At 48.6% G+C, this 121896-nt stretch overlaps 1 protein-coding gene across 1 annotated transcript; it reads left to right on the top strand.

The window, feature by feature from the left end:
- The first annotated feature begins 5458 nt into the window (after positions 1-5458).
- On the top strand, positions 5459-64180 carry CD58 (CD58 molecule). Its single transcript, XM_037038861.1, has 6 exons — positions 5459-5592; positions 39575-39877; positions 46980-47249; positions 59414-59488; positions 61962-61998; positions 63976-64180. Exons 1-6 carry the CDS (start codon positions 5517-5519, stop codon positions 63983-63985), a joined length of 771 nt encoding a protein of 256 aa, XP_036894756.1. The 5' UTR covers positions 5459-5516; the 3' UTR covers positions 63986-64180.
- The last annotated feature ends 57716 nt before the right edge of the window (positions 64181-121896 follow it).

The raw sequence follows: 121896 nt of genomic DNA, 5'->3' as shown, positions 1-121896 counted from the left end.
CTTTAGACTTAGCCTCGGTTGGACTCCCCCAGTGCCCCTCACTGTGTGTCCTTGGGGAAGTCACTTACCTTCTCTGAGCCTCGGTTTCCTCATCTGTAAAAACTGGGACAGCAAGAAGATGAAATGAACCTGGGTAATGAACTTAATACAGGACCTGGCCCACAGTAGGTGTTCATTTGCTGTTTTGTTACTTCTCAACTCAAAAACTTTCAGGGGCTTCCTGGCATCTAAAGGTCTTACCCCCTCCCACTTTCCAAGTTGACTCCGAGTTTCTACCAGCCCGGGGCAGAGGAGAAACTTGATTTTCTCACATTTTGTGCTACACACAGTATCTGCCTGGTGTCCCCCATATCTCAGATTATTGGGAATGACTTAAAGCAGCAGCAGCTTCACGGTCCAAGCCATTGGTCCCAGAGATTTCACTGATAGAGATATCTTTAAAGTTTGTGATGGCTACATCGCACTCTTGACATCTGGGACCCGTTGGTTCCTGGCTGTGGGGCCAGTCCTGTGCGTCGTGGGGTCTGAGCAGCATCTCTGGCCTCCCCCACAGGTGCCAGCAGTGGTGGCAGGTTGTGACCACAAATGTCTCCAGACACTGCCCGATGTCCCCTGCTGGCGGAGAGAGGGACAGAACCGAGAACCAGGAGAACAGGTTCATTGTGCAGATCTGGACCTCTCAAATCGTTGTTGGGGTTTTTTTTCTTTTACTTGGCAGGACTGTTAGAGAAACCACAATTCCCCTCATTTTCAGAACGAAAGGCGCAGGTGGTTGGTTAATGGACTGCACGGTTGTGATCACACTCACCAGCATCGTCAGCACGAGGGAACTGCAGGCACACTCTGACTCACTGTCTGTGGTCCCAGGAGGGCTGAGGTATTCTTGTCCCCACTTGCAGAGGGCTGGCAGGGTGGGGGCCACACCCCCCCACCCCAGGGCTGAGGGTGACCTCCACCAGGAGAAACAGCTCAGAGGAAGCCCTCCAAGCAAGGGTCTCTTCATTCTCAGACCTTCCAGGGTCAGCACATCCGCGGAGAAGCAATAACGCCGGCAAAGCAACCTGCTTACAAATGGTGCTTAATTTACAGTAAATAACTAAGTTAATTAGAAGTAATGATCCTCCAGACAGTCTCAACATCTAATTATTCTTTTTTTAAAAAATAGGCATTTGCTGGATGCACTGCAGAATGATTAAAAAAAAACAGAGAATTTTGCATTCCAATTTTCTATTTCTCTCTGAATTATTAATTAGTGATCATATATTCCAACACTCACCTTTTTATTTACAATTCCAGGCATGAACCCTTTGTGAAAAATCACATGAACTTTTAAATTTAATTAAATAGCAGTCCTGTCCTGCCTCTCAGCCACACGCGGGGGGGGGGGGGGGGGGGGGGGGATGGCTNGGGGGGGGGGGGGGCGGGGGGGGGTGTCTCTCTTCCTGTAGATTTGAACCCAGGTTCTGGCGACGGCACCTGGCCTGACGATGACCCTGAACAACAGATCGCGAGGCCCGGGGACCAACGAGAAGAACTGCCGCTCCCGGAAGTGGCTGTTTCCCAGCAAAGGCCGCACGGGTCTCATTTTAAGTGCCTTCTGAAACCATCAGTGCCTCAGGTGGACGTGCGTGTGCTGGACAAGACACTCGGCCCAAACAGAGCCCTCCGGCCAGTGCTCCGAAGGGACTTGGGCGTCCCGAGGGCAAGGCCGAGATCCGTGTTGCGGGGAGCCCTGGTCCGAAAGGTGCCGAAAAGGTGATTCACGTCTCAGCTGCCAAATCCAGGACACACTGCGGAGGCTCAGTGATGCTTGGTCCGGGAACTACGAAGTTTCTCGATAGGAAAAAATGTTCGTTTTCGTGCTCCCGCCGGTGCCACGGGGAGGGGCAGACCAGATGAAGCTTGGTCGCTACTGGAAACAGGTCTCCAGACCGTCCGGGAATCTGTCCCCCAAATAACGTGATCTGTGCGACCAGACCTCAGTGCAGGAGCGGAGCCTGGGCCCCAGCGCCCCAAGGCACCAGGCTGAATCCTTCCTTTGCGCCTGTGGCGGAGGAATCAAGGGCTCCACCACCCTCTGCCTGCACAGATACTGGTTTAAAGATACAAACATAGTCTAGGCAAATGTTCAACGATCTAAATATGGGCTGGTATTGATTATCAAGAAAAGCTTCTTTGCATAACTGGCAAGTACAAAGCGGACGGGGGGGGGGTTAAGAACAGTATAGGAAACGGAGAAGCTGAAGAACTTAATATGCAGGACCCATGGACATGAACTAAGGGTGGGGGTAATGCCGGAGGGGGGTGTGCAGGGCAGGGGGGGATAAAGGGCAGAAAGAAATGGGATGACTAATAGCATAATCAATAAAATATACCAAAATAATAAGAAATTTAATTAAATAATTCGGAAGCAATTAATGTGTACATTTGGAATTGTGGCATAAGATAAATGTTTCTCTTCCGAGTAGTGTTTGCTGCTAAAGACCCTTCCAAGATGCAAAACCTCAGGAAAATTATAAGCCGTCCATAAGCCTGGCATTCTAGAAACTGCTGAAAGGAGCATCAGTTTCTAGACACCCACGTCGGTGGCTGACCCTTGGAGCGCCTGGTTGTCCCATTTCCGGGCTCCTGGACGAGCAAAGCTGTTCGAACAAGCACGAAGGCAGGTGGGCACAAGCTCGCAAGCAGGTTCGGTGGGCTCCGATCCACCTCCCCACCAAACAAAGCTTCCCTTGAGGGGATTTGAGAGAACATATCAAAAAGCCAGTGTGACTGCCAAGTGTGTTAAATACCGGGTGGCATTTCTGTTGTGTCATTGACCAGTCATGGCACAGAAGGGGTAACTGGCCTCGGGGACAACGGAGGCTGGGCACAAGACTTTAACAAATTCTCACTCAGCAGCTTTGGGGTAGGGTTATTCTAACTTTCCCAGGCCTGTGGGCAGCTGTCAGTCTCGATGAGAGCAAGGTCTGACCTGCACTGAGCTGGCCCCCTCGGAGACCTGACTGGCAGGACCCTTGTCAGGGCCCCTGTCATTGTCCCCCAGGCGGGTGGGGAGGCAGGACTTGGGTTCCATGTTAGGGCTGGCAACACCGAGGTTCTGCAGGGTTAAGAAAATTGCCAAAGGCAGCACAGTGGACACATGGTGGGACATGAACACAGGTCACCAGGGTGGGGGAAGGGACTGTTGAGTCCCATGAGTCTTGGGGCTCAATGGTCTCCCTCTGACATCTTCCCACTCAGCTGGTTTTGAAGTGGACTCACGACACCCGGGTTGCCCTGTCGCTTTTTGATCTTCATTTTGGTGGGGATTTTGTTGCTGCATTTAAGTTTTTATAGATTGTCTCTCCCCTCTCTCTCACCCTGAGGGCAAAATGTGCTGCTGGCCCCTCCCACTGCGGCCCTCGCCACTCCTCACCCTGCCCCTCACGATCAAACCTGCCCACCACACACAATGTATGAGGTTATCCCAGGGTCTCCGAGTGGGGCACCCCAGAGACCCCACTCCTCAGGGTCTCCCGGGGTTCAAGGCACGTCCTGGATGCTAGGTGCCGCCAAATTAAGTGACGGCGGGTGAGCCCGCTGCCCTGGTAGGGAACGTCCATGTGTGGCTGGGCAGCACCGATGCATGTCAGGCTGTGTGGGTCCGAGGGGAGGGTCTTGATCACGTTCCTGTGATGCTCCAGCAGAGTCTGTGCCATCTCCAGCTCCGAGATGCCTGCTGGCACCATCAGGCGGTTCTGGCCTTCAGATGCAGGGGGTCAGTCAAAGGTGGTGTGGTAAATCTCTGCCAGGAGGAGGACAGGGCCACTGAGGAGGCCGCTGCAGGGGATTGGGGGACACAGGGGGGCTGGGGGATGCAGGAGGGTGGGCAGGGTGGGAGGCCTATCTCCAGTCTGAGGGGTGATTCTCTTCCCCAAGTTCCTTTCAATCAGGACCGTGTCTGGGGCACTCAGCACTACTGGGCAGGGAAGCAAAGAAGGAAACCAGGTGTGCTGGGCAGCAGGTCCCAGGCATTTGACTCTCATGCAGCAGGAACCAGTCTAACGGGTCTCCCTCAGTGTAATGACATGAAACCCACCACCACTTCCCAACCCCGGGGGGGCAGGGGGGTGGCACGCTTCTCAGACCCAGACCCAAAGGACTCACTCCCTGGGCCCAGGACAGGGCACACTCCACCCATCTGGCTTCTAACAAGTTTCACTGTCACAAATAACACTGAGGCCCTGGCCAGACAGCTCCCTCTGTTAGAGCGCAGGCCCCATATGCCAAGGTGGCAAGTTCCATTCCCCACCCCCCCAGGGCACAAACCAGAATCAGCCAATGAATGAATCAGCAAGTGGAGCAACGAGTAAATCTACATTCTCTCTCTCCCCCCTCCTCTGAAATCAATACATAATTTTTTTAAAAATTATGGCTAACTTGAGAAATAATTCATGAATTCTAACAGTTTAATTCAAGTGTCTTGAGTGGTTTGGGGGCCCCACCTGAGCACAGCTAAGCACACTTCCCCTCGGGTTCGCAGCTGGCAACACGTTGGCCTTTATTCCAACAGCAGGGCTCCTGTTCCTGGGAGAGTTCCTTTAACTTCCTCCCTGCGCAAGGGGAATTCTGGCGCCTCTCTCCCAAAGAAAAGAGGCAGCCAGGGAGGGTGACTCGAGCAGCTGGGAGTGATCTGCTCTGGGAGCTGGTGGATTGGAGGGGAGGGCACGGTCAACCCAAAGGCTGACGAACAGAGAGAGCGAGCGTTCCAAGTGCCTGCCCTGCCCACGGGGTGGAGATTTTTGCGGGCCTAACAGTAAGCCAACAGATCTGACCCCTCGGCCCGAGGGAAACCCACAGCTGAAGTGGAGGGAGAGAGCCAAGGGGGAAACTGAGAAGGGAGAAACCACAGGGTGGAAATCCTAGCCCCCCTGAAGGGAGTGCCGGGATTGGGGGTCAGGCTGAAGGAAAAGGCGGCATGCACTTGAACGAGGATAGAATGGAGTTTAAGGTGCTGCACCGGTAATCCCACTCATCCTAGCAGCGGTCTGGCATTTCCCGTGTCCTTTTAACACCTGAGGAAAGCGTGGCTTCGAGAGGCTGCAAGTGCGGGTCGCGTTAGCCAAGAGTCACTGGCAGGAAAAGCAGGCTCCGCCCAGCGCCGGCTGCAGGAAAGCACTGAAGGAATAAAGTTCTTCAGACCCTCCCTGCCCATCGGAAGAGTTCTGTAGTCCCTTCAAGGCCCAGCAGAGTAGGGGGTAGCTTTGGGAGGAGGTGAACCCTCCAGCCAGAGTCACCTCCGCCCAGCTTCCTGTCCAAGGGAAAGCGCTAGAGAGCACGCGCAAGGCCGCGCATGCGCAAGGGAAAGGGAACTCCGCCCAGAGTTGTGGACCGACACCAAAGGCTACTGCTGCGTCGAGAGGGGACGGAGTGGGTTGGAGCGGGGAGGGGCGGGGCGAGGGCGGGGCGGAGGAGGTTCTGGCGGGAGGTCCGTAGCAGCTTGGCCGCCGCAGGCAATTGCGCTCCGAGGAGCCATGGGCGAGGTCAAGGTCTCGCGGCGGACCGCCGTAAAAGCGGTGCTCAAACTTGCCATCCTCTTGCTCCTGTTCGGTGAGTGGCAGCCTTCCCCGGAGTCCCCGCGGGGACTAGGCGGGCGCTGGGGTGTCCGAGGTCCCAGGCCTTTGGGGCCGGATGGAAGGGTGTGGCCCGAGGCCACTGCAAGTTGGGTTCGGGCTAGGGGAAGAGTGACAGTGCGTGAAAACGCAGCGAGCGGACCTTGTCTGGGAGAGAACGCTGTCACTGCATCTGCAGGTTCGCCTTGGGTGGGCCGGCCGGCAGCAACTTGGCCGTCAGGCGCCGGGATCGCGTTTGGGGAGGAGCCGTAAGGACTCCTGCTCGTACACCCGAGCCTGCGCTGATTCCTTACTTTCTCTAGAGTTCTTTTTAAGCCCCACCGCCCCCCATCGCGGCTCCCCTTCCCACCAAGTGTTCCCCGGAAGGGTGTGCCTTTTTCTCTGATTGCACTCTGAGTCACTCCCCTGTTGGGCAGGGGAGACGGACCCACCTGCCCAACAACTAGTTTGGCACAGGCGCGCCGCTCCTCTCCCAGCGGCGTCGGCAGGCTGGCCCCGCAGAGGTGGGCCGGGGAGAGGGCGGAAAGAAGTGTCCGTGGGCGAAGGTCTCACAGAAAGAACCCTCAGTAGGGCGGCAGATGCGCCTTTCCTCCTGCCTCAACGCATAAAAGAACTACTGTGTGTCTAGAGCTGCCCTTAACCCTGCCACCTTTCTTCTAATCGTCGCAGTAGCCCCGTAACATTGGTTTCATTGCGCCCATTTTTATCTCCCCACCCTCATAAACCCTTCCAGGCACAGCCCCCTAGTTAAGTGATAGCCAACCCCCTGCAGCATAGTAATAACTCCCTTAGTTAGCTTCTCTGTATTCTTTCGGGGAGAAAGAATCTTCTCTGTATTCTTTCTCTGTATTCTTCCCATCGGGGTCTCCTTAGCACTTCCTATCGGATCAACCTTCCATCTCCATTCTGAATTCAGCATCGACAGTATGCCTGACAGGTACCTTCATCTGCGCAGTACAACCTAGGGGGAGGGGCTGAACTCTGCTCAAAGTACCTCCTTGATAAGACACAGAAGTAAATGTAAAAGAGGTTACCCGTGACGTGTTTAATGTGCGTGGGGCACGTGGCCGGGGAGGGCAAAGAAGTGTCCTTAGCTGATGGCCTCACTTCACACATCTTTTGTAAAACGGACTTCATGAAAGGGAGAGCATTTGACTGTGGCCTCCGGGGACAGCTGGTTTGTGGACATGCCATGGTGTGGGGCAAGATTCCAGGAGGAGGAGAGCAGGTAAGGAAGACAGGGCCGCACAGTGTACAGAGGGTGATTGGGCAACACGGAATCACTTGGTGTCACTGCGGAGGAAGTGTGTCCACTTGAGCTGGAGGCCCTGCACAATGCCCTGAATGTCCCCTTTGGGAGTTTGGATTCTCTTCTCCAGGAAAGGAGAATTGTTTGGGAGCCTGTCAGGCCCAGAACCATGCACTTAGGAAGACTGATCTGGCAGGAGCAGAGAGGAGGAACTGCAGTTGAGAGGAACTGAGGGTAGAGGCCATCACAGGGCACGAGGAGCTGGGAGGTTTTCACATGCCGGGGGCTACAGGACAGGGGGAGAGACACGTACGGAGCTGATCTCTCCCCGGTTCCAGAATGCACCTTTGGTGACCGTTGCCTGAACCTGTGGTCCCCTCAATTGAAAACCCAATTTACTCAAGTCCCATATCCTCCAGCAACTATTCTCTGAACAGTTTCGTCACAGTGGCATCTGCCCACCTAGTTCATGTATCATTCAGAGGTCATGTCATTCAGCAAGCATGAATGTCACCTGCTCTGAATAGGCCATGCCCCGACAAAGCCGAATGGATGGTGTACCCCACAGAAGGTGAGCCCTTTGGGGTGGAACCTGCCTCACTGGGGGAGCCACCTGCCAGTGACTGACAGCACCAACTCTCAAGTCAGATGCCTGGCTTTAGACCCTGGCCCCACCCCTCCCCCAAGTCAAAGCTTCTTTAAAGTTACCACACTTCTGTGTGCCTCAGTATCTTTGCCTTTGAAGAGAGAGAGAGGGAGAACCACTCATGTGAGAGAAAGGATAATAACAGCATCTATTTCATAGAATAATTGTGAACATCAGTCATTCAATAAATGCTTGAGGGTCCACCCTGGGTCAGACCCTGTACAAGGGCCGGAGGAAGCAGCACGGAGCAGACCCCTCCTTGCCTTTGGGAAGCTTATGTTAAGGTGGGGAAGACAGTAAGTAGCTAAATGAGTAGCTATGTAGGTACGGGGTTCGTTTACTGATTGGTGGTAATGTGGAAGAAAGGGGAGGGGACGTGGTTAAGATTTCCTTTTAAGTGCTAAAATCTTGGGAACCTTTAAAATGTTGAGAAGAGCCGCCAAAAATAGTACAGGAACATTTTGTCACTTTTGGTTTACTTCTCCTTTTGTACCTACATGCATATACTTAACATTTGTTTATGCTAAACCATCGGAGGGTTGTGGCTCCTCCAAATATTTCATCATGTGTCTTCGAGGAAGACCCGTGTCTCATCACAGAGCCCAGAAGCCAGAGACAGCTCCTGCTACATTCGAAAGCCATGCCCTCTTTAGTCCCCTTTAACCTAAAACTCGATGTTAACTTTTTGCATGTGTGTCTTTTGTAACATCAACGGTTTTGAAGGATCTGTTGTTTGATACAATGTCTCTCAATTTGGATTGTCTATTTCTGCGTGTCTATGATTGGACACTTTGTGGGACAGGAGTTTTTTGTAGTGAGTCTCGTGGGTGGTGGATGCAGCCCAGTTGTCTCATTACTGGAGATGTTAACGTCAGTTATTTGGTTCAGGTGAGGTTCATCAGCTTTCTTTATTGTAGAGGCCCCTTCCCCCTTTGTCAGTTAATGATTTATTAAGTGACACTTCAATATTGTGTGATTATCCTGTTCCCCAACAATCTTTCATGCAATGGTTTAGCATCCAGTGGCGATTCAAGATGGCAACTTTCTATGCCTATTTTTCTTTATAAATTCTTGACAAATTTTAAGGTTTTATTTTATTTTTAGAGAGAAGGGAAGGGAGGGAGAAAGAGAAAGAGAGAAACATCAATGTGTGGTTGCCTCTTATGTGTCCCCTATTGGGGGACCTGGCCCAGAACCCAGGCATGTGCCCTGACTGGGAATTGAACCGGTGACCCTTTGCTTCGCAGGCCTGTGCTCAATCCACTGAGCTACACCAGCGAGGGTACACTATTGACTTTCTTCAGTAATGAAGAACTTCGGCACCTCCCTTTTTCATTTCATTGGGTTATTATTAGTATGGACTCACGGATGTTTTCTAAGGCAGTATTCCTGTGTATTCTGTTTCGATGTTCAGTGATCCCAAATTTGCAAGTGGGATCCCCTACAGGGTTTAGCTCCCTTTTGCCATGTTTCCGAGAATTTTTGAGCACTTCCTTTTTTTCTGGCACAGAAACAAGTCCTGGGCTCCTTTCCTACCTTTCCTGCCTCACCCTTGGAATCAGAGATTTTCTCGTTCCTTTTAGGGGGTGGTATTCAGAAACGCTCTGAGTGCTAGTTGTGCTCAAAGTGCTGAGCTCCTGGTTCCAGGCCCTGCCTGTTGCCAGAGCTGGGAAACAGAGTTTACGCAGAGTCGTGGGGCTATTGTGTTACGGCTCAGGCTAATCCAGTCATTCGATTCTTCTTCCTTCTCCTCCCTTCCGTCTGTGTATCTTGCTTCTTTGCTGTGAACATACACTGAAGCTTATTAGTGTCCGTATCTTTTCCTAATTTATGTGGGAATGTACTGAAGTTTAGTAGCATCAGTATATTTTCCTAATTTATGTTAAATGCAAAATAGTTTCATAATTGCTATCGCATGACCATGACCAAGCACAGACATTACTAAATACAGTTCAGGATTTCTTTGCTGTCCTTTTTATTTTTCCATGTATCCCACTGGATATGTACAGAATACTGGAGTTTAAAGTTACTTGAGTCAACCTTTTTTTTCCCTTCTGTGTGATTATGTTATCAATTTGTATATAGTTGCATTAATTGGTTTGTTTATTCAACTTCGGGATTTTCCCTCTTGCTTTTTTAAAAATATTTTATTTATTTATCTTTAGAGAGGAAGGGAAGGAGAGAGGGAGAGAAATATCAGTATATGGTTGCCTCTCGTGGGTCCCCTGCTGGGAACTGGCCCGCAACCCAGGCATGTGCCCTGACTGGGAATCGAACTGTGATCATCTGGTTCGCAGGCCCACGCTCAATCCACTGAGCTACACCAGCCAGGGCCCTCTTGCTTTAATTTTTAAATATGTGATACGCTAACATCCAGAGTATAGCCATAGAAAAAGATATGCTCAGTGAAATCCTATTGTCTCCCTCCATTCCCCCCGTAGCATATAGTCTGTTTCTGTTTTGCCTTCCTTGTTTTTTGTTTGCTGATATAAACCAAGACATATGCTTGTTTCTAATCCTTTTCTTGAACAGCAGGCAACATACACTATATGCTCTTTTGCACCTTGCTTTTGTCAGTTAACCACGTGACTGGAAAATCATTCTCTGTCACTTCATAGAAATCACCTTCATTCCTTCTGCACAGCTGCCTAGTGCCCCATGGGATGGGGGGATGACATTGCATTTGGCCACTCTCTGGTGGTTAGTATTCTGTGTGCTGTGGGCAGGAGAGGGTCTTTTTAAAAGGGTGGCAGTGTAGACTTAGGAAACTGAGAGAGCAGGCTGGGTGACTGACGGGGGACTAGTAATCCAGGCAGAGAGGATGGCAGCAAAGCTCTGCGAAAGGCTTCAAGCATTTAAGGAACTGCAAGGAGATAACTTTATCGGAAAGTATCAGGAAATGAAGTTGTAAAAACAGCCAGGACTGGATCCTAGAGATGACATTTTGTGGGCCCTTTAAAAACTGTGATGTTTTTACTCCCAGCAACATGGAAAGGTTTGGAGGGTTTTGAACAGGAGTGAAACCGTGATGCCTGAATTAAATGAATTATTCTGGGTGCTGGGTGGAGCATATTCTGTAGAGCCCGAGGGGCAACGGAGCAGCACGGAGCAGGTTCAGTTCGGCTGGGAGGCTGCAGGAACACTGCAGATGAGAATGGAGACTCTGGGGGCGGGTGAGAAATGGGAGATGCTGGGATGGGTTTGGAAGGTAGAGCAGGCAGGGTTTTGATACAGGAGTGTGTCAGTGGGTTGTTGATATGTGTACTGGGCAAGAAGTAGCAAGTTCAAAAACAGGAACTGTTATTGTATAAGCTCTTTTTAGCAGAGCCTGCCCTAGTGTGATGCGGTCTACATTTTACGGATCCCTTTTCTTGTCAGCTGTCTCTCCAACTAGCGTTTGGTTCCTTGTATGCAGGGAGGCATACACTACTTCTTAAAAAATTCCTTCCATTGAAAAAGGCATCCCTACCTTTTACAACAGCATGTATGGAAATGGAGACTATTATGCTAGGTGAAATAAGCCCGTTGGTGAAAGACAAATGCCATATGATCTCACCTATTAGAGGAATCTAATGCATAAAATAAACTGATGAGCAAAACAGAACCAGAGGCATAGAAACATGGGACCGACTGACAGTGACCAGAGGGGAGGGGTAATGGTGGAAAGAAGGAGAAGGGACTAGTCAGAGAACGTGCGTGAATGACCCATGGACAGGGACAACAGTGTGGGGACTGACTGCAGGAGCAGGGGGGTGGGCTGGGTGGAAAAGGGTAAAGGGGGAAAAATTGGGACAACTGTAAAATAATAATAATAAATTCTAAAAATTTTCTTTATATATTGAAAAAAATCTGAGCAATGAGATAGTACTGTATTTGTTAAGCATATCTCCATTTAAGTTATCTCACGTTATTATGTGAGACTTGTTCATGAACTTGGCTGCAGTCAGGATGCAGAGAGTCTGCGGTGGGTTCGCATCGGAAAGTTACACTCAGCATCACAGTGGGGTGTGGGTCATGACAGCGGCCATGAGTGGGGCACGCGCTCTGTGCTGCATGCTGTGCTTAGTAGTTTAGATTTTTGTTTTCATTTCATTGTCACATCTTTTTTTTTTAGATTTTATTTCTTTATCTTTAGAGAGAGGGGGAGGGAGGGAGAAAGGGAGAGAAACATCAATGTACAAGAGAAACTTTCATCGGTTGCCTCTTGCACGCCCCCAACTGGGGACCTGGCCTAGAACCCAGGCATGTGCTCTGACTGGGAATCAAACCGGCAACCTTCTGGTTCACAGGCTGGTGCTCAATCCATTGAGCCACAGCAGTCAGGGCATCACACCGTTTTTTAAAAGGGGGCGGGGACTATTGAAGAGAACAATGCTTAGGCTAAATACCTTGTTTCAAGTTCACACAGCAGGTATGTGTCAGAGTGAACTAGAACCCAGGTGTCTGGCTCAGTTCCGGCTTCCCCGACCCACAATTACATAGATAAGTGCCTGTTTGAACCTTGGAGAAGCTATAGGCTGTATCTTCGTGTGACATGTATACATTGTCCAGTGCAGTTTGTCGAAGGCATGTGAAATCATGTAGGGCAACACAGTGACCAATCACATCGGACTGTAGTCATCGTAATCTGTAGGAGGGGCGTGGGAAAACCTTTGGGCCATGGAATTCAGAATGGTAGTTATTTACATTTTTATTTATTCACATTTTGTCCTAGTTATACTCTCTCTATACACCCACACCTCAGTCCTAAATACTTTTGCGTAATTCCAATAACATTACAATATTTATTAAAATAATAGTAATCTCATAATATCCCCTAATTTCCACCCTCACTCAGATTTCCTCACTTCTCACGAGAGTGGCTTTGTGTGTTTGTGTGTGTGTGTGTGTGTGTGTGTGTGCTTTTTAAAAAAAAGTTGTATTTATTTATCTTTAGAAGGGAAGGGAAGGAGGGAGGGGGAGAAATACCAATGTATGGTTGCCTCTGGTGCATGTCCTGTTGGGAACTGGCCTGCAACCCAGGCATGTGCCCTGACGGGGAATCGAACCGTGATCCTTTGGTTCGCAGGCCCGCACTCAATCCACTGAGCTATGTCAGCCAGGGCAAGAGTGGCTTTTTGAAATAACGAAACAAAAGAGGATCTAGTCAAATTTCACACATTGCATTTGGTGCTGTGTTTTTGGTTTAATTTTGAAAGGTATCTTTTAGAAATTTGAAAGAGACTTGGAACCACTTTTAAGAACTAGATCTAGGAATTTGTGTCATTGCCCTCGGTCGCACTAACTTTTTTTTTTTTTTTAGCAAAAACGGGCTTTGAGGGGAAGTGTTGGTTTCTCTGTTTAAAAGCAGAAAGCTTGCCTGTATACATCAGGCAAGTACCGATTGGCACAGGTGTTCTGTCTTTGACTTCTTATTTGTTTCTTCTGGAGCAGAAAACTTTTTAAAGCTTTCCCTCGAGGGCACGGCCCCTTAGATTCTGCAGTGACAAATCAAACTTTCTCAGGGTGGAAGGTGGAACCAGGACACCCTCCATTCCAGGTTCTCAGACGGATTGAGGTTCGAATGTAAGGTGGTGAGACTCAGGCCCTCCCCAGCTACGTGCCAGAAAACATGTCAGCAGCTCCTCTTTGGAGGTGGCTTCTGTGTCAGTCTGCCAGCCTCCAAGGAAAGTGCCTGTCGGTTTTTTTATAGGCCTGATCCTCTCCTTTGGCTTCTTCCCTTTGTCCCTTTGGCCTTCCACTTACCAGCTGCTGGTGGTACCTAGGCTGGTGAGCTCTTAGCCTATGACCCTGGGGCTCCAAAGGAAAACAGTGGGAATGAAGATAAACCATGGCCCAGAATCACTGAAATAAATTCATGCCTGTCTTCTGCCCCCAATTGGGAGCCCTTAATGCAAAGGTCTATCCTTGGTATCATTGGCAAATATATTTTCCAATACGGTTGGTTCCATTTTCTTTTTGCTGATGTTTTCTTTAGCTGTGCAGAAGCCTTTTAATTTGATGAAGTCTTGTTGGTTTATTCTCTCCTTTATGTCCCTTGCTGTAGGGGACATATGAGGAAAAATAAATGCTATATGGAATATCTGAGATTTTCCTGCTTATGTTCTCTTCTAGGACTTTTATGGTATCATGACTTATTTTTAAGTCTTTTATCCATCTTGAGTTTATTTTTGTGTATGGTGTAAATTGGTGGTTGAGTTTCATTTTTTGGCTTGTAGCTGTTCGGATCTCCAAACATCATTTGTTGAAGAGGCTATTTTTATTCCATTTTATGCTTCTGCCCCCTTTGTCAAATATTAATTGACCATAGAGACATGGGTTTATTTCTGGGCTCTCTATTCAGTTCCATTGGTCAATGTGTCTATTCTTATGTTAGTTCCAGACTGTTTTGATTACAGTAGCCTTGTAGTATAGTTTGATATCGGGTATTGTGATCCCTCCTACTTTGTTCTTCTTTCTCAAAATTGCTGAGGCTATTTGGTGTTGTTTATTGTTCCATATAAATTTTGGGAATGTTTGTTCTATGTCTGCTAAACATGTCATTGGTATTTTAATACGGATTGCTTTGAATCTATAAATTGCTTTGGGTAGTATGGACATTTTGATAATGTTAATTATTCCAATCCATGAACATGGTATAGGCTTCCATTTATCTGTGTCTTCCTTAATTTCTTTCTTTAGTGTTCTGTAGTTATTCTTAGTACAGGTCTTTTACCTCTTTGGTTATATTTATTCTTTGGTACTTTATTTTTCTTGTTGCTATAGCAAATGGGATTTTTTCTTGATTTTTGCTTCTGATATTTTGTTGTTGCTGTATAAAAATGCCTTCAATTTCTGAATATTGACTTTGTATCCCACTGTTTGGGCAAATTCACTTACTAGGTTGAGTAGCTTTTTTGTGGAGTCTATAGGGTTTTCTATGTGCACTATCATGTCATCTGTAAACATTGACAGTTTTACTTCCTCCTTTCCAATTTGGATGCCTTTTATTTCTTTTTCTTGTCTGATCTCTATGGCTAGAACTTTGATCTTCAAAATACGTAAAGAACTCACATGACTCCACTCCAGGAAGACAAACATCCCAATTAAAAAATGAGCAAAAGACCTGAACAGACACTTCTCCAAGTAGGACATACAGAGGGCCCAGAGACATATGAAAGGATGCTCAGCATCACTAGCCATCAGAGAGATGCAAATTAAAACCACAATGAGATACCACTTCACACCAGTCAGAATGGCCATCATAAACAAATCAACAAACATCAAGTGCTGGTGAGGTTGTAGAGAAAAGGGAACCCTAGTGCACTGTTGGTGGGAATGCAGACTGGTGCAGCCACTGTGGAAAACAGTACGGAATTTCCTCAAAAAACTAAAAATGGAACTGCCTTTTGACATGGCAATTCAACTGCTGGGAGTATACCCTAAGAATCCTGAAACACCAATCCAGAAGAACCTATGCACCCCAGTGTTCACAGCAGCACAATTTACAATAGCCAAGTGCTGGAAACAGCCTAAATGCCCATCAAAAAATGAGCATTTAGTAAATGAGTGGATCAAAAAACACAGTACATTTGCACAATGGAATACTATGCAGCGGAACAAAAGACGTAGCTCTTACCCTTCGTGACAGCATTGATGGAACTGGAGAGCATTATGCTAAGTGAAATAAGCCAGGCAATGAAAGAGAAATGCCACATGATCTCACCTATAAGTGTAACCTAATAAAACAAACAAGCAAGCAAAGTAGAACCAGAGACATGGAAATAAAAAGCAAACTGGCAGTGACCAGAGGGGATGGGGGCAGGGATAACTGGGGGAAGAAGGGGAGGGGTCATCAAGGAACATATATAAAGGACCCATGGACAAGGACAATGGCTGGGGGTGGTGGAATGTGGGAGGTGTGGGAGTGGGTAGGGCAGGGGGTGAAAATGGGGACAACTGTAACTGAACAACAATTCAAAACAAAACAAAACAAAGGTCTATTTTTTATGACCTTCATCTGTTCTGTCAACCAAGTCTCCATCTGAGGGACCCAAATTATTTTGATAGGCTTATTCTTAGGAAATGAGCCCCTTTGGGTTCCTAGTGATAAGTCACTTTCTTTTCATAATGTTTCCAAAATGTCTGTTGGGATTAGAGCCTGAACTTCAATCAGGCTCGCTGGTAATTTCTTGAACATTTCCCCATACAACAGTTAAAAATGAGAAAAAAAATCAAGGTTAATATGCACATTCATCAATAATATTAATTCAGATTAATAAGAAAGTAATAAGGCTATGCCATAAATTGGTCATAATAGTTGAACTAATAAATGGTCAATAAAAGGGATGATAAAGACATTTTTTAATGAAATGACCCATAGTGTATTGAAATACCTTGAATCAGACTTTAGAGAATAGATTTTAAAAGACTGACAGAGTCTTAAACTGCTGTAGTAAGAACCTTATTCCCCAAAGCAGGCTGTAGATCTCAAATATGTTCTAAGATAAGTACAATCAAAGGCACCTGTAGCTTTTGAGTGTGAGAGGTGGTGGATATCTTGAAAGCACAGGCTAAGTTGTGCCGGCAAAAAGAAATACAACATGACACAGGTGAAATTCACTGTAATAACACATTTCATTTGACCTAATGTAGCCAGTGTATTTTCACTCCAACATGTAGTTGATATAAGTGAGAGATTTTAATATTCCCTTCTTCATACTTGATCTTCAGCGTCTGGTTAGTATTCTACTCTCACATCTCATTTCGGACTGACCACTCCATGTGCTCACAGGCCACGTGTGGTTAGTGGCTGCTGAAGTGGGCTGCCCCCAAAGCAGCCTGGGAAAGGAGAAAGAACAAGAAAAGGAGAGTGTATTAGTGTAACAGAAGACAGAAACGCCCAACAGGAAGTTGATTCAGAGAATCGACTGGGTTCTGGTTGGGCTCTCCCAGGAGGCGAGGAGTGGCTTTGACAGCCCTGGACACACAAGGTGGGTTCTGGGGTTTCTGGGACTGGGGGCCCAGGGCATGTATTGCTTTCTGGGAGTCAGGTAACTGCAGTTTCCGTCTGAAATAGATGGAGACAGTGAACAGTGCTGTTGTAGCCGAGACCAGTGGATTTCTGCCTTTAGCAACAGTGGAAACAGAAATTACTGACTGGGACTGGGCCAGGGCGGAACCAACCCAGGAAGACCGAGGCAGCCCGCTTGGTGGCTACAGTGCAGGCTTCAGAGCCTGGTCTCCTGTGTCCGGACCCCAACTCTGACCTGGGCCAGCTGAGTGACTCCAGGAGCTTCCGAACCTCTTTGAGCCCCTGGTTCCTCTCTGACCCGGTGGTTCTCACTCTTTGGAATGCTCTTCCCCATATTCCCACGCGCAGTCCATCACTTTTTCTGGGCCCTGCTCACACACCAACTACGACCACCTGGCGTGTAATAGCCACCCTCTTTCGTACCTCTGCAATACCTCACTTTTCCCAGTGGCACTGAACATCGCCCAACGTAAGGCTACTTCACCATTTTTGTGTCCCTGCCCCAGTCGCTCTAACGGATACTGCAAGAGGGCGGGGCTTAGTGCTGGTGTACAGCCATCGTATCCTGACTGCTTGTTGCAGAGCCTGGGACATAGGATGGGCCCAGTATATACACTACTGGATGAGTGAAAATATGAACAATAAGACCAACCTCATGGAGCTGAGTTGAAGAGCAAATGAATGAAGAGCAGTCGATCTGTTGGTTGATCGATCTAACTTTTTAGAACAATTGCTTGGCACACAGTAAGTCCCAAAATATAGTGAATGTTTGTGCTGCTGCTATATTGTTAAATATCAAACTAGGTTTTAAAAAAAAGTCTGCACTAAACTTCTTTATCATCTGCCTGCCTGGTGAGCATATTTCAACCCTGAAACGGGGACGTGGGATCTGACCAATCAGAGAATACGTGCGAGCTCACTGAGGCAGGTCCTCGTCGCCAGCTGGGGGCCGGTCATTTTGGGGGTGGCCGCTCTTCTGTACCTGAAGGGCTGTGCACGCACATACACGGGGACTTGGTTCTCCCAACTGCCAGCTCTCTAGTCCTCCAAGTGGGTGTCAGCTGAAAGTGAGAGGTAATTTTAGGGAAGTGAGAGGGTCCAGATTTCCGCCCCAAGCGACCATGTCTGCTTCAAGATCCTGCTGTCTGCAGGCTCCATCGATGCTTCAGCCAATCACCGTGATGATGTCATACCTACCTGGGGAATCCCAAGCTTATATACATTTGGGTAACGAAACTTATAGGGGATTTTTTCTTTGCATCAAGTAAGTTTTTACCTTAACTGCAACTATCTGTAGGCCATGAGAACTCTAAAATTGAGAGAGAGAAAGAAGTCTTTTCAAATCACATGCATTTCTAAGAGAAACCTTTTCTCCAATCCTGGAAGAGTGGTTAGCTTGTCTCGAAAAAGTGGTGCCAATGCCAAGTTGCATCTCCTCAAACCTCAGACAGGCTGTTAACTGGGACTGGGGGCTGACGTGGGTACAGGCTTATCAGGTGCAGTGCCCTGAGTCCCACTGCACTTAATGGTGCACTTAATGGGTAACGCCTCCCTCTGACAGCTTTCACTGTTCTCTACCTCTGATTCTGTCTCCGTTTTGTTTGTAAGTTGGTTTTGTTCACTAGATGAAATTCTGTGGTACTTGTCTTTCTCCATCCATGCTGTCGCAGAGGGAAAGACATCCTTTTTTATGGCTGAATGATATTCCGCTGTGTAAATGTACCACAGCTTTTTGACCCACTCATCTACTGATAGACTCAGGCTGCTTTCAAATCTTGGCTGTTGTAAATAATGCTGCAGGGAACATAGGGTGCATATAGTCTTTCAAGGTAGTGTTTTGGGTTTCTTTGGATATGCACTTAGAAATGGAATTGCTGGGTTTTAAGGTAATGTTATTTTTTATTTTTTGCGGCAACTCCGTACTGTTTTCCACTGTGACCGCACCAATCTTCGTTCCCTTTTCTCCACGTCCTAGTCAGCACTTGTCTGTGGGTTTATTGCTGATAGCTATGCTGACAGGTGTAAGGTGGTATCTTACTGTGGTTCTAATTTGTATTTCTCTGATATTACTGCCATTGAGCATCTTTTCTTTTGTCTGTTGAGCAGTTATGTCCTCTTTGGAGAGGTGTCTGTTCAGGTCCTTTGCCCATTTTTAATTGGATTCTTTGGGGGGCTTTTTGGTGTTGAGTTGTATAAGTTTCTTATAAATTTTGGACATTAGCCCCTTATTACATGTATTATTGGTGAATATGTTCTCCTTTCCAGTGGGGTGTCTTTTCATTTTGTTGATGGTTTCCTTTACTGTGCAAAGAAACTTTATAGTTTGATGGAGTGATGTAGTAATGTAGTCCCATTTATTTTTTCTTTTATTTCCATTGCCTGAGGGTATATAAATCAGAAAATATGTTGCTACAAGAAATGACTGCCTAAGTTTTTTTGTAGGATTTTCATTTTTTTAGTCTGACATTTAAGTCTTTAATCCATTTCAAGTTTATTCTAGTGTGTGATATAAAAGGGTGGTCTAATTTCATTTTTTTTTGCATGTATCTGCCCAATTTTCCCAACATCATTTATTGAATAGACTATCTTTAGCCCATTCTATGTTTTTGCTTTCTTTGTCAAATATTAATTGACCACAAAGGCATGGGTTTATTTCTAGGCTCTTTATTCTGTTCCATTGATATATATGTCTGTTTTTATGCCAGTACCATACTGTTTTGATTACTATGGCCTGATAGTGTAGTTTGATACCAAGTAGTATGATTCCTCCCACTTTGTTCTTATTTCTCAAGATTGCTGTGGCAATTTGAGATCTTTTGCAGTTCCATATACATTTCAGGAATATTCTAGTTCTGTGAGACACGTCATTGATATCTTGATAGGAATTGCGTTGAATCTATAGATTGCTTTGAATGGTACGGACATTTTAATGATGCTGATTCTTTCTATCCAGGAACACAGTATGTGCTACCACTTATTGGTGTCTTCTTTCATTTCTTTCTTCAGTGTCACGTAATTTTCCAAGTACAGGTCTTTTACATTCTTGGTTAAATTTATTCCTAGGTATTTTGTTCTTTTTGAAACAATTATGAATGGGATTATATTCTTAATTTTCCTTTCTAATAGTTCATTATTGGTGCATAAAATGCTACTGTTTTCTGTTTAAATTTAATTTAAAAAGTAAATTTTTGGATATTAATTCTGTATCCTGCTACTTGACTGAATTTGTTTATCAGTTCTAGTAGTTTCTTGGTGGAATCTTTGGTATTCTCTATGTACAGAATCATTTAATCTACAAATAATGACAGTTTTACTGTTTCCTTTCCAATTTGGTTGCCTTTTATTTCTTTTTTTGGTCAGATTGCTGCAGCTAGGACTTCCAGTACTATGTTAAATAAAAGAGGTGAAAGCAGACATCCCTGTCTTGTTCCCAATCTTAAGGAAAATGCTTGTAGTTCTTGTCCACCGAGTATGACTCTGGCTGCAGATTTGTCATATATGGCCTTTATTACATTGAGGTATACTCCCTCTGTTCCCACTTTGCTGTGAGGTTTTATCATAAATGGATGCTGGATATTTATCAAATGCTTTTTCTGCATCTGTTGATGTGATCATGTAGTTTCTATTTTTAATTTTATTTATGTGGTGTATCACATTTATTGAGTTCCAGATATTGTAACAGCCTTGTAACCCTGGAATAAATCCCACTTGATCATGGTGTATGATCTTTTTAGTATATTGCTGGATCCAGTTTGCTAATATTTTTAAAATTTTTATTGATTGATTGTAGAGAGAAAGAGAGGAAAGGAGAGAGATCGAGAGAGGGAGATTGGTTTGTTGTTCCATTTTTTTTTATGCACTCATTGGTTGACTCTTTCATGTGCCCTGACCGGGGATCAAACCCACAACCTCGGCATTTAAGGACAATGCTCTAAACAATTGAGCCAATGAGCCTGTGTATGTTTTGTTGAGGATTTTAGATTATGTTCATCAGGGATGTTGGCCTATTCTATTTCTTTGTAGTGTCTTTTTCTGGTTTTGGAATTGTGATAATGCTGGTCTCTTAAAATGAGCTTGGGAATTTTTCCTTGTCTTGAATTTTTGGGACAGTTTGAGAAAGGTAGGTGTTAGTTCTCCCTTGAACATTTGGTGAAATTCACCTGTGGAGTCACGTCCAGGACTTTTGTTTGTTTCGATCACTGCTTCAGTTTCCTTAATTATACTCTGTTCAGATTTTCTGATTCTTCCTGATTTAGTTTTGGAAGACTGTATGTTTTCAGAAATGTATCCATTTCAACCAGATTGTCCAATTTGTTGTCATTTGTTCACAATGCTTTAGAAAAAAAATTTTTCTTTCAATTCTTTGTATTTCTTTCATGTCAGTTGTTACTTCTCTTTCATTTCTGACTTTATATATTTGGTTCCTCACTGTTTCCTTGGTGAATCTGGCTAGAGGTTTGTTGAACTTGTTTATCTTTTAAGAGAACTAGCTCTTATCTTCACTGATCTTTGACAATTTTTTTGGACTCTATTTTGCTTCTTTCTGCTCTGATCTTTATTATTTCCTGTGTTTAATTCACTTTTGGCTTTGTTTATTCTGTTTTTTTAAGTGTAAATTTAGATTTTTTTCTTGTTTCTTGAAGTAGGCCTGTAATGCTATGAATTCCTTTTTTGGGACTGATTTCCCTGTGTCCCATAAATTTCGGGTTGTTGTGTTCTCATTTTCATTTGTTTCAAGGTATCTTTTAATTTATTCCTTGATCTCATTGTTAACCCATTCGTTGTTTAGTCACAGGTTATTCAGCCTCTGTGTCTTTGTATATTTTTCAGTTTTTTTCTTGTAATTGATTTTCAGTTTCATACCATTGTGGTCAGAGAAGATGCTTGATGTGATTTCAGTCTTCTTAAATGTGTTGAGACTTGTTTTGCATCCTAAAACATGGTCTCTCTGAAAAGGGTTCCGTGTGCACTTGAAAAGCATGTGTATTCTGTTGCTTCGGGATGAAACGCTCTGCAGGTCTCAGTTGGGTTCATTTGATCTGGTGTGACATTGAAGCCCACTGTTTCCCTGTTGATTTTCTTTTCGGAAGATCGACCCACTGATGTGACTAGGGTGTTAAAACCCCCTACTATGACTGTGTTACTGGCAGTCTCTTCCTTCATGTCCATCAAGATTTCCTTTACGTATTTAGGTGTCCCTATGTTGGGTGCACAAATGGTTATAGGGGTTATATTCTTATTAGATTGACCTTTTTATCATTATTTAGAATCCTTCTTTTTTCCTTACTACAGCCTTGGTTGAAAAGTTTATTTTGTCAGATATAAATATTGCTACCCAAGCTTTTTTTTTCTTTCCATTTTCATGAAATATTTTTTTCCATCCCTTTGCTTTTAGTCTGTGTGTATCGTTTGCTCTGAGGTGGGTCTGTGGCAGACAGCATACACATGAGTCTTGCTCTGTTATCCATTCAGCTACTCTGTGTCTTTTGATTGGAGCATTTAAGCTATTTACATTTAAAGTGACTGTCGATAAGAACATATTTATTGCCATTTTATCCTTTTTAAAAGTAATTCCCTAACTGATGTATTTTAAATATATTTTATTGATTATGCTATTATGGTTGTCTCATTGTTTCCCCTTTCTCCCCCTCTACCCTGTACCCCCCTTTCCTCCAACGTTCCACCCCCCACCCCCCACCCCTTAGTTCATGTCCATGGGTGGTACTTATAAGTTCTTTAACTTCTCCATTTCCTACACTATTCTTAACCTCCCCGTGTTCATTTTGTACCTACCAATTATGCTTCTTGTTCCCTGTACCTTTCCCCCCTTCCTTCCTCCTTCCCCTCCTCACTGATAACCCTCCATGTGATCCCCATTTCTGGGACTCTGTTCCTGCTCTGGTTGTTTGCTTAGTTTTTCTTTCTTTCTTTCTTTCTTTCTTTCTTTCTTTCTTTCTTTCTTTCTTTCTTTCTTTCTTTTTTTGAGGTTCAATTATTGATAGTTGTGAGTTTGTTGTCGTTTTACTGTTCATAGTTTTGATCTTTTCTTAGATAAGTCCCTTATATAACATTGCATATAATAAGGGCTTGGTGATGATGAACTTCTTTAGCTTTACCTTGCCTGGGAAGCACTTGATCTGCCCTTGCATTTTAAATGAAAGCTTTGCTGGATAGAGCAATCTTGGATGCAGGTCCTTGCCTTTCAGGACTTAGAATACTTCTTTCCAGCCCCTTCTTGCCTATAAAGTTTCTTTTGAGAAATCAGCTGTCGGTCTGATGGGAATTCCTTTGTAGGTAACTGTCTCCTTTTCTCTTGCTGCTTTTAAGATTCTCTCTTTACCTTTAACCTTTGGCATTTTAATTATGATGGTGTGTCATGGTGTGAGCCTCTCTGGGCCATCTCCTTTGGGACTTCCTGAACCTGTGTGTCTTCTTCCTTAACCAGGTCAGGGAAGTTTTCTTTCATTATTTCTTCAAATAGGTTCTTGATTTCTTGAGTTCTCTCTTCTCCTTCTGGTATCCCTGTGATGTGAACGTTGTTATGCTTTATGTTATCCTAAATGTCCTTTAAACCATCTTCATTTTTCAAAATTCTACTTTTCTTTTTGCTGCTCTTATTGGGTGGCTTTTTAAATCTTGTCTTTCAAAACTGCAATTTCATCCTCTGCTTCATCAATCTATTGTTTAGGTTTCTTTCAGTGTATTCTTTTTTTTTTTAATCCTCACCTTAGAGAGAGAAAGAGAAAGAGAAACATCAATGTGAAAGAGAAACATTGATCTGTTGCTTCCTGTATGTGCCCTGATGGGGGATTGGACCCATAACCCATGTATGTACCTTGACCCGGAATCATACCCACAACCCTTCAGTGCACGGGATGGCATTCCAGCCACCTGATCCCCCGGCCAGGGCCTGGTGTATTTGTCATCTTAGATAATTGCACTCTTCATTTCTGTTTTTTAATGGTTTCTATGTCATTTTCCATGCTGTTGAGCATCCTTAGAATCATTGCTTTGAACTCTGTGTCTGATAAATTGCTTGCCTCCATTTCATTTGGCTCTTTCTTCCCTGTGGTGCATGTTTCTTTATCTCCCCGTTTTGGCTGCCTCCATGTGTTTTTTTTTTCCCTAGTATTAGATAGATATGCGGTGCCTCCCAGTCCTGGTGGGGTGGCCTCATGTAGTAGGTGTCCTGTGGAGTCCAGTGGGGCAGTCTCCTCGGTCACCTGAGTTTGGTGCTTCAGAATGGCCCCGTGTAGGTTATGCGGTCCCTCCTGTCGTCACTGAGCTTTGACTGCTGTTGGCCTGCTCCTGGGTGGGGTCTGACCCTCAGGCTGTCAGACCGGGAGGCTCAACCTCAACCAGTGTGCAAGGTGCTGTGCTGGTGCTTTCCCCACACAGCAAACTTCACGCCTGCAGGCTCTGGCGCCTGCCCAGATCCCCCTTTGGATATGCCGTCTGTGAAGCTCGTTGGACCTTGCTCTCTTGCTGTCTGAAGCTGGCCCCTGGGCATGTTATTTGTGGCTTCTTGGGAGGGACTCTGGTGTAGACCAATGTCAGACGCTGCTGGCCACTGGCCCAGGGCAAAGCTTGAATCTACAAATGATCCCCCGTGGCGGCTGCCTCTGCTGGGCCTCGGTACGCATGTTAAGGAGCAGGCTGCGCCCCAAGGTCACCTTTTACCAGCACCACCAGGCTCTGAGGCAGGTCAGTGAGAGTTTCAAGGCACCCTGAGATCCGTCTTTGTCTGCCCCTGCTTGGCAGCTGCTTGGCAGGCGCAGTCACTGGGAGAGCCTAGGGCGGCACTCAAGTTGCACGAGGCAGGTCGCTTCCCCGTGGGTCACCGGGTAGGAGTGGGTGGTGTTCCCCAGGTGGAGACAGGCTCAAACTCTGTACCAGTGCTGCACCTGAGGCCAGCCAGCAAACATCCCTGTGTATACCAAGTCTAGATGCTACCCACGGGTGCTCACACACCTTTGTACTGGGGCGGGGTGCCAGGGAGTGCTTGGAGTCCGGCCAGCAGAGTGTGTCAGGCCCACACAGACCAAGGTTTGGCCATGTTAGAGAGGGTTCTGCTCTGGCCAGGCACGCAAGGGAGANAAACTCTGTACCAGTGCTGCACCTGAGGCCAGCCAGCAAACATCCCTGTGTATACCAAGTCTAGATGCTACCCACGGGTGCTCACACACCTTTGTACTGGGGCGGGGTGCCAGGGAGTGCTTGGAGTCCAGCCAGCAGAGTGTGTCAGGCCCACACAGACCAAGGTTTGGCCATGTTAGAGAGGGTTCTGCTCTGGCCAGGCACGCAAGGGAGAAAATCTCCCCTTTCACTTGCTATTATACACAGTGTAAACTTTTAGGCCTTCCTTTCAACTTAGTTTCTTATGGTCTTTAATTATGAAACCCTGTCTTATTTTCCTTGGTAACATCTTTAAAGAAATAAGTAACTGGATAAAAACCACACTCACACTTGGGTTCCCATGCAGCATTTTGGAGATTTGGGTTCCTCACTATCTTGCTCAATCAGACCTCCATAAACTCACCTCCATGAGGTGGGGTCCAGGAGGGGCACAGTGGCTTGCTCTCTGAGGTCCTCTCTAGCCCTGACATTCTGTGCTTCGGGGACCACTGAACTCGGTGCCCCACCTAGGTGTCAGAGATATGCTTGACTCCCGAGTACAGTGGTTTGACTTTTTCATTCCCACTAGTCGCTCTTCCAATGCAGTCTAGAAATTGCATCATGAGAAAGCCTGTATCGTGTCACTGCATAGTAGCCATCTACTATGTAGCAAGCCACACAAGAAACCATGGTTACGGGCCTCCTGCGGTCAGACTATCCAGGTCAGATCCAGTTTCACCACTTAACTAGCAAGTCACTTAACCTTTGCATGCCTCAGTTTTCTCATGTGCAAAATCGGGTTAAACATAACCTGCCTGATAGGATTTTTAAGATGGTTCACTGAATATGTATTTGTAGAGTTCTTCCAACAGTGCCTAGTGGACAGGGAGTGTTACATTAAATTAACTAAAATGCCCTGGCCAGTGTGGCTCAGTCAGTGGGAGACTCATCCTATAGACTGAAAGGTCATGGGTTTGATTCCCAGTCAGGGCACATACCCAGATGGCAGGTTTGATCCCCGGTCGGGATGCGGTCGGGATGCGGATGAGAAGGCAACCAGTTGATGTTTCTCTCTCTCCCTCCCTCCCTCCCTCCTTGCCCCCTCTCCTTAACTGCCCTCCNCTAGTGGACAGTGAGTGTTACATTAAATTAACTAAAATGCCCTGGCCAGTGTGGCTCAGTCAGTGGGAGACTCATCCTATAGACTGAAAGGTCATGGGTTTGATTCCCAGTCAGGGCACATACCCAGATGGCAGGTTTGATCCCCGGTCGGGATGCGGTCGGGATGCATATGAGAAGGCAACCAGTTGATGTTTCTCTCTCTCCCTCCCTCCCTCCTTGCCCCCTCTCCTTAACCGCCCTCCTTTTCCCCCTCCCTCTCTTCTTCCCTCTGTCCCTCCCTTTTTCTTCCCTTCCTTGCTAAAAGCAATGAAAAAAAAAAAAGACCTTCGGGTGAGGATTACAATGAATGAATGAATGAATGAATGAATGAGTAAATAAAACTAAACCTGGTTCTCAGTCTAAATCCTGAGTGGATCCCAGGACCCAAGTGAAAATGTGCAGGGGGGTTTGTGGCTGGGAGCAGCGGGGGGCTCCCTTCTGCGACCCAGTAGTTGTGGTGACCGTGTTCTCCAAACAAAAATCAGACACTCCATTCGCAAAATCTTTCGGCTCTACTCTTGGCTTTAAGCCCTATAAGAAAAACTATCAAAAACGGGGTATCATGATGATGTTTTGTAATGATACAGCAGCAGATTACTTGAACTTGAAGTTGTTTTGAGACAGATGAGCGCTGTCTGTGTAGGCATTAAATACTGTACTGTCATATCTTTAAAAACAAAAGATTATTCAGTATTCTTCAAGACAAGTAAACCTCCCATAGTTACAACAAAATTATGGCCAGCATGGAATGTCTGCTTAGGCAATCACGTGAGGAAGGATACATTTTTTTCCCTCTCCCTCTCTGCTTTTAAACAACAAAAATTCACTCCACGCCCACTTTTCACACAGCCAAGGTCACCTACAGCAGACGCCTTGGTGGTAGCCAGACTCACAGAAAGAAAAAGGGGGAAACCTTGCTCAAAGCCTCCTTCCTGCCAGCTGTTTTGTAAAGTCTCTCGGTCTTCATGAGACCTCGGAAGAGTCTTTTGTGGTAAGCATTATGATATTTGTTTTTTAAGCTGAGCAAACCTGTGCTTGCAGGCTTTTGAGAGGCAGTGACTCTCTGCCGGCAGTCTCTGCCTCAGCCACTGTCTCCTAAGTTTTCATTGAGAATTATCGTATCAGCGATTTCCTTTAGGGCCAGTTTTGGAAGTACAACAGTAATGACTTTCCTGGAGGAAGGAAGTGGTACACAGAGCCGCTGTCAGTGTGGCAATTCTCAACTCTGCCCTCCCATGCCTACTGGGTGACTCCACTTTTAGCAGAAACTGCAAACATGATCTTCCAGCCCCCGTCTGGCCCTCCTCCCCGGGGTGCCCCACCCTAGGGATCGACAGCACCATGCACCTTGGGGGAACCAAGCAATTTATGACGTGCAACAAACTCTTACACTTTGTTGAGAGAAAGACAAGTGCCCTAATAGAAAAAAAAATGACAAAGAAAATGAAAAGACAGTTCTCAGAAAAGGAGACCTAGATAATCGACACACAGAAAAGGTATTTACATCTCTAGATGTCAGGAAAATGCAAATTCAAATAGCAATGAAATGCCACATTATGTCCAAGAGTTAAATGCGCAAAAAAAGTCACCAAATGCTGTTAGGAAAGGGCAACTTGGGCATTACTCATGGAAAGGTAAATTGCAAAAGTCTTTTTTTCCTTTAGTATATTTTATTGATTATGTTGTTACAGTTGTCCCAATTCTTTTCCTTTTGCCTCCCGTCTCCCAGTAGCCCCTTCCCTCCAGCAACCACCCCCCTCACCTTAGTCCATGGCCGTGGGTCATGCCTGTGAGGTCTTTGGCTTCTCCCTTTGCTATACTGTCCCTAACCTCCCCCCGTCCTGTTCCTACCAGTGGTGCTCCTCGATCCCTCCACCGTTCTCCCCGTTCTCCCCCTCCCCTCCCAGCTGATAACCCTCCACGCGATCCCCATACCTATGATTCTGTTCCTGTTTTGGTTGTTTGCTTAGTTTGTTTCGTTTTTTCTTTTTTAGATTCAGTTATTGATAGTTGTGACTTTGCTGTCATTTCAGTGTTCATAGTTTTGATCTTCTTTTTCTTAAAGTAGTTCCCCTAACATTTCATGTAATAAGGGCTTGGCGATGATGAATTCCTTTAGCTTTACCTCTGGGAAGCACTTCTGCCCTTCCATTCTAAATGAAAGCTTTGCTGGATAGAGTCATCTTGATTGTAGGTCCTTGCTTTTCATCACTTTGAATCCTCCTCGCCAGCCCCCTTCATGCCCACCAAGTTTCTCTTGAGAAATTAGCTGATAGTCATATGGGCACTCCTTTCTAGGTAACTCTCTCCCTTTCTCTTGCTGCTTTTAAGATTCTCTCTTTAACCTTTGGCATTTTAATTATGATGTGTCTTGGTGTGGGCCTATTCAGTCCAACTTTTTGGGACTCTCTGTGCTTCCTGGACCTGTAGGTCTGTTTTCTTCCCCAGACTGGGGAAGTTCTCCTTCATTGTTTTTTCAAATAGGTTTTCATTCTCTTGCTCTTCCTCTCCTCCTTCTGACACCCCTATGATTCAAGGGTTGGTACATTTAAAGCCTCTCCTCATTTTTTAAAATTTTTTGTCTTCTTTCTGTTCTGGGTGAATGCTTATTTCTTCTTTTTGTTCCTAATTATTGATTTGAATCCCAGCTTCCTTCCTTTCACTGTTGGCTCCCTGTATATTTTCTTTATTTCACTTTATATAACCTTCACTTCTTCCTTTTTTTTGTGGCCATCCTCTATCATTTCTCTGAGCATCCCGATCACCATTGTTTTGGACTTTGCATCTGATAGGTTGGCTATCTTTCTTCTGTTTAGTTCTTTTTCTGGGGTTCTGTTCTGCCCTTTCATTTGGGCCATGCTTCTTTGTCTTTTCTATTCAGTAGCCTCCCTGTGTTTGTTTCTGTGTATTAGATAGAGCTGTTTTGACTCTGTGTGTGAATAGTATGGCCTAATGTACTTGGTGTCCTTAGGGTCCAGTGGCACAGCCTTCCCTGTCACCCAAGCTGGGTACTCAAGGTGTGCCTTTTGTGTGGGCTGAGCACACCCTCCTCTTGTAGTTGAGCCTTGCTTGCTGTTGGCAGATCAATGGTAATTATTTACCCAAGCCAGTCAGCTCCAAGGATTGGCTCTGATCACTGACCATTAACCTCTGTTCTTGGTGGAGGGTCAGCTGTGCAGGGGCAGGGCGGTGGTGCTCTGACGTGGTCTGTAGGGGCCCACTGGGTGCACAGGCCTTGGGGTTTCCCAGGTGGTGCAGGCCCAGGTCAACCCCCACCCGTGTTCTGCCCAGGGCCACCCTGCCTGAGCTATGAAGCAATCTGAGATAGTTGCTACTCGTGCTAGGCTTGGGGATTCCCAGGTGAAGCCAAGCTGTGAATCTAGGTTGGCTGCTGCTAGTGCCAGGCCTGAGGCTCACTAAGGCCAGCTGTTGTTTGTTTGAGAGGATTTAGGAAGTTGAGAAGCATGAGTCAAGACCAGCCATTCATATAGAAAAGCAGCTTGGTGGGGGGGCCCATAAGTTGGGTGGGATGGAGTCTCTGGGGATCTCCAAGGCAGGTCAAACAGTGTTAGCCACGTTGATGGAGTCTCAGACATGGCACCAGCTTGCCGGTTCCTTCTGGATGGATATGGTTTCTTTAATTCTGTAGTTGTCAGACTTCCTTTCAACTCGATTTTTGATGGTTCTGAGTGATGGTTCTGTATTTTAGTTGTAATTGTGATGTGGTTGTGCGAAGAGATGAGCCAATCTGCCTACGCTGCCATCTTGACTGGATCTTCACAAGTTTTTTTTGTAAGTGGCAGCTTCTAAGACAATAAAAAATCGACCCTTTGATTGAGCAACACTCCTGGTATGCTCTCCCATAGATAGAAAACCGTAAGTACATAAGGACGTGCACATGTGGGTAGTTATTGCAGGGTCACTGCAATAGAAGTAGCTAGGGACAAGCGGGGTGTTCAGCAATGGTGGTTGCTATTTAATTACGGTGCATTCCTAACCTGGAATAATACGTGGCCGTTAAAAAGAGGAAAGTCAAGAATAGTTCTGTCTTGGTGGGGAGTAGCAGATGTTTAATGACCATGATGGTATAGAGGGAGTGAGAGGCTCTCATTCAAATCCTCATCATTTTTTTGTATTTTTTCTATTACCATTCACCCCCCTCTTCCACCTCTGCCCACCCCTCTGTCCCCTGCAATGACCACACCTTCATCCACGTCGGTAAGGTCTTTTTCTTGTTTTGCTCGATCCCTCCATGCCTGTCAGACCGTTCTCTGTCTCTGAGTCTGTCTCTGGTTTGCTTGTTAGTTCAGTTTGTTCATTGGGTTCCACATATGAGTGAAATCATATGATATTTGTCTTTCTCTGACTCGCTCATTTCACTAAACATAATGTTCTCCAGATCCATCCAGGCTGTTGCAAAGGGTAAAATTTTCTTTCAACTGCCAAATAGTGTTCCATTGTGTAAGCATACCATACCTGTTTTGTTCACTCACCTACTGATGGTCACTCAGGCTGCTTCCAGATCTTGGCTATGGTAAATAACATTGCAATGAACATAAGTGTGCATATATTCTTTCGAATTAGTATTTTGGGTTTCTTTGGATAAAGTCCCAGAAATAGAATTGCTGAATCCTGAGGCAGTTCCATTTTAATTTTTTGAGGTAAAAAATTATACTCCATACTGTTTTCCACAGCAGCTGCACCAAGGTACATTCCCACCAACAGTGCAGCAAGGGTTGCCCTTTCTCCACACCCTTGTCAGCACTTGGAGTTTGCTGATTCATTGATGGCAGCCATTCTGACAGGCGTGAGGTGATGTCTCCTTGTCGTTTTAATTTGCATTTATCTGATGATTAATGACATTGAAAAACTTTTCATGCCTATTGGGCATCTGTATGTCCTCTTTGGAGAAGTGTCTATTCAGGTCTTTGCCCATTTTTAAATTGGATTCTTTGTTTTTTTGTTGCTGAGTTGTATGAGTTTTTTTTTAATATAAATTTTGGATGTTAACCCCTTATTACATGTATCATTGGTAAATATATTGTCCTATTCAGTGAGTTGTCTTTTCGTTTTGTTGGTTTCCTCTTCTTCGCAAAACCCTTTTAGTTTGATATAGTCCCATTTGTTTCTCTTTTGTTTTCCTTGCCAAGGAGATATAGCAAGCAAAACTATTGCTACGAGAAATGTCTGAGATTTTACTACCTAAAATTGCTTCCAGGTTTTATGGTTTCAAGTCTAACATTTAAGTCTATAATCCATTTCCAAGTTATTCTTCTTGTAAAAAGATTTTTAGAGCAAGGGGAAGGGAAAGAGAAAGAGAGGCAGAGAAACATTAATTTGTGGTTGCCTCTCATGCCCCCTACTGGGGACCTGGCCCTCAACATAGGCATGTGCCCTGACTGGGAATCGAACTGGCGACCTTTTGGTTCACAGGCTGCCACTCAGTCCACCGAGCCACACCAGCCAGGGTGCTATTTGGGGTCTTTTGTGGTTCCATATACAGTTTTGGAATATTTGTTCTAGTTCTGTGAAATATGTCATTGGTCTCTTGATAGGAATTGCATTGAATCTATAGATTGCTTTGGACGTTTTCATTATTTTAATTCTTCCTATCCATGAACACAGCCTGTGCTTCCACTTATTTGTATCCTTTTCAATTTCTTTCTTCAGTGTCTTATAATTTTCTGAGTACAGGTCTTTTACATTTTTGGTTAAATTTATTCCTAGGTATTTTGTTCTTTTTGAAGCAACCATGAACAGGATTTTATTCTTAATTTCCCTTTCTAATAATTCATTATTGGTGCATAAAATGCAACTGTTTTTCAGATATTGATTGTGTATTCTGCTACTTGACTGAATTTGTTTATCAGCTCTAGTAGTTTCTTTGTGGAATCTTTAGGGTTCTCTATGTACAGTATCATTTCATCTGCAAATAAGGACAGTTTTACTGTTTCTTTCTAATTTGGTTGCCTTTTATTTCTTCTTCTAGTCTAACTGCTGTGGCTAGAGTTCCAGTACTATGTTCAATAAGAGAGGTGAAAGCAGACATCCCTGTCTTGTTCCCGATCTTAAAGAAAGTGGCTATAGTTTTTGCCCACTGAGTATGTTGTTGGCTGTGGGTCTGTCATATATGGCCTTCATTACACTGAGGCATGTTCTGTCTAGTCCCACTTTGTTGAGAGGTTTTATCACAAATGGGTGCTGGATGTTTATCAAATGCTTTTTCTGCATCTATGGATGTGGTCATGTGGTTTTTATCCATCATTTTGTTTATGTGGTGTATTGTGATATTGACCTGTGAATACTGTACCAATCTTATATCTCCCAAGTAAGTGCCATTGATCATGGTGTATGGTCTTTTTCATGTATTGCTGTATTCAATCTGCTATGATTTTCTTGAGGATTTTAGACTCTCTGTTCATCAGGGATATGGGCCTATAATTTTCTTTCTTTGTATTGTCTTTATCTGATTATGGAGTTAGGTTAATGCTGACCTCATAGAATGAGCTTGGGAAATCTTTCTTCATGTTGATTTTTTTGGAATAGTTTGAGATGGAGAGGTGTTAGTTCTTTTTGGAATGTTTAATAAAATTTACCCGCAAAGCCATCCAGTCCAGGGCTTTTGTTTTTTTGGATTTTCTTAATTACTGCTCAATTTCAGTAGTTAAATCTGTGTATTCAGATTCTCTGGTTCTTCCTGATTTAGTTTTGGAAGATTGTATGTTTCTAGGAATTTATCCTCTTCTCCCAGGTTTTCCAATTTGTTGGCATATAGTTGTTGGTAATATTTTCTACAGTTCTTGTATTCCTATGACATCAGCTGTTACTTCTCTTTCATTTCTGATTTTATATATGTTGGTTCTCTCTCCTTTTTTATTGATGAGTTGGGTTAAAGGTTTGTCACTATTGGTTATTTTTTCAAAGGTTTCATTCATCTTGTGTATTGTTTTTAAGACCATTTCATTTATTTCTGCTCTTGATCTTTATTATATCCTTCTTCCTGCTCACCTTGGGCTTTGTTTGTTGTTCTTTTTCATGTTCCTTTAAGTGTAAAGTTAGATTGTTTATTTGAGAATTTCCTTGTTTCTTCACATAGGCCTGTATGCTATGAATTTCCCCCAAGAATTACTTTCTCTGAGTCTCACAGATTTTGGATTGCTGTGTTCTCCTTTTCATTTGTTTCATGGTATCTTTTGATTTCTTCCTGGATCTCATTGTTAACCCATTCATTGTTTAGTAATAGGTTATTTAGTTTCCATGGCTGTCTGTATTTTTCTGTTTTCTTCTTGTGATTGATTTCTAGTTTCATACCATTATGGTCAGAGAAGATGCTTCGTATGATTTTGTCTTCATAAATTTATTGAGGCTTGTTTTGTGTCCTAACATGTAGTCTATCCTAGAAACTGTTCCATGTGCACTTGAAAAGAAAGTATATTCTGTTGTTTTGAGATGAAATGTTCTGAAGATATCAATTAAACTCTTCTGATCTGGTGTGTCATTTAAGGACATCTGCTTATTGATTTTCTGTTTGGAGGATCTATTCATTGAAGTCATTAGTCTGTTAAATTCAACATGATTGTATTACTGTCAGTCTCTCCTTTATGTTCATGAAGATTTGCTTTACATATTTCAGTGCTGCTATGTTGGGTGCCTGAGTGTTTACTACGGCTATATCCTTTTGTTGGATGTTTTCTTTATCATTATATAGTGTCCTTCTTTGCTTCCTACTATAGTCTTGGCTTTAAAGCTTGTTTTGTCAGACAAAAGTATTGCTTTCCCAGCTTTATTTTTCTTCCCATTTGCACGAAATGCCCTTTCCGTCCTTTTAGTCTGTCTGTATCTTTCCTTCTGGGGTGTGTTTCTTGAAGACAGCATGTATATGAGTTCTCTTATCCATCGTTCTCTCTCTTGTTCTCTCTCATTCTCTTATCCAAACTCTCTTTCTCGTTCTCTTATGCATGCAACTCCTCTATGGCTTTTGATTGGACAATCTAATCCATTTGCATTTAAAGTGATTACTGATAGGTATGTATTGCCATTTTATTTATTAAGTCTTTTCTTCTGTTTTGTTTTTTCTTCTTCAATCAAGCCCTTTAACATTTGTTGCAATATTGGTTTGGTGGTAACAAACTCCTTTAGTGTCTTCTTGTCTGGGAAGTTCTTTATTTCTTCAATTTTATGTGATAACCTTGCTGGGTAAAGTAGCCTTGGTTGTAGGTTCTTGGTTTTCATTGCTTTGAATATTTCATGCCAATCTTCTCTGGCCTGAAATGTTTCTGTTGAGAAATCAGATGACACTCTTATGGGAGGGCACTAGTAGGTAACTATCTGCTTTCCTTTTGCATCTTTTAAGATTCTCTCCTTGTCATTAAGGTTTGCCATTTTAAAATATGATGTGTCTTGGTGAGGACTTCTTTAGGTCCATTTTGTTTGGAGCTCTCCATACTTTCTGGGCTTTTGTGTTGTTTCCTTTCACCAGGATACAGAAGGTTTCTGTCATTATTTCTTCAAATAGGTTCTGAAATCCTTGCTGTGTTCTCTTGCTGGTATTCCTGTGATGTGAATATTGTTACACTTCATGTTCTCCCAAAGGTCCCTTAAACTATCCTCATTTTTGAATTTTTTTTCCTATGCTGATTGAGTGGGGTTTTCTTGGATGATTTTTTAATGGTATTTTATTGATTATGCAGTTATAGCTGTCCCAATTTTCCCCACTTTGCCCATCTCCATTCAGCACCTCCCTCAGTCAACCCCCACATCATTATTCATAGCATATAAGCTCTTTGGCTACTCCATTTCCTATACTGAACTGTACATCCCCATGGCTATTCTGTAACTACTTATTTGTACTACTTAACCTCCTCACCTCTTCTCCCATTTCCCCACACCCGTCCTATATGGCAGCCATCAAAATGCTCTCTGTACCTATGATTCTCTGTTCTTCTTATTTGCTTAGTTTATTTTTTAGATTCAATTGTTGATAGATATGTATTTATTGGCATTTTATTGTTCATAGTTTTGATCTTTTTCTCAAATAAGTCTCTTCCACATTTCATATAGTAATGATTTGGTGATGATGAACTCCTTTAGTTTTTTCTTGTCTGGGAAGCTCTTTATCTGCCCTTCAATTCTAAATGACATCTTTACTGGGTGGAGCAATCTTGGCTGTAGCTCCCTGCTTTTCAAGACTGAATACTTTTTGCCAGCCCTTTCTAGCCTGCAAAGTTTTTTTTTTTGAGAAATCCTGCTCGAATAGCTGACAGTCTTGTGAAAACTCACCTGTAGGTAACTAACTGCTTTTTTCTTACTGCTTTTAAGATTCTCTCTTTAACTTTTGCCATTTTAATTCTGATGTGTCTTGGAGTGAGCCTCTTTGCATCCACTTGTTTGGGTCTCTCTGTGCTTCCTGGACTTACACGTCTATTTCCTTCAGTAATTTGGGAGTTTTCTTACATTATTTTTTCCAATAAGTTTCCAATTTCATGCTCTTTCTCTTCTCCTTCTGGCACCCCTATGTTGCAAATATTGGACTTTTTAAAGTTGTCCCAGAGGTGTCTTACACTACCTTCATTTTTATTGATTTCCTTTTTTTGCTTCCTTATGTTTCAAATCATTGATTTGATTCCTGGCTTCATCAACTTTCCTGCTGTTTCCTTGTAAATTGTTTTTTATTTCAGTCAGCGTATCCTTTGTTTCTGACTAGGTCTTTTTTACGCTGTTTAGATCCTCACTAAATTCCTTGAACTTCCTAATAATCAGTGTTTTGAACTCTGAATCTGATAGATCGTTTATCTCCTTTTGTTTAGTTCTTTTTCTAGAGTTCTGATCAGTTCTTTCATTGGGCCATGTTTCTTTGTCTCCTCACTTTGGCAGTTTCCCTGTGTTCGTTTCTATGTATTAGGTAGAGCTGCTATGACTCTTTGTCTTTGTAGCATGGCTTAATGTAGTAGGTGTCCTGTAGATTCCAATGGCACAGCCTCCTGTATTACCCAAGCTTGGTACATGAGGTGCACCCTTTGTGTGGGCTGAGTACAGCTGTCCTCTTGCATTTGAGCCTTGCTTGCTATAGGCAGGTCAATAGGAGGTATTTACCCAGGCCAGTCAGCTAAAAGGACTGGCTGTGACCACCGACCACCAATCTCAGCCCTCTATGGAGGATCAGCTGGGGGGGGATGGTCCTGGTATGGGGTTGGACTCCTTGTTCCCGCAATATCCCTCCTGCAAATTTACCCCCTGGGTATGGGACCAGCCTGATCTGTCTCTACCCTCCTACCTGCCTGGATGGATGTGGTTTATTCAATTTCATAATTGTCAGACTTCCATTAAACTTGATTTCTGATGGTTCTGTGCCAGGGTCCAGTCTCGGCAGGGTTCAGGGTCCCTGAAGGATGGACGGCGCAGGCGACGAATGACGAGTCAGACATCCAATTGGATGCCGGGGAACAGCCAGCCTCTGTGGGGCTGACTGAACTCATAGAGTTTGATTTAGGCTTTATTTTTATAGAGATTGTTGTATAACATTAAAGGAACAGGTGCATGGCGTGATCAGTTAAGCAGAAAAAATCAATACAGAGGTAACCAGAAAAAGTGCAAGAATTTCCATAGTTTCAGTTATGTTAAATAAAAGTTGTTTTGACAAGGAGAGCCATTAATCAGACAATTTGAAATAGCTCTATGTACAAAGTTCAAATATCTTATTGTTTATTAAAGTTCTCAGAATTTGTCATGGGGCAAAAGGATACACTAGATTGAGTAGAGGTTATAGGAAATTTATTATAAGGCCTTTGTGATGTCTAACTTAGCTATCTATCTTTCTGTCTAAAATGCTTCTTTATGTAATATAGACTCTGACTCCTTGGTAATTGTTTCTGTGTACTTAGTTTGTAGTAGCTAACCAGCTTCTCTTATTTCTTTGCCTGTCTAATTCTAATTGATATATATTTTTATTCAAGGTAAAGGAGGGGCTGTTACTCCAATACCTTTTAGACACTCAGGGGCTATTTCATTAGGGGGAACTTTGTTCTCTGGTCAAGGAATTATTTTGTACAACTTCACTGGGATGATGTGAATCAATGAACCTGAAATGCAGGTGTCTAATAATCCCTCCGCCTTTTGATCACCGAAACAAACATGTAAGGAGACATAGACAGGAAATCCAGGCACAGTTGCCTCCGCCTTGCAGATGCATCTCAACCGTCCCGACCATGTCAAGGGACGGTTGCTGGCCGGCTCCCAACAGTTCTGAGTGATGGTTATTCTATAGTTTAGTTATAATTTTGATGTGGTTGTGTGAGGAGGTGAACCATGTTTACCTATGCTGCCATCTTTACTGGAAGTTCTGATTGAGTATTTTTTTCCATCTTGTCTTCCAAATCACTGATTTGATCCTCTGTTTTAGCTAATCTCCTTTTTATTTCTTCCTGTGTATTATTTATTTTAGGTATTGCATTCTTTATCTGACTGGTCCTCTTTATGGCTTCTATGTCTTTTTTTATGTTGTTGAGCATTTCTATACTTACTACTTTGGACTCTTTATCTGATGAATTCCTTGTCTCCATTTCATTTACTTCTTCTCTAGGGTTCTCTTTATTCATCTTGGTCTTGTTTCTTCATCTTCCCACTCTGGCTGCCTCTTTTTGTTTGTTTCTATGTATTAGGTAGATATGCAAAGACTCTGTCCTTAGACACTGCCTGGTACTGGCCCTGGGCAACCTTATTGGAGCTTTCAGTGATCCACGGCTTGTGGTTCCTTCTGCTGGTCCTGGATGCATTTGGAAAGGACCAATCTGTGGACCAAGGCTGGCTTTTACCGGCACCAAGCCCTGTGGTGCATCAGCGAAATTCTCAAAGCACAGAGAGATCTGCCCTCACCTGTAGGCTGCCTGTTAGCCTCAATCACGGAAAGAATGTCCACCTGAACTCTTTAGCAGGGGTTGAACTCCATGTGGTAGGGTAAGAGGATTTCGTGTAGGTGGAGCTATTGCTTCCCCCTTGGCTGTGCCACAAGGAGGAGAGTTCTCTGCCAGAGAAAGATGTCTTCTACAGTATGGGGAATGGCGACGACAGCTATCCTGGCAGCTGGTGCTTCAGCTCTCGCCCCAGAGCCACCAACCCCAGGCTCACCTCATGTGGCATTAGTTCACTCTGCCTTCCCTCTGCCAGAGCCCAGGGTAAGTGGCTGCAAACAAAACCTAGGTGTTGGTTTTTTAAAATGGTGTCTGCACCTGTAGTTGTCTCCCCCTGGCAGACAGAAATCTCGCTGCTTTTCACACTGGGAAGCTACGTGGGTAGTTTTTCCGGTTCCGGTGCTCTAAGCTTGGGAGGCTGCTTTGCAACCCCCCTGGCTGCTGAAATGTCCCTCTCGGATTTCAGCTGCTGCCCATGGGAGCAGCCAACCCGCTCATGCTACCACACTTCCTATCAGTCTCAGTGTGGTGGTGTGGTTTCTTCTGTTAGTCCTTGGTTCTAAGGCTTCTCTCCAACTAGCCTTCAATTGGTTACACAGGATGATTTTTGTGTAATTTGGTTGTAACTCCAGTTGTTCCTGGGAGGAGGTTAGTGTGGCTTCCACTTACTGTGCCACCATCTTGGGCTCTCTCTTCGTCAGCCTTTGTAGACAGGGCTCCCACTAGTCTGACCAGCCTGGAGTCAATCAGAGATGCTAACCGTGGCTTGTGACAGCAGGTCTGAATCGGCTCTCGAATGCCACTGCAGTCCCCACGTCCTCAGTCTTCACCATAACCTGACTTGCTTCCTGTCATTGTTTTTGACCTCAATAGCTCCCCTGTCAGCCAAGAAAGAGGCTTGTCTGACAGTCACCGTTAACTCTTCCCTCCCCACATCCCCCACAGGCAGGAGTCAGTGGACCCCCGTGATTTCTCTGTCACATGAGTCTTGAGTCTGGTCTGCCCCATCTGCCACTCTCTCCTTGCTACTGCACTGCCTCTGTTCTGCTCTTTCCACTTCTGTGCTTGTGCCTGCCAACCACTGTTCACTCTGCAGACAGTCAGCCTGCAAAACAAAAATTACATCATGCTTGCCTTTTGTTTACAACCTCTCTGTGGCTGCCCCTCGCCACTGGCCTAATGAGGGTAAGTTCCAAACCCTTAGCATATCTTACCTGACACCCTCCAGCCCCTGCCACTGCCTGCCTCTGAAGCCTCCTTCCCTACTCATCATGCCGTTGGTCTCTTCATTTCAGCCATTGGAATTGCTTTTATCTGCTCCAACAGACCAAACTCCTTGGTCAGGACATGCCTTCCGAGTGCTGCTTCCTCTGCCTGCATCTCCCCTCTCCTCCCCCACTTATCTAGCCCTCAGCTGGCTAATTCCTCTCACCCTTCAGTGACTTGTCATCCTGTGTCACTTTCAGCATGACTTCCTGGGTGGAGGCCCTTACCTAGGTGGGTGTCCTTGCCTTCCCAGTGTCTTCTCCACAAGGTGAGGCTCCTTGAGGGCCTGGAGTGATAGTTGCCTTCTTTGCTGCCATATTCCCAGCATGGCCCCCAGTACCTGGCGTGCAGTTGGTGCCCCGTAAATGTTGGCTCCACCTCCCAGGTTTGTGTCAGCCCCAATGAAAGAGTAAATTCTACACAGTCAAGCACCTGTCACGTCCTGTACTTGTCAACAGGTGATCAGCTTAGCACACAAAGCAGCTGGTGGGTCATTGTTACCACTCCATTTAACTCCTTCCCCCAAAGAGCATCTTGGAGGATGGTTTTCTATTTTCGACCAAGGGATGCCGTTTTTTCTAACCCATTATCTTGTTCTTCTAGGTTTCAACAGCTGTAAGAGCTCATCGCTATTTTCAATTGTGAGAACTGTGAATGGGAACGTCACTTTTTCTCTGTCAAACACCCAACCCGCTAAAGAGATAATGTGGAAAAAAGGAAAGAACAAAGTTATTGAGTGGGATTCAGATGGCGTCAAGGCTTACCCACCTTTTGATGGTAGGGTCCATTTAGACACCTTATCAGGTGACCTCTACATCTCAAATTTAACATCATCGGATGAAGGTGAATATGAAGTCGAAATACTTCCCTCTTCAAAGAGCATAAAATTTAACCTTATTGTCTTTGGTGAGTATTACATAACTTGGTTTGTTTAACGCGGCAGATTTCCAACTTTTTAAAGAGACTTACACACATTAATGGCTTGTGAGAAGTAAAAAACAGTTTGCTGTCACACACAGGCAGAGTTTTCCTCCTTTTCTGGTCCACAGTGCCTCTTTTAGCTCCCACATCATCCTCTGGGCAAGGCGAGGATGTGACCGAGGTGAGGAGAGCAGCGCCATTGCACAACGTCCTGGCCAAGATGCCGTGGCGGCAGCGGACTCGGGTGTCTGAGCTCCACTGATAGGTGGTGGTGCTCTGTGAGTGACAGTTTCTGTTTCCCCCTGCAGCCCACCCGAGAGTGGTTCTTCTCTGTCGCTTTAGACTGGGACTGGAGATACGCTACAGGTTCCCCCACGCTTCTCCTCGGTGCTTCCAGATTACTCTCCCCCTTTCATTGCTGAAGTCCCTTCCTCGTCACAGTCATCTGTAGGTGTGTCAGTCCCCCCCAGGGCTGTTTGTTGCAGGGTCTCTGAGAAGTAATTTACGTGCCTCCCTGGGTGAGTTTCAGGTGCGCAGCGTGATGGCAGTTTCAGTGTGACATACACAGGTTGTGAAATGACGACCACCACGGGTTTAACTAACCCCTGTCTTCTCACAGAGAGACATAAGGAAAAAAGGAAGAAGAAAGGAAAGAGGATGAAGAGTTTTACTCTCGAGTTGAGCACTGCTAACAACTTTCCTGAATCCCCTTCAGCAGTGCTCCTGAGTGTCGCTGTCCTGTTGGACGTCGCCTTCCCAGTGCCTGTAACCTCGTGCCGGAGGTCTGCACCTCTGCCCACTTCCTCCAGTCCTCCGCCCTCTCCCCTTCGCCTCCCACCTTTTCTTCCTCTGAGTCCACTGGCTCTTCCTGTTTTAGACTCTCCACATCAGTGAAATTACACAGAACAGCACTTGTCTTTCTCTTTCTGACTTATTTCACTTAATGTTATGCCATCGTGGCCCACCCATGTTGTTGCAACTGGCGGGATATTCTCTTTTTAAGTTTTAGTTTTCAGTTACAGTTTACATTCAATATTATTTTGTATTAGTTTCAGGTATCCAGTGTAGGGGATAGACTTTACCAATATTTCAAGTCCCCAGGATTTCTTCATTTTTTATGGCTGAATAATATTCCATTGTGTGTATGTATGTGTATACATACATACATACAGATAGGTACATATGTCTATATGTATGTATATATACATGCCATACACACACACACACATATCACATTATATATACACTATATATATATATATATATATATATATATATATATATATATACACACCACAAGTTTTTGTCCATTCACCCCCAGTGGACATTCAGCTTGTTCCCATGGCCTGGCTACTGCACATAATGGTGCAGCGAACACTGCCCCAGTTTTTCTTGGTCATTTCGGTGCCTGGTTCATTTTCACTCTTTCTGCTGTCATCATTCTTGGTGACTGTAATATTTCAATGTTATTTTCAATGTCCCGATTTCTCAGACCTGGCTGCCCTCTCCTGTCACAAATGATCTCGTTCTCCCTACACACCCCAGGGTACGACCTAGAACCTGTCCTGACGGGTGATTCTGATCCCTCCACTATCCGTGTCAGCAGCCTCTCCTGTTTGAAGCTCACTCCCTCTGCTCTGCTGACTCTGATAGCCCTTAGGAAGGCGAAAGCCTGCAGAGGAGCGAGCGCAGGGAGGCGAGTTTCCATTGGGGAGCAGGGACGTGAGCAGCATTAAACGTGGGACTTTGCTTCCTGGTTTGGGAATATTGATGTTGTTAGCCTGTGGCAGCGAGGAGCACTGTGTCCAGTCCTGATGCAGAGGTGTGACTTGACGCAGTCTATTTTTGGAAGATGAATCGTTTGGTCGGTGTTTAGGGTGGATTAAGAGGAGACACCAGGTTAGAAGCTACTGTGATTCTTCAAGAAGACAGAGGTTTGGGGACTAGTTGTTTAGAAAGCAAATGATCAGAAGATGTTACCAAGAAAAGGCCAACGATATTGAGATTGTGTTATAAAAAGACATAAGATGACTCAAGGTTTCATACTTGAATGGCAAAATGTTTGGTTATACTCTTTTTCTTAGAAATGAGGAAGTCCCGCTTGTTTGAGAGTGTGCTTAAGTGACTTGACATTATTCTTCTGGAGGCACTGAACCTAACGGAAGACTTTATAAAGGGTATTTTAGAAGTGGGGATTTCCTGGCACCTTTTCTTTTCTATGTATAAGTTGCTATCTAGCTTTCCCTTTTCCTGCAAAGTCCCCTTCAAATTTCCACTAATAACGTTTATTAGTTCTTTCGCATGCCCTCACAGCTTTTATTGCATTGGTCATGTCCATGTGAGTAGAGTTAACTCATCTTTCCTTAGGTGGTCCCGACTGGTGTATAACCTTTTATTAAAGTTCATGGACATCTACAAATGCCATCTCATGCATATAAAAGAGATTCTTACGGAGTAGAGAGCTGAATTAATTAATTATAAAGCAACTAAGTTATCTTAGGGGATGAAGTAGGCACATTTCTTGCCTGTTTAATGCTGCTTCAGGTACAGCTGTAACTTTGTTGTAGCAGTGGTAGAAGTCCCTGGGTAGTGAGAGGATATGGAGGCTGTAGACTGAAGGTGCTGGTATGACCCACAGGCCGCGGGAAGGTTTGCATGCTTTCTGGTGAGCAGCTGGCTCAGCTCTTCCAGGTTTGATGTGTGATGTTGGTGGCATAATGAGACTTATACAGGAAGAGCTTCTGTATAGCTGAGTGGGCTTGAACGACCTAGAAGATACTACTGGCACTTCCACTCGTCTCCCCTCACAGCATTTTATACCCTACTTGACCTTTACAATGACCTTATAAAGTATTATATTCCCTTTTACAGATGAAAAGGAGATGGACTCTGCCATGGCTTTCTCCATTGGTAGAGCAGGAACCTGGGCTGGATGGGTTCTTTAAAGTCTTCCGGCTCCTACAAGAGCCGCAGCCTGAGGTCACACAGCCAGCCAGGGCTACCACCCACGCCTCCCAACTCCTGGTCAGGGACTCTGCTCACTGTACCACATGCCCTCAGGAGGTGCTTCTGCGTGCTGACCTTGAGCTCCATTATTATGATCGTCAAATCATTTCATCCTCATCACAGTTGTATAGGGTAGACACGGTTTGTTTTCTTAATGTGTGGGACAGGAAATCTAGGCACAAGAGATTAAGCAACTTGCCCAGGGTCATGTGGCTCTTAGCAGTAGAGTGGGGAGTGAACCCCAGGCAGGCAGGCCGTGCTCACAGCCACCGTACCGTTGCTTGTGGGAGATGAGTGGTTGAACTGACACTATATAGAGTGAAGAGGGTCACTTGAACACCGTCTCTCTGACTTTATTTATCCGTCCCTCCAAGTGTTCAACATCGTCCTCCGTACTATTTAGGAGCCAACTATGTGACTGGTATTCTATCAAGTGTTGGGGTGAAGAGGTGACTATTACCTAGTCTTTACCCTCCAAAGGCTCACAGTCCGAGGGGCTCCCAGGCACCTCGGTTCGGTTTGGAAAGTGAGGAAAGACTAGACACGGCCTAGCTGGATTGAAAAACCAGAGTCTGTGATGGAGCCCATGGGGGTGCCCACATCAGAATTGCCAGGGATGGTGGGGCCCAGGAATCTGGGTTTTTAACACACACCTCAGGTGATTCTTATGCCCACTGGCATTGGAGAAATGCATCTACAGAATGTCTACAGAATATGTCTAAGGAAGGGGAAGCTCGGTTTCCTGCCCCTGAGCAATGCCCAGCCTCGGGGCAGAGGCAGGCGTAAGCACGTGCAGTGCCTGCAACAGTCACGCACATCCATTTCTTAGCCAGAGGGGCCTTGGGAGCTGCGGTGGGGTGTGGTGAGCAAGATGGACCTCAGGAGCCTGGGGGCTGAGCACTGTGGGCGCACTACTTTCAAGCCAACTAGAGCAACTCCTTATTCTTTTAAAGGGTAATGGTCAGATGCTTAAGACTGAGTTTGGAGAAAGGTTTCCAGTGCTTAAGAAAGATTAACATTTCTACCCTGGCTGATTTGGCTCATTGGACTGAGCATGGGTTCGTGATCCAAAGGGTCGCCAGTTCGATTCCCAGTCAGGGCACATGCTTGTGTTGCCTGCCAGATCTCTAGTAGGGAACGTGGGAGAGGCAACCACACATTGATGTTTCTCTCCCTCTTTCTCTTCCCTTCTCCTCTCTCTAAAAATAAATAAATAGATTCTTAAAAATATTAAAATTTCTTTTAAAGAAAAACTTGGTGGCAGCAGAACAAGTTATGTGAACCAGATCAAACCTAAAAACTGAGGATGCCCTGAGCAGAAAGGGGAGCCTGCGTGACTTGGGACTCTGAAAGGCAGGCCGAGTGTCTGAGTGAGAAAGAATTTAGGGGGAGAATATGAGAGTAAAGATGAGTTGGACACTTCTGTTTTTAGATTATGTTTTGAAACGCAAGTGTTCCTTCATATTTGAAAATACTATTTTAAGTGGCAGCATAGTATTCCGCCATTTTGGCCAGCTCTACTGTAATTTGCTTTTTAGGAGGTGTTTATAAAGTATTGGGATTTTATTACCCAAATGGTCCCTTGACTTTTGTTTTGCATATTCCACATATATGTACGTGTTTTCTCAGATCTCATATGATTAATTTTAGGGGGCAAGGAGAGATGCAGGAAGGCATGGGAATTAAACATACAACTAGCAGGACTCTGAACCTGCGGTGTGTTGGTGCCGGGGCCTCAGCCAGTGGGGTCGCCTCCTGGGGGAATCCTGGGAGGGAGGCCTCCGGTTCGCTGGGCTCTGACGGGTGCCACACCTCCCTCGCCTCTCCACAGGGCCAGCCCACAGTCCTTTTTTGCAAAACCCCTTTGAGTCAGGCAGCTTTTGGAATTAGATGTTTTTCAGATGTTAGAAAGGTAATAGAAGCTAGTTCTTCTCTGTGTGTCGAGAAGCACCTCACTTAGTTATAGGGAGCACCCTGTGCCCAAGCATGTGACTAGTTTTAGTAAAACACAATAATAAATATTTAAAGTAAGTGAGACAAATAAAATCCATAAATCCTCATGTCAATCCCGGTGTGGGTTGGCGGCTAAATGACTTTGCCCCCTTCTTTGTAAGATCTTCGGGCTTCCAGAAGCAAGAGTGAGGGATCTGGGGCCCGCATGTGTCCTGAGTCAGAGTAGGAAGATCAGACTCGGGGAATAGAGCCTTCTCTCCTGTTGGTGTTCAAGGGAGTGGCCTGCTCATCCCTTCAAATTCACAAGAAAGTGGGGAGCTCTTCATAAATTTAAAGATGAAGAATCTAGACTTCCAGCCAAAATGGAAGCGTAGGTGGAAACACTGTGCCTCCTCGCACAACCAAGTTTAAAAACAAAGGGTTAGTAACAAAAACGCAACCAAACACAAAATTGAACTATATGGAAGTCCGACAACAATGACCCGTTCAGCCAGACCAGTAAGAGGGGCGGAGCCAGCGACTGGCAGAGCGGGATCGTGCAGGAAAACTTGGCCAGGCAGATCCCAGGTGTGGGGTTGCAATGGGAAGACCCAGTGAAGACTCAAGGTGGCAGGCTGACTGTGGTCACACATTCGCGAGCAGTGAGACGGATTGAGCAGTGAGACAGACCGTGCAGGACCCAGTGGCAGGAAGCAGCAGAGAGGACCACCATTGCCCCTCTTTGACCCCGCCCCCACATACAGGGTCACAACCCAGCTACTTGAGTTGCCCCGCCCTGGTGAATACCTAGGGTTCTGCCCCTCATAGGTAACAGGTGTGAATAGACCAAAACATTATGCCTCAAGAAGAACTCAAAGCCCCAGAGCCGGTAACTCTAAGAGACCAAGAAATAGCCAACCTTTCAGATGCACAGTTCAAAATACTGGTGATCAGGATGCTCACAGAACTGGTTGATTTTAGTCACAAATTAGAGGAACATATGAAGGCTAAACTAATTGAAATGAAGGGAAATGCACAGGAAACCAATAGTGATGGAAAGGAAACTGAGACTCAAATCAAGGGAGTGGACCAGAAGGAAGAGAAAATGACCAAACAGAAGAGAAGGAAGAAACAAGAATTCAAAAAAGTGAGGAGAGGCTTAGGAACCTCCAGGACATCTTTAAACACTCCAACATCCGAATTATAGGGGTACCAGAAGGGGGAAAGAAACAGCCATGAGTGGAAAACTTATTTGAATAATAAAGAAGAAATCTTCTTCCAACTTCCCAAATCTGGCAAAGGCAATAGACTTCCAGGAAATCCAGGCAGCTCAGAGAGTCCCAAAGAAGTTGGACCCAAGAAGGAACACACCAAGGCATATCATAATTACACTAGCCAAGACTAAAATGAAGGAGAGAATCCTAGAAGCAGCAAGAGATAAGGGACAGTCACCTACAAAGGAGTTCCCATCAGACTGTCAGCTGATTGCTCAAAAGAGACCTTGCAGTCAAGAAAGGGCTGGAAAGAAGTATTCCAAGTCATGAAATCCAAAGACCTACAGCCAAGATTGCTCTATCCAGCAAAGCTTTCATTTAGAATGGAAGGGCAGATAAAGTGCTTCTCAGATAAGATCAAATTCAAGGAGTTATCATCACCAAGCCCTTATTATGTGAAATGTTAAAGGGACTTATCTAAGAAAAAGAAGATAAAAATATGAACAGTGAAAGGACAGCAAACTCACAGTTATTAACAACCACACCTAAAACAAAAGCAAACCAAGAAGACAGCTAAATCAGGAGCAGAACCATAAAAATGGAGATCACATGAAGGGTTAGCAACAGGGGAGTGGGAGGAGGAGAAGGTGGGGGAGAAGGTACAGAAAATAAATAGCATAGATGGTAGGTAGAAAATAGACGGGGGGGGCAAGAATAGTAGGGGAAATATAGAATCTAAAGAACTTGAGACACGTGGACATAAACTAAAGGGGGGAAAGGGTGGGGGAGGGGTGTGCAGGGTGGAGGGGAATGAAGGGGGGGAATGGGACAACTGTAATGGCATAATCAATAAAATATATTAAATAAATAAATAAAGATGAAGAACCTAAATGTTACTCTTTTTTTGTGCTAAATTTGACTTTTTTTCCCTCCAGACCTTCTTCCATCTCCAATGTTACGATGTGACCTGGTTAATGAAAGCGTTGTGGTCCAGTGTGAGGTCCCAGAAAATTACAGCCGGCATCGGGAGCAATTAACCTACTCGTGGCATTGCCCCTTACCACAGTGTGGAGAAAGCACGGCACATGAATTGCATTTGAAGATGAACAGTGACCTCCAAGAGCAAGAACGGTTACAGTGTGTTGTCGCAAATCCAGAGTCCAACAGCACTTCCTTTATATATTGGTCCAGCTGCCATCCACCTGGTGAGTGAACAGATAAGTGTTCTGTGCCACAGATGCTGAGTACCAGTGGGGTTCACGAGCCATGGGTGGTCTGGGGTTTTGCTGCGCAGGTGTAGTGGCTACGTTTCACACGTATGAAATGTAAAATAAGTAATTTTCATAGACGACCCATGAGCGATAGAAAGCTATCCTGTTTAGCACTTGCAGGGGCAAATCCCGTTCTAATGCGGGTGTTGATTCTCACACAACCCAGTGAGCTGGATACTAGTAACTATTCCTATTTTGTGGGGAGAAAGCAAGACATAGGGAGTTTGAGTTGCCTGCCCAAGGTCAACAGCTAGTAAGTAGCTGAGTCTGGTTCTGGAATCAGGCCATCTGGCTCCAGAGCTCCTGTTCTTAACTACTTACAATACGGCTTCATAGCATCCTTACCTACAGCTGTGTTTGTACCTGTGCTGCAAGATGATGTGTTGGATGCACCTGATACCCCTGCCTGTCTGGGCCAGTGATCGTCATCCTGTGTGAAACGCTCAGTGCCTGAATATTTAGTCAGGGGCACTGGCCTTTCCCCTGAGACTGTCAAATGAAGACATGGTAACAGCCAACCCAATAGCCATCCAGTGTGAGTGAATCAAAATGATGCCCATTTTCTTGTCTGATTGGCAAAAACCGTATTTTTTGATGTGCCATAGAATTTTGCTCATTGCAGTTTATGTGTGACCTGAGACAAAATACGCGGAAAATCGCTGGTTTCAGCTAACACTCAGCTGTGTTAGCTTGTGAGCTTGTGACAAGCTGCCTTGCCTATGGTCTTTCTATATTGTTTAAGTCTTAAGTACATTTATAATTGGCAGTTTTTGTTCTTATGTTCTACCTTTGGTTTACAAACAAAAGCATCAGTGATTTGCAGTGGTTCTTTAAAACATAAAAAAATGAGATGGATTATAGCATTGACTATAATTCAGAATATCCTAATTGTATATGGCAAACAGGATTCCCAGGGCAAACAGATACTATGAGTTTCTTTGGACTGGGATAAGGTGATTCTGTGGATGATTGTTTTCTTCTGAACAAGCAACTGAAATATAGAAAGACAATTAGTAAGTACAATGAATATAAAAAACTTGAATTTTACTTGACCAGTGAGCTGTTCTCTCTGTGTCCAGTGCATCACACTTTCTGAAACTTCAGATAGTGACATAAAGCAGTTAAAGTTCGGGTTTCTCTCTCAGACAGCGCGGTGTGGTTTCTCAGGTAAAACAAGTATTTGCAGAAAAAATGCAGTGAGTTCCAATTTGTGACCCATGGATTTGGTCCTTAAAGACGGAGAAATGACCAGCGCCACAGAGGTGTCACTCCAAGTGGCACTGTTTGCACAAGTCACACAATTGCAGAGATTTAAAAACCAGCTGCACAGTGAATGATGACAGTTGTTCCCCTTGGAGCAAGCGTTCCTGTAGTAACCCCGCCTCTTGGGTGGGGCTTCCTTCCCCGGTGTGTGGGAACACAGTGGGCGTGCCAGCAGGTAGCTGCTTCATAGTGGGAGTGGCGAAAGAACAACACCTGTGAGCTCTGGGCATGCAGTGGCTGCAAGGAGCAAGAGCCCCTGGTGTGCAGAATGAGTGAGCAGGTGGAAAGTTTCCGAAGCTCCCAGTGTTCCAGGTGGCAAAGTACTTGAAGGAAATAATTCCTGAATAAGATCCTCTATAGAATTATCTGGAATATTTTAAGAGATTTTCAAGCATCCTGTCCTTGCATGGTTTTCATTTAACATTTGCCATTGGAATTGAGTCCTTATACACAGAGTCCCCAAAATGATGGATGCAAAGAGGCGCACTCCAAGACACATCATTATTAAAAGGCCAGAGGTTAAAGATAAAGAGAGTCTTAAAAGCAAGAGGAAAAAACTTAGGTACCAGAAGGTTGCCAGATGGGAGGGGGAAAGGGGAGAATGGGTGAAGAGGTGAGGGGATTAAGAAGTACAAATAGGTAGTTACAGAATAACCATGGGGATGTATAGTACAGTATAGGAAATGGAGTAGCCAAAGAACTTATATACACGATCCATGGACATGAACAATGGTGGGGGGATTGCCTGAGGGAGCGGGGGCTGCTGGGTGGAGGGGGGCAAAGGGAGAAAAGTCAGGTCAACTGTAATAGCATAATCAATAAAATATAATTAAAAAAAGAACTGAGTGATTATATAGAATGCTCCTCCCTGCAGACACCTTGAAGAAAAGATTGTCACCATATCCCCCTCACTGATAGGCAACAAGGTGATGAATTAGAAAACAAACCCTTTTTTTGTTATTAAATCATTGTGATTCATCTTTTTAAATTCCCCCCCTAAACTGATTGTTCACATTACATTGTAGATTTTGAAAATTTGAGACACATTGCTAGACAGTGCTTTGGTCCTTTAAATCCTGGAGAGTGTGTTGACATACAAAATATCCATGTAGCTGGGGTCCTCTGTTTGGTATTCAGCAAGCAAATGTTTTCTTTTCTGCAGAGCTGGGCCTGAACTTAGTGACCTGAATAGTTCTTTTTAGTGATTTAAACTCCAGGGTCTCTTTTTACCCTACCTGATGATTTTGCATACTTTTCTGTGGAATTGCATGCATCATAACAGATATGAATCCATAAAGGTAAACACGTAAATACTGGATCTTTTTTTTATCTTTAGAGGGGAAGGGAAGGAGAGAGGGAGAAAAATATCAATATATGGTTTCCTCTTGTGCGTCCCCTCCTGGGAACTGGCCTGCAACCCAGGCATGTGCCCTGACTGGGAATCGAACCACGATCCTTTGGTTCACAGGCCCAAGCTCAATCCACTGAACTACATCAGCAGGGCTAAATACTGAATCTTCTTGTTCATTTTTAAAAAAGATTTAAGTGTTGGTTTAAAAAAAGTTTTAATTCATTTTTAGAGAGAGGAGAAAGAGGGAGAGAAACGTTGATGTGTGAGAAAAAACATCAATCAGTTGCCTCTCACATGCCTCAGGCATGCGCCCTGACCAGGAATCGAACCGGCAATCTTTCAGTTTGCAAGAAGATGCCCAATCCACTGAGCCACACCAGTCAGGGCTCAAGTGTTAATTTTTGATGCATACTTACTGATGCTTTATCAGAAAACCAGAGTAACTCACATTGACCAGCCTGCTGCTATTTAGCAAACCCTTCCAAATACTGTTTCATTTGCTCCTTACCACCACCAATCTAGACTAGACTGGCTGGACAGGAGCTGTTATTTAATTTTTAAGGTGAGGAGACAGGTTCTACAGGTGGGGTGACTTCACCACAGTCACCTCAGTAATGGAGACAGAATTAAAATGTAGGTCTTTGAATTCTGGAGTTTTTTCCAATGATACCATCTTGCTTCTGTATATCTCAAAATAAATCAAATGAAGGATTTGGACTGACTTGCAGGAATAAGCTAGCGTAAACCATAGCATGTTAAACAATAGTGCAAATTGTGGGGACTTTTGCAGAACCAGGGATCAAGTTTCTTCATCAATAAATTATATGGGGGCCGTGGGCGGGGGAGGGGGGAGAGAGGTGATAGGGAAAATTAGAGATTAAAGAGATTTAAGAACCATTCATTCATTGCACTGTATAGACCTTATTTGATCTTGATTTAAACAAAAAAATAGGTGAAACTGAAACACTGACTAAATATTTGAGTATATTAAACAATTAGTTTTTTAGATGATAAGGGCATGATTATGTGTTACAAACACTCCCTATCTTTTGGAAATGTAGACTGAAATATTTATGACTTAAAATTTGCGCTCTCTAGGGTCAAGCAGACAAGGGTTCCCATCTCTACTTGCTTCATAGCAAGTAGGAGGGGAGAAAAAGAGGGATAGAGCACATTCCACTTAGAGATCAACCCAGCGTGGTATGCATCACTTCTAGTCACACCCCCTTGGCACCCTGAGTTCATGGGCACACCTAGCTGAGGGAGTCTAGGGAACTGGGGAATGCCGTTGTTAGCTGGCTGGTCACATGCCCAGTGAAGACACAGGAATTCTCTTGCCCAAGAGAAAGGAGAGATTAGGTAGTGTGAAATGATAGATGATTCTACCCTAATATACTACCAAGTGAATATAACTTGTACCATTTTAAAACACATGCAAAATCAAAATATGTTTAAAGAATGGTATAAATAGTAAATATAGAGGTACTACATTTTTTTGCACCTAATTGGCCATCTTAGGGATGCTTGGGAGTATGCACCTAATTTCGCAACTCGTGATCTTGGACTAGAACCGCAGTGGTAGAGGCTGGGGGAAGTGATTCGGGAAGAATACATTCTGAAAAGAGAGCCAAGAGGACTTCCTGGGTTGGGCATGGAGGGGAAGAAGGCTGCTTGTAAGCAGTGATTGAATGACTACTAGGTTTCTGGCCCAAGCAACCAGATGAATTGTGTTGCCATGTATTGGTACTAGAAAGCCGAAACAGTGGGTGTGTGGGGGAAATAAAAATTGTCCGTTAGGGACATGATGTTTGAGATGCCTCTTAGATTTCAAGTGGAGACATGAAGAGAGGCCTTTTGGTATAACTCCAAGTCTCTGGTGAAGAGAGAAAGCTGGAGATACAAATTTGGGCGTAGAGTACAGTGGGCATTGAGAGCCCTGGACCAGAGGAGAGTTTTTAGAGTGGATGTCAGAGAACCGAGTCCTGGGATGGGGGGACTCTGGCTCCTAGGGCTGTTAAGAGGAAGAGGATCCACCCAAGGAGACTGAAAACGACTCAAAGAGAGGTGGGGAGAAAAATCCAAAAACGTGGTGTCTCAGAAGCCGAGTGAAGAGGAAGCGATTCACTGTCAGTGCGAGGGACAGGGCGAAGAGGAAGAACAGAGCATTAAAAACCTCTGTATGGTCATCATCTCCCCTGAATCTTTGCTCCTCCAGAGTGATGACAGCATCTGGCGTCTTCCCTGGGGGGGGGGGGGGGGCAGGTTTTTTAAAGGAACTGCATCAATTAGCGTCAGATTCAGCTGTTTAAAATAAAAATGTGTCCCTGGCTTAACAGTGAGATTTGTTCTTTCATGGTAAAAATCCTGAAGTAGGCAGCTCTGGGCATACTGTTGTTTTGCGAAGTTGTCAAAGACCCAAGGGCAGTTCAGCTCCTGCTGCCTCCCCATCGGTCTCAGGCAACAGGATTCAGGAGAGAGAAATGGCCTGCCTTACCCCTTTTAGGGAGACAGGAAATACCACTGAACCCTTCTTGCCTCTTATTGCCTAAAATGTAGTCACATGGTCAAACCTAGCTGCGAGAAAGCCTGGGAATCCAATCTTAGTTGCCTGTCAGTGTGCCCAGCTGAAAATCTTGAGCTACAAAAGAGGGGAGAATGGCTATGGGGGCAAGGACCAGTGTCCGGCCAGGGGCCTGTCCAGTTGAACTCACAGTGACTGCCTATTTGTTCTAATCCACCTGTGTTCCTCATAAGAGGGAAGGGTGTGGGGGAAGATGGTGAGAGAATGGGTGGAAGTTAGACTCACCTCCTCCCTGGTCTGAACTGGATTACAGAACAATCAACCTGAATAACCACCTGAAGAGTAGCCGAACCGAAGTTTTTAGCCAAAGATTTGCAGAAGCCGTGCTGAGACTGGTAGGAAGGGTGGAGGCGTGAAAAGGACTGGCCCTGCGCCCACATGCAGCAGCTCAGAATTCGGAGGGATGTCTTGGCTGCCAAGGTTCCCCCCTGAGGAACATGGAGTCTCAACCCCACACTGGGTTCTCCATCCCAGAGCACCAGAGCTAGGAAGAGGAGCCCACGTAACAGCTGGCTGTGAAGTTCAGCAGGGATTCTGTCTGCCTGGGAGAGATGGGCATCTGCTAAAAACCCAGGCACCCTCTTAAAGGCTTCGCTGCACAAAATCTCATTTGCACGCACTCACCTTGGGCTGTGGCAGAGGGAGGGCGGACCCGAGAGGACTGGAGATGTGCTAGGACAGACTGGATTGGGTGGCTCTGGGGAGAGCACTGAAGGGACAGCCACCAGGGTCCCTGTGCTGAGTCCCTCTCCCGCACCACCCCAGATGCCGTTCTTGCTGGGTTGAGTGCTCCCCTCCACGTGGCATCGACCTGGGGACATGCAGCAGCCCCGCCCTCCCGACTCTGTGGAGGAGTCTACTGCCGGAGCCTAAATGTGGGAGCAGACACAGCGGGAGTCAGAGACTGAGTTGTGTGGCTCCCCGGCCAGGGGCCATTTTTCTCTCCCACACCCAGTGGTGCCACTGTTCCTGTGCAGAGCCCTCCCTTCACATGGCCAAATCCTGGTCTGTTTGGGCCTGATAAACTCTGCTGGTCTCACCCTGATGACTCCCCAAGACCCTGGTGGGTGGTGACTGACCTAGGTGTACTCTGAGACTGATGCTGAGTGGCCCCAGACCCAGCAGTGATGCTGAGTTTGAGTATATATCAATCTGATGAACGCTACTCACCCCTACCTAGTGACTCACTGAGAACCTACCTTACACAACTCACATATCACCAGAGGCTTTTTCAGTGATTGAACCTAACAGGCAGCTAGCAGGCAGAAGAACATCTCAGCCTTGGGCCTTTGGCTGATCTGCTAGTGGACACCAGCCTTGGTGTGCAGCTTGGTGCCTCCTATGCACACCCAGGCCCAACAGAGGCAAACTGGGTTGCTTTGTAGCTCCAAACAGCCCAGGGCCAGCCACAGGCAGTACCTGACATTGATCTGCACAAGAGTCCCTCCTAAGTTGCCCCAGAACCAACACACACGGTGGCAAGCTTTAGACCACATCAGAGCAGGATTCAATTAGCTCCACAAGGGGCACACCCAACGGGAGATCCGGGCAGCCACCGGACGCTGCTGGGGTGGATTCTGCTTCATGGAGTCAGCCCCTGCGCGCATACACTGCTGTCAGGGTCAGTCCTTACAGCTAGCCAGAGGGGAACCCTCACCCACGGGTAGGCCAACAGCAATCGAGACTCAGCTACAGCAGGAGGGCTCCAGTCACCCACAGCATTCCTGGAGCACCTAGCTCGGGTGATCAGGGAGTCTGTGGCACTGGACCCTACAGGACACCTACTACATAAGGCCACCATACCAAGACTTGGAGGCATAGCAGGTCTGCCTAATGCACAGAAAAAAATACAGAGGGGGAGCCAAAAAGGGGAAACAAACATGCCCCAAATGAAAGAACAGGAGAAATCCCCAGAAAAGGAACTAAATAAAATGGAGGCCACCAGAAAGAGAGTTTAAAACAGTGCTTATATGGTTGCTCAGGGAACTAGGGGAAGAATGGATGAACTCACTGAAAACTTAAAGAGATAGTAAACATAAAAAGGACATAAATACCATTAAAAGGAAATAGTCAGAAATGATGCATACGATATCCAAAATGAAGACGGCACTAGAAGGAGTCAGCAGCAGGCTAGAAGAAGCAAACAACTGAATCAGCAATTCAGAAGACAAGGTAGCAGAAAATACCCAATCAGGGTGGCAGAAAGAAAAAAGAATTTTAAAAAATCAGTCTAGTTTAAGGGAGCTCTGGTATAATATGAAGTGTAACAACATCCACATCGAGAAGAAGAGAGAGAGCAAGGAATTGAGAACCTATCTGAAGAAATAATTATGGAAAACTTCTCTAGCTTGATGAAGGAAAAACTCACATGTCCAGGAAACACAAAGAGTCCCAAACATGATGAACTGAAAGAGACCTTCTTCAAGACACATCATAATTAAAAAGACAAAGGTTTAAGACGAAGACAGAATTGTAAAAACAGCAAGAGAAAAATGGTTAGTTACCCACAAGGGAGGTCCCATAAGACTGTCAGCTTATTTGTCAACAAAAACATTTCAGGCCAGAAGGGATTGGAGTGAAATATTCAAAGTGATGAAAAGCAAAGACCTACAACCAAGACAACTCTATGCAGCAAGGCTATCATTTAAAATTGAAAAAGAAATAAAGAGCTTTTTAGACAAGAAAAAGCTAATAAGTTCATTACCACCAAACCAGTATTGTAACAAATGTTAGAGTCTTCTTTAAGAAGAAGAAAGAAAAAAAAGAGGAATATAGTTATAAAGAATAAAGTGGCCATTTTAAATGTAAATGGATTGAATGCTCTAATCAAGACATAAGGTAACTGAATGGATAAGAGAACAAGACCTGTGTGTGTGTGTGTGTGTGTGTACTGTCTATAAGAGACCCACCTCAAAAGAAAGATAGAGACTAAAAGTAAAGGGATGAAAAAATATTTCATGCAAATGGAAATGAAAAGAAGCTAGGGTAGCAATACTTAAAAAAATAAACTTTAAAAGAACAGCTATAACAGGAGACAAAGAAGGGTATTACAGACTTCCGCCAAGATGGAGGCATAAGTGGAAACACTGTGCCTTCTCCCACAACCAAGTTTGAATACAACAAAGGTTTGGAGAACAAAGACACAGCCACAAAACAGAAAATTGAATTATACGGAAGTCCGACAACCACTAACCATTCAACGGGGACGGTAAGAGCGGCGGCGGAGCCAGAAGCAAGCAGGGTCGGGCAGAAAAGATCCCCAGACCCAGGCGCTCAGGCAGCCTGGACCCAGTCAGGGTGTGGGGCAGACTGACCGCGGTCGCACATTCGCGCACAGTGAGACAGACCAGGCAGGCTCCAGGGGGCGAGGGCTGACTGCGGTGGCACAGTCGCGTGCAGTGGGACGAAACACGTGGGCCCAGTCACGGTGGCAGCTGCCACACCTGTGGGGGCTGCGGCAAGAGACGGCACACGGGACGCCATAGTTCCTCTTTGACCCCGCCCCCACATACAGCGTCACAACCCAGCGACTGAGTTGCCCTGCTCTGCTGAACACCTAGGGCTCCGATCCTGCTATGGAACAGGCACTAACAGCCCAAAAGATGGCGCAAGAAGAACTCAAAGTCCCAGAGCCGATAACTCTAAGCGACCGAGAAATTGCCAGCCTCTCAGAAGCACAGTTCAAGACACTGTTTATCAGGATACTCACAGAACTGGTTGATTATAGTCACAAATTAGAGGAACATATGAAGGCTAAACTAATTGAAATGAAGGGAGATGTCCAGGAAACCAATAGTGATGGAAAGGAAACGGGGACTCAAATCAATGGAATGGACCAGAAGGAAGAACGAAACATCCAACCAGAAAGGAATAAAGTAATGAGAATTCAAAAAAATGAGGAGAGGCTTAGGAACCTCCAGGACATCTTTAAACACTCCAACATCCGAATTATAGGGGTACCAGAAGGGGGAAAGAAACAGCCATGAGTGGAAAACTTATTTGAACAAATAATAAAGGAGAACTTCCCCAGTCTGGCAAAGGAAATAGACTTCCAGGAAATCCAGGAAGCTCAGAGAGTCCCAAAGAAGTTGGACCCAAGAAGGAACACACCAAGGCACATCATAATTACATTAGCCAAGACTAAAATGAAGGAGAGAATCCTAGAAGCAGCAAGAGATAAGGGGACAGTCACCTACAAAGGAGTACCCATCAGACTGTCAGCGGATTTCTCAAAAGAGACCTTACAGGCAAGAAGGGGCTGGAAAGAAGTATTCCAAGTCATGAAATCCAAAGACCTACAGCCAAGATTGCTTTATCCAGCAAAACTTTCATTTAGAATGGAAGGACAGATAAAGTGCTTCTCAGATAAGGTCAAGTTCAAGGAGTTCATCATCACCAAGCCCTTATTATATGAAATGCTAAAGGGACTTATCTAAGAAAAAGAAGATTAAAAATATGAACAGTGAAAGGACAGCAAACTCACAGTTATTAACAACCACACCTAAAACAAAAGCAAACCAAGAGGACAGCTAGATCAGGAGTGGAACCATAGAAATGAAGAACACATGGAGGGTTAGCAACAGGGGAGTGGGAGGAGGAGAAGGGGGGAGAAGGTACAGAAAATAGCATAGATGGTAGGTAGAAAATAGATAAGGGGGAGGGCAAGAATAGTAGGGGAAATATAGAATCTAAAGAACTTGAGACACGTGGTTATAAACTAAGGGGGGGGAGAATGGTGGGGGAGGGAGTGTGAGTGGAGGAGAATGAAGGGGGGGAATAGAACAACTGTAATCGTATAATCAATAAAATATATTTTAAAAAAGAAGGGTATTACATGATGACAAAGGGACCAATCCAACAAGAGGATATAACCCTTATACACAATTAGGCACACAACTTAGGAGCACCTAAATATGTAAAGCAAATCTTGATGGACATAAAGGAAGAAATTGACCTTGATACAGTCATAGGAGGGGATTTTAAGACCCCACTGACATCAATGGATAGATCTTTCAGACAAAAAATCAACAAGGAAACAGTGGTTTTCAATGACACACTGGACGAGATGGATTTAATTGATATTTTCATAGCATTTTACCCAAGAGTACACATTATTTTAAATCAGCAGAATATGAATTATTTTAAAGTGCACATGAAAGATTTTGTAGATAGACTATGTGTTAGGATACAAGACAAGCAAGCCGCAATAAATTGAAGAAGATTGAAATCCTATCAAGCATCATCTCTGACCACAGTGCTGTGAAACTAGAAATCATACACCGTGATCAAGTGAGATGTATTCCTGGGATGCAAGGTCATTGCAATATCCACAAATCAATTTATGAGCTACACCACATAAACAAAAGGAAGGATAGACATCACATGATCATATCCATAGTTGCAGAAAAAGCATTTCATAAAATCCAGCACCCATTTATGATTTAATAAGCACTCTCGGTGGGAATAGAAGTCACATACCTGATTGTAGAAAAGGCCATGTATGACAGACCCGCAGCCACATCATACTCAACAAGACTGAAAGCTTTTCCCTTAACACTGGGAACCAGACAGGAATGTCTGCTTTCCCCATTGTTGTTCAGCATAGTGCTGGAAGTTCCGGCCACAGCAGTCAGACGAGAAGAAGAAATACAAGGCATCCAAATTGGAAAGGAAGACGTAAAACTGTCATTATTTGAAGATGACATGACACTGTACATAGAAAGCCCTAAAGATTCCACCAAAAAACTAGAACTGATAAATAAATTCAGTAAAGTGGGAGGATAGAAAATTAATATTCAGAAATTGATTGCATTTCTATGTACCGATAATGAACTAGCAGAAAGAGAAACTGAGAAAGCAATCCCATTTACAATTGCATCAAAAATACTAGGAATAAATTTAACCAAGGGGGTAAAAAGATCTGTACTTAGAGAATTATGAGACGCTGAAGAAAGGAATTGAAGAAGATACAAATAAATAGAAGCATATACCATGTTCATAGATAGGAAAAATTAACATCGTTAAAATGCCTATGCTAACCAAAGCTATCTATAGATCTTTAATTGGCTTGTTTGATTTTTTTGGTGTTGAGAAGTATGAGTTCTTTATAAATTCTGGATGTTAACCCCTAATCAGATGTATCATTGGTGAATATCTTCTCCCATTTGTTCTGTTGATGGGTTTTTCCCTGTGCACAGGAAATAGTCGTGGATTCTCCTTATTCCTGGTAGTGATGTTCTGTGAACTCACTGCAAACACAGACTTAGCTGATGCTGAATCACCACCCCAAGGAGAAATACCAGGGCAGGCTCCTGCCAGCCTCCTGTCACAACATTTTTGGCAAACTATCAATAGATAACCTTGTCGTGTTGTTTTTAAAAAAGACATCTTAATTAATACATATCATTGACTAATTAACATCGAACTCACGGCCAGCAGCACTACAACTCGTGCTTAAGTGAAGCTTCTCTAACATCGTACTTTCCTTGTAAGGCACGTCACAGCCTGCTGGTGCGCCGGGATACCAGGCAGCATTAAAATGGGGGGGCCATTTTAACAGTGGGATCACCAACCAAAAAGACAAACCAAAAATAGGTGCAAAAACGTAACTAAAGAGAACAGGACCAGAACACTTGCGTATGGTGTGAGCGCTGAAACAGGAGGCAGGGCGCTACCTTGCTCAGACTCGGCAGGACGTGAGCTGCGGGGATTCAGGTTTTCATCGTTCTGCGCATGTCCACAGTGACTGAGAAAGAGCTGGGAGCGTGGTTTGGGGAATGCAAATAAGTTGTAGCAAGCGGGTAAATTACAAACATGGAAACTGCAAATATGGGGGATCAACTATATCTCCATTTGGATCAATTGAGGCTAATTGTATTTCTTTTCTTTCTTTTTTTTTTACAGATAATTCAAGGAGTAGATACCCACTTATAGCCATGCCAGTACTACTACTAATAGGCATGTACATGCTTAGAATGCGTATGTATACTTTTCTTTAAAACTAAAATGTTTCACACTTGAATTGGTATTTTCAAAGGCTAGAAAAGGAAGAGTTCAAAGTTGAAAACGAAGTTTGAAATGTTAGGCTTTTTGAAAGAAACAGAAGCGTTTGTTTTGCTTGCTGTCTAGGTCGCTGCACGTGCCGGGTTCCTCCAAGACCCTGCTTTGTTCTGAGGTGGAATGAATCCTCCGGCTGCAGTGAGCTTTCCAGGCAGGGGCTTAGCCTCCTGCTGTCTCTGGTCCTCTTCAACTTATAGTTGCATTTCTGGGCTTCGAGTTAGATTTTGCAGAAGACCCCTTGCTCTTGGCTGCTATAGTTGTGATGTCCACATCGTACAGCCTAGGAGGGCCCAGATAGGGAGGAACATCTGTGGAGTTGGGTGACTTGGAGGAGGTAATAATGGCCTGGTATTACTTCCTGAGCCTTCCTCAGTCCCCCAGAGATCTTGGGCCAACCTAGAAAGCAGCCCATATGCCCTGGAGAACTGGTGACCAGACAAGCAACCCTTTCTGAAGTCCCAAAGGACATGGACCAGATGTGAACAGATGTTCTTGCAACTCCATCGGTTTTCATGTCAGCCTTCACCGGGAGGGTGTTTGCAAGACTGATCTGTCCCTCCCACAGGGAGTGCTGAAGAGGCAGCTTTCGGCAAGGCGATGGTGCTTAGGGCCCATGTCATTTCACACACGCCTTAAACCAAGTTGACAAACTATTTCCATTTTTCGAGACCTGTGCTGTTCAGTAAGTGGGTACTAGCCACATGTAGTTATTTGCATATAAAATTTAATTAACTAAAAATAAATAAAATGTAAAATTTAGTTCTTCAGTCACAGTAGCCACATTTCAAGTTCTCGGTTACTGCAAATGGTTAGTGGCTACCATTTTTATTTTTACTGATATTTTTTTAAAGTATTTTTTATTCTTATTTATTGATTTGAGAGAGTGAGAAACACTGATTTGTTGTTCCACTTATTAATGCACTCATTAGTTGATTCTTGTATGTGCCCTGACTGGGGATCGAACTCGCAACCTTGGTGTGTTAGGACGACACTCTAACCAACTGAACTAGCTGGCCAGGGCCTGGCTGCCACTTTGGATAGCCTAGATAGAAAAGGACTCCTGCACTGCAGCAAGTTCTGGTGGTCAGTGCCGACCGAAACTATGTGGGGATTTTGGCACTAGGGCGTGATTTCCCAAGCGCACTGTTTTCATATTACAGGTTGCAAATACCATGAAGACCCCTAAGTAATAGATTATCAGTTAATTGGCTCACCTCTAAGCAAGTTATAAAAAAATCAGCTGAAGAAAGTGTTAAGGCATCATTTCCAATGAGTAAAATTTGGATCCCAAGTGTTCTTTTTTTAAAAAGTTATTTTCGATTCCCAAATAGTGGGTCTTACAGTTAGTCATCTCCTCAGCAGACTGGTCTCCAGGAATCAAAATCATTTTTCACTCAGTGTTAAGGGTCTTTCACCAGAAGACCTGAACCAAAGGAAGGTGCCACTGTGTACCCAAACTCCGTGACAACTGGTTGATTTAACTTAAAAAAAAAAAAGGTCATTCAATGGAAAGGAAATTACTCCAGTTGTCAGTACTGCTAGCACCATATAACTTGGAAAAAAAAAGTTCTAAAAAACAATTTCTTTGGCAAGCATTTTGACTCTAAAGCCATTAACTGGGGCATGGGGAGGTGCTTGGTCTGGAGCTGTCAGAAGGAGAGGTGAGCGGAAACAGCTCTAGCGGTGACGCTCAGTCACACCTGCGGGCGAGGCTGCCGGGCCACTAGCGTGGCTTCAGCACGAAGCTGATGCTTCGTGGGAAGGAGGTTGGTGCGTGCACGCCCACGCCTGCACTGCCCGAATCAGTGGCCAGGAGCCGCCTGTGGCTCTGGAGCCCTTGAAGTGTGAGAGGCCAAGCTGAGATGTGCCGTGAGTATAAAATGCAGACTAGATTTATAAGACTTAGAATAAGAAAGGGAACGTGAAATGGCTCATTAGTAATGTCGACACTGATTACAAGTCGAAATGAAAATATTTTATACATTGGGCTAATAAATGAAATGTATTGTGAAAATTAATTTCACTGATTTATTTTTACTCTGTCATGTGACTATTAAAATTTTTTTAGATACTTGTGTGGCTCACATTATACTTCCGTGGGTGGTGTTCGTCCCGACCTTCCTGGTCTCGCCTTTGTCTTTAACCTTTGCCCAAGCTGCTCTAGAACTATTTTCTCAGCGGTTTTTGTTTTTCTGTCATCCGATGACTAATTTTTGTGCCACTCTCCGTAGCCAGTTTCATTTCAGCATTCAGGGGCATTAGGAATGCCAGCTCACTAGGGCTCTGGTATTAAAGTTTTCCAGGTTCAGGTCACTAAAAGGCAGTTAGTCACTCCAGGTTTCCGCTTCTGTTTCCAGTTCTTTAACTGAGATGCAAATTTCTTCATTCGTAGGTTGTTGGAAACCTAGCAGAAAAGCAGGACCAACCACGTAAGTGCCCTGTGGACTGTGCAGTGGGTAAACTGTGTGTCCTGTTCTACAACCAGAACAGCCTGGGGGTCAAGTGCCTGCCGCTTGGGGAGGGAGCCAGATTCCACGTGTCTGCCAGCCCCTTGAACAGTGATCAGTGACAGCAGCAGACACCCTGACGGCGGCTCCTTAAGCACCACCCACACTCCCCAGCCTGTGCTGGCCACTTCCGCACGGCATCAGGCCCTCTCTGTGAGCCTTGCACAGGGAGTCAGTGCCATTTGCTGGAGATACCAAGTGTGACCCTCAGAGGGGTCAAGTCCAGTTCTTAGTAAGCGGCAGAGCCTAGGTGCAAATCTAGGCCTCAGACTCCAAGGGTTACACCGCACACCAGCACAGTGCCCCTCCTCCTCCCAACTGGGAACAGTGGCCCGAGGACTGAGTTCTCTTCAGGAGCCAGGGCCAGAGCTGGGCCTGTGTTGGGAACAAAAGATAGGACACCCATGTAACTGGTAGTGACAGTGTCGTGAGTACCATAAGGAGGGTCCCTAACGTCCCTGGTGATAGATCCCACTGGTGGTGGGAGGCAGGGGCCCGTGAGCTGTGCTTTGATGGGTGAAGGGGGGAGACAGGGCCCAGGGCTGTAGAAGGCAGGGTGGGGAGGGGCAAGTTATCCTGTTTTGGGTGGCAGATGGCAGGGGCGGCAGGGCGATGGGGCTCAACCGGGAGGTTCGGGCCCGACCAAGACATGGAGGGCTGCCAAGAGTTTTGGGCCTTTTCTTCAGAGGGGCCACTGCGGAATTTTGAGCAGGGCTTCACTAAGGCAGATCGCTCTGCTAGCAAAGATCAGGGTGAATTTATAGACAAGCGGCTGAAGCGGGGTCACCGGGGAGTGGATGAATGGCCAAAAATCTGGGCAAGCACAGAGGGCCTGAATCAGGGGTTCGTGGCGGACATGGAGATGGAGAGCTGGGTTTGTGGGGAATGCGGAGACCACGTGAGCAGCGGAAGTGCAGCGGGGTGTGCAGCTCTGGCCCCGAAGTCCTGGGTGCACACGTCAGCCGTGTCTCTCCCGGATCCCAGGCCGGTCGCTTACCCTCCCTGTGCCTCAGTTGTCTTCTGTAGAAAATGGGTGTCACAATAGTATACACGTGACAAGGACAGCACGTGTAACAATAGCATAGAAGTAGCAGAAACAAGTTCATGTAAGTAACAGGCTTCCAATAGTGACTGGCACATACAAGTTCACTGTTAGGATTATTAATATTCTGCAAGAAAGAAGCCAAGAGCAACAGAATTTCTGACCTCCGGTGCCCAGAAGTCAGTGGCAGCACCAAGCACAGTGAAGCCGTCAGACAGGGCTCTTCTGTGGGAGGAAAAATGATGAATCTGGGCTTTGACAGGTGGAGTTTGCGGTGCGGGCACATTCCTTGAGAGGTGATCTTCAGCAGGCAGTTGGAGGAGGGGCTTTAGGGGCTGGGGCTGCAGTTGCAGGTTGGGGAGCATCTTTGTCAGGACAGTAAAAGCAAGTGGAAGGTGGAGAGGCATGCTCAGCGGGGGACTTCCTCTGAGCTAACCCAGGGGTGTTAGCTCACTGCAGAGGCCACAGAGGAGAAGTTGCGGTGGCAGGGCGGCCACCCGGGAGAGTCAGGTGGCAAAGAAGGAAATACGGGTTGGAAGGGGCAGCAGTGTGCGTGTGGGCCTTCCTGGCTCCCCTCAGCTCTGCTGGGCAGAGACCTCGGTTGCGCTCCCAGACTGAGTCGGGGCAGGAGACGGGCTGTTTGCTGGCTAGTGCTGTGCAGCCGAAGGTGGCTCTCCAGCTGCCACGCGGCCTCCAGACCAGTGTCCCTCCAGCTCTGCTCCCTAGTGCCCTTGCTGGTGAGGGATTTATCACGAAAGGGCCACTCACATTTGAGGGGGAGGGTAATCGTGACTCGACCTGCAACACTGACTGATTGCATTGGACTGGGTCCTGATGGGGACATTTTTTTCTTGCAGCTCCAGTTGACAGCTCCTCGAAGCCAAAAGCAGACCCTCGATACTAACTTTAAAAGCCATGTGACTTACCATCGTTTATTTTTATACTATCTTTTTTAAAGAAGCGGTAGACTCTGTAGCGTGCGCCCCTCCTCAACCTTTTTTCCCAGGTTCTCTCCGTTTTGAGAATCTGTGTTGTGGCCTGGCCAGTTGGTTGGAATGTCATCCCACAGACCAAAAGGCTGCAGGTTGGAGTCCTAGTCGGGGCACACGCCCCAGTTTTACGTTTGGTGCGCCTGGTCGGGGTGCGTATGAGAGCCAACCAGGCGATTCCTCTCTCATCCACGTCTCTCTCTCTCTTTCCATTCCTCTCTCTCTAAGAGCAATGAAAAGATGTCCTCAGGGGAGGATTTTTTAAATGTTATTGTATTATTTTTTATTTATTGATTTTAGCGAGAGACAGGAAGGGGAGAGAGAACCAGCACGTTGTCGTCTCACTTATTTATACGCTCATTGCTGGCTGCCCTGCGCCCTAGCTGGGGAGCAGACTGCAGCCTGGTATGTGGGGATGGTGCTCCAACGACTGACCTACCCGGTCCACGCTTCGTCCTGTTGGACAGAACGTCAGCAACCGAATGTGTGTTGAACCTGAACAGACAAACATGCATTAGTTGCCCCCCGTCTGTATACTTTATAACAAAATGTAAATAAATGTGAATATGTATATAAACAACTAGATGGTTCAGCTCTTTTTTACTCTTAAGTTATAGAATTAAAACAGTCACCTACCTCAGGGGGTAAAGGCTTTTCGATGAAATCTATACCCAACTTGCCTTGTTTTAGAGGAAAAATAATTCATAGTGGGATCGGTGGTGGAGAGAAGGAGGAGAGGGACAGAGCCTGTTTGCTGCTGGGGGCACGGATGCTAATGGGAGGCAAGGTCTCAGGGGTCTTCTGTTTCCTGCAAAGACCCCCCACCCCATCCCCCCGTCCAAACGCAGGTGTAGGACCCGGGCGGGGCAGGGAGATGCGTGTCATTAACATCCGTCACCCATTTAGGGGGTTGTGTTAGTGGCCACACTGGCAGGTGGACAGCAGAGAACTCTTAGAAACTATTCCGTCATACACAAATGCAGAAGGAAGAGGGTAGCCCTGGCTGGCCCCAGCCGCACATGTCATACAGCCACCCTGTCGCCTGCGCCCCTTGGCGGCTGGGCCTAGAGGGAGGGAAGGCCTCCGCCTGGGTGCTCTCTGCTTCCAGACCCGGCCCGCAGCTTCGGTGTGTGCCACCCCACATCCCCTTTTCTGCCCTTCTCTGCTTCCTCATCCCGTGCAGATTTTAGCACTCGGTCGATGTCACTGCCCAGAAGCTGCGTTCTTTCAGAACCTACAAACGCAATGTCCAGGCACCGCCTCCTCCCAGATCTTGCCTTCCTCTTTCTCACCAGCGCTGTCCCAGTCCCACCCACAACCTTTCCGTTTTGGACAACCGCAGCCCCCGCAGTCCCAGGGTCCCCGCCCTGCTGTCCTTCGTGTCACTTCCTCCAGGGCTCCGCCAGACGGGATGCCAGCCAGCAACGCCACCGACCCCATCTCGGCTCTCCGCCCTTCACATTCTTCTTCCTGCTTCGGATCCTCCTCGCTCCTCCTCAGTATTGCTCCTTGACTGTCACGCCCTTCCCCTCTACTGGACTTTCTCATTCTGCCAAATCCCAACAGTGGTTACAGTGACCTCCACTGCTTCCCGCCCAAACTGCTGAACATCATCCCTGGGTGGTGGTTGGGGGGGGGGGGTGGGGGGGNTGGTTACAGTGACCTCCACTGCTTCCCGCCCAAACTGCTGAACATCATCCCTGGGTGGTGGTTGGGGCGGGGGGGGGGCCAGTGGTTTCGCAGTTTCCTGTCGGTGACCGCGGATCTCACACAGGTTCGTTCACGGCGTCTCTCGGGTGTGTGCATGACGTCACCCTGGTCCCGGGCACCCTCTCCTCTCTGCTCTTCTTAGACCTGCAGCCCTGGCCTCTCAGCTCCTCCCCTTGCTTCCCCTGCCACAGACAATAGACACGTTCAGAGAGCCCCTGGGCCTCCCCAGCTCACACTCTGCTGCACCGCCCCCCCCCCAACTGGCTCCTGTTACTGTAGGTGAATTCTTGCCTCTCCTAAAACCAGTCTCTGCTTTTCTTAGTTTCTTTGCTAATAGAAACCACAGACTGGGTGGCTTAAAGAGCTATTTTATATTATTTTGTTATTTATGCACAGCCCTGGAGGTTGGGGCGTCTAAGAGCAAAGTTCTGGCCGGTCTGGTTCCTGGCCAGGGCCTCTTTCCTTCCCGGCAGGGCAAGGGCTCCAGTGTGTGTCTCCTGACCAGGACTTCTGTCTGCTGTTCCATCAGATTAGGTCCCCACCCTTATGACCTCATTTAACCTCTTTGCCTCTTCTCAGGCTCTGTCTCCACATGCAGTCACATTTGAGGGGCAGGGCTTCAACACATGGGTTCCAGGGGACAGACGATCCATCCCGGGCATTGCAACACGTACTCAGAGGCCACCACCTCCTCTAGCTGCCTGGAGGACATCAGCTGTCCACCTCTCCACCGTCAGCTTCAGCCTCGCTACTACACCCTCTGAAGGTCACCTCTCACATCAAAACCCTAGACGACTGTGCAGATCCCACGCCCCCCCTACTGGTCGTGTCTCCCTGCTCTGCCGTCTTCCATGGGAGACTTCCCAGAGGGGTGCTCTGTTCTTCCTTTGTCGGGCTACTCTCCTCCCGTTCTTTCCAGAACCCACCTGTGTCAGGTTTTCAGCCCCATTGCTCGTCACGGTGACCATCGGCCGAGTCACCCTAGGGTCCCACCGTCAGTTCTCAGGCTCATCGTCCTCTGCCGTCGGCACCATGGGACACAGGGGCCCGCCTCCTGGGTATCTGTGCTGGCCGGTGCTAGGTTCCAGGGGGCACGAGAGACAGAGGAAGCTCTCAGTGGGACCGGACAGCGCACCTGTGAGCATGTGGGGCGAGGGCACAAAGCCCTGACAGAAGGGCCCCGGAATTGCAGCCACGGGACCCGGAGTGCCGTGCTTTTGCACTGATCTGGGAGATCCAAACATGTGTCCACACAAAACCTGTGCGTGGGTGTTCACTGCACTCCACGGGGACACACACGAAGGGTGTACAGAAGGCTGGTGGGGCTGAACTCCCCAAGGTGGTCTTTGAAAAAAGTATTGGGCTGACACTGGTTAATAAAATCATATAGGGTTCAGAAATGCACAATTCTATAACACATCATCTCTGTGTTGTACTGTGTGTTCACCGCCCCAAGTCAAGTCTCCTTCCATCACCGTTTATCCCCTTTTACTCTGCGGCCTCCCCCAAAATAGTCTCACTCAGTGAAAGCACCATGGCTCTGAGCCAAACTGTTGGTGAAGGGGTGGGCACTGGTGTGTTTTCGGTGAACAGAAATGTGTAAGGTGCATATACAGGGTCCGGCAAAAGGAAGGCCTGCTGGCGTGTGGTTGGCAGGGTAATAATACGGGTGTAATAACTTATAGTTTTAATTTCACCTAACATTTCACCTAAGATGTCACATGGTGTGCTTGTGTGTGATATTGCTATGTAACAGAATTACCTGCTGATGATTCTGTAATAAAAGAGTTTGGAATAAAAAAGGGTATTATTTGTGCCAGATCCCGTATAATGAGGATTTTTGTCTCCCATCTACTTGCATGCATTGACATTAACATATAAATATTATTGTGTTATACATACTGTTTCCATTTTAATGCAGTCCTCCCCCCCTTCCGATTGGGTCTGCCCTCGCTCTCTCCCATCCCCCACCATCTTCCTGTCTGTGCCCCCAAACCATGAGGACAGCAGGGTCTGGGTCTTTCTGCGTCTTCCTGCACACAATGGGGGGTGGGGTGGGGAAGGGTGGTGTTATTTCTTTTTAAAAATGGGGAACATTTATACCCAATATCCTTCACTTGCTTTCCCTCCCCAGTTATTCATGGTAAGTCCTATGACACAGCGCTGATTCATTCTTTTCAGCGGCTTTTTAATTCCCTAGCACCTCAGTATAGTCAACCACTCCCCGCTGGAAGGGCATTAGCGTTGTTTCAAGGGTTTTTCTACCATAAGCAAGGATTTGTTGTACATCCTTGTGCATTCTAATATTTTTTGCTATTTTTATATCTGTGGTGTAGGTTCCTAGGCGTGGAACTCTCGGGTCAGAAGGCACATGGATTTCTAACTCTAATTTTAGTAGATGCCACCAGATTGCTTTTCCCGATGCTGAGCCGTCCAAGAGCGATGGTTAACTACTTGTGTTCCCACCCGCAAGAGGTGTTACCAGTCTTTTTCTTTAAGTATATTTAATGATGAGGCTATTAGAGTTGTCCCGTTTTTCCCCCCTTTATCCCCCTCTGCCCCATACCCCCCTCCCACCAGCATTCTCTGCCCCCCCCCCGAACTGTAGTTCATGTCCATGAGTCATACATATAAGTTTTTTGGCTTCTCCATTTCCTATACTATTCTTAACCTTCCTCTGTCCATTTTGTACCTACCATTTATGCTTCTTATTCCCTGTGTCTTTTCCCCCATTCTCCCCCCTCACCCTCCCCACTGATAACCCTCCATGGGATCTTCATTTTTGGGATTCTGTTCCTGTTCTAGTTGTTTGCTTGGTTTGTTTTTTGTTTTGTTTTGTTTTGTTTAGGTTCAGTTGTTGATAGTTGTGACTTTGTTATTTTGCTGTTCACATTTTTGGTCATCTTTTTCTTACATAAGTTCCTTTAGCATTTCATGTAATAAGGGCTTGGTGATGATGAACTCCTTTAACTTCATCTTATCTAGGAAGCTCTTTATCTGTCCTTCCATTCTAAATGAAAGCTTTGCTGGATAGAGTCATCTTGGATGTAGGTTCTTGCCTTTCATGACTTGGAATACTTCTTTCTAGCCCTTCTTGCTTGCAAGATTTCTTCGGAGAAATCAGCTGATAGTCTTATGGGAACTCCTTTGTAGGTAACTGTCTCCTTTTCTCTTGCTGCTTTTAAGAGTCTCTCCTTATCTTTCTTCTTGGGTAACTTAATTATGATGTGCCTTGGTGTGTGCTTCCTTGGGTCCAACTTCTTTGGGACTCTGAGCTTCCCGGACTTCCTGGAAATCTATTTTCTTCACCAGATTGGGGAAGTTCTCCTTCATTATGTTTTCAAACAAGTTTTCAATTTCTTGCTCTTCCTCTCCTCCTTCTGGCACCCCTACGATTCGGTAGTTGGAACATTTAAGGTTGTCCTGGAGGTTCCTAAGCCTCTCCTCATTTTTTTGAATTCTTGTTTCTTCATTCTGTTCTGGTTGAATGTTTATGTCTTCCTTATGCTCCAAATCATTGATTTGAGTTCTGGTTTCCTTCCCTCCACTGTTGGTTCCCTGTATGTATTTTTTTATTTCACTTTGCACAACCTTCACTTCTTCCTCTGAACTCATCCATTTCTGTGAACATCCTGATTACTAGAGTTATGAACTCTGCATCTGATAGGTTGTCTATCTCCTCATCCCTTAGTTCTTTTTCTGGAGTTTTGATCTGTTCTTTCACTTGGGCCAATTTTTGTGTGTGTGTTTCAGCACGTCTGTTACATAGTAAGGGGCAGAGCCTTAGGTGTTCACCAGGGCAGGACGACCCTGGTGCTGCACTGTGGTGCTGCATGTGGGGGTGGGGTCTGAGAGGGAACAATGCCACTTGCTCAGCTCTCCACCAGCGTTCATTAACTTCCTCCAGTACCCAGAAGCAAACTGAGCCCTTTGGTGCTGCTTCCCAGGAGAGTGGGTTTGTGTGCATTCTGAGACCCCGTGAATCTCTCCAACAAACTCTCCTGCGAGTCTGAGAATTTCTTCAACCACCAAGCTGGGACACAGAGTTGGGACACAGGCCAACCCCCACAGGTGTTTTCAGTCAGAGGTTTTGAGGTTTTATTTCCCTGCACTGGAACCCGTGTTGCGCAGTCTCTCTCACTCACCAGTTGTTCCTCCCGGTTTATCTGAACACAAATGTGGGACTGTCTGGTCCACCAGCCACTGCCTCACCCGCCCCGGTCCTCCAGCCGCCACCTCGCCACACGTCTTCTCTGTTCAGCTGCGTGTCTCTGCCCCTCCTACCGTCTGGATGAATGTTTCTTCTTTAACTCCTTGTTTGTAGGACTTCCATACAGTCCAATTTTCTGGTAGTTCTGGTTGTTTTTGTTTTTAAATTTGTTGTTGTCCTTCTTTTGGCTGTGCAAGGAAGCAAAGTGTATCTATGCCTCCATTTTGGCCAGAATTCAGAAATTTAATTGAGGTTTTACCAGTCTTTTGAATTTTTAGTCATTCTGATAGAAGTAAAGAAGTATCTCATTGCTACTTAACTTACATTTCCTCATTACTAGAATCTGAAATCTTTACGTTTTTTGGTCTTCTGGGCTTGCTCTTCTTTGAATTGCCTATTTTGCATCATTTGCAAATTTTCATTCTCTTTTAAAAAATAACTAATTGTTCTGATTAATTTTACAGCTAGTCCACCAGCTTCCATTCTCTGTCCTGTTGGATTAGAATGAAAATATTACGGGGATGTGTTGCCATCACAAACCATCGGAAATGCCAGCTGCCAAGGACTGTGAAAACACGCAGAAGGTCGAGAAGATGTGGAAGAGGTTAGAAGAGCAACATTGAAAGGAAGGATGAAATAAGAAAGCAGCGTTCTCGAGAAGATAGAAATGATGTAGCCCTGCAGTGCTCAAGCTGGTGCATGACCAAAACATACAGTGAAGATTCGCCAAGTGCTCAGGAGAGAAGTGCCCATTCACACGTGTGTGCATGCACGTACACACACGCGTCAGTCACTGAACGTTTACAATGTGCCAGTACTAAGCGCATTGCCTGCTGCATCTCAGCCTTCACCAGAAAGCTATTAGCACTATTACTTGTATTAGTTTATTCCCGTTATGCAGATGGGAAAACAGAGGCTCCTGGCAGCATAGTGATATGGTTAAGGCTGCATTGGTAGGAAGTGGAAGAAGCAGGATTTGGGTCCTGGTCTGCCTGACCCCCAAGCCCTTAGCTGGTAGAGAGATGACTGGGCCTGAAGGGGCCACCCAGGAGCAAACACTGTGGACCAAACTGGCCCAGGCCTGAGAAAGGCTTACAAAGCCAGTGGGGTAAGTCATAAAAGCTACAGCCTGGGTTGGGGGGTTTCCTGAGGAAATGGTGTGGTCCGAGGGGCCTCTGGCAGGAGGGAGGTTTCGGTCCTGCAAGACGGTTGGGTGCTTGGGCTGCTGGGGCGGGGGCCTGGGGCCTGGCGGGCGTGCACCCAGGATGTAAGCAGCCAGAGGAAGAAGGGACTCACCACACGCTCAGCTGGTGTGACAGCCAGTTGAAGGAACTGTACATATAAGGAAGTATTGACTCAGCGTGCAGCTAAGGTTACCCTCGGCTGCACCTCAGTTTCCAGGTGACAAGACCCCCGTAGGACAAAAGCATAGGACAAAAGCGTGAGGCCAGAGCCATGTGGGCAAGCCCGGGGAGAGCTGTGAGGGAGGGTTCTCATTCTCAGGTTCAAAGAGCCCCCCATGCAGCTCCGCTGTGTGACCTCCCGCAGAAGGTCCTGGGAGGTGTGGAAGCTGCCCGGAGCCTGCTCCCGCCTGCAAAATGAGAGCAATGACACTCCCCACGCCCTTGCAGAGGGTGAGTGAAATCACTGTAAAGCGTGGGGGCACCACCAATACGGTAACATTTGCCAGGAGTTTGAGCGGCAAAGATGTTCGACAGAAAAGCCTAGAACCTCCAGGGGAAGCAGGTAGGAGGCCCCCATCCCAGGAGATGGTGAGGAGGTTGCGTTCCAGCCCTTGCTCTCAGCTCACCATCCGGGAATTCAAACCTGGAAGACAGCCAGGTGTCCCATAGCAAGCTCCAGGCTCCATGCTCCTCACTCCCTGCCCCCATTTTTCCTTTACAAAGTAGTCCTGGGGGCCTCAGAGAGGGCTGGGTGCCTCTGCAAGGTACTAGCTTTACAACATGGGCCTGACACCAAAAATTACGTCTTTATAAGACTACAACACCCACATCTATTCATATCTTTCCTGCTGACAATGTGAGCAAACCTCAGCATGCAAAATGCAAGGCCCATGGTATGCGTCCAACCCAGCCTGGGACTCACTCACTCTCCCGCTGAGTCATCTGCTGGATGACGCTTGATCGCCACTGTCCTTCTTTTAATCTTGCAGGAGCTGGGTGAGAACTCATTGCAAGTGTGGTCGGACTCTTCCAGAAATGCTGGGGGTACGCGTTTGCGATTTGGGGATCCCGCTCAAATAAAAAACCCCAAGCAACAACTGCAAGCAAAACTAACAACACCATGGGATGCACAAAACAGGTCCTGGAGCAAAGCTGGGTGGAAGGAAGCTAACATGGAGCTGGGACAAAGGCCAAGTGTTCTCAGGGTTGCCCCACAGTGAGATTCTAGGGGCGTGTGAAAGGCCCAAAGGGAGCAGCCCTAAGACGTCCTATGAAGTGTCAGCATTGTTAGAACACACAGACACCAGCCTCCCTCAGGAAGGGTTTTGAAGAGGACAACACTCTTTTAGTTTCACGTGCTGGACTGTTACTCAAAGATGGCACCAGCCTTGTACACTCCCAGCAGGAAGTGAGGACTGGGACTTGAGGGTGGTTCTGGAGCTCTTCTTAGGGGTGGCAATACCACCAATGCCCACTGGGTGTCGCTTTCACACAAATGATGGCACTGCCAGTCCCATTTCTGCAGGAAATGGCAGGCTTGGGAGCCAGTGGGATGCTAGGCCAGCCCAGGTCTCAGTGGGAGGATTGCTGCCGCTCAGGTGCGCTTCGCAGTGACCTGATTAAATGTTTATGAAAACCAAGCCTGGATTTGAAGGGACCGTTCTCCTGCCAGCCAGCCAATAGTCTCTTCTGGGCACAGAAGTCCTTAGAGATATTTTCTGGGCACTGAGATTTCATGAGAATCTTAGGAATTTCTGTACAGGCCAGTTTTGCACTCCCAGTGTCTCCCTCGGGCACTGCCACTGAGGGACCTGCTGCCTCCTTCCCTGAGAGCTGAAGAAGAAGAATACCCCAGACGTCAGGAATTGCCCTTTCAGGAGCAGCTTCCGTTGGTCAGACGTCCCCAGCTTGGGTTCTGACTCTGCCGTGTACTAGCCGTGTGGCCTTGAGGAGGCCTTAGCCTCTCTCATCCTCAGTTCCCCCACCTGTAAAACAGGACAAAGACGAATCTCAAAAATTGTCTCAGGTATGAAAGAGGGCTACGTGTGAAACCCTTTAAAAGCGGGAGCACCTGTGAGTCATTGAGATCAGTACTTAGGAGCAGGCCTTGGCAACTATTTTCTGTATGGTAAATATTTCAGGCTCTGACCGTCTCTTGCACTACCCAGTTCTACTGTCGCCTGAAGGCAGCCACAGACGGTACAGAGACCCCTGGCCTGGCTGCATGTCCCAAAAGAACTTCGTTGTGCAAGGAAACCTCAGGGGCCCCTGACCAGTGTGGTTCAGTTGGTTGGGCATCGGCCCACAAAGCAAAAGTCTGCCTGTAAATAAACAAAAAAGATTTTTTAAAAAGGAAGAAACCCATGCTTACAACCTGTTTTTGTCAAGGCCTGTGAGCCAAGCCTGGTTTTGAAAGGGTTGTAAGCACAAAGAATAGGCGGCAGAGACCAGATTCACCATCTGTCTCTCAGAGAAGTTGGCCGACCCCATTCTTGCGCGTCTTGGGCACATGTTAGCCCAGGGGACAGCAGCTCTGTCCCTGGGTGTGGTGGGACCTGGCTGGTAGGTCCCAGTAAAACAGTTAGAGGCCAGGTGACCCCCAGGGTCCAGCTGGCTCCAGGCCCCCGGGGCTGGAGGAGAGACAGGAAATGGGCCTTTGGGTTCTATTTTCAGACGTTTGCCTCAGCTGGGCCTAATGAGAGAGGACCAGCGGAGATTCCACCAGAAGAAAAACCCACAGTCAACTAAAAGGGGCTTTTGTTTCCTGCATCGTTTCTACTGTGAGGCTGCACTTTCACCTCGAGCAATGAGTCATGGGACAGCCAAGGTCTTGCGCCCCCTTGGGGAGTCAGAGGGCTCTGCAGGCCAGGGATCTGCTCCGAAGCCAAGACGCTTCTTGGTTCTAGATTGAGTAGTACAGATGAGTAGCAGGTACCGGCCTCCGAAGAACAGAGCCTGACCGAGGAACTCAGACTGAGAGGAAAGCAGTGCAACGGCGAGGAGCCCGAAGCCTCTCCGGGGAAGTGCCAGCACCAGTGTGCATGCTGGGCAGGGGAGAGGGGGCTGTGTGCAGTTGCTGTGGTTCTCTTCCTCCCACCCCCTGTCCCCTCCCCAGCTCTCTCCCACTGACCCCAAGACCAGTTGCCTTTAGGTAAACTGGGGCTCGTCCGCCAGCGAGAACCACTGGTCCCCCCAAGGAGCTCAGCATGGACCTGGTGCCACTCAGACCCCAGAGAGCTTGGGGCCGGGCTTCCCTTTCCTTCTTAAGACATTCCTTGGCAGCTCTGGGTCTCCCAAAGGATGGTCCTGGGGAAAAGACTGTGTCATTGATTGCTTCTTGGACTAAAAGTAATACATGGGTATTGCAGAAAATGTAGAAAATATTGACATGCGCCCAGAAATGTGCCCAATAATTAGCCCCAAAAGCAATCTGATTAATTTGGGAAGCAGTGATTTAGCTGAACACCTACTGTGTCCTGTTCTTGGTGCTGGGGATGCTGCCCTCATGGAGCTTATATTCTAGTAAAGCAGACAGTTCCTAGAGTGGAAGAAGGCATGCGAGGCTTGCGGACCAGGGCACCGCTGCTGTTAGGTGGTCTGGAGCAGAGGAAGCCACCTGGGCGGGAATCTCTGATGAGCGTTTCAGGCAGAAGGGACAAAAAGGTGGCAGGAGCCTGCCTGGGGCCTTCAGGGCCGTGGAGGAGGCCAGGAGGGCTGGCGCCAAAGAGCAAGGGGGAGCGTGGAAGGCGATGAGGTAGAGCACAGCCAGGCGAGGACATGCGGGGACTCGTGGGCCATGGTGAGGGCTTCGGACTGTGACCAAGTGCCATGGGAATCCAGGGGGCTCTTGCCTAGAAGAGTGACCTGACTGGCCTCCTGTTTTGAGATCTTGATGCTGGACACTGAACGGCAAGTAGCCAGGGGCTGGGGCCCCGTGCTGGCTGGGGAGGAAGCTGGGGACCCAAGGAGGTTATTGGAAAGTTGGAGGGAGGAGGTTGGCTGCACCCTCCTAAGGGACTCTGGCTGGGTCTGAAAATTGCCCTGGCAAAAACAGACCATTGTGGGGAAATCCTCGCGTTTTACTGAAGTTTTACATAATGAGGTACATGGGAGCCTTCACCAGGGAATAAAGACCCAAGTAAGTGGCCAGAGTGGGCAGCTTTCACACCTTTTAGACCAAGAGATGATGGATTTGTGAAGAGCTGAGAAGACAGAGGGGTTCGAGCCTGGGGTGGGAGACAGTGACATGGTGACCAGGTTTGTCGACAAACCTGGTCCTCCTAGGTGTCCTCCTTCGTCCTGGTACGGGCTGGCACCTTTCACATGGGAGATTCATCTCCTGCTCAAAGGAGGACCAAGGAGGGTTGGAGTGCCTTTCTTACACTGTTTTTTTTAAATAAGTGCCTTTAATTAAGAAGAATCAATCCGCCACAGTGGCTATGGGGGGAGGGGTACGTATTCCCCCCCCTGCCTCCACAGAAGCAATACCAAACTGTAACAGTAGAGGGAGCTCCCATGTGGAAAGGATGGAGGGGGAGGGGCCTGAAGCCCCGCCCCACAAGCTTCAGTTCTTTCTCCTGGAGGTCTCTGAGGTTCCCCCAGGGGCCCAGACGGAGCCTAGGAGCAAGTGAGAAGCCCACTGGGCTGGCAGCTCTCACAGGGCCCTCTGGCTCTGGACTTCTTGGTTCTAGTGGTTCTGCTGCCAGGCTGTTTAGCCCTGTGGGAGACCCTCTGCACTGTCCAGGCTCTGAAAATGTCAGCTTGAAAACTGGACAGGTTTCAGGGTCAAGGAAGGGAGGAGACCTTGAACATAAATTCAACGCACGCATAGAGAGAGTGTGGCCAGCTCTCTAAACAAAGTATGCACCCCACGAAGCTAGGATGACCAGAGGGCACCGTGTGAGAGGTCTGGGTGCCCCTTGCCTGGCCTGCGGTTCCCAAACCAGGCCGACCATGAGGGCCCTGGGGAAGCTGCAGGTGCCGTTCACCCCAAGGCGGCCCCGTGGGAGATTCTAATTCAGGTGGCCCCGGGCGAGGCCTGAGGAAAACAATGAGCTGCCGGGTCGGGGAACCTTGGCAACCCCCGCCCCAGCCTTGTCAGCCACCTAACCTGTGTGCTTGGGTTAACTCCTTATTGCCTCAGAACACCTCTGCTGGGCTGAGCCTCTGCTCCGTGAAATCACTCAGTGGCCTGGAACGCCCCCAGAACACAACTCACACTGATGCAAATATTTTTTTCTAGAACTCCACACATCTCATGGGGGGGAGATCCCCGTGCAGGTGGAGGCGAGTGTGGGGTGAGTCATGCTGAGCAGGTGGGGCCCCAAACTTCTTTCCAGAGCCTAAAGAAAAGCGGGTATGTCAAGCAGAAAGAGAAGAGAGGGGAGGGGGAAATGGGTGATAATGTTCTCTCATTTCCTGAAAGAAAAAAAATGCATCAACCAAAGTAGACCAAAAGCCATCAAGTGAAAAGATTTCTCTGAGTCACACATCTTTCCCGGAAGCTGCCAGTTCACCCTCCAGCAGCCGTTAATCTAATAGTAGCCCCTGACCCTCCTAATTGCGCTCGCAGTGTCCACCCGTTTCTCATTAACCTTCCAGTCTTTCCCATTGTGCAGCCAGACGGGAGCTCCCGCGGGCCCTCTCGTGGGCGGCAGAACCCCTTCCTGTTCCCTTAAAACCTGCCCCCTTTTTCTTTCTTAATGTGCTGTGAAGGAGCCATCTGGGGGTGGCGTCTGCCCCCCCCCCACCAGGGACTGTTGCAAACCAGCCCCCAGGGCCCCTCTGTCACTTCCCACCAGGCTGGCAGTTGGAGGCCGCCAGCAGCTGGTCAGCCCCGGGCTGTTTCTGTGGCTCCAGTATCAGAGCTTTGTTTTCCCTCTCTGGGGGGAACTTCTGACATCATTTCTTTGGAAAAGACAGAGCCTCTTGCCCAGATGCTGAGGGAACATTTGGTGGTTCTCATTGTGCCCTCCAGGGGGAGGGCCTGGGCTCCGAAGCCGAGTGAGTGTGTCTTCCAAGTGGCCAGCTCCGCAGTGCCCCCTAGGGGCCACCACGCAGCTCGAGTTTGGATTCTGGCCTCTCTGAGCTGGGGAGCAGGAGGCCCTGCCCAAATTGGGGGTGGGAGTTCATGGGAAGCAGAGGGGCAGGGTCGCAGGTGGGGGCTTCTTCCCCCCACCCCACCCCCACCCCGCAGGGCGAGGAAAATCGAGGTTGTCTTTCCACAGGGCCCTGGGCAAGGCTGGGGCGATGGGGCGGCGCCCTTCTCTCAGCCCCAGTGGACCGGTGGACTTCCAGGCCATCCTTTCCGTGGCCCTCCTGCCTGGGAGCTCCGGGTCTGGGGTTTGTCTGGGGCTTTTGCCTGGTGAGGACACCCCAGCAGCACCTCCTCAGGCCTCAGGGACCCCTTTCTGTGAGACTGCCCTGAGGGTGGGAAAAAAGCAAGTTGTCACCAAAGCCAGATCCTCTTTCTCAGCTGGGTACATGTACCCTGTCCACACACCAGGGCTGTCTCTGCCTTGTCCTGCTCTCTCAGGCCTGCTGCCCCCTTCCATGAGGGGAGAGAGCCCTGGGCTGGGTGTCAGGGGTGGGGGTGGTACACTCTGAGCAGCTCTGCTTGGGCACCGTACAGCCCCCCAGACAGCCTCTGGGTCGTGGGGCCCAGCTTCCAGGCTGACTCCCACCTGGAGACACCTGACCTCTGCCCCTTTCCTGTCTGAGTGGGACACCTTTGTCAGTTCCCCCACCTCAGGGGACTGGGGCACCCAAACAAACTGCCTCGACCACGTGGTCCAGCCCCGCCCTGTTTGCCTACAGCCCTGCGCAGCAAAGAGGGTGTTCCCGCCCCGCATGCGCAGACCCGGAGGGAGGGCCATGGCCTCTCCGACAACCCTGTCCTAAAGAAGACTCTGGAAGAGGTCCAGCCCCTCCCAGCCCCGAGCAGCCAGCGGCCATTAGGTTGGGCAGTCGAACAACTGTGCAGAAGGAAGTCCCTGGCCATTGTCAGTAAAGGGGTCGCACGCCCCGGCAGGAAACAGTTCCCTGGTTTTTTTTTTTATCAGGCGACCCACAGATGAGACCGAAGAAAACCTGAAACATAACATGAGTTCAAGTCCACGACAACACAACCCTTCTAAATAACAAAGCACTGGGTTTTTGTTCTTGCATTCTTCCATCATCTGAATTTATCTCAGATCATTGAATCTTTTGCTTTTTTCTTTTTACGCAGAGCTGCCCCATCCGTCTGTCACTCCAGGCTTCCTGCTCCCCGAGACGTCAGACGGAGTCGCTTTGATTGGGCGGGCGGGGAGGCTGAGTCCGTTGTCCGGGAGTCGGGGAGCAGCACTTCTCAGGGGCCTGTGGTCAGCAGAGCTGGCCTAGCTCCGTGGGAGGGTGCAGCCGACGGGGCCCCACACGATGAGAACAGAGCAAGTGCTTCCACTCAAGTCAGTTGGGTGCGAGCGTCCCAGGGTCGGGTGGGTTTCGATCGGACGAGGGACGAGCAGGTGTGGTTCACCTCCAACAAGGCAAGCTTCGAGGGACTGGGTTTGGAGGCCGGAAAGAGAAGGTAGGGGCAGCGTTTCGTATTTGGTGGGGTGGTTAGTGGTGGGGGGGTGCGGGGGTGCAGACCCGTGAAGTCACGCCAGACACGCAGCGTCCTGGGAGGTACAGGAGCAGGGGACCCAGTGGGCCTGGAGAAATCACCCGTCCGAAGGGCACACGCCGCATTCTGCTGTACCTCCCCCTCCCACCCGCTCCGTCATGGAGCGTTCCTGCTGCCTGCGGCGGTGCAGCCATTTCCATAGCAACCGATTGTTCTGTCACAGAGGCAGGATTCAGGCTCCAGGTGGGTTGCGAACAGGAGGCACAGATGAAACCACTAAGTGACAGAGATCTGGTTTCACAGTCAGTGCCCCGGCTAATAAGGAAAGGGAAGTGTAGAGACTGGAGATAAATGGCACCGGGACGAGCACGTGCTGAATTTTCCATGCGGCTTCGGCTGTTGGCTGAAAACACTAACAACCCAGTAGGCTCAAGGCGAGCGTGGCTGAGGGCTCTGGCAAGGCTGGGGGCGCGCACCAGGCTGCAGGCAGAAAGGAAATGCCTTCCCGTGCCACCTCCCCCTCCCACACATTCCTAGCCAGAAAAGCTGCCCTTTGGGGCCTGTGAAGGCAGCAGGGCCGCACACGTGGGTTCTCTCCGGAGGACTGGTCCACACTTGCCAGGGGCTGGCGCCCAGGACAAGCCTTGCTCACTGGAAGTGACCGAGGGAACGTCTGAATGACAAGGTGTTTCCAGAGAGAAGCAAGCACCTTGGTGCTCCAAACGCTTGACTGAGGCGGTGACTTTGTCAGAGGATCCCAGTCTAGTCCTGGCTGTGTTTGCCACTCACACCGTGTGACCTTGGCCAAGTCACTTTCCTGTCCTGGAACTTAGCTCACAGATGAGGCCGCTGGGCGCCATCGCGTCCAGGGGCAGAGGCCACTGCAAGTGACCAGGCTTGGACTGGAAAGTGACACAGGTAGTGTTTTCACAGCGTGGCCGGGACTGTTTCCTCCTCCGCCATCTGGGTCTGTCTTCAGTCAACGCTGACTGACCCCCTAGTATGCGACCATCCTGGGGCCAGGCGTCAGGAATGGAGGTAAGACATGGCGGCGACTTCAGGGCGCTCACAGCTGTGAGGGGGACACCCTCGTGGCCTAAGCGGCCCCGGGGCCTGGGGAGGGTGACTCTGATCGGGGCTGCTGAGCTCTGAAGAGAGGGCTGGTGTGAGAAGGACCCCCCACGACCCAGAGAGCCGGGTGGGTGCGGGGAAGGTGGGAACAGTCATGCCACATTAGCACCGGTGTGTTGACATCATCATTCTCTTGCACAAGCTGGAGATAAACAGACGTTCAGAGAGAAAGGCTGCTAAGTTCAAGGAACAGAGGAACAGAGCGCAGGCAGAGTCCTGGGAGGGAAGGAGGGGAGACCTGGAGTCTGCGCAGGCATGGGTGGTGCTGGGGGCCCGTGTGTGCAGAGCTGCAGACCAGCGCAGCCCGGGGAGAAGACTGGGCGCAGCGGGCAGAGGGCTCCCCGTGCCCAGGACGGGACGACAGCTGATGTGTGGATTTGGTGAAGGGCAGTGGCAGCCCCTCTGAAACCCCCCAGAAGGCCGGGGGAGGGCTCTAGGCTGCAGTGCACAGGGGGAGCCTGGCCAGGGAGACCTAGACGTCAGCCCCTGTCCCTGAGTGGTCTGAGCTTCCTCCCTACTTAGAGGCACCTCTGGCGGCCGTGGCCTCACCCCAGAATTAACTAGCAGCTCATTGGGTGCACGTTTACCAGCAACAGTTCAGTGTTATTTGTTAAGCTAGGCGTTCTCAGGGCTCAACAGAGGCCAAGGCCTCGTCCATGCCCTTGAGGAGCTTAGAGGACAGCTGGAAGTTTCCATACGCAGGTGCGAGCCCATGGGAGCTGGAATACTCTCTGCTCTGGCCAAGCAAGCAGCAAAGCAGAGGATTAGAGGGGCGGGGGAGAGCCATCTCTGGGGACGCTTGCTCAGGAAGTCTTCCTGGGGAAAGAGGAATTTGCAAGGGTCTTGAGAGGTAAAGAGCAAGGGAGAGGTCAGGAAAAGACGGTTCTGGAGGCAGTGAGAGAAAGCTTCCAGAAGCATCCAGTCAACAGCCACTGGCACGAGTCTCACAGGAAGTCTGGGCACCAGCATGGAAGGAGGACATTTGTGACATTGGAAATGCACTTCAGCGTCACCCTAGACCCAGGCCAGATGGCTAGGAGCTGGCTGGGCCTGGCCAAACTCCTTCACTTCCATGTGCCTCAGTTTCCTCATCTGTCCTAAAGGGCCGCTGGGAGGATGGAAGCCAGCATTTAGCCTCCAGGGAACACTGGGCTCTTCCTCCCCTGGCCCACGGATGGCGCTGCATTTGAGACTAGAAGGGAACAAACAGGCTAGAGGTCCCCAAGGACCCCTGTGGATGTAAATGCACAGATTACCAGTGGGGGGGTAGGTTCCCCTCCAGCCGGGGGACAGGAGGGCAGGTGGGCAAGCTGCTAGCCAGGCGCTGTTGCCTCCGGACGGCTGACTTCCTGAATCTTCCCTGGACAATGCCATCTCTGTTTGGGCCCCACTGGCAGGCAGTCCCATGACAGCCAGGTTCTTGTCACATGTCCTTGTTCTGGAACGAGCCACCAGAGAGCCGGCTGTAGTCGTGACCTTCACGGGCGAAGGGAGGTGAGAGTGGACTGGCATGCACGCAGACCCAGCACGTGGGGCATCAGTGTTCCCACTGGTCAGTGCCTGGCCTCCCGCCTCACCCACGCCACTCCGAAAAGTTGGGTGGCGAGGTGAGTGGGACAAACTGAGTGACCCCTCGTAACCTACCCACGAGGGCTTCTTCGTAGGCCAGCTACAAACTGGAGGGAGAGTGGGTGACCAGTGATACTTCTGAGGCTCAACAGAGACTTGGAAAAGCTGTTGTGACACTTTCCCAAGGAAAAAAGGTGACAATGAACAGAGAAAGGGAAAATCTAAATAATTGGTTGAGAGACATAAGGAATTTAAACTTTAAAAACTGACCACACATCTTCCTTTTTTTAAAAGATTTTATTTATTTTAGAGAGAAGGGAAGGGAAAGAGAAAGAAAGGGAGAGAAACATCAATGTGTGGTTGCCTCTCACTTGCCTCATACTGGGGACCTTACCCCCAACCTGGACATGTGCCCTGACTGGGAATCGAACCAGCAACCCATGCTCAATCCACTGAGCCATACCAGCAAGGGCATGGTTTCCTTCTTGACTGTGTAAGCATAAAATGATTTTATGATAGCAGGCATCACTATACACGCAAAGCCTAGGTGTGACCTCCCTGACCTCAGAGTTGCCAAACATGCTGCGACCTTGGGAACCGAGGGTGGCTGACGTGGGCAGTGGTGTGGTGGAGCAGGAACGTAGTGGACTGGGAACTGGGATGCTGAGCGTCACCATACACTCTGGCCATGTGACCTAGGGAAGCCACCTGGCTCTCTGGGGCTGAGGTTCCTTAACTGACAAATGAATGGTGTAGCTAGAAAATGTCATTGCCCCCAACACTAACTTTCATGTCTACTCACACTCTGAGCCTTAAGAAAAGAGGCGGGAGGAGGGGTGACAGGGAGGGATTCTTCCCAGCCCTGCTCCGTCACCCCAGGCAGCCCCTGAAACACAAGCCCAGAAGGGGCTCCTCCCCTGCGCAGGTGCTGGGCCCACAACTGTGTGCGTGTGGGGCTCAGGTGTCCTCCTGTGGCGCGGCACACTCGGCCGGCTTCGGCAGGCTCCCAGGTCGTTCTGGGATCACCTCAAACTCACACCCCGTTTCCAAGCGCCCCTCTCCCTGGAGCCCTGACTCAACTCCGCAAGCCAGTTCCACAGACATTTGATGTGTCACTGACGGGACAGGCACTAGGTGCCCTGAGGGGAACAATGCTGAGCAAGCTAGCAGGGCCCCAGCCCCGGGAAGCTCAGAAATTCTTGTAGTCGGAGCCTAATAGAAGCATAACTCGAGAGGGTGAGAATAGTTCTAGTCCAGGTAAGGCTTCATGGAGGAGGCAGCCTTTGGCCTGAGAGACAGGTAGGATTTAGACAGGCCGAGGCTGGAACAGCATGCCAACAGAGGGAAGAGCAGGAGCTGCGCAGAGGCCGAGGGACCCAAGTCATTTCTCAGGGGCAGCAAGCGGCCCTGCCCTGCTGGAGCTTCAGGTTGTGAGGGACGGGAGCATGGACGCCCAGGCAAAGGCCTGTTCCCAGGAACCAGTCCTCACAGTTCTAAGGCATTTGGATGGATATCTTTGAGCAGGGATGTGTCACGGCTGGACAGCTTCCGGAGGAAGGGTGATCTGCACACAGGAGGGCTTGAGGGAGAGAAGATAGAGGCAGAAGGAACAAGGAGGATTATTACGATGACCCAGATGGGTGGCCGTGAGGGCTGGACTTTTGTGGGGAGACGAGGTGTGGGGAGGAGGGACACTGAGGGAAGGCGATGTGGGCCAGGCAGGGGCTCTAAGCCTGACGGGATGTGTGGGCTGGAGTCACACCGAGGAGGCTGGAGAGCGTGTCACAGAGGAAGTACAGCCACTTGCCTGGCCTGGACCCACAGAGCAGCTTACCCTGGGGACCAGGGTGGGGGTGTCATCCAGGATAAGTGTCATGCCCCGACGTCAAGGCGTGAGACAGCTTCGGGAAACTGACCACTGTGATGGAGACTGGGTCATCTCTGCAGTGTATGCTCTTCTCTCTTAAACACAGGACACCTGACTCGCAACTAAACCCCCACTCTGATTAAAGACACTTTCTACCTTTCTTCTAGTCATGGTCACATGGCTACATCTGGCCAGTTGATCTGTAAACAGAAGTGTCAGGCTTTCCTGCTGGTTGGAAGGCAATACAATATCAGAGGATCCAGGTCTCGTAGCTGCCATTGGACTTGAGTCCTACCCTTCCGAACTTACGCACAGGACGCCTTCCCCAGGCAGGAACCCGTTCACAGAAAATGTCTGGGTCACTTCTGCCCACCTTTTACATCTTTAATGCTTGCATATTCGGGGCACCACCCACTCCCTTTATTTCTGTATTCTAGGAGATGTGTGGCTCTGGGGACAGAGTGAAGGGACAAGGACAGATGAACAGCCTAAACTGAAGCTGATGTCAGGGATTAGCCTTCACCTCCCAACCCTGTGAAGGACACCTAGAGGTGAAACCAGTTTTAGTGGGAAGATGGCAAGATCGAGTCCATGCCTGCTGAAGTTGTGGTTCTAATCAATAATGGATAACATTGGCTCTCACCAGTGTGGCTTGGTTGGTTGGAGCACTATCCCATATGTCAGAAGCTGTGGGTTTGATTCCCCGTCAGAGCGTATAGCTAGGCTGTGGGTTCAATCCCCAGGGGGGGCGAGTGCAGGAAGCAGCTGATTGATGTTTTCCTTTCAAGTCGATCTTTCTTTCTCTCACCCTCTCTCACCCCCCTCACGTTCTCCCTCAAAAGGAATGAAAAAATATCCTTGGTGGGGATAAAAAAATTACAAAATAACCAATCATATTGAACATGCATTGAGTTCTCACTCTGTGCCTGGCAAAGTTCTGAGCATTTAAACACATCACTTTACAACCTCGCCGTTGAAGTAGCCACTGCAAGGCCTCCCACTTGCAGGCAGGGAAACTGGGCGCTGAGGAGGTGAAGTGGCTTCCTCACTGTCATGCGGTTTGCCAGGAGAAGGGCTGTCGCTTGAGTCGTGTGTTTCTGATGCCAGGGTCCTTAACTATTATTACGTGAGCTGTTCTTTCAGAGTTAAAACAAAACACGTTTCCCCTCACCAACTCCCTGTAAGCAAAATGTATGTATCTCATCTTTATGGCGTTTCTTCCATACTTGGTTTTCTGAGAAACCCCCAGCTAATAGGCTCCTCCCTCTCCCAGGCGACAGCATTAGAAGTTTGATAGGGGCGTTGCAGTGATCCTCTGGAGTGGGTGGGGGTGGGGAGCGCTCTCATTTTAGCGTTTGCCCACGTCATTGGTGTAAATGCTCCCACTGTGGCCGATTTTGGGTTGCCAGTGCAGCTTGCAAAATTCCTGCATATTTCATAATCCACTCTGATACAGCCAGCTCCTGCATGCCACTGGGGCCCTGGGGCTTGGAGCTGAAAGAGTACCTGCGTGAGCTGGGAATTCTAGGAACCTGTGCGGGACCGAGGGCGCGCAGGCACTGGGGAGCTGCCAGGGTTCTTCCAGGGGCACCTTTGCAGGCGGCCCTAAATGCTGCTATCTGGAGGTCTGACCAGGGTTGGGATGTGGCTTGTGGCTTAGGCTCACCTCCTGAAAACAGCCTCTGCGGCCAGCAGGTGGCAGCACCCTCGCGTTTAACACTCGGTGCTGAGCAAAAAGAAAAAAAAAAGGAAAGAAAAAATAAAACAACGAGGAGCCTTTGTTCTGAGCCAGAGGTGGGGTCACGAAGAGGAGGGCCCAGGGGGGCAAGCTAATGAGCCTGTCCTTAGCCGACCTTGGCCTACAGGGCCCAAGGACAGGCTCCCGCAGTGTGCTATGAGAGCAACCTGAACAAACAATAGAGACGGCACAGTCCCCACGCCCTCCCTGCCCATGTAAGGGCTTCGGCTTGGCGGGGGACCAGGTGTGGGGGGTGGCATCATGCAAACAGGCACCTGGCTCCCTTCAGGAAGGGAGCTAAGTGCCAAGAAGGGTGTTTCCAGTTCTAAGGGGCACTTTATTCTTACCAGTCGTTGCCCACAAGCCATACTGTGCTGCCACTGACCTTGACCATGGACTCTATTGGATGGTCTCCTCCTACTAAGGTGACCAAATGTCTCAGTTGGCTCAAGACTGTCCTGGTTTGAGTGCTGCAAGTTTCATGTCCTGGGGAAGCCCTGTCCCTGGCAAGGAGGATGGTTGGTGCCCGTAACCCCCAGTCCTGGCCCTTGCAGAAGCTGCCTGGCACACAGTGGGCACTTTATAGGGTGCTGGCTGCTGCAGGCGGGGGTTCCGTCCAGGGACCACGCAGGAGTCTGGCAGGACTGCAGTGGCTGACCAAATCCCACAGATGGGACTTCATTTTATTTCATTTTTAAAACCTGTTCCTCTCTGCTTTTTATCAGAGGTAGGGCCCAGAATAGGTGAGGGCGAGACTCCAGAGTGCCTCCCTTTCTTCCCCTCTCACTTTCCATCCTTGACCTCCCTCCTGGTTCTCCTCGCCACCACCCCCCACCCGCATGGCTGGGGCCCTCCTGGAGTCCAGGGGCAGAGAGTTCGTGTTCCAGGGGGAGGAGGGGCCACTTCCGGTGGAGGGGGGCTGGGGTGGTGAAGAGGGCAGGCTGGAGGAGGGGTGGGGCAGGTCAAGGGCACTTCAGCCTTGAAATGGAGGGAGGAGTGGGAGAAAACCTGCCCAAAGGAGCCCGAGGTCCCCTGGAGCCCTCAGCTCCAAGCAGGGACAGGTCTCTTCCTCTCTCCTCCTGTAACTCAAGACACGTTGTGGTATGGCTTATCTGCTATGTCACTGCTGAATTCTCTAGATGGTTCCTTTCTCCAAGGACTGACTTAGCTCAGGGAAATCAGGCTCAGCAAACACCAACCTGCACTGTGACTTGAATCTGAGCAGAAAGCTCTGTTTAAACCCGTGAAAGAAGTGGGCGAATTTTTCTTCCCTGGACCCTGGGATAAAGGGCCAGCCTGTCACCGTGGCCCCCAAGTTCTGCACAGACATTCTTGTTGACTCCCCAAACTCTTGCTGCTTTTCCCAGTGCTCACTGTGGCGGTCACCCTGGCCTTCTGCCTGTCCCTAGAAATGCCACACTCTTTCCTGCCCTGGGGTCTTCGCTCAGGCTCTCCCTTCTGCCCGGGTGGCTCAGACGGCCTTGTCCAGAAGCCCCTATCACAGGGTGAAGTCGAAGCTCTGACTTGAAGGGTGAGAAGGGACCGCATCACCAAACTGGGGAGCAGGCCAGGTCGTGGCGGGGATCAGCCCTTCTGTCTCACGGATGGGGAGAACTTTAGTGCTAGAAATGCAGACTTCTCAAGAGCGTTGTGTCTCACATTTTCTGGATAGCCCATCACTCCTCACATCAGAATCTGTCCTGCTCTGCGGGTTCATATTTACATTCCACTGGTGACAGATTAATGCAGGCACAGCCCTGTTCTGGATAAAAATTGACCATGCCGGCAAAATCCTGCTGACTCCAGTCTCCCAGCCAGCACTTACCTTCGCTGGAGTGCGCATTAACCCCCGGATCTCAACCGACGCTTAGGACTTCATGGTTTTTACTCCCAGGCTGCACATTTCACCTTAAGGAACTAAGGCCCTTTCAGCCACCAGAGAAGGGTCGGTGAATACGGAGTTTGTGCGAGTTTGTGACATGGGTTTGCCAGGCAGACCAAATCCTAGGTACCACGTGTACTGACTTTGGTTTCTGAGACAGGGTCTCTCCAGACCTGAAATGCTCTGAGGGGATGGTGCGACCCTTTGTTGATGTCAGAGTGGCCCTTGCCCCACCTCCAGGGCCAGAGGAATCTCACTCTTCACAGAGGCCATGGCAGGTGACAGTCAGTGCAAGCTCAGGAAAGACACCTAGAAGGCAGGCACGCACGGAGACACCGGGGCCAACTCCGCACCAACCCTTGGTCAAGTCACAGCGTGATTCCTGTGGACACTGAAGCACCTGACCCAGTTTTGAAGCAGTCCCCTTCGGGTCCTGGGGTGGATGCATCCTTCGCGTTTAAGAAGTATTTGTTCTTTTCAAAGAGCCCTGTGTACGCCAGCTTCCCTCCCAGGCTAGCTCCAGCCACATTCCCCTGGTCCTTCTCCCAGGAAGAAGCAAGCTGTTGGTGACAGGCCCAGGATCTGGGGCCTCAAGGCAGTTTCAGGGATGTTGAGTCCTGGAGACCCTTTGCCTCCATCTGCTGTCCAGGAAGACCAGCTTTCCAGGTTGCATGTCAAGGAGCCAAAGGCTGGGGAGTGAAGGCCTGGGAGTGGGGAGCGGAACCGAAGGGGCAGTCCCAGGGCCCCTGTTCTGATTCTTTTCCTGGGTAGCCTCAGTCCTGCTTCCCCATATGTCTGCCTGGAGAGTCCTCTGGATGGGCACCCCCGCCCGCCCTTACACCTCCTGGCCACTTGCCACTTGCTTTTTTCTAAGAAGCCCCACCCAAGCCAGAACATAATGTTCTGTCCCCAAGCCCTGTGGGTGTGAAGGGAGGAGGGGGCAGGGCAGCCAGAGCGAGAGTGAGGATGAAAATACAGAGACTTTTACTGTTTCTCTCCCAGGTATCCTGGCTCCTACCTGTTGTCACAGAGCCAAGGAAGCGGCTTTGTAAAATGGAATGAATGACACCTTGCTCACCACATTTGGTGACCTTTGTAACCCCCTTGGCTTGCCCCTCAGCCTCCGGCACACTGCCACCGGCTGCACCATTCATTGAATCCTTGGAGCCCCGCCCTGTGCAGGGCCCAAGGGGCTGGGACCTGGTGTTGGGTTGGGGTTGGCAGTCGGGGGTTCATTTAAAGGCCACAGTGCATGGTGGACATGTAAAAGCCCCCTGGTGAGAACTGGGAACATCACACTTAAATCAATTTTTAATTGGTTTTTGGAGAGAGAGAGAGAGATGGATGGATTTGTTGTTTCTACTCGTGGATGCATTCATTGGGTGATTCATGTATGTGCCCTGACCCGGAAACTGAACCCCCAACCTTGGGGTATCAGGACGATGCTCTAACCCTCTGAGCTACTGGCCAGGGCTGACTTTTAAAAGGATGGTCCTTGGAGCTCGCCTTCCTTCTTAGAAGAACCCAGCTGGCTGCTTCTGTGAAGCGCCGCCCCCCCCCCCCAAAAAAAACCAGCAGTGCCAAGGCTCCGGGTGGGGATGGGGGCAGGGGCTGCTGAGACTCTGCTGTCTCCTGGCAAACTCGTAGCCTCATCCTGCCTGTCCACCTGGCCCCCACAGGCAGAGGTCAGCAGGCCAGGCAGCTGGCCCCAAAGGACCCCCGTGGTGGCCACACGGCATCAAGTCCACTTACCAGTGGTCTTATTGGGGACAAAGAGTTGAATAGTCAAGTAGTTAATTTTAGGCATGAAAGCATAAGCTGAAATTTGTGTCCATGTTACGGAGTGTTATTCAATAGTAACAAGGAACCTATCGATGGACCTCGAGGCAACCACGCCGAGTAGAAACCAACCTCAAAAGGTCCCATCCAGCGTGATTTCACTCAGGGAACTTTCCTGAAATGACAAAATTCTGGACAGGAGACGAGTGGTCGCCAGGACTTCGGGGCTGGTGGGCAGGGAGCCGATGTGGCTGCAAAGGCGGCATGGAGATTGCCCGCTGGTGCACTGACACAGTGACCGGTCTCCGATGCGAGGGGGCCACCTACACAGGGGACGGAACTGCAGGGAACCGCACACGCATGCTCACACACGAGCTTGCGCAACTAGCGAGTCTGACTTAGCACTGGTTGCACCAGCATCGATTTCCTGGGCTCGTTGGTGTTTTATAGCCGCGCAGGGTGCCGCCTCCGGACGGCTGGGTTCGCGGTGCATTGTGGGGGGTAGAATGCAATCTGTAACAAGATGTATAATTTAAACTGTGTTTACACAGATTACCTAGTTATGCAGTTTTGTGGACTAAGTACATTCACATTGTTGTCCACCATCCCCACCATTTACTGCATTTTCAGACTATAAGATGCACCCCCCAAATTTGGGAGGAAAGGGGGGGTGCGTCTTATAGTCCAAACGTAGTTTACCAGGCTCGCTGTGGGGGGGAGGGGGCAGCAAGGGAGCAGGGTCACAGGTTCTTAAATATTTTACCCCATTTTTTTGCTTCGAAACATTTTTCCCTATTTTCCTCCTCTAGAACCTGGGTTATGGCGTCTTATGGTCCGGTGCATCGTATAGTCCCAACAATACGGTATCTCCAGGACGTTCTCATCGTTCCATACGAGAACTCCTTTTCCCTTCAGCAGCGCCCCTCGCCCCAGCGCCGCAGCCCCTGGGGACCGCCCTTCCTCCACTCTGTGCCCCTGCGTCTCTGCCCACTCCCGCCACCTCCCTGCGGGGAGCAATGCAGGGCTCCTCCTCGCGTGCCCGGCTTTTCGCTCAGGCCCTTCCCCCGGTGGCACACCTCCGAGTTCCCTCCCTCTTCACGGCCGAAAATGTTCCATGTGAAGCGTGGGCGACACGTGGGGTTTGTTTCTTCCTCGGTCTGTGGGCACTGGGGCTGCTTCCACCTTTCGGCTGCTGTGGTCCTTGCGTATGTTTCTGGCGATGTTCTCTGGGTGTAGAATGATCTCAAAACACAGGCGCCCCTCGTTGTACTGCGTTTGCCGTTCTACAAATGGAAGGCCAGGCCCTCCTCCCGCAGTGAGGTTGCGACTCGCTCTATTGAGGTGATCTGGAATCAAGCCCGCAATAACTCCAAGGCATGCCTGCAAAGTGTTAAAAAGCATAATTGGGAGAAAAGGTATAATTAGAAATAAAATTGGTGAGTCAGCTAATTCTTTCCTCTGCCGCGCATGGATCCAGCGTTCGCGGTTGAGCTTGGCACTCGCTTCCCATCACGGAGCTAGTCTGAGTATTTGGGAGCAGGCAGAGCCGTGTGCTCCCCATACACACACACACACACACCCACCCCCCGGGAGGCTCTGCTCTGAGGGCGGCAGCAGCACCCTGGGGTTCTGGAACCGTCGACACCTGGCCTGGACACTGTTTACAGGTATAGCTCATGAAACAGGAAGGAAAATTCAGAGCCTCGCTGGAACTGACGGGGGATTTTGGTAAAGGCAATGACACTTACGCAGAGACAGATTTAGACCGAAAATGAAATGCTCCTGATGCAACCTGATGGAAATAGTCCGCCAGGGAGGCCAGACACAGAGGGCCCACTAGTGTGGCAAACGTTTTCCTCGCCCGTGGTGTGGCCTGCATCCCTCGGGCCATCTGCAGGCTGGTCTTAGGACTCTGTTTATGCACAGGGTGGACGCCACTTCATAGCGGGCGAGGGCATCCGCTGGGCCATGGGACCCCAGGAAAGCTGATCAAGGGTGGGCGAGGGTGCGAGGAGGGGGCTCTACTCCTGCAGGGCGAGGCAGGGGCTCAGCGAAGAGGACGCCCGCCGCTGGCGTCATTGTCGCCCTCCCACACCTCTTTCTGGAAGGCCTCACAGCGGCGAGGGGTGGTGACAAACCTGACTGTGTCCCGGCAGCCGAAACGTCCTCTGCTGAATGCAGGGCTGTGTTCTTTTTGTGTTTATGAAGGTCTAGGGGCTTAGTGAATTTTCAGACACTGGAAACAAAATATTAATAAATGTTGTTTAATTTTTTAGATTTTATTTATTTACTTTTAGGGAGGGAGAAAGAGGAAGAGAGAAACATCAATGTGTGATTGCCCCTCACATGCCCCTTACTAGGTAGGACCTGGCCTGCAACCCAGGCACATGCCCTGACTGGGTATCCATCCAGCGACCCTTTGGTGTGCAGGCCAGTGCTCAATCCACTGAGCCACACCAGCCAGGGCTCTTTGTGCATATTTTTTTCTGGGAGAAAGCCCATACCTTTCCTCCGTCTTTAAGGATGCATACCCGCCCAATAAAATAACATGACCCACGAATAACATGACATACGTAGAACCATATGCTAATAACTTCTCTCAGGAGCCCATTCTGACTGACTCCACCCAGCTGCCCCCCATCCCCCCTGTCTGCTCTTCCTTCCCCTCCTCACCTCCCCTCTCCCCTACTCCTATGCTCGCACCCATATCACCTTCCTCCTGGCCTCCCCTTCGATATTGATTTGACATTCAGTCACCACAACAACAGCTAAAAGTTCTCCCGTGCTTCATTAATCCCAAGGAGAATGTCACGTCAGCCAGTGAGCGCTGCAGGGCACACGCGCGTGTTCCTCCCAGGGTCCAGGACGGGCACATTTCTCGGTTTCCATTCTTAATGAAATGGGAGGCCATTCTGGTGAGCCTGAGGGGCGGGGGTGGGAACGTGGGGGGTGGGGGGTGGCTCCAGGCCCCGAGGGCCGTCTCGGACCCTGACAGACCTTGGGCTGCTCAAGGACTCCATGGCAGGGACTGGGCGATGAAGTTCTACTGGGGTTGCCAGGCCCAGCACAGTCTGACTTTAATGAGGTTAAAGTTTGGCATTTTTACAGCTTTTATTACGATAAGGTTCTTAGTCACATGAGGGAACTAGAAAGGGTCTGTCCAAACTTAGCTGGTCAGTCCTCAAGGCATGGCCAGGCCTGGCCTCTTGCCAGGCTCCCAGGGGTGTCCCTTGTCTCGCTGTGGGTCCCCCTTTCCAGCCACAGGTTCCGCCCCGCACATCACACGCTTGGTTACCATGTTGGGACTTGGGGACTGACCAGGGAACTGAAACCAGACAGCGACTTCCAGACAAGAGTCCTTGAGACAAGCTGGCTTATCTGAGAGAAGCCAATGCCCCATTTCCCAGCCAAAAGTGTCACCTGACCTCGGTCTGCCGTCAGCGGTCACCCAGAGCAGGAGCAGGGGAGAGGGTTCCGTTCCCAAAGCACTACTGGGCTTCACTCCCTCGTTGATGTCCTCTAGCCTAGAACACCCTGTTGTCCACCTGGATCTGTCCATCCATCAGCTGCCTCCTCCCCGGGGGGGCCTTCCCTGACTTCATCCTCCCTTCCTCATTTTAGGAGGGGGTCATCCACCCACCCCCTGTCCCACAGAGCTGAGGCCACCTTCCCACAGCAGCACCTGTCCCAGTGTGGCGAGGTCCTCGTGAGTGAGCCTTGGCCCCACGGACTGAGCCTTCTGTGCGGGGCCACCTGTGCCTTGTTTTCCTGGCCTGCTCCGCCTGGCCCACAGCAGGTGCCTGTGAAGCCGAATGAAGCAATGACTCAGCGGGAGGCTAAGCCCTTCCCCGGGAATGCATCTCACATGCCCTTACCTTAGTGCGTGAATCAGCTCTGCTCACGGAGCAGAGGAGAAAGCGACTTCTAACTAGGTAACTCGTTTCTCGAGTGCAGAATTTGCATCCATCCAGGTATCCATCACCCCTGCCATCGTATGCCCAAGAGTGCGAATCCAGATGCATCGTGGCCTTGTCTGTGTTTACCATGCATCACGCTGAGTCCTGTCCTCAAATCAGACAAGTCAAATTAACGACCCTGATGACGCACCCATCCTGTGTCAGGGTGGATGTGAACACTCAGGGCCACTGTGAGAGGGAACTGGCTTTCCAGCGAGGCCCAGGCTTGGGCTCCACGTTCTGGTGCTACTTTGGACCAGAATGAACCCTGTTTCTGACGTATTCTCACTTGAGGACCAAGCCAGAACTATGCGTAAGTACAGTAGGAAAGAGGACTGGAGGGTGACATCTCCCGTGGTGGCCAGTACTACCCACAGGGAAGAGCCACCTGCGCTTCAGCCTGCACACAACCTCAGTCCACAAAGTCACAGCCCTGAGCTTGTCCCATGGTGTCCAGGGAGCGTGGGTCCCAAGGTGACAACTGGGAGATGTGCTCCCATGGGGCTCTGATTTGCTTTGCAGCCTAAGCCACCAGTGGGGTCTTAGCTTCCAGCTATAGGTCCCCGGGGGCGAGGAGAGACCTTGGATTGGCTCCTGGACAAAGGGGGAGTTATAGAGGGTCCCAGGAAGGAGGCTGATATTACAAATGGGCTCTTTGGATCATAAGCCTTCCTTGCCAGGGGCAGGATCTGCCCTTGGAAATGCCATCCCTGGTGCCCACGGTGCCCTCAGCTGGCCCAGGGAGGCACTCTCCTTTGCCCCTGGCCACTCCTGGCTTGTGAATGGGGAGCGTGACTCACATGTGTGGGGCAGTTAGGTGAGCCTAATTCAAATGCCAGGCAGACACAAATAGCACACTGTTCTATGAATAGCTCCCCAGCTGTTCCGAGGGAGGCCACTTCGGTTCTTATCCAGAGTACACTGGTTCTTATTTATGAGCTGCGTCAGGCGCCATTGGCTGCCTACCTTTGGCCCCTCAAGGCCAGCTTCATGTTCTTTGTTCTCTAAAATCTCACCCAAGTGAAAGATTAACTGGTGGTGGGACCAAAGGGCCTGGGAGCCTCTGAAGGCAGGACTGATGAAGGGTACCTGGGGGCTGTTGTTCACGGACCTGGAATTTTCCATCGCTCTGAAGCTCACATGGCCAGGGCAGTGTTTTCTTCCAGCCACACAACAAAGAGGGTTACCAGGGTGGCGTGTGCTGAATAACTGGGTGGGAGGTGACCACAGCTGTGTCCAGCACCAGGGTCACCGGTGATGCTGATCTCAGCGAGGCAGGGCTGATGCAAATGATTAGGTCTGAGAGCCTGGATTCTGGGGCCTCGTCATGGCTCTGCCTCCAGACCCGCCTGGGGGACCGTGGAGGGGCTGGGCCAGAGCACAACGGTCCTTTACAGCTTGGCCATTTTCAGCTCTGGATGCTAAGATCAATAAACCACATTTATAGCCAGTTACAGTAACTCTTTCTTTATCACCTCTGAGAAATGACCAGGACCTGCCCTCTTCTACCTTTGCTTCTCTCTTTCTCTTTCTTTCCATCCACCTCCACGCTTCTTGGCCTCATGTCCTTTGTCTCTCTTCCTTTTCCTTTATCGTAGGTCTGTGGACTCTTTTGAAGCTGGAACATGAGTTAATCATGCCTTTTTTTTTAACTAGTTCAAATACAGCTTATGCCCAATATTATTCTGCACTGGTTTCAGGTGTATAACAAGTGGTTAGAAACTCATGACTTTGCAGAGTGGCCCCCCGCCCCCTGGCTTCAAGGCCCTGCCTGACACCACACGGAGTTGTCACAGTATTATTGACTGTATTCCCTGTGCTATGATCTATTCACATCTCAGTAATCACGTCGTTAGAGTCAAGTGGACCCACCTTCGCTGCCTTCTACCTCCGCCACTTTCCAGCCACGTGGCCGTGGCCAAATTATTTGGTTTCTCAGGATATCCATTTCCTCATCCATTTGGCTTTTTGTAAGAATTACATGTGATGTCTCATTGCAAAGTCTCCATAAAGATAAGTCATCAGAACTTCAAAGCTGGCTCACACAGAACTCATCCCTCTTCCCAAAGACCTCCTCCTTCAGTCTGCTTCTGGAAATGGGGACACTCTCCTGATTGTGGGATCCGACCTTGACTTTTCTTCTCACTTGTGTTCTTCGATAATTATGTCCAGAAGCCTTCCTTCCATTTCCCTGGGGTTTGATGGTTGTTGGCCAATGGCCCACAGGTCCAGCGCCCAGCATGGGCTGAGCCCTCTGCAGAGGTTCCGTACTGCCTTTGGGAATTGCTGGGAGTTTCGTTCACGTAGGTGCTTTTCTGGGGTGGATGACTTCAAATCACAGTTGGTCGGCCGAGATTCCTGCAAGTGGGCATGGACCTCGTTGGCTGAGGTTGGGGGGGGGACCAGGCTACACTTTTTTTGTGTTTGTTCCTGACCAATCTGCTTTGGTGCAGACTTTCATTCCCTGGGCACCACAGGCTGACATGGGGACCAGTCAGAGTGACGACATTGCTTTGAAACAGGGCAGGTGGGCATTTCCAGATAGTTCGTGTAATACTTTAGGGGAAAGTTTTAAATCGCTTCCTCTGAAGGATGGGGCTCCGTGGGCACTTAGTGGAGTGCAAACTGGGTTTTAATGCCCCTTGGCCAGGCGGCTCTGGGCAAGGCCCATCCTACCCAACCTTAAGCGGAGACCTTGGCACTGACCTCTAGGTTCTAAGTCCCGTGGAGGCATGGTCCATGTCCCTGTCTCTCTCTCAGTGAAGCCTCAGTGCCCAGCCAAAGACCTGGTCCCAGGTAGATGCCCACTGAATATTGTTGCATAGTGAGTGAATAAAGCTGACTTCTAGTGTGGATGCTTTGTGTAGTTGGTGCCTAAGAGCTCCTTTGCCAACAGAGGGAGGTAGTGGAGAGCATGTGCTGGGAGTCAGACAAAACTGAGTTTGGATTTTTCCCTCTGTCTTAATGGATTCACGATCCTAGTTTCTCTGAGTTTCACTTCCTCCATCTTCAAAACCTGGGTAGAATGATACTGGTGCCATGAGCGTTGTGGTGAGGATTCTCTAAAAGGCCATTTGAGGTCTGTCTAGCCATGTACCATGAAAAATGGAGACATTTGTTGAAGATACAAGATACAGGAGACATTGTGCACAGGACACTGATGTCTCAGTCCCCTTCAACCTCGTTACTTGACGCAGGTCTCCCAGTCTCCATCAGCTGCCTGGTCATAGTTTCCTGAATCTCATCAACGGTCTGAAATCTCTTCCCTTTCAAAGATGATTTTTAGTTTTGGGAAAAGCCAGAAGTCACAGCGTGCCAAATGTAGGCTGTAGCAGGGCTGAGTCACCTGGGTGATTTGATGTTTCCCCCCAAAACTCTGCACAAGACGTGGTGCGTGCGCAGGCGTGTCACTGTGATGAAGCTGCCAATCACCAGTTGCCCATAGCAGTGGCCTCCTGAATCATCTGAATAGTTTCTGCAGAGGACTGTTCAAGCTTAACGCAAAATCTGATGCGGGTTCATGGCTCTACTCACTCAGTCATTTTGAATGCGATGGCCATACAGTGCACACGCTCATTCAGCGGTGTTCACCGCCCCCACTGACTGGTACAGTGAAGCCATCATTGTTCACACATGTGCATTCCAGTGCACTCTCCTTAGCTGCCAGGTTACATCGATGTTTTGCAAGCCATTCTCATTATATTAAACATGGCTGGACTTTTCTGGACAGACCTTGTCTGTGGAGCTCCTACACCAGTGTCTGCCAAAAGGTTAGGCTATAACCGATGTCCCGTGCGGAGCACTAAGGACGGTTATTCCCCCGGACTCCCCGTTTTGAGATTCTATTGTTGGCCTGCCTGGGAGCCTTTCTAGTGGGGATGTCAGGTATGGATCGAGGTGGCTGTGGTCACAGTGATTTGTTTGCTCCTGGCACCCAACCCACACTTCCTGGGGCCTCCAGAGCACTCCAGGCTTGAGTGCCTGACGGGTATTGAGTATTTCAGTTTCCCAGAAAGACAGGACTTCTGTTGGTTAAACTACAAATACCTTCTGCAACTTCCTGCTCCCGTTACTGTACCCCCAGTCGCTCCTTCGCTTGGTCTTGGAGATCTGCCATCAGCACTTAGCTGACCTCATGCTATCAACAAACACCAGGGAAACAGTGACCCCTCTGCAGGACTCGCCCTCCCTCCAGCTCAGGGACCACACGGGGGTGGCAACGAGCATCCCCAGCCTCTGAGGCTGCTTGACTGAGGACTGTAACACACACGCTCGCTCACCGGTCTGCGTCTGTGTCTGGGAAGCACACAGCACTCTGTCGGAGAGGCAGTTCATCCCCAGGCAGTCTTGCCAGTGGGCATCTGCAGGCTCTGCGGAGGAGCTGCTGCAGAGAGGCCGGAGAAATTCACACCAGAACGGAAGGAGCGGGGGATTTTCCCATCAGCGGTTGCATGCATCTCTGGGGGCCGAATGAGTGCCTTGGATTTTTAAGTCTAAAAGTTTGCTACTTAGAAACATCAGTATTGGCCCCTTGCTCATTGATCAAGAGATAGGGTGACTTTGCAGGAGGTGGGGGCAGTGGTTTGGAGGTGGTCAGAGTGAGAGTTCCTGAAATAATGGGAGGAACAGAGGACTGAGAATCGAAACACTTCGGTTTCAATCTCTGCTCTGTGCCTGATTGGTGAGGTGACCAACTGAAGTGACTTCATCCGCCGGTGCCTCCATTTCTCCATCAAGGGGGGGCACCCCAAGGGTGTGTGGGAGTCATCGGAGGTTGTGGGAACAACAGGGCCCCTGCCGTCAGCCAGCACAGGCAGCCCATCTTCTCGTTCTACCTCCATGTGGGGTGCAGGTGACACTTTTCCCGGGGTGGGGGGGAAGCAGAAAGGAGATCTGGAGGGGATTTGGGGTCTGTTTCCATTGGGGAGCGGCCTTGGCGATTCAGCCTGGGAGCCTGTCCTTTCCTGCCCAGGTCACAGGATTCCATGGCCGGCAGTCGAAAGCTGCTTCTGTTACAAAGCAAGTCAGTTGTGAGTGGAAGGGAGGGAGGAGGTAGATAGAGCTGGTTACAGAGAACACACCTGCGTCCAGGTGGGGGTGAGCTGGGAAGGAAGGAGCTGAGAGAGCAGTAGCAGATGCTCCAGCTGCTGGGGGCGGGGGCAATAGGAAGGGCAGGAGCACCAGGCAGGCGGAGTGAGCCTCACAGACTAGCAACAGGGCCAGGTGATCGCTGACATCCAGGGACTCAATACCCACTGTGTCACCTGTGCTGGAAGCCAGACTCCGGGGCCTCTGGCAAGGGGAGTAGGCACAAAACTTAAGGGATTCCTGATGCAATATTTAAATAGACTTTAAAAAAATTTTATTTAATTGTTCAAGTACAGTTTTCTGTCTTTTACTCCCATCCCAGCCCCCCCCCAGTGCTCCCCACCTCCCTCCCATTTCCAACACACCTTAGTTGTTGTCCATGTGTCCTTTATACTAGTTCCTGTAAATCCTTCCCCCTTTCCCCTGAAATTCCCTCCCCTCTCCCCTCCGGTCACTGTCCACCTGTTCTCTGTTTCAATGTCTTTGGTTATATTTTGCTTGCTTGCTTGTTTTGTTGTGTAGGTTCCTGTTAAAGGTGAGATCATATGGTATTTGTCTTTCACCGCCTGGCTTATTTCACTCAGCATAATGCTTTCCAGTTCCATCCATGATGTTGCAAAGGGTAGGAGCTCCTTCTTTCTTTCTGCTGCATAGAATTCCATTGTGTAAATGTACCATAGTTTTTGGATCCATTCATTTACTGATGGGCACCTAGGTTGCTTCCAACTCTTGACTATTGTAAATTGTGCTGCTATGAATGTTGGGGTGCATAGGTTCTTCTGGATTGGTGTTTCAGGGTTCTTAGGGTATAATCCTAGCAGTGGGATTGCCAGGTCAAAAGGCAGACCCATTTTTAGTTTTCTGAGAAAATTCCATACTGTCTTCCATAGTGGTTGTACCAGTTTTAAAGAGCAGTTTTAGCCCTGGCTGGTGTAGCTCAGTGGATTGAGCGTGGGCCTGTGAACCAGAGGATCGCGGTTCGATACCCAGTCAGGGCACATGCCTGGGTTGCAGGCCAGTTCCTTGCAGGCCAACTACCAGCAGGGAATGCACGAAAAGCAACCATACATTGATGTTTCTCTCCCTCTCTCCTTCCCCTCTAAATATAAATAAATAAATAAAATCTTTAAAAAAAAAAAAAAGAGCAGTTTTAGTTCACAACAAAACCACTCAGGATACAGAGACTTTCCATCTTCTCCCAGTCCCCGTCCAGGCAGAGCCTCGCCCTCCAGTGGCGCTCCCACCAGGGCGGCGCACTTGTTACGTTTCATGAACCCGCACCGACACCATCACAACCACCCCAAGTCCAGTTCATGTCAGGGTCCACTCACGGTGCTGTACACTCAGTGGGACCAGGTGAAAAGTCTGTAACTTTTTTTTTTGTACTATGGCTCCGGTAGCACTTAGTTGCCTTTAACTTCATTCAAAACAATTTTGTTAGATTGTATTGTGTCGGCTGTCATTTCAGCGTGCATTTTTAAAAAACATCAAAATTGGTGAATTTGGGGGCAGCCATTTTAATATTGAAAATGGAATAAGATACACAACTTTTTCAGCGTCTTATGTTTTATTATTTCAAGAAATTTAAAAACACAAATAAATGCAAAAAAAAGATTTGTGCAGTGTACAGAGAAGGTGCTGTGACTGATTGAATGTGTCAAAAGTATTTTGTGAAGTTTCTTGGTACTACTGACATTTTGGCCACATAATTCTTTGCTGTGGGGCTGTCTTATGCATTGGAAGGTGTTTAGCTGCACCCCGGCCTTACCCACTGGTAAGGGTAAGGTAGCCAATAGCAATAAATAACTGACAGACTTAAAATATCCAAATCAATAACATTATTGGTGAAAATGAAAAAAATGTGCCTTTTACCTTACAGAAAGAACTAAATGGACTTTTTGGCCAACCCAATGTAGTGACATGTATGCACCACTGAAGTCCCACACAGTAGTTTTACTGCCCTGTATCCTCTGTGCTCGGCCTGTTCCCCCAGCGCTCTCCTCTAAGCCCTGCACCCACTGATCTTACACTGTCTCCATAGTTTTGCCTTTTCCAAAAGATCACTAAGCTGAAATCACGTAGTATGTCAGCTGTTCAGAATGGCTACTTTCACTTAATATGCATTTAAATTTCCTCCATGTCTCTTCATGGCTTGAAGGCTCACTTCACCGTATTAATATCCCGCTGCCTGGGGCACCATGGTTTCTCTATCCATTCACCCACTGAAGAACATCTCAGTTGCTTCTAGGCTTTGCCAGCTACGAGTACACCCGCTACAAACATCCGGGCTCAGGTTTCTGTGTGACAGATCTTCCACTCCTCTGGATAATACCACGAAGAGCAATTGATGAAATATTTTAAAAAGTAAGACTCACAAAAAAGAACTAACAAAAATGTCACTGGAGATAGACTGTGACCCCGCACCTGTGGGTCTTGGCGCCTCCTGCTCCTTAACCCGGCCCCATCGGGTTTTGCCCCTGCAACTGAGCAGCTTTTTGACGGAGACTTTCCTACTCAGACTCCTCCCACCTTTCCGGCAGACTCTACCCAGAGCAGTTCCAGAATGACCTGGCCTTTCTTGGGCTGGAAGAATACCACTAGTCATTCCAAGTAATTCTCTGGTACCTTTCTCATTGGAGAAGACTGAACGCACAGAGCAGGGGCCCGCATTTTGCACCTGCTGGGGCAGTCTGCGGCCTTCAGGAAGATGCGCACTGGGTCAAAGAAGGTGCGCGGTACCTAGACCGGGGAGAGGCTGCCTCGTGATTTTATACCTTGAGATGTTGACTCGTGTCTAACTGCTCCCAAAGGGTTTCATTTGTGTGCATATGCAGCTCCCTGCCTCCTGTGATGCAGATGCTGAACGTTAGAGGCATTCGTTCATGTGTGCATCGAGACATTTATCAAGTCCCTGTTGCACGACGGTCCTTTGTTGGTGCGGGAAACACAGAGATAAATTACATGGGTCCTGACCCGGAAGTGCTACTAGCCTGATGGAGGGCCCCGTGAGGGGCGATGAAGGTGGTGAGGACCCTGGTGGACGCTTGGTGCAGGATGGCGCAGTATACAGAGGTGGGATATCTGACGTCCTCCCAGTACTGCGAGGGCTGAAATGTGTGTGCTAGAATTTAGCCGATGGAGGAGTGGAGAAAAATGTTTTGGCAGAGGGAACAGCAGGTGCGAAGCAATGAGTCCCTACCATCCTCAGGGTGCCACGCCCTCAGCCTGCTCCCTGCAGGCTGCTCCAAATAAGTGCACCATCCACGCAAGAAGAACGGGCCCACAGTGCAAGTGCGGCCTCTTGGCGGGGGCCCTCCGTCCAGCTGCTGCCTGCCCCTGGGAGTGCACACACGCCACCCTGCTCCTCCCTCTCCCTGCATCTGTCACACTGCATGCAACTGCGAGGGTCCTTGTGTGTGCCCCTCACTAGGCTGTCAGTCAGTCTTGTCCACTGTGGCAGTCCCCGGTCCCAGCCTCACATCCCAGCCCAGCGTGTGGTTCACAGTAAGTGCTCAGTGAAGTATTTATTCAAGGAAGGAAGGAAGGAAGGAGCAACAATTTTAAGGACTCACAACTTTATGCAGTACCTGGATCTTACCTAATGTATGAACTTTGGATATAGCCAGTGTCCAATAAATAGTTTCAATTAATTACAATCCATTGACTGATAGTAGCCTGGGAAAACAAGACCCGTGGCCTTATGTAGGCCTTATCCAAGAACTGGCAATCTCCCTTCTGCCCGCTCTTGACAATGAACGTGTTTGTATGACGAATCGTGACTTGCGGGCTGGCCCCTTGAGGTTAGCAGGTGTGTTCTTTATAACATGATAAATTGTTCCTGCCTTTTCTGTTTAGCTTTCAAAATAAAATGAAGAGTGATTAAGAACGCTTATACAATCATGGGCAAACACCAGGGCAGTGGTTAAGGGATGGGTTAAATATACACACTTTGAACATTTCCTGCCCATTTCCAATAGCCAGGTGGAGAAGCAGGTATGTTCATGAAGCAAGCGTGTGATCTATTAGTCAGCAGTGTTCAAAGACTAGGGGTCTGCTGGCCAAGATGGAGGCATAGGTAGACACACTGTGCCTCCTCGAACAACCAAAATAAGGACAACAACAATTTAGAAACAAGAAAACAACAGTACTGACAGAATATTGAACTGTATAGAAGTCCAACAACCAAGGAGATAAAACAGACACATTTCATCCAGACTGGTAGGTGGGGTGGAGTCCAGTGGACGAGTGGAGAGGGGTCACGACACAGGAAGTGGTGACACCGGGCGCAGAAGGCGGCACCAGGCAGACCCTGGACACCCAGGCGGTGGCTGGCAGACCCTGGGCATGGGGTGGCAACGGGCAGACCCAGCGAGATGGCAATTGAGAAGCAGGGCGCTGTGTGCAAGATGGCTGCCTGACTGGGCAGCGGTCCCACATTCACATTCAGATAACTGGGGAGCAAGACAGATCGTGCAACCCAGGTTCCTAGCGCCAGGAAATAAAGCCTCAAAATACTGATTGAAAATACCTGTGGGGGTTGAGGTGCAGGGAGAGACTGAGGTGCAACAGAGAGCAGAGCAAAGTGCCATTGTTCCCTCTTGGACCCCGCCCCCACATACAGCGTCACAACCCAGCTACTTGAGTTGCCCCGCCCTGGTGAACACCTAGGGTTCTGCCCCTCATACCCAACAGTTGAGACCAGATCCCCCCCTGAAAAATGGCTCAAACAAAACAATAGATCAAAGCCCCAGAGCCAATATATCTAAGTGACCAAGAGATAGCCAACCTATCAGATGCACAGTTCAAAATAGTGGTGATCAGGATGCTCACAGAACTGGTTGATTTTAGTCACAAGTTAGAGGAACAAATGAAGGCTACACTAAGTGAAATGGAGGGAAATGCACTGGGAACCAATAGTGATGGGAAGGAAACTGGGACTCAAATCAATGGTGCGGACCAGAAGGAAGAAAGAAATACTCACCTAGAACAGAATGAAGAAACAAGAATTCAAAAAAAAAAAAATGAGGACAGGCTTAGGAACCTCCAGGACATCTTTAAATGTTCCAACATCCAAATTATAGGGGTGCCAGAGGGGGAAGAGGAACAGCAACAAGTGGGAAATTTATTTGAACAAATAATAAAGAACTTCCCCAATCAGGCAAAGGAAATTGACTTCCAGGAAATCCAGGAAGCTCAGAGTCCCAAAGAAGTTGAACCTAAGGAGGAACACACCAAGGCATATCATAATTATATTACCCGAGATAAAAATGAAGGAGAGAATCCTAGAAGCAGCAAGAGATAAGGAAACAGTCACCTACAAAGGAGTTCCCATCAGACTGTCAGATGATTTCTCAAGAGAGACCTTGCAGGCAAGAAGGGGCTGGGAAGAAGTATTCCAAGTCATGAAATCCAAAGACCTACAGCCAAGATTGCTCTATCCAGCAAAGCTTTCATTTAGAATGGAAGGACAGATAAAGTGCTTCTCAGATAAGGTCAAGTTCAAGGAGTTCATCATCACCAAGCCCTTATTATATGAAATGTTAAAGGGACTTATCTAAGAAAAAGAAGATAAAAAAACATGTACAGTAAAATGACATCAAATTCACAGTTATTAACAATCATACTTAAAACAAAAACAAAAACAAACTAAGCAAACAAATAGAATAGGAACAGAACCACAGAAATGGAGATCACATGGAGGGGTAGCAACAGGGGAGTGGGAGGAGGAGAGAATATTGGTGGTAGGTACCTTTTCCCCAAAAGGTATAGAGAATAAGTAGCGTAGATGGTAGGTAGAAAATAGACAGGGGGGAAGGCAAGAATAGTGCGGGAAATGTAAAAGCTAAAGAACTCAAGACACATGGACATTGAACTAAAGGGGGGAATGTGGGTGGGAGAGGGTGTGCAGGGTAGAGGGGAATGAAGGGGGGGAATAGGACAACTGTAATAGCATAATCAATAAAATATGTTTAAAAAAGAAAACAAAGACTAGGGGTTTGAAAATAGAACAGTCTGGAAAAGTGTGACCTCACGGCCGAGCTGATGAAAGAATCCATCCTTTTTAGGGCCAGGTTTTCTGTCTAAATCCCTGCATACATTTCTTATTCTGTCTGAGCAGTTCCTCATTTGTATGTGGAAACGGTGCCTGGCTCACTCACCACACCAGAGCCGGCGTGCAGACCAAATGAAATCACAGAAGTGAAGGCATTTCGTCAACCACAATGCGCTGTGCAAATATAACTATTAATAATTGTTACTATATTTTTATAAAAATATAAATAGTATTCATAGAGGACGCAAAATTGCTAGGTTTCTAGGAACGTGAATGTGGTGGAGCAATCAGCCCTCCACACTCCCCTGCCCTCCATCAAGACCCCAAAGAGCGGGGAAGTGGGAGAGCCTCTCCAAGATCAGCTGGCAAAGTCTGCCTCTGCATGGATATGCTTGGTCATCTGTAGTCATAAGCCAAGACGATGTGAGTGTTTGGCTGTAGGATTTGAGAGCACTCAACGTCTGATTGGGTGATCCCGATGTGGTCTCAGAGGTGGGCTCAAATGCGATCGCAAACGAGAAAGCGGGATGCTCCTGGCTTATATTTCCCCTGACCATGCCAACTGTGGTGTCCACAGGGAACGCCCACCAAAACCACCTGGGCATCGTGTGCGTGTGCGTGTGGGTGTGGTGGTTAAAATGCGCTTTCTGGGGCCCGTTTCCCTGGGCTGTGAATGTGCATCTCTGGCCATAAGGTCAGGGAATCTGCACTTTTAAGACAAACTCCAGGTTCCAGAACAACTGCTTTCTAGAGTCTGTTCAGTGATAGTTCAGGTGGGGGCATCTCCTCATCTTAAGGCAAAAGCAATTTTGGAACATTTCAGAAGGGGAAAGGAATTATTTAAGGAGAATCGAACTTATTGATAAAGGAACATTAAATATGTATAGGATGAACTACACGAAGTCATACTGTGGTTTATAAATATTTTACGGGGACAAACAAGTGGCGGCATGGAGATGCTACACCAGGTAGCGAGCAGAAGGCATAAGCAGGCAATGGAATGACATGAGCACTGAGAACTTGGACCAGACATCAAGGAAAACATCCCAACAGTGTAAAAAAAAAATGTGATAGAGTGGTTTCGCAGTGTTAAGTCAACCAACACACCAGTGGGCGGCATCTGAAAAAACAACTGAGTGAGCGGTTAACTTTTTTCTCTTTTTTTCAACTGTTGTTTTTCTGTCTGCAGCTTTGTTATCCTAAGTCACAGGAATTGAGGTTCTTAATAAATGAAAAAGTAGCTTCTGAAAAATATTTAGGACAGCAAGTGGTTACTGCCTCTGGCTGAGAGCAAAGATGAGGGGAAGCAGAAAGCATAAAACTGCTTGGAGCATCATTCCGTGGCCCACCCTCGAAAGGGTGTCGGCACCAAAGAAAGTGGCTTGTGTTGAGAAGTGGCCATGTGCCAGGTCCCGTCTCATCTACTCTGCACAACCTGTGAAGCCAGCTATAAAACTGATACAAAGTGCTGCCTCCCGCCCCCATCCCCCTAAAGATCTCTTTTTCCAGCTTGATGACCATCCTGCTCCTCGTTTTATTTTTTTTTCTCACCAAACTCAGAAGGAAAAAGGAGCAAGAGACGTTTCCTCAGGTGTCACTGGGTGAAAAGAAACCAGCGTCCAGGAAGCCCCAGCACCTTGGCTGCTCTTCACGAGTGGCCCCGAGTGGGAACTGGGAGACACGGTCTGAGAACCCGCCTCGCTCACAGACACACTGAGTTGGAGGTGGGAGCCCCACCGGGAAATCTCGGACTTGAGAACCTGCTGACACACAGGAAAGGCTCCGTCCGTATCCAGTCGCAAGGCTTGTTTTGGGAGCTGAAAACTGACTTGGGCAACAGTGATCTCCGCAGCTGCCTAATGCCTCCGCCCCGGGAGGCCCACGAAGCGCTCCTGGGGCCCCCTGGGGCTTGGAGCTGGCTCTGCTTAGGTAAGAGCTCTGTGCAAATAAGCCCCCTTGGGCCTGTGGACGTGTAAACAGCTCTCCCCTGACTTCAGGCACAAATAGCATCCAAAGGCCCCAGTTTCAGAGTGGAGTGCAGGGCAGGGCCTGCACTTGTGCCGGGGGACGCAGCCTACAGAGGGGTCTCAGGACGCTCACTGATCTCTTGTGGGCTGACAGGTGATGACTGGAAGGTGGCAGTCCCCTGGGGAGACGGATGTGGAACCGCCCCAACAGGACTCGGATGCAAGGGCTGGGCCTGCGCCATGCAAGACGGGTTTTGCTGACAAAGTAAAGGATCGAAAGGGAAAGCGGTTGGACAGAAAGAGAAGGCTGGGAGGATAAGGTTCAGTAGGGAGTGAAGTGAGTCAGTCAAATATTTTTCCAGGACCTTAGGCTGCGGGGTGAAGGTCCCTCTCAGTCTGCCCAGTCCTAAGTTACAGCACAAAACTAAGAGGAATTAGGGAACAATCTCGAAGTGCGGAGGTATTTTTGATGAGTAAAAAAGTGAAAGAAGTTGCAGGCGAAGTCAACAGGGACAACTTCCCCACCCCCGAGGCCCTGACTCCGCGTTTGGATGTTTCAGACAAGTACCCAAGTCCGCAGAGGGAGGAGTGTCGCGTTTTAAAAGTGACTGTTGGGGGCACTCGTCGCTTCCATGGAGTGTGTGGCTTTGTGTCTTCACTTCCCCGTCTGGACACTCTCCTCCTTTCACGAAGTGTCCCTGACGCCTTCAGTCCTGCAAGAGGGAGCAGTCACATTGTCTCCATGTGGCTGCCCTCAGGGGGTGGAGCCTTCCTTCCCCAGTGGGACCCCTGCTGGGGTGCCTTGTGTTGCTAGAATGGATTCTGACTTCTAAGTGTCGCCCCCCCTAAAGATCTCTTTTTCCAGCTTGATGACCTTCCTGTCCCTCATTTTATTTTTTCTTCTCACCAGTCAAGCTCATCAGGAAAAAGGAGCCACAGACCTTTTTGCTCCATTCAAAAAACGGAGAGGGGCATAGATGGCATCAGAAAGGGTGTAAGAGGAGCGTGTAGACTGTAACGAATCCATAGTTGTCATCTAATTCTCCTCCAGCCACCCACAGGGAGTATGCATGTTCTGACTCTACAATTTACCGTTATCAGTTCTTTAAGGCAAAACAGGTGTATCAGCGAAGTTGACGAGAAAGTGAGTTTCAGAAAGTCAAAATCCACTTTTCCACTGAGTTCACCATGCCCCACAGCCGTGTTCCCATGGGACAATATCCACCAGGAGCGGGCGATGAGCACTCTCAGGTGAAGAGGTAGAGAGGAGGCCAGTTCGGTGGCAACCGGGCTGATCCCTTACTCTGGCAGGAGTCTACCTGCCTGGGGCCCACCGAAGGGGAGCGGGTGACACGGTGAAAGGGGCACAGGGTTTGGAGTCGAGCAGGTTTGGGCCTGAGCTCTGCCCTCACAGATAATGTCACGTTAGGTAAACTAGTTAAATCCTCTGAGCTTCGGTGTCCATGCCCAGAAAAAGACAATAAAAACACCTAGTTTGTAAGGATATTATGTGCCGTAAATGAAATATACATGGTATACAGTAGGTGCTTATTGATGGTGCTTGTTCATGTCAAACAGCTCCTTCCTTTAGAGGTAAGAACAAACTCACATTAAAGGCCTACTGTGTGCTCCAGTCTGGCTACAGACCTGCTACGTGTCAGTAGCTACTATCTACAGTCATCTCAGTATCCACAGAGGGTTGATCCCAGGGCCCCCACAGGCCCCCAAATCCAAGGCTGCTCAACTCCCTTAGTCAGTTCTTTGCATCTGTGGGTTCCACGCCCATGGATACGGAGGGTCCACTGTACTGAGTATGGAACGTGCAACAGCTAAGTGCCATCCGACCCCACATATGGTCCTTGCAAGAGTTCTGCACAGGTGCATTCGCCCCATTCCGCAGATGGAGGGAGGGAAGCCTGGAGCCAGACGACATGCTCATGGCGCCTGAGCCACCAGGATGCCTTTGCGCTGGCCACCCAGGTGCTGTCCCAGGTCGTGGGTGTCACTTGTGTATCTTGGATTTAAGGGTGCCAGATTTAGCAAGTGAAAATGCAGGATGCCCAGTTAGACCTGAATTTTAGATAACAGACAAAGATGTGGCTGTCACGTGACACATTTGGGACATACTTGTGCTGAAAGGCCGATTTGCCGGACTGCGTTTTGTTAGACTTGGCACGCCTGTGACCAATTGCTGCCGATGACCTTTGTGACCATTTAGCCTTTGCTTCCCATTAGACTTTGCACGAGGCTGAGGGCTAAACGCCCCAGGTTTGAATCCTGACTCTGCCACTTACTAGCTGGACAACCTTGGAAAATGTACTTAATCTCTGTGTGACTCAATGTCCTCATCCACTTACTAAGCACATGGGCAGCGCGCACCTCTTAGAGTGGTTGAGAGGATGGAAAGAACTCACATCAGTCAAGTGCTTAAAACAGAGCTTGGCACACAGTAAGCACTAAATGCCTGGAATAGACACACACACAGAATACACACAAATACACATTTTATGTACACACACACACACACGCCTTGGAGATATCACGGGTTCAGTTCCAGACCACCACAATAAAGCAAATACCACAAAAAGCAAGTCACACAAATGTTTTGCTTCCCCAATGCGTACAAAAGTTATGCTCACGCTATACCATAATCTATTAAATGCACGCTAATATTATTCTAAAAACACAATGTCTCCACCTTAATGAAAAACCACTTTATTGCTAAAAAATGATAACCATCATCTGTGTCTTCAGTGAGTCACAATCTTTATTAGGATTATTTGAAATGTTGCAAGAATTACAGGAATGTGACCCAGAGACACAAAGTGAGCCAAAGCTGTTGGAAAAATGGCACCGGTGGGCTTGTTCCACATGGGCTTCCCACGGGCTTTCAATTTGGAAAAAATACAACATCTGCAAAGTGCAGTGGGGCAAAGCTAACAAAATAAAGTATGCTGGCGTACATACATTTACATACATACATACATACGTACATACATACATGCATGTTGGGTTGGCCAAAAAGTTCATTTTTTCCCATAAGATGGCTGTGGTAGCGCTTAGTTGTCTTTAACTTCATTCAAAATAATTTCATTAGACTGTATTGTGACAGCTGTCATATCAGCATGCATTTTAAAAAATTATCAAAGTTGGTGAGTTTTGGTGTAGCCATTTTAATATTGCAGATGGAAGAAAATACACATTTTCCACACATTATGCTTTATTATTTTATGAAAGGTAAACGCACTGAAACACAAAAAGATTTGTGTGGTGTGTGGAGAAGGTGCTGTGACCAATCGAATGTGTCAAAAGTGGTTTCCACCTTTTCTGCTGGAGATTTCTCACTGGACGATGCTCCACGGTCAGGTGCCCAGTTGAAGTCGATAGCCATCGAATTGAGGCACGAATTGAGAATAATCAACATCATACCATGTGGACGGTAGCTGACATACTCAAAATATCCAAATCAATAAAGTTATTGATGAAAATGAGAAATGTGTCTTTTATTTTATGGAAAAAACTAAATGAACTTATTGGCCAATCCGATACATTCTCTGGTTCAAAACCAGTCCAGTTACTGAGAGGCAGGTGTGGGGGCGGGGGTTGCCTACAGAGAAACAGCTGCAGATCCTCACAGGCTGGGTCTCCTGCCTGGACTTTGAGCATCTCTGCATTGCTTTCTGCCCTTTCTCCTCTACAGTCATAGGCTTAGTTGGGGACCAAGAAACCCACTTGGATCTTCCCTGGAATAAATGATCCTTAGTAACCGCAGAGACAGAGGGTTCGGCTGATGTCTATTTCATCATTGCTCAGCAGAACTTGGACCAGGGAGGGCAGTCACCCAGAAGCCGATGGGTCAGATCCCCTGGGTGTGATTGGGGCTGGATGTCCCTGAGTCCCTGAAATGCAACCACTTCTTCTGAGGAATGCGGGGACACCCCAGCAGAGCTGGAGGGTGACTGCTGAGGGAGCAGGCGGCCAAAGGGACCCTTTCTCCTAACAGGGACCTGGAAGGGGAGGGCTGTGACCTGCAAGGCAGGGAGGCAGAGAGCAGAGGGATGCCGTCCCTGACACCGTGAATATTTCAGGGCAGAGCCGAGTCCAGAGCAGCCCCGATCTTAGAGCCTCCTGGGGTCTGAAGGCCCAGGACTCTGCCCTGAGGATGGGTCAGGAAGCCCATCCATGCTACCTCTGCAGGGTCTGGCGCTGCCCCCGTGGCACCCTGTGGGGTGGAGACCAGTGTTCCAGACTCTCGGTGTACTCTCGGTGTCTCTTCTGCCCCAGATCTGACAGCAGACTCCCATCTGCCTTTTCCAGGGAGGGCCGAGCTGTAGGGGCAGGGATTCCACCCTTCACTGCGAGAGGTCGACGTGGGGACTCCTGTACATTAAGCTGAGATCTTTTAAGAAGTCCCAGAGGCTAGCATTTGGGGATTTGCCAAATCAAAGAAGCCAGACGCTAATGTAAGATCCCGGGCACTAAATCAGGGATTTGAGAACCAGGAGATGAGAGCAAACAGCAAGTGGGCTGAGAGTCAAGAGAGGGTTAGCTCTTCCATGCTGGCGGCTCTCAGTAGGTCAGCCAAGCTCTCGGCAAAGAGCCTGCAGCTATCAATCTCCTGAGAGCAAAACCTCAGTGCTCTTGCCTCACTCTTCTGTCCACGTGGTCTAACCCTGAAAGGAAGAGATGTCATTACCTGGGCTTGCCATCCCGACTGTAACTACTCAAATCTTCAAGCCAAAGGCTCTTGCACCTGAAGGAATAGGGGTTTGATACGTCCCCTCCCTCACCGGCTGTAGCCGCGATCACGTTTGGCAGAGGCACTGACCTCGTCACCCATGGTCCAGGGGCAGCGATGGTGTCTTCAGACCTTTCTTGTCAGTGACATGCCTGCGTAACAGGTTTCTGTTAAGAGGATGAGCAAAGCATCCCGAGCGACCCCGAGACGGACTGCAGTCGGGAGGAAGAGTGGGAGGGGCTGGAAGGTGGGGCACACTGGCTGCGTTTTCCTTGCTGCTTCGGAATGACCCGAGGGGCCTGGCGCAGGAAGGAGCTGCCTGAGTCAGGGTGGGCCCATCAGAACAAGGGGCCCCAGCGGCTCACCACAGTTTTCCCCTCCCTCCCTCCCTCCCTCCCTCCCTCCCTCCCTCCCTCCCTCCCTAACTCGACTTTAACAATTTAAAAACACTGGCATTGACCTGAAAATGGTAGAATCAGTGACAAACACGGGCAACAATTGGACTGCTGAGTGTTCCGAGTGGAAGGCACATCTTGCCTGTGTCTGGTGGAGCTCACTGAGCCCCTCGGTGGTGGAGTGGGGGTTGGCGGCTCCTTGCTGCACCCCCATCCTCTGCAAGCCTTAAAGGAGGCCTCACACTGTCACAGGCTGTGCTGGAGACAGAGGTACCTGCTGAGGATGCCTCCGGTCACCCGTCTGCTGCCCTAGGAGGTTTGGCCTCTGGCCATAGAACGGTTTCTAATCCTCCGAGGAGCACATCAGGGTGATCTCCGAGAGCGGCCGCGGCGCCAGGCGGCTCGCGAGGAAGAGATGAGGTGACAGAGTGTTGGGACTCCGCCGGCCTTGCCCCAGCTGCGCCCTGAATGCCATCGGCTCAAGTGTCCAAGCAATGCTGACGAAAGAGGACAGATGACAGGCAGGCCCAGGCATTGTTGTGAAAATAGAGCCGCAGCTGCCCTCGCGGCCGTGGCGCTGGGCTGTTCTCCACCAACAGCGCTCGCAGGGGTGAGGCCAGACTGGTCTGTGCTATAAATAAGCCGAGTCCCGGCAGCTGCTTGCTGTCCAGGTCCCTGGCTTCGTCCGGGAGCGGGAATGCGTTGGCCAAGGAAACGGCCGGCCCTCCCTGAGGAGATGGGCTGAGGCCCTTCCCGCTGGCCCTGGGGTCTGGGCGCCCTCGCTTGTGAGCACACAGTGGCACCTGGTACCACTCCCAGCCCTGCACTTTGCCCTCAGTCACGTACTGTTGTTCAAATTGTATTAATGTCATTTCATCCTCTCCCAGCTCAGAGATGGATCCCAAAGGCCCATAGACCCCAGGCAGCTTTGGACAGCGTGGATAGAAACACTCTGCAGTCTGTAACAGATGTCCCCTGCTCAGAGCCCTTTCGTGCGACCCTGTGGGGTCCTGTCCTTTTGGACGTGTCCCTCAATGCTGGCAACTCTGGGGGGGCGTCCCTGGGTTGCACTGTGGGGCAGTGCGCAAGGAAACGGCAGCCCAAAGGGGAGGCTGGTGTCCAGAGCCCTGAGTTAGAGCCGCTGCGGGAGGGGACTGGGCAGCAGCTAAAAAAGGGACGTTTGCATCGACCCTTTGACCCAGCAGTCCTGATTCTAGCACTGTGTCCCAAAGATACGTCGGCAAAAACACAAAGCGGTGATCCTGGAGGCCATTTGTCAAATCACTAGTTAGAGAGCAAAAGACTGAAGAGGAAATCAAATGACCACCCACAGGGAAACGATTCGCTAAAACCACGATATGTCCACACGAGGGAGTATCATGAGGCTGTGAAAAGGCACAAGGCCCTGGCTGGTGCGGCTCAGTCGGCTGGATGGTCATGCCAGAAACCAGAAGGTCGCATCTGATTTCTCACGGGACATGTGCCTGAGTGCAGGTTGGTCCCCGGTCAGGGGGTCGGGGGAAACATGAGATGATTCTCTCACGTCGATGTCCCTCCCCCTCTGTCCCTCCTTTCCCATCTCTCCAAAATCAATAAGCATGTCCTCGCGTGACGATTAGAAAACAAACCAAAAAAAGGAACGAGAACAACTCTGTGTCCTGCTATGCAGTTATCTCTAGGGTGCAATATTCATTCAAGCTGGAAAAAATGCTGCACATTTTTATCTCTTATCTAAGAAAGGGGGACATGCATACTTAGACATACTTTATTTTTGAATAAAAGCATAAATCATAGCATACATAAAATGACTACTAACGGAGGAGAGGGCGACAGGAAAGCCAGGATTATGAATTGGACGTGGACTGACTGAAAAGGCAATGAACTTGAACGTCAGCACCCCCTGCATGTACAGACCTTTTTTGAGGCCCTGAGAGGCCTAGCAATTTCGTGTGTTTTTTTTTCTTAAAGAGGCGTGAACATTTACGTGCAGTTCCTTCTTTAGAAGACCTCCGTGGTGCCTCTCTTGCAGGAGGTGTCCCTGACATGCTCTTCGAATGGAGGGACAGAACAGAATGTGTGTCAGTCAGTCAGCACGCCACGGTGTCCCTCCTGCTCCTGGTCCCGATGGCCCAGAGAAATGCAGAACGGTCTGCTGCCTCGGCTGTGTAAACCTCCACCCAGCTTCAGGTGGTAGTGCCCATATCCTTCTCTCCTCTGGCCGTCCCAACGGCTGTTTGTCCTGCCCAGTCTCTGGGCTCTCCTCTCGACCCCGATACTCGCCTCTGAACAAGCTTCGGGTTTCTCGAACCGGGAAGGGAGGCACAAACAGGGACCGTTGCTTCAGAACCGTCTTCAGAATCCAAATACATGAGAATCCATCTTAGAAGACTAACCCTTTAATCAGTGGTCATCAGTTCATTGCAACCTACCCATTTCTCTTACTCATTTTTTCAGTGCCATTCACTGGGCACCTGTTGCTTGCCAGGCACTGCGCCAGCTCTTGGGCATAAAAAAGTTGAGTGAAGCCTGGCCCAATGTAACTCAGTGTGGTCTTTAGAATCCCTTTAAAAATTGGAGCAGCCAAGGAGAAAAATAAAGCTTTGAGTTTGGGCACTTTCTGGCTGTGTGATCATGGACACATTATTTAACCTCTCTGAGCTTCAGGTCTCGTTTGCAAAATGGTGACGTCCACAACTAACCCAAAGGGGTAGTTGTAAGGATCGATGGTATAATGTTTGTCAAGTGCTTATCATAATGGCTGGAATGTAGTAGTTGCTTAGTTAATACTCTTTTTCTTCTGAAGGACTCCCAGTTTGGCTGTGAGACTGTGTGGAGCCGAGGTGGGGAAGGGAGGCGCGGGTTAATTTTGGTGGCAGCGGGTAGGAGTTTTGGAAATCTGGTGCATGAGGGACTGTGGAAGGTGGAGGCCTCGTGGGCAGCCAGAGCTGCGTGTGGGTTTGGGGCACTGGCCAGCACGAAGGTGGAGCGTGAGGGCTGCCGAGGGAGTAGCCGCGTTGAGACTGGGTGGGGGGATGAGGCGGAAGACTTTTGCCATTTTGCTTAAGGCCAGGCTGTGTCCTGTGAGCAGTAAACAAAGACTGTTTATTTGGACTAAAATAACCGGCCTCTGGCACCCTGGGTCTGTTTGCGTTTGTTTTCCCATCACTGCTGGGTATGAGATAAAACACTAGATCTGAAGTACTGCATGGTTCCTAGTGCGGCGGCGCGTGGCTCTGGAGGTCCCTTTGGGTCACGCCGGGTAGAGGGCAACCTCCCAAGTGAGCCCTGGGGACCTGCCAGTTTCGCCTCTGACCATTTGAGAGACTCACCCCTCTGGAATGGCTTCCAGTTCCCATCCTCACGCTGGGCCTAGCCATTCTTTTTTTAAATCCTCACTGGAGGGTATGTCTGTTGATTTGAGAGGGAGAGGAATGGAGAGAGGGAGAGAGAGAAGCATCAGTGTGAGAGAGAAACAGCGACCTGTTGCCTCCCGCAAATGCCCGACGGGAGATTGGACCTGCAATCCAGGTAGGTGCCCTGACTCGGAATCGAACCTGCAACATTTCGGAGTATAGGATAACGCTATTACCAACTGACCCACCCAGCCAAGGCAGGCCTATCCATTCTCATGCCCAGCCTGGGCCTCAGAGATGTGGGGCAGGGCCCGGACTTGGGCCCTGTGTGGCCGGGCAAACCGGACAACAGCATTTGGCTGGTTTTTGCTGCCTGACCACCCTCCCCTCCCTACCCTTTATGAAGCCATCTCCCTCCCTGTGTCTTCACCCTCCCCCCCTTCTGTCCCATCCCCAGCCTCAGTATCGCTGCCCTGTTTGCCCACACCAGGGCCCAGCGGAGCGAGCAGCCCACCAAAGCGAGTGCAGTGGCCAGGCCGGGCCAGGGCTCCGTCGGTGAGTGGTAAGGGGTGCCCCTGGGCAGTCGGCCCCAGAGGTCAGAACAGGGTGCCTCACAATGAAGCCCCACGTGGAACCTCAGGAATCTGCTGCCAAGTGAGCTGAGTCCATCTGATGGCAAAGATGCTTCTGTGGCCTGAAAGCAGATTGAAGGGGCCTCCGTGTCTCCCGGGCTGTGCTTCACGCCTCCCCAGCTGGGTGGGAAAACCACTTCTCTCCTGCTCCATCCCTCTCCCACCCCCATCCCATCACACCCGGGGCAGGGGTCTGCGTTCAGCTCATCTCAACGCAGTTTGAAAAGACAAAGGCGAGTCCCAAGCACTCTGCAGGCTCTTTTGGTGCGGTTCCAGAAACAGCTCCTCCCAAGCTTGTTAGCGTTGGTACTGGGCGGGCCACAGGCAGCATTCACCTGATTCATGGGCTCAGGTCTCAAGCGAAAACAAAACACGAGAAGGGTCATGTCACTTTGCAGGATGAGATCGGGGAGCGACACTTCCACCCCCAGGGAACTTTTACCCACGTGTACAGTGGGGGCGGGGTGAGCTCCACAGCAGGGCGGACGGGTGTTCGAGATGAGGGTTAAGTACAAGCCCGAGCTGTCCTCGCGGCTGCGCAATAATAACCCCAACCCCTGCCTGCTGCCTGGGTAGCACGGGGCTGCGGCCCCGGTAAAGCTTTGGTTTTTCCCATGGCCCCTTTGGCAAAGGGCTCTAGGAAGACAGGGAGGAAGGGAGAGACTGGAGGACTCTGTCGCTTGTGTCTTCGGACATCACACAATTGCAGGATTGGCCGCCCTCCTGCCCTGTTTTCAGAACTGATACTCTCCCTGAGGAAGACAAAGCCTTGGGCCCAAACCCTGCCTCTGCTCCTACGTGACGATGGGCACAGGCTTCCCTCTCTGACTCTTTCCTCCTCTATCTGTGAAATGCCTACCTCGTAGGTACGCTCCGCGGGAACACGAGATAATCTGAGAGCAGTTAGCAGGGAGCTAGGCTGGCACCCAGTCTGTGCTCTGTAAGTAGTTACTAGAATGCATTGTCGTTTTAGGGAGCTTGAAGTCCTAAGACATGAAAAATATTCAACTTTCAAAGAAAAGGAGAGAGAGCCCAGACTGGCGTGTCTCTGTTGGTCGGGTGTGGTCCTGCAAAGCGAAAGGCCGCCGGTTCGATTCCTGGTCAGGGAACATGCCTGGGTTGCAGGTTCAGTCCCCGGTGGGGGAGTGTGGGAGACAACTGATTGATGTTTCCCTCTCACATCGATGTTTCTCCTCTCGCAGTCTCTCTCCCTTCCCCTCTCTCTAAAAATAAAGTCTTTTTTATTTTTAAAGGACAGAGAAAAGAAAAGCCGGGTTTTCAATGAGTGCTAACCCTATTCTAGATGTGTGGTCTCTGGCCTAAAAATTCACAGTATCTAAACCCTCCTCACACTGACTGACATTTTCTGGGAAAGAATTTCACACAGGTTTAAGTCTGGCCCACTTGTCAGAGTAGATACTCATTTCCAGGTAAAACCACCTCCCATTTGAAAGTTCAGGACTGAGACACGAGGTGGAGCGGTCTGTCTAAGATGACATAGACAGTCGGGACCCCTGGGCAGGTCTCTACCGCAAACTGCAAACCCCAGTCCCCCCTCTGCCACCGCCAGTGCCATGAGCTGCTCCACCCACTGTCCCCCAGGCCAACCCTGTGCTCCCGGAACCCGGGCCGGTCCCCAGGCCGATCAGATCACCCCTTCCAAGGCTCCACAGTGGCTCTGTTTTACAGTCAGACTCACACTTGGGAATCTCAAAAGCGACAAGTTCCAGACACTATGATAAGGGGGGAAAATCAGAGGAATCTTATTGTATTCAGTCACCAAGCTCTTCCATTTGTACAACTGGGCAACCGGCAACTGCGGGGCGCTGTGATGCCTCTTGCAAAATTCCTGACGCCGAGATGCACTCTACTCCTTCACCTTTTGTCCTCTGCTCTCTCTGCTTCATAGAGCAAAAGAAGCTCCCAAACCCACAAGATCTCCACCTAACATCTAATGAGTGGAAAGGATTTGCCACAACAGGCCACGGAAGGGAATGACTCTCTCGCAGGCTGAGACTCCCGCATGAGGTCCCCTGGGGATTATTAGCTGAGCTCGTAAGATGCTGACTTTGCGCCGTGGTGTGATGTGTTGGCAATGCAGGAAAACCAATGCTTGGCCCAAGTCCAGTGGAGACAGGCAGGTTGAGGATGCCGGGAGAGGCCTGGCCTGGCTGAGGGCCGGGCCTCAGGTGAGGGTCTGGGGTGGGCAGAGGAGGTGTGGACAGGGAACGGGTAGAGAGGAGGCCGCTTTACAGACTGTGTCTGGGCCTCACAGTTCACCTTTTGCCGTTGCTCACCGCTCCCTCAGACTCTACATGCCGACAGCCGACAGACTGTGTCCTCCACCGGGCAGCCGTCGGGGGCCCCCGAACACCCATTCCATTCCTCCTGGTGTGACAGTCAGATTTCTTATAATTTTCCACTGGGTTTTATGTTTCTTGAGATCAGGGACTGTGTCTTAATCATCTGTGGCCTTTGAGCCTTGCAGGAATAAAGTGCCTAGTAGTCACTTGCTGAATAAACTAATTACTGAATCAATGAACAAGTCGAGTGCTCAGTAAATATTTATGGACTGTGTCTTCTAACAGGGTTTCAGCAGGATAGTCCCTCTTCTGGGCTGGAAGCTCCTTAGCAGAGTCCCCCTAATAAAGAGACCGTCTTCTTTGTTACCCGATTGTCCCCTAACGTAGTTGACACTTAGAAGCACAGTACAAAACTGACTGATGAAAAGCGATGAAAATATTGTAGGTGGAATGAGATACCTATGCTGTGGTTAAAAATATAAGAGCCTAAGTTTCTTTCGGCTACATGTTTTGGAAAGTCTAAAAAGTTGTTTGCACGCTCCCTGGCTGGCCATTCTCGTTAAGAATCAAGGTGACACCCAGCTGGCCCCGTGAGAGACAGCCAGCGTGGTGACTGTCTCCTGGGACCGGCCCAAGCGTGAGACACCCCTCTACCTGCTGTGGCTGCCTCGGCTGGCTTCGTCTTTACAAGTTCTGTTCTTCCCGTACTTGGAAGGATCTGGTTCTCTCGGAAGAGATTCATAGGCGATCATTTTATCACCTTTTTCTCGAACCGCACCTGATGGAGTAATAGGAAATCAGAGTCCTTCATTTACCTTTTACCTGTGTATCCTCCCGCTCTTTTCTAATGGGTCCTGGGAGGGCCAAAGTGAAATTGAACCATGCCTGTGTTTTACCAGTGTCTGGGTCTTTAGGTAAAGGGCCGTTGCTAGCACGTTCATTCTAAAGCAAGAGCTTTTAAATAATTAGTATTTACTGAGTGTTTGTTACCTGCCAGCCACAGGTAAACACTTTGCACGGGGCCTCTTCCTCTGATGCACGAAGCGCCGCTACGAGGGGGGCATCTCAATTCCTGGGTCACAGAGGGGAAGCCGAGTTGGCGGTGCCTGACTCGTCACTTTTCCTGGAGCCCCAGGGTGCCTGAGGGGCAGAACCCAGGCTCTGTCCGAAGCCTGTCGAGCAGCGGGCCTCTCGTGGCAGCCGCCGTGCCCCCGGCCATCCTGTCATTGGCTGCGAATATCCGAAGAGGAGCATTGTCTGCCTCCCCTGGTTCATAACGGACAGACAGGGCAATCCCACAGGCACGTATCTCGGTCCTCAATCCCGCCACGCATCCTTATTTCGAATGCTTGGCAAGTCTACCTGGGATTCCTGGGGCACACCCTGTCTGCACCCCGTAATGGTGAACCCAGAAGGAAGCTCGGTGTGTCCGGTGCTGAGACCGTTTGAAAGTCAGGTGCCAGGGTTGGTCGGTTTGTTTTCTCTTTGAGGAGCTGAAGGCCCTTAGCTGGGAGGGGCCCCTCGAAACTCATTTTTGCCGTTCAAACCCTAAGACAGTACGTGCTGACAGAGGTCGGAGGGTCTTCCTGCCCATCCATCTTTGCCTCAGTACCTGTCACATAGATTTGCAGGGAATTTTACCAGTCTCCCCTAAGGCACAGCAGGCGGGGACGGGCCATCGGTGGTGACCGCTGGATGACACTGGATCCTCAGTTAAGCTCTGGGGCGCAGGCCTTCCTGCAGAGGGAAGGGGCCTGGGGGCCTGAGAGATGGGCATGTTGAAAACCAGAGAGGTAGGGTGCCCACGACATGGAAATATAGCCCCTGGAGGGAGTGGGAGACTCTCCATGTCCTACCGGTCCCTCCCGTCCCGGAGCGCTCTTGCCAGGAAGCCCCTGGACGCAGAAACCACCCCCAGCTTGGTCAGGGATGTTTAAAAACCCTTTACTATCGAAGATTTCCAATGTAACTGCCCCCTGAACAGGTGGCCTACCATCCGCACTATGAGGAATACTGCTTACATGCGTGTGGAACTTCGCAGTGTGTGAGTCATTGGCGCTGCCGCATCTCATTGCGAATGCTCGTGGCGGTCGTGCCTCGGTTTACAGAGGAGGGGAATGAGGACAAGAGGGTCTGAGCGCCTTGTTCCAGGACAATAAATGCTAGAGCTGGAACTGGGGCTCAGATTTTGTAGTTCTGAGTCCCCAGCTCTTTTTGCTATACCCACACACGGGCACTGAGCTCTAAGTAGCCATTATTCCAGAAGCTCGTCCTGCTAGAAGAAAGAGCGGTTGATGGCCTTAGAAACTGGGTACCTGCAGGTCTCCTGAGGAAATGAAGGGGACGGGGTAGAGGCAGAGAGGATGCAGGAGGGGTGGGGGCATCCTAAGAGGAGGCTGCCAATTTGATGCCCCTGCCAAGGGGGTGAATCTGCTTTTGCTCATAAGTGGTTGCTAGAGCCCCTCCTAGTTCAAAAGGGCTTCAAAATAATTGTTGTTGTCGTTTTATGAGTTGCCTGGAGTAGCCAAGTGTTCCCTCCACCTAAGCAACAGTGGAGGGAACACTGCCAAAGGCAGGGAACAAATGCCAACATGGCGACCCCATGGGAACGCTCTGGGCTGTGCCATTTTCACGGGATGAGAGCAGGAGGGCAGCCATGGGGTTGGGTGCAGCGAGCCTGCTGGGTGCACCACAGGGTCTGTGGGGACTGGAGCCCCAGTGGCCAGGACACAATCCATCCTCAGACACGAGAGGCCTGGTCAGAGATCGCTGAGAGATCGTTTCTACTTCCTGCCCTGGCTGGTTAAAGGCAGATCAGTAGCAGAGCCTGGTATATTCTCAGCGGGCAGAGAGGTGAAAGGGGTGAGCGCCATTGCACTGAGCTCATTTTATCACGTGTTCATTCATTCAGTCCACAGACACTTGTGGAGCCCGAGGTGGGACCTCTGGGAGGTGCTGGCGATTCTTGGATTGTGTCTTCAGGTTGCTCCCAATGTAGGTGGGGGACAGATAGGTCAATGAAGGGGTGATAATTCAGACTGGTAAATACAGAAGAGCAGGTTGAACTAAGGAGACTATCGACAGGAAAGGCGTAGGATTAACTCTAAGGGAGGCTATCCCCCAAGGCTTCCTGGAGGAAGCATCATGAGGGCTGAGCTGGCACAACACACAACCAGCTGCACAGGTCATTAGTGTGCAGTCTGGTGAGTTTTCACCAATTGGAATCATACAAGCACCCAGCTCAAGAAATGACCAGCACCCAGAAGCCCCTGTCCTGTCCCCTTACAGTGCTAGACGTCCACCACCCCAGTCCCCAAGGGCCAACCACTCTCCTAAAGCATGAGGTAGTTCGACCTGCTCTGAAGGTTCTATAAATGGAAGCGTTCGGCATCAACTCCTTGGTGGTTGGGATGAAGCGGAAAAGATAACCAGGAACCCATGGGGGTGGAGGGGGTGGGGAGAAGGGCATTGTGAGAGGACATGAAGCACGGAGACAGAACAATGTCGTGCACGTAAAAAAAGCTTCCGACATTGCTAGAGCATGCAACTCAAGAGGGGAAAGAGGCGTGGAATGGTTGTGGAGAGGAAGGCAGGGGAGATAGATCGTGGAGAACCTTCTGTACCATGCGGAGGAGTCGGTGGGACTTCAGCCTAGAGACCTGCGATTCCCGAATCTGGCCAACCCGTTGGGGTCACCTGGGCAGCTCTTGAGGCACACAGTTCCCAGGACCCACCTTTAGGGATTTCAGCTTTTTTAAGTTCCTCGCAGGTGGTTCTAACAGTTACGTTTGGAAAACACTTTAGAGATGGGAGGGAGTCACTGAGGTGTACCCTGAAGCAAGCAGGGGCGCAGGGACTGACTTGGCCCTGAAGGATGATGTCAGGAGTGTCATTAGGACGCCATGGCAACAGGCAAGGGGCGCTCCAGCCCCATCTCGGATGCGGCGCAGGGTTTGGAGCGGAAAGGACGCCCCTAAGAGATGATTAGAGAGTGAAATTATCCAGGTATGTGGACCAGTTGGATCTGGAAGGCAGTGGCATGAATGAAAGGACCTGGGGAAGATGCCCGAGTTTCTGATTTGTGTAGGCTCCATGGACATGAGCAAACTTTGGGGACAAAAAAAGAAACATTATATTTCGTTTGATGCACTCACCGATAATAACTTCATCCCAGTTTCCCTACAAATCTTTGCTAAGCCATTTTTCACTCAGCAAATGTTTTTTTAGATGCCAGATACATATCTGACACTGTTCCAGGTCCTGAGTCATCTAGAAGAGACAGAATCGAAAAGCTATAAAATATTGAGAATTCACCCTTACTTAATGTTTCAGAAAAATGAATTGGCTCTTTCTTTTTTTTCCAGTTTACTAAATGTACGCCAGGAAACCTCATAAGTCAAGTTAGAGCCCTCGGGAGTATGTATGAGTTAGTGATGTGGTGGTAAAGGGGGAAAGAACCAGCTAGTGGTGGGTAATAATGATGACGGTGAGTCTGCAATGCTATCCTACCCCTCACAGCGGCTCTGCATGTATTGTATTTACTATCGACCTTGGTACAGATGAGGAAATCGGTCCTCACAGGAAGTGAAGCATTCACCCTGAGACACATAACGAGTGAGTGAGAATGCTGAA

The sequence above is a fragment of the Sturnira hondurensis genome, unplaced genomic scaffold (assembly GCF_014824575.4).
Source record: "Sturnira hondurensis isolate 20B ecotype Veracruz unplaced genomic scaffold, ASM1482457v3 Scaffold0024822, whole genome shotgun sequence".
Taxonomy (NCBI): Eukaryota; Metazoa; Chordata; class Mammalia; order Chiroptera; family Phyllostomidae; genus Sturnira; species Sturnira hondurensis.
This window is presented reverse-complemented; position numbering and strand designations above follow the sequence as displayed.

Coding starts and splice junctions, on each gene's coding strand:
- CD58 (XM_037038861.1), top strand. CDS start 5,517: ATGGGCGAGGTCAAGGTCTCGCGGCGGACCGCCGTAAAAGCGGTGCTC. Junction 5,593..39,574: donor CATCCTCTTGCTCCTGTTCG/GTGAGTGGCAGC, acceptor TTGTTCTTCTAG/GTTTCAACAGCTGTAAGAGC. Junction 59,489..61,961: donor CATGTACATGCTTAGAATGC/GTATGTATACTT, acceptor CTTCATTCGTAG/GTTGTTGGAAACCTAGCAGA.